The sequence below is a fragment of the Nannobrachium achirus genome (assembly GCF_963921795.1).
Source record: "Nannobrachium achirus genome assembly, chromosome: 6".
Taxonomy (NCBI): Eukaryota; Metazoa; Chordata; class Actinopteri; order Myctophiformes; family Myctophidae; genus Nannobrachium; species Nannobrachium achirus.
In genome coordinates, this window is record NC_137815.1 from 72,564,920 (window position 1) to 72,709,098 (window position 144,179).

The window sequence follows — 144,179 nt, forward strand, 5'->3', positions numbered from 1 at the left end:
ACAGTGCTGTTTAAAGACGTACCTTTTGAAACAAGTGGATGCCATGTTAATGCGTACATTCTTTTTTTAGAAACCTCAATGCACCTTATGCTGAAGTGTTCAGATGTGCCTTGATGTGTTCTCCCCTCAGTCATGTAAATAAATGCCACTATGTAGTTCTGGTAATCATACAAATTTGTCATTTTCATGTAATATATCTGTGTAAACTTTGATTAAAGTAACTCTTTTTGGAACACGGTTGTTTACTTTTAAGGCTAGACCTTACCTGTTCGAAGATATGTGCTGCTAAATATGTGCAGAGTTTGGGTTATGGGGAAAGTAACTAACTGGTGCGTGAGAATATGTGGGTGCATCATAAGGAGCAGCCCATGGAGAAGTGTATATTTATGATGGATACAAATAATTTAACAGCAAATTTAACAAATTTAACTTGACTCAATGTGTTTACAACGCTGTAACAGTCACACATCAGAGCATGTTACTTCAGTAAGTTGCTCTCCTAACCTTTAATGGCTAAAACAAAACATCACACATTCTTCTCTGCAGAGCTCATTAAAAGCAGCAGCTGTCCCTTACATATCCTCCCTCATCCCTACTAACCTCGCCCACCAGGCTTTCATACATCCCTACCAGCCGCTGTGTCTAAGGGTCATGCAGCAGCAGCACATAGTCTCGCGTAGCCAGACAACTATTCCACAATCTCTGAATGCTTCTTTCTGCCTCATTCTTTGCCACGCAGTATAATAGGCCACCAGAAGGTGGCAGCATTGCAATGTAATAAACGTTTCTAGCGTAGCAAGGGCTAAACTCCTGTATCAGGCTATAATATAATGCTGGAACAAGGTAAGTTTCGCCAATTAGGTACAGGGTCAGAATCATCAGAGCCAGAGGCTGATGCATCAAAAGTGTCAAGTGTATTTAACATGTAGAAAATACATGTTGAAATTGCGAAACCTAAAGTAAATAAATGAAAGCAATTAGATTAGAGTAATCACAGCAAACACAATCCAAACCATGCAATATTCATAAATGGCCCAGTACACCTATCCTTAGCACTATTATGGCACATAGCCCAATTATGGCACAGCCCAACAAACAATCTGACAAGACCTGTGTCTTAAAAATAATATGACATATTATGTATATGACTTTAGTGCTGGATATGTGGTTAATTGTGCCTTATGTTATAATTTGTGCTGGTATCATTTTTGAGATATTATAACTTTTGCTGAGCCTTGCACCCCGATATATTGGCTCCAAATCGGGAAAAGGGGTCTCATTCTTTAGTGCTGGATGTGTTCTAATTTATGCAGTTGAAATCATCAATTGTGTTTTTATATATACATATATATATATATATATATATATATATATAACTATTGATATGGTTATGAATTAGCAGAATTTAGCTGCAGTGACCTACAAAGAGAGCAAAGTAGAGCAGCAGTAGGCTACTTAATAGTAGAACATGGCAGCAGAACAGTTGTGGTGTGTAGAATATCTCAAAAATGATACCAGCACAAATTATACAATTTACGGCACAATTCAGCACAAATTCAGGCAGCACTAACTAAGGAATGTCACAATTTCTATAGGCTATATGTTTTCATTGTATGGGGTGCCAACTTCACAGAGATCATATTTTTGGGTGAGAGACATGTCCTCTGTATGTATGAATGAATGAATGAATGAATGAATGAATAATTTTATTTTCGTGTCTGGCTGCCTTTCGCAGCCCATCCCTTACGGGATTATTCAGACACAATTACATAACATTTTCTTTTTCACATATATATATATATATATATATAAATAAAGGTTTATAACAGATTTAAGCCAGATGGAAGGCAGAATACCAGAGTTAAAACAACATTTAAATAAACCATATAAGACCTCAAACAATTTAGGTGACTTGAGCACCTCGTTGTACAATTCTTCAATACCCAGGGCTTTTTCTCTTTTAGCCATGTCAATTGCTTGTTGAACCTCCTCCCTACTCAGCTCTCTGTTCAGATCATTGTCACTGTTTTGTTCCTCCAAGTTTCTCTTCTGTGAGGATATATCGGCATAAAAGCTCTCATCAAAACCTATGTTATTTCTTGAGAAAAGCCCAGAGAATCCCTTCTCCCATTCCCCAAGAACAGTTTCTATATCTGAGGTTAATGCTTGCTCTTTCCAAACATCCATAGGAATCTTCCTAAGACGTTTGGGGCCTAGCTTGTTAATTTCACTCCAAAAACACTGAGGATTGTTGGATTGAGTCCGTTCTAAATTTAATGAGAGGCCTCTCTGGTACCTTCTTTTATATAATCTGAGCTTCTTGTCAAATAAATGTTGTTTACTTTTAAATTCATTTCTAGATTGGATTCTCTGGTCTTTGCCATTAGACTGTAAATATAATTGTTCAGCCTTACGCATTTCAGACCATAAGGTCCCTAATTCTTGGTTCCAATATGGCTTATGTGATTTATATGGCTTATAAGGTCCCTCCCTTTTCCCAGTATCCTTCCTTAATTCTGAATGAATTAATTTACATAATTCATCATACCACTTATCCAATTCATCTTGCTTTTGGGCCGAAACTTCTAAATTACTAATTAAATTCCCCATTGCTACTTGAGCCATATTGGAACTAAGGAAGGCCTCAGGGATATTTCTCCTAACCCGTTTTTTTGTAGGTCGTGTAGAAGATGCAACATTATCAGATGTAGATTCTACAAGATCAACATAAAATGTCATAAACAACAGAGAATGGTCTGGCACTCGACAACGATCTCCTATTAAATCATAACACCCAGTATTATCCACCATCTCATTTGCCAATAAAACTTTAAACTCAAAACAATTCATCAGACAGTCAAAAGGGGTGATAATGTAATCCACAGTTGCTTTGCCCTTTGAGGACACTGATGTAAAGTTATCCCCCAGAGGGCAGATCCTACCATTGACTACACACATTTTTGAGTCTCTTAAGAATTCAAGCAACGTTTCTCCATGCTTATTCACAAAATCATCTAAAGCAACTCGGGGTGGAATACTGTCAATATCTGGAATGAAATCATTTAATCCTCCTATTCTCGCATTTAAATCTCCACATATATAAATGCCATCCATCTCTGAGCATAAATAAACTTGACTTAACAAATGACAAGTAAAGGAAGTTGCGTCTTTGCCCCATGGAGATAATTCCGGAGGTAAGTAACATGAGAATATAACAAAAGAATATTCCGAATTCCTATGCTTAAAAGATAACCCAATAATTCCATCCATACCTTTGTCAATTGTTTCAATTATATATTTTGCAAATAAACATGATTTCACAAGAATCCCCACTCCCCCCGACACTCTCGGTGCTCTCACGTGTGTTATTCTATTGTTTCCAAACCATATGTATCCCTCAATGTCAATAATGCCTTCTCCTCTTAGGTGGGTTTCATTCACAGAAATAATGTCTGCATCTAGTGATTGTAGAATAACGGTTCTGAGTTCATGGTTATTATCTGTCCAGCCATTTACGTTCCAGTGTGCAAGTGATATTGATTCTCGTAACTCTGTACTTGCCACATTTCACTGGTCCTCCTCCAACTGCTCCTCCGTGTCCTCCCTTGGTGGTCTCCTCTGCTCCCATCTCTTCCTCCCCTCTTCCTCCCGTCTCCTACTCCTACTCTCCATCGCAGATGTGTCCTCTCGTCTTACGAGCCGTCCGTTCCCCGTGATGAAGTAGTCTTTTCCTTGCGGTATTTCTTTCAGAATGGTTTTAAAGTTTATTTCAATAAGGCGCTCCGTGTGGGATTTGGCAGATTTCACGTACACTCTTTCGTATGCAGGTTTTTCTCGCAGCTTTTGTTTCATTCTCAAGATTGAGATTTTCTCCTCTCTCGAGGTACATTCCACCTTAACCACAGCGGGCGCGCCGCCTCTCCTTTTCATCCTCTCCGCGTCTTTAGCCACAATCTCACTTCCCAGTCCCTCGGTGAACATCAGATTAATCTTTTCCAGTATGTCCTCGTCCTCTTCTTGCTGCAGGCCGTATATTATCAGTGATACTTCTGAGTCGAAACGCGGTGCAGCCGCCGGCGACCCGCCGTTTAACTTCATCTCCAAACCCTCCAGGCGCGCCTGCAGCCGGCCTACCTCCAAATCGAGCCCTTCTTTCATCTCTTTTCGGCATCTTTCCATTTCACCCATCAATAACTTGTGGTTTTCTTTCATGGTCTTCTCCAAACCGTCAACCTTACTGCTGAGCTTTTTGTCAAAGCTGCTCTTCAGGTCATCCATTTTAGCGTTCATTTTATTTAGCTGGTCCATTATCTGTGCGTTCGTCATATCGGCTGTATCTGCCGTCCTGCTCCGTAAACTTGAACTTATCATTCGCCACCATTCACCGTTCACTGGGGTAGCCTGTGTGTTTGTAGCCAATACGTTCCGACGTAATATCTTCTCACTCCTTCACTCCTTCAGGTTCAGTTCCAAGGTATAGAGCGCACTTGAGTTAAACTCAGCGTAGGTAGACTTTTTACCCTGTTTAAACTCCTATAAACTCGCAATTTTAACTTTTTAATCTCAGCGTTTGTTCAGCTTCGCGGGTCAGCGTCGGCACCGGACGTGACGTGTATATATATAAGTGCCATATAAATCCATCTCTGTAAATATCCACAACCATTTTTTTTACATTTGGATGCACAAATCAGAAATTATCGAATGGAAACGCAAAGTTGTGCAGCGGCACCTTTGTCCCTACTGGTTGGGACGATAGTAGCCTACATACCTGTTGGGACGATAGTAGCCTACATACCTGTTGGGACGATAGTAGCCTACATACCTGTTGGGACGATAGTAGCCTACATACCTGTTGGGACGATAGTAGCCTACATACCTGTTGGGGCGATAGTAGCCTACATACCTGTTGGGACGATAGTAGCCTACATACCTGTTGGGACGATAGTAGCCTACATACCTGTTGGGACGATAGTAGCCTACATACCTGTTGGGACGATAGTAGCCTACATACCTGTTGGGGCGATAGTAGCCTACATACCTGTTGGGACGATAGTAGCCTACATACCTGTTGGGGCGATAGTAGCCTACATACCTGTTGGGGCGATAGTAGCCTACATACCTGTTGGGACAATAGTAGCCTACATACCTGTTGGGGCGATAGTAGCCTACATACCTGTTGGGGCGATAGTAGCCTACATACCTGTTGGGACGATAGTAGCCTACATACCTGTTGGGACGATAGTAGCCTACATACCTGTTGGGACGATAGTAGCCTACATACCTGTTGGGGCGATAGTAGCCTACATACCTGTTGGGACGATAGTAGCCTACATACCTGTTGGGACGATAGTAGCCTACATACCTGTTGGGACGATAGTAGCCTACATACCTGTTGGGGCGATAGTAGCCTACATACCTGTTGGGACGATAGTAGCCTACATACCTGTTGGGACGATAGTAGCCTACATACCTGTTGGGGCGATAGTAGCCTACATACCTGTTGGGACGATAGTAGCCTACATACCTGTTGGGACGATAGTAGCCTACATACCTGTTGGGGCGATAGTAGCCTACATACCTGTTGGGACGATAGTAGCCTACATACCTGTTGGGACGATAGTAGCCTACATACCTGTTGGGGCGATAGTAGCCTACATACCTGTTGGGGCGATAGTAGCCTACATACCTGTTGGGACGATAGTAGCCTACATACCTGTTGGGACGATAGTAGCCTACATACCTGTTGGGACGATAGTAGCCTACATACCTGTTGGGGCGATAGTAGCCTACATACCTGTTGGGACGATAGTAGCCTACATACCTGTTGGGACGATAGTAGCCTACATACCTGTTGGGACGATAGTAGCCTACATACCTGTTGGGACGATAGTAGCCTACATACCTGTTGGGGCGATAGTAGCCTACATACCTGTTGGGACGATAGTAGCCTACATACCTGTTGGGACGATAGTAGCCTACATACCTGTTGGGACGATAGTAGCCTACATACCTGTTGGGACGATAGTAGCCTACATACCTGTTGGGACGATAGTAGCCTACATACCTGTTGGGACGATAGTAGCCTACATACCTGTTGGGACGATAGTAGCCTACATACCTGTTGGGACGATAGTAGCCTACATACCTGTTGGGACGATAGTAGCCTACATACCTGTTGGGACGATAGTAGCCTACATACCTGTTGGGGCGATAGTAGCCTACATACCTGTTGGGACGATAGTAGCCTACATACCTGTTGGGGCGATAGTATCCTACATACCTGTTGGGACGATAGTAGCCTACATACCTGTTGGGGCGATAGTAACCTACATACCTGTTGGGGCGATAGTAGCCTACATACCTGTTGGGACGATAGTAGCCTACATACCTGTTGGGGCGAAAGTTCCGCTTGATCCAAACCTCACCAGGCTTCGAACCCGGGTCTCCCGCATGCAATAACTTAACCATTAATCCAAAGAGATATTCATATGGAACCTTCTGCCGGTTGGGTCCATGAAGCAGATACACTTTGCATGATTAACCCATTCAGGCCGGGGCGGGAACACATTTTGCTGTCTGGGAGGGGCTTACAGTACATGTACAGTATGTAGCAACATATTTGTTTTGTAGGCTAATTTCTGATTTAGCCCTATTCTATACAAAGGCTTATAACAAGATGACCTCTCTCAGGCTATCCGGGTGCACATTGGGCTGTACAGTCACTCTTAGTCTCAACCTACAAAGTTAGAGCTGGGTTAGGGTGGAGGGAGAACCCTCCTTCCTCTCTTCTCTTTGGTTGTGTGGGTTTGTGTCACATCAGATTCACGTCACAGTAAATCCTGCCAATAATTCGACCTCCAGGTGGTCTCCCACCACTCCACAGTTCCAGGGACTGCTATTAAAACTCGAATACTCATCTGCAGACCAAGAGTGTGACTCCGGAGCAGGCCTCAGTGAAGCATGCCTGTGGAATTGCCTGGATCTCTCTGTGTCTATCTCTTGCTTTAGTCTGACATTTCCTTCTCCTTAAGAGTGGTTTTTTTGTTACCATTGTCGCAAATTGCTTGCTCAGGGTGGGGGCCTCGTACCGTGAGGTTATCTGCTCGGGTTCTCTCTCTCATTTCCCCCCTACCTCCCCTTCCCCCAAGTTGGGTAGTGTTGCAATGGTGATCAATTAACATATTACGGAGATCAACTGGGTATTGGCATCCTTGATTAATCAACTCAAACCATCAACCTTCACAGAACTTCATCAGTGATGAAGACCCTGAATGGGTCGAAACATGTCGGCTTTTATTATTTTGTCATGAAATAAAGTACACTGCTTTTACGTCCGTTCCCCTCCTTTTTAACTTTTTGAGTGCTCGGATCCTCCTTCTCTTTTTTCAAGTTTTATCCCACTGATCCTTGTAGCACCCACCGCACGTTTTTAACTTTGCTGAAACCTCCTGAGCACCTAGTTTATCTTGTTCTCTGCTTCACAGAACTTTACTTGACACTTGTACCCTTGAACCTATACTAGTGATAACACAGAATATTCTATGCTTTTACACATCAGGACTTGACCAATTATACTGCAGAACAACAGGAACAGGACTTGTCCGCTGTCGTACTGTTGTGAGTAATGTTACAGTGGGTCGTGCATCTGAGAGCACAAACGGATCAATCTGCTGTGACAGTGAGACACAACGTGTACTCCTTTGGAGGTGTACCGTTTAGAGATGAATTATATTATTATTATGTTGATGAGAGGTATTGTTCCGCCAATGAGATGTGTGTACACGTCTTCAACACAGTGTCTTTGCTCTGGAGGAAGTTGCCCCCAGTGACACCTGGGTTAGGGTTAAGGTTCCCCTGTGAGGTTCCATCGCAGCGTCCGGGCCACTCAGCTGTTCTGATTGAAGATATTGTCTATATCTGGGGAGGTTGTGGTCGCACGGATTGCAACGGTCTTTATGCATTTGATGTCAACGTCCACAGATGGATTCGAACAGAGGTTTCTGGGACTATTCCAGAGCTAAGGACAGACCACTCAGCTTGTGTCTTGGAGAAGGTCATGTATATCCATGGAGGATGCATTAGTCCTAGCCAAGATCGCACTAATGACATGTACAAGTTGGACACCGGCACAATGGTCTGGTCTTTAATTAACACCAATGGTTCTCCAGAAGGACACTCGACCACCATCATCGGGACAAAGATGTTTGTATTTGGGGGTTTACCTCTTGGGGAACACAACAACACCATGAGAGTGTTTGACACAGAAACCAACTGCTGGCTGAACACACCTTCTACACAGCTTCTTCCGGAAAAACGCAACTGCCATTCAGCCTTTGCCTACAATGGGGAGCTGTACATATTTGGTGGAACCAACTATTGTGAGGACTTCAATGATCTGTGGAAATTCAATCCAGAGAGCTTCTCCTGGAAGAAGGTTGAGGTCAAGGGGAACGGACCGTCTGAGATGCATTCTGCGTGCTGCTGCACGGTGGGAGATCGTATCATCCTCTTTTCAGGTGAGTGCACACCTGGGGACATGTGCATCTTAGACTTAAGTCCTAGTCTGAAGACGTTAAGTAAGCTAGCAGTTCTTCAGTACGGCCTGGGGCTGTCTGAACTCCCTCACAACATCAGGTGGGAACTGGCAGCCATGCACAGCAACTGAAGATAAATAACAAGACATGACTACTTACTGTACGCACTTGCCTTCCCCCAATGACCATGTGCGTGTGTGTGTGTGTGTGTGTGTGTGTGTGAGTGTGTGTGTGTGTGTGTGTGTGTGTGTGTGTGTGTGTGTGTGTGTGTGTGTATATATATATATATATATATATACATATATACATATACATATACACACTGGTGTACTGGGAAAGTGCCGTAAAGTGGTTGGACATTTCAAACACAGCGTGGCCCACTCCAACACGTTGGAATTCAACCCTTGAGATGATCAAGCGTGTGAAGCACAATAGAGACCCACTGCACGCAACGCTGGCCAAGCAGAAGCACAATCTGACTCTCCCAACTGATGCTGAAATATGGAAGTAGTCTGGGATCACTTCACTTGTCGGGCTTGTAACCGGTCTGGAGCGGAAACCACAAAACGTCATGTTGTAGTACTCAAAGGACTACAATTTGGCCGGAACTATCCACCGGAAACAGTTTTAACCCAAAATAATTCCCCTGCACTCAAGGACATACTTTTAGGGCCTACCTAATAAACTCCTTGTTGCGGAGTAGTTTTGCTTTTGAAATATTTTTTTGGTATGTGCTTTTTTTAGTCTAACTCGTAGCGACTGGAAAGACTACACTAGGCTACTCAAGCATTTTAAAAGGGATTGGGGAAACAAATGGAGGGAACCAAATCAAAGCGACGCCGCTTCTTCTCGTGGTTTCCGTGTTGGGCGGAAACCAAATGGGCTGTTGTGAACGAACACCAGGCTTTCTCTCAGGCGCCCATGGGTGCGCCCTTATCGAGACATCTATACTTCATTGCGCAACGGTATTGCGCGTTGAGAGTAGCTGATATACAAGCTCACATGGCGTCACCAATGCAACCGTTCTGAGCTTGGAGGTCTGCGTGCGACACCGTCTCAGGACGGAGCATAAAATAGGCTTCATGGACTGCAGCTGGGCGAGCAGCAGACGCTCTGGTGATCATGAGGAGCTCCCTCTGTTCTGATGACGGTGAATGGAAGTGGGGTTTGAAAGACAACATTGAGGAAATAGAGAAGAGGAGACATCCCATTGGCCATTTCTGATGACAACATCAAAGGTGATAGGCCAAAACATACAAGGACATAGGAAACAAGTGAAGGAAATAGGAATTATTTAAGGACTTGAGACGCGGCTAGTGAGTGAGAGGATGATTGGGACCAGGTGACGCCCAGGAGATGATTGGTTGCAGCCTACCAAGAAGAGTATAAAAGGGTGGTGGTTACCAGCTTCTGTAGCCTCTCTCTTCACTAGGGGCTGTTAAGTATGACATCATTTTGTAGGCAGAGGAGAATTTCTGCCCCCAGTTTCCGTGAATCTTTTTATTATTTTTACTATTTACACATTTTTCTTCTCTTTGTTGTTGAAAGGAAAGTGTTAGAATTATACTTTAGTCGTTATTTTTGTCTCAGATCTGTTGAAAATAGCGAGGGACAGAAAATGCTCTGGGGGCAGATTCTCCTCTGCCTACAAAATGATGTCACGGCTTAAAAGCCCCATGGACTGCCAGCAACCAACATGTCCTGTTCTCTCAGCTGTACCAAAGATATTTAATTAATGAAGATGGCTCATCCTCATTGGATCCACTAGAGTGCGACATGGTACACAAATCCTACAAATTGACTCCTAAGTGGGCGCCGGCTCTGACTGCAAATCTCACGCACGTCCTGTTTACTGGCAAAGAAAGTCTCAGCAAGAAGAGTCACCAACGTCATTTTAGGGCGTTTTAGGCTCCATAGCCGTTTTCCAATCCGAAGGGTTCGCACTTTGAAGTGCGCATATGAAGGGCTATGACTTCACTGGGCCGCGCCTAGTGCTGTCCCATTTAGTAGACTGCGTTAACCTAGGGTAACCTACCCTTGGAATGTGCACTACTCCACAATGCAACGCGCCTCCACGATTCAACCCGGATCAAAACAAAAACAACAGTGTCTGCTGTCCATCGCATAACTTTTATCCACTAAAGAGCTCTTTAACTTCTTGTTTGGTGCCACAGAGTTTAATTGTAAGGTGTTTTAGGTATAGTATTTAGTTGTATAAACTTCATAATTAATCATGACAGAGCCTATTTAAAAATATGATCGGCGTTGTCGGAAGGAGAACCGCAGTGTCTCGTCTCGGGGCGGGCAGCTCTACGCATCGAATCCCTCTGAAGGCAACTTGTTCTCGGCTCCACGGCTCTGCTCCCCTCCCTTGGAATTGGTGGTGGAACATGACTGACAGATTTGTTGTTGTGGCTTAATTAACAGGCAATCCATCAAATTGTTTTCTTAATATGATTAGATATGAAAGAAACCGCCTCTGTATAATGCTTGGTTGAATGTTTTGTTTTCAATGTTTTCAAGTAACATGACGAACTCATGTTAGTCTATATAGTTTATACCATTCATTGCATATTCTACTGAGCATACCGTTATTAATTCAGATTGTCCAGTGTATTGTATATGTGCGTTATGTTATTTCCAATTAAATAAACAATCTAACTACCACTGAGTTCCCGTGGCAAAGAACTTCGAGCATCAGGTTTGGTATTTGAGTGTTGTTTTATATAATATATATATAATATATTCGGTCGAATGATACTCCGTATATTCCCTGAGGGAATATACGGAGTATCATTCGACCGAATATTGGAGACATTCTAGGGCTACGTGTGAACGTGTCCACTAATAAACGAGGAACCAATTCAGAATATAATCAAACATCAGAATGAACTGTAAATAGAAATGGATAGAGAGTAGGCCTACTAGGCTATGGCAACATCACATCGGGAATAGAGTATTTCCCTTAATTACAGATGTTATGAATAGGCTACGTGAAACAATAATAGCTATTGACATAATGTGTGATTTAGTCCTAAATTTGCATAGGCTATAAATAAATAAACGTTAACGATGGGGGAACAATTATTTTTGCTTTATTCTCCACTGCTCTGTAATATACAGATGCTCAGAACTCAAATGACATTTAGTGGAAATGTTTTATTCTCTCACCTTCACACACTTCAGAATGAGAAAATACTGTATTAGGGTCCATTTGATTATAGGCCTATCCTAGTGTAATATCTGTGGGTTAGAACTCGGCATTCAGTCTTCACTATAATAACTAAATAAAGCTTCAGATCTTTGTCATATTTCCGTAAAAAGAATTACCGGTACATTATGCGTTGAAGCCATTTGAATGTTTGCTTTATGATTTACTATGAATTATGCCTGACCATGATATGAAATGTTGCATTTTTATTTTGGGGCTTGTATTGCTTAAAATTGCTGCTTAATGATGATGATCAGATTACGGTGATGTGACAGAAAGGCAGGGCAAACACATTTTCAACCACAAACATATCACAGAATATACGAATCATTTTATTTTGTTTAAAACGAAGGTCGGGCTTTTCATATTTCTCTCTGTCAATAAATGACCTGAAATTATGTTAATTCCGAAGCCGCTTTTACATTATGCATAATATGAATATCATGAGATACATGTTGTTACAGTGTGAATTGTAATAGAGCGTGTTAATAAACTGTTATTTGATTTCATGATCTTGTGCTTCAGAACAATCTCATCATACAGTTATGTGACTGTCAGACCTCAGACCTTTAATTATGACAAAACCAAAGTTTCTTTAATATCTAATCAACAGAAAACTATTTGAAACGGGTTGTCTGAAAGTTGTAGCCACAATAAATCATATCACAATCATGTATAGGTCTATAGCCAGTGTTTCCCAAACTTTTTAGCCTGTACGTGACCCAAAAAATAAATTAATTTGCCCTGGATCCAAACTAGTGAAAACAGCAGATCTACAAGCTCACAACGCGTCGCTTTGCACCGCGTTGTGAGCTTGTAGAGCAGGTAAGCAACAGGACATGCAACGCTCATCCCAAGCCGAAGATCGAATGCCTTGGACGGATGACATGACTCTCACTGCCTGCCTCGGTTCGAGTGATGCTAGTTCTCAATTCTCCTCGAATGTCAAAATAGCTGTGAATTATTAGGTGACCCCCCAAAAAGTTCAAAATATCCTAAAATGTCTTAAAAGTTAATTCCGCCTCACAAAAAAATAAGTTTGGACGTTTAAGAAGGTAAAATACGTAGTTTAAAAGCACCGCGGAGGAAAAAATGGCGGAGGAATGATTTTTGCAACCGGAAGTTCTCGGCTATGGACTTGGTAGCGCTGTCCCATTCCACAGGCACTGTGGAGTGCACTTCATAGGACAAGCCCTACACATGGCACGGCCAAGTGACGTCATAGCCCTTCATATGCGCACTTCAAAGTGCGAACCCTTCTGATTGGAAAACGGCTCATGGGACGCCGCCAGGACGCCGCCATGACACTTTGGGTGGCGGAAGTGACACCCAAAATAACATTAGCGTCTCTGAGCACTTCGTCACTTCCGCCACCCAAAAGTGTCATGGCAGCGTCCAGGCGGCGTCCCATGGTGTACCAAACTTCCGGGTGTTGTCCCTTCCTGCCTAACCTTCCTTGTTTACTGGTGCTATAGATCCCGCGAGAGTGTGTTGCTGGGACAGCTAAAGAGCAATAATAAAAACTGATTTTCTCCTTTGTTGTGTCGATGAAAAAAGCAACTTTAGTATGACAATTTTGTTAATATTATGTGGCTTGTGATGATCTGGTCCAATATTTAGTTCAATGAGCATAGCTTATTTATTTTGATCTGTGTTCACGTTAGCTCTCTCATTGGAAATGAATAGACTCCAACCTGCTTCTGCCTCCTAAAAAGGCGTCCCCCCTACGTCATACAGAAACGGGAAGTACGGGTCTTTTGCACCCTCTTGCTATCGCCCTCTTGGGCTGTACTCATGTGCCTTCTCAATAGGCTCTATGCATATACGCCATTTTGTTCTACTTCCGGGTGTCTTTCGACTTCCTTCACAGGTGTTACTGATGATACTAATGAAGGGTCTGTTATGGGTCGAAACTCAACATAATCCCTTATGTTGAGTTTAATTTTGATGTTTGTTTTTTGAGCAGGAGTTAGTTTTTTCACTGTATTTTGAGTTACGTGGGGGTAGTTTAGTTGGGGTTATTTTCTGTAGAGTTTTGTTTTTGCTTTGATAACTATTCCTCACCCTATAGAAAATAAAGAAAACCCCAATGTATGGCTGCAACCCTGTCTTGCTGGTGGTTAATTTAGGAGGTTCCAAGAGGGGGGTCCACATCGTCATGTTGCCCCCCCCAGTCCCCCTAGGCAGTAACATGAATTGGGGGCTCGTCTATTGCCATCTTGTGGTCGGTCGCAGCTTCTGTGGAGGTAACGTATATGGGCCGCAGAGTTTTTTTTTTTTTTTCATGCTTGGTTGTCAGATTTTTTGTTTTGAAGTTTATAATGAAGGCAAAGTTGGAAGAATTTGTGGCTAAGCCTTCTGTTGAGGCACTGTCAACATTTCTAAAATGTGAATTAACAGAATTGGCAAAAAACTATGGAATACATGTAAGTGGGAAAAAAAAGCTGAAATTAAGCAATTCTTTACTCATCCACGTACTGGTAAAAAAATTCAAAATATCTTGTAATATCTGTAATTCCACCCATGTGGTCTATATATGCTCGAATGCCCCTGTGGCCTTGCCTACATTGGCCAAACAAAGAGACCACTTAAAATAAGAATTGGTGAACATAAAACGGCCATTCGCACAAAGAATTTGGATTATGCAATAGCTAGGCACTATATACAAGCCAACCATGGCTCCCCAGCCTCCCTCAAGTTCTGGGGCATTGAGAAAATTGCAGCCCCACAATGAGGAGGTGATGTAATAAACAAACTTCTATGCAGAGAAGCAATGTGGATCAATAACCTTGACACATTAGAGCCCAATGGCATAAACGAAGAACTGAACTTATCCTGCTTCTTATAGACGGTCCCTGAGGCTCTCTTCCCTATACTCTGTTTGTGCTATGCATTCATATATATATTTTGTAAATGTTGTATTGGCCTAACACTGTTGGCCCCTATTGTTGACTGTACATGCAGTCTTTTCTTATTTTTACTCTTATGTATTTGTTTATCTAATCAGTATTGCCTGAGACTCACATGCAGCACCTGATACCTGAGAACCAACAGCCATTGGTTGATTGAGAGAGCCACCCTCTCCTGTCTCTTTAAATGCTCCTCTTTGTTTGCTGCATTTCATGACTCTGACGAAGATGCACTAGCATCGAAACGTTAGTCAATCCTGTTGTACTGGCACCTGAATAATAAAAAGGCCATACTCGTCTGAGCTGCTCCAGTGTCTCTCTCTCTACTGCAGTTCTAACTTCTAATCTGTATTAATGTGATTTCTATGGAGTGGCAGTGCACTGCATAGGATAGCCATCACCGTTGTTTGACAGGTAACACCACTGGCATGCAAACATGGACAGTCTGAGGGTAGGCAAAATGGCTCTTCAACAGCGGTGAATCGACCAGACAGGCCTGGTGAAAAGTCTCTCCTCCACGGCGAAAGTGCCACACGAAAAGACCAAATGTGTTGTGGCGAAAATGTTATAGGCGAAGAGGCTGGTGACCCTTACAATATAAGTTTGCAGTGCACTGCACACACCTTCGTGTAACTTCTGTCGGAGAGTGTGTTGCACATCAGATTGTGGAAAGAGTGACAGGCTGTCTCGTTGTGAAAACTGAGGGCTTTCCACACTAATGCTATAAGGCAGCTAAACAGTTAGAATCCTTACCCACTTTAGAGGCGTTAAAGTGTGTTTTCTACCAGGATAAATGATCGGGGAAGGTATGTTCTCTTTTTTTGTTTATATAGAATGATTAAGCACGTGGGCTAAAGTTGGAAGAAAAGGGGCATTTCACTATTAAATAATATTTCTTTTGCACAAATCTTGACACATTCTAAAAAAATAAAATAATCATTCTGCTTACCTTTAAAGATGGAAAGGTTTCTAACAGAGGTAATTAAATGAATATATTAATTTATTTCCCACATAATATTTTTAGCTACCGATGTACTTTGGAATTTGGAAAGTACAGAGAAATACAAACAAGCTCTCACTGCGGAGATCAGAGTTACAACAGAAAACAATTGATGTAGATTTGAAAAACGGGAGTTGGTGTTTTTATGGACGAAATTAAACTCAATGTGGTATTTATTTCATCTGTTTATATCACTGCTACCTCAAAATATTTTGTAATGAAAGTGTATTCATGCCGGGGGAGTTAACTTGGCCATCTGCTTCTACTCCACAATGTTAGGAGGCTTGCCCCCGCCGCCCCGTCATTGACCACTTGACTCACATACTCACTGATCACTGACTGATTGACAAAAAAAAAATGTTTTTTTAAGTGCTTGGAGAATGGTAAATGCTTATTTGACCTTTGGAATGTACAAATAAGTGTGTCGAGTGGCGAGCCTGAGCAGACTGCCGACCGACTGGTGGGTGGTTCACTTACTCGATCTAATGTAGGCCTATCTTGATCGTATACTATCTTCTCATTTTTGAATATGCAAGTTCTAGCCATAGACCAAGAACAGTAATGACATGGTATTGATTTGATTTAATATGAACATTATAAAAAAAAAACACATTTGTTTTGTTTCTCAAAGCTAATAAAACGACAGGCTTTTTTGAGCGGTGGTCACAACGCTCCTATACGTGGCGGTGTGTGTGGGTCTGTCTGTCTCCGTCCGTGTCTGTATGTAGCCTACAGTACCTTTTATGACCACACATGTTAAGGGAGGGGCGCTGTTGTTCAGGATAGGCCAGGCACACTCACACACATACGTTCAGGCCAGGCCAGGCACACACACACACACACACACACACACACACACACACACACACACACTCTATTGGTGAGCAAGTGTGGCTCTCTCACTCATTCACTCACTCACTCAATTCAATTCAAAAATTCAATTCAATTGAATTCAATTAAATTATTGCGCAGCCTCCACGACCACCGCTCAGTTCACACGTTTGTGATTTTTTATTTCTGTAAAGAAACAGTGTATGAAGTGTGCACAACTCCTATGAGATTATTTGTTACTGACTCATACATACACATACATACATACATACATACATACATACATACATACATACATACATACATACACATACATACACACATACATACATACATACATACATGATATTATACAAGCAGCTAAATGTTGTTGAGACTTGGCCTACCAAAATTATTCACATGACTTCTAACATGTGCCCAATAGTTAATGCAATCTAATGCATCTCATCACAAGTCATTTTATTTAAGACGTCGCTGATAGCAGAGCCAGAACCCTCCTGCACCGATGATGGAAATCAACCTCCGGTGACGGTGTCAGGGTGTCAGTTGGTTTGAAGTTCTGGAGGAGGTGGTCTTCGTCTTCTGCTGAACAAGCTCTGGGCTGTTTCAGCTCAGAGCTAATTATCTCTAACAGAGACCTCCTGTAGCAATTTTTTATTGAAGACTTCAGCATTTTTCTCTGTTGTTTTCTGCTTCCCTTCTATCACACTCAGAAAGTCATTTTGTAACCTCAAGACATGTCTTGTCATAGAGCCAAACACTGCTGTGCCAGTGTGCCCTCTGCTACGACTGAATCTCTCATTTTCCTGTTTAGCTCTACTGAACGTTTGACCTCCTGAACCTGCAGTTGCCTTTCTTGGATCATTCGTTGAACTTTAGCTTTCAACTTTTGACTCCTGAACTGGTTCACCATCTCAGATATAAGAGCATTGGCACATAATTCTGGCCTCAAATTAAAACGTTTTGAACACAGCGGACACTTATACACCTCTTTAGTGTCCCAGTAACGTTCAATACACATTCTACATAGTTATGTCCACATGGAGTGCAGACTGGATCACTCAACACATCCATACAGATGGAACAGCGAAATGAATCGTCGGGACCGGGATGTTGAATGTTGAGACTTGACTGCTGGCAGACTCCGCAAAAAAAGCAGACAACGTCTGTAGTTTCTGATGTGTGACTTTTCAACAGCAGAATAATAATCCCTAAGGGTCTTTATATTATAATAATAAAATAACAATAATACGGGTGATAATAATAATTATAGTAATACAAAAATAACAAAAAAAAAGAACTGTTATAAATACATAATTATATGAAATGGTATGAAACAGGGGCGTCCAGTGGTCTACTGGTCAAGGCGCATAGAGTACGTACGTTCAGAACTGCATTCCAAACTTTTAAACATGATAGGTTCTGGATTGCTGGTGTCCACAAGCCATGGTTTTTCCATAGACATCTGCATAGAAAGACAAAATACCATTTTTGTCTTTTACCATTTACCCGGCCCTGAAATTGTACATCAGAGGTGATTGGCCAACAGATAATAGTAATTCTCCTTCAAAAGAAATCCAACTTCTGTGTAAAATCTTTATACAGATTCTGTCTGTAGCCTTAAACTTTAAAGGACAACTTTTTTTAGATAGTCAACAAAGAAATTACCAGCCTCTTATGCCTAAAAAGACACGATAGGGGGCTATCTGGGCCCGCCCCTTCCGCTTCCGTCACGTGACCGGCAGACATGATGGAGTCATGCAGAACGTAAACAAAAGGACCACCCACACTGCTAACAATGGACGCGCTGAGCCATCTCACGGTGCCCGAGAGGCAACGATATGACGACAAAATCAAACTAATCGGTGTCGAGAAAATTAACAAAAGGGAGTCTAGTGTGAATTCGATTTGTATCCGACCATCCAATATCCGGACATTGTAAACTATTTTGTGCATTCGCGCAGTGCTTACACCACAGACCGTCATGGCCTGGAAGCCTACACGTTCTTCACGGCTGGATGGGTGAGAGAACCGTTTGTCACCGCTCTCAATAACATGATGTCTGTGCGAAGGTAAGTTTATATGTATTTGTTTGGCAGTTTTCAGAAAGCTGAAACTGTTAGAAGGCCAGGGCTATACCTAGCCCAGGGCTGCAGCAGCTAGTCACTGCGGCTGCTATAATGATCTATTGCCATAAATGTGATTTCAACTGCTCGACTTGAGTTAAAACTATGAATAAACCAACGTACTAACGTTAATGTTGGTGAATGTCTAAAGAACAGATCCACTACTAAACCCATGCACAGCTGCTATAGTTACTGCAGCCGTCAGTAGGCTACTGCTGCTGTTCTACACGTGATGTCAACTGCTCGGACTCGAGCTAAAACTATGAATAACAAACGTGCTGTTGGCCAATGTTTAAAATAACACCTCAGATCATTAACAGTTCAGGTCCGTGTGTCGTGACCTACTTATTATAACTCTAAGGTCATGACTCGTCTGTGGTGTAAAAACCATGTGTCGTTTTTGTCAACACTGTGCTGTTGGGCCACACTGTAGTATGATCAGATCAAGGATTGGTCCTCCATATGTTCCCCAGGTTCTATGCTAGCCCCTTCACCCCCAAGAAAAGTTATATGTTCCCTGCTCAACCACAAGATCTATGTTCCGACCCAAATGTTCAAATGCAGGAAATGGTGGGACATCTGGGCACTTGGAACATGTGGGCAATCGTAATGTAGGTGCCCACTTGTACAGTTGCCCAGTCTGCCCACATGTCCCTAGTGCCCAGATGTCTCCACAACTCCATCCCTAAGTGCCTACTTGTCCAGGTGCCACTCGTCCAAATGCCTACACAATTTCTCCCCATTATTTTAGTTGTGTTTAGAGTTGTTAATCATTATAAATAAATGTTTCCTGAATTTTTGGATGAGTGGGAAACATAGAACCTTTTTTTGTGGGGATATGTAGGGAACAGCTTATATATTTTTGTCAGTGGAAGTCTGTGTTAGTGCATTGATAGCACAATGGTTTAAGGGTAATTATTGCATGGTATGGTTACTATAGGCCTGGAAATAAGATTAAATACATAGCTATTGAAACATTGACATTTTATTGGTAAAAATGTGTGAGAACACTCAAACTTTTTTCCTCATCTTTGTCTATAATTGCATATTCATTTATTTGATGCAGGAGCGAGATGCCGTCTGCAGTCCATACTGCACCATGATGTCCAAGATGTCCATAGAAGAATCGCCCTCAGAAGAGATGTGGAAGAAGTGGCATACAGGAACTTATATATTACTCCAACCTTGCACCACACACAATATTGATTCATACATCAATGTGATCTCATTTAAAAATATCATACTACTAATCTAACCCCTCTGTTGACAGTAGGGGAGGGCGATATGCCTCCACAATATGCCTTTTCAGAGATATCGTATATATTGTGATACAATCATGAGGGAACCTTATAAAAACATCCTGTAGAGATTCATTGCAGAATTGGAACATTATACAAATGGACACGTTTGTATACTATCAGAGATACATACTTGTAAAGGTACAATACATTGTGAGCTTGTTATTGAAATGAGTCAAATTGGGAAACAAGATCAAAATAGTTTGAGTAATTGTTCCTATTTGTAGGGAGCAAAATCATTATACTTTAGCAAGAAGCGTGAGGCTCTTCTTCAGATTAAGTTTCTGGTAAATTATATCACCTAACACAGGGAAACTGTCGTTAAGATGTTTTATGTATATACTATTTAGAATGACCCATACCTGTATTATTTGAAGTGCATGTTGTGTACATATATGTTCAAACAGGTATCTATGAAGCTACCTTCCTTCTGTAAAGATCCAAACATCCATTCTACCTGTCCTTTGTATATGACAGCACACATTTTTGTGTTTTGACCTCTGACCTTTAGATCTCCCACAATTTGGAATTATATGAAAAACAGTAAAAATCTATCTCCTCCTGGGATTTTCGTGTTACGCGCATGAAACTTTTTTCACATGAACTTTGGAGCAATACGGTCAACGATCAACCAGATTTTTTGTGAAACAATTTATTTTAATAATTCAATGAATATTGCAGTTTTATGCAAATTATTCTTCTGCCTCTAAATCATACATGCAAAGTAACATGTTCATGGCATTTGGCAAAGATGTAGAGTGTTAGTCCAAATATCACTAAAACCAATCTTACTCCAATTGGCCAAAGGGGGGCGCTATATCATTTTGAGCAGTTTGTGAAACGCTTAAACCCGTTAGGATTTTTTTAGCAATTTGCATGAAACATTCTACACACAATCTAAGGACCTTTATCTAATATGCCTATGAAGTGCACACACACACAAATAATAATAATAATAATAAATATAGCTGCAAGCAGCGATAAAGTGGCCAAAGCCAAAAACACCTCAAATCATGAACACAGCCTGCAATGTGCGTGAAATCTTGCAAGCACATTCCCAATAGGTCAAGGAACAGATACCACCCTTCTTACATCTGCCTGTTATAGCGCCACCAGCGGGTCAACTTTTGCACAACACATTTTTGGAACAAAATGGACCAATCTTTGACGTCAGTAACGTCAAAGAGAGCTAGGGTTGCCACCTTTCAGAAATTGAAATAAGGAACACCTCTTCCGGGCACGCGGTGCGTGCGTTCTGTGCGTTCCGTGCGCGTGGCACAGCCGCCGGCCGGCGAAGAAATGCAGTCCCAAACCCATGAAATGCATAGAATAGTTATAACTATAACACACAACATGATATAACCTATATTGTATTTTTGCTATGTTTGATTTGTTCTTTTCTTATTTAAATAAAAAATGAGAACTTCCCCATAGGGGTGCTGTAACACCTGCAGCATCCCTAGTTCCCATGCTGTTCCCAAAAAATCACATTCACTTTGTCTTTCAGCAGTGTGCTGTGGAGATGCGTGGAAGCAAAGAAAGTCATCACAGTTTGATTTGATCATTGCTTTAGTCAATTATGAAGGGATTTTAAAAATTAAAACGTCTCCATGTTGCTTGGGAAGACTACTTCGCAGAGAAACCGTGGCCTTTGCGATTCGCTAATCGCGGGATTTCACATCGCGATTTCGGTTTGAAAACGATTAACCATGGAGCACTAATTCTTTTAAAGCGTGCGGTGTGCATCTGCCTGGTGGAAGGAGGAAGTTCAGTGATCACTGACTGTAACTAGGTAACGGTGATTGACAGCGACATGCAGCGCATTATGCAGACAGGGGCCGGGCAGCCCGGGCAGAGAGGAGAGGAGAGGACGAGGCAGAGCGCAGAGCGCAGCAGCTACTGCGAGCCTCTCTCTCCTTTTGCTGTCTTTTCCTGTGTTTTATTTCATTCATTATTGTTAAATGCTGTGTTGAGGTTTGTGTGACAGGCCTTTATGGGGCATTTGGTTAAATACGGAACAAACCGCGTTCCGTATTGGTTCAATACGGAACGCATCTTTTAATTGTCCAATACGGAACGATTCCGTATTATACGGTACGGGTGGCAACCCTAAAGAGAGCACTGCCTGCGATCTTGACATTTTGTAGTTTTATAGCCATTGTTTTCTGGCTTGAAGCGAGCCCACAATTGTTTCGAAGGAACAATATTTTCTAGTTTGGTTTCATTGTTGTGTTTTTGGTGTTGCCTTTATTTTGTAGTTTGGTACTCTGTGTTTCCTGTTCTGCCCCTGTAGTTGCTTTCCTGACTTGTCTCACCTACTGTTGATTAGTTGTGTTCTCCTCCTGTGTCTTGTTGTGCCCCAGCCAATCCCTGTGTTGATTGTATGTTTGATTTCACCTGTGTCTAGTTAGTCTTATGTATTTTTACGCCCCTGTCTGTTCAGGTCTTTGTCAGATCATTGTTGTATGTACCAGTGTTGCTTGTTCCTGATTCCTGAGTTTTCGCAAAAACTCTGTTGCATTTGAGCTTTTCTGCCTCCGCCTGATTGTCTGCATTTGGGTCCTAAACCTCCTGCTTTCGCACATCGTGACAGGTATAGCAGAAGAACGAGTTTATCCCTTTCTTTGAGGTGACTCTGGGTTGAACGTGATCTGTGGCGCTGCCTCTGGTGTTGTAATTGTGGACATCCTTAACGTTGTTTTTGCCAAGTACATGGGTATCATAGTGGTGTAGTGTATCTTGTACACCAGGCCCATTGCAAGTTGCTGTACTCTGTCATCTAATCTACTCTGAGCCACCCCACTCTCATTCCCCGTCTCCCCCGATAATCCCGAGAAAATCCCAATGTCGTTCCCCGCCAGGCCCGATAATCCAGAGAATTTGCTTTTATATAATGTAATGTTTAATTACACTCTTCCCCAGCCTGTGACAAAGTTTGAGCCTTCTGTCATAAAGGGAACCAACAATATCACTCATCAAAGTGAAAACAAGAGTGTAATAATGTATAAATCTCAATAAAAATGAATAAAACTCTCAATAAACCACAGTGAATGCATTTAGCGTGGCAGCCCACAGCCCGCAGAGTGCAATCAGCGGCACACTGGGCACACGCATGTAGAGGGATGTGGGGCAGGGATGTGCAGAGAATATTTAGAGAGGCAGGGGGTGACATTTCTAAAGGGGCCTTTTGGTGGACAACTCTATTGAATGCAGCCCTCAGGGGCAGGGGCTCAAGCCCCCTTTGATGTCTATGTTCTAGGTGTATTATATTCCAGTTCTCACGAAAGGATCGCGTCCAAACTCCCAGCGGTGTAACAAAAAAAAAGTAGTGAAAATAGCAGATCTACAACGCGTCGCGACGATCTTCAAGCCCCCCGGCGGAGTCTTCAGTCAGGCGACCATTATTCTCCGTGGTCTGAAGAAAAGCAACACGTCGCGTCCATATAACTTCCATCGGTATGTAACAAAACTGGTGAAAATAGCAGATCTGCAAGCACACAACGCCACCCATCCAAGCGCGACCATGGAGCCTGATGGGAGCAGGAGTTCTAGGTGTATTATATTCCAGTTCTCACGAGGGTCGCGTCCAAACTCCCAGCGGTGTAACAAAAAAAAAGGAGTGAAAATAGCAGATCTACAACGCGTCGCGACGAGTGGAATCCAACGAGGAAGAAACTCAAACACGGCGATCGTCATTGTCAGTAAGTTTACTGTTGTTGTTTACATCCTAACCTAAACTACTGTTCTTCCTCCTCACTTGGCTGATGCTGCTGCGTGCGTCCACCCTATGGCGTGCACGCGCAATCGCGCATGTGCGCGTGTTTGAGGCCGCAACAAGTGCTTGCAGCTTGAAGGAAGGAAACGTGCTCGCGCCTGGAGCAGTATCACCACTGGGCGTGTGTGATCGCTGCAGTCTGTTCCGTTCTAAAGCCTGCCTACTGTATCCGGTTATGTAACACTCACATGCATGCAAGAGACATTTCCGCATCCGGTATAGACCCAGGCCGGATCACCAACAAGCAGAGTAACTTGATTGCTATCAGTTCTCTATATCGTCGTTGTCGGGTGGAAACCTTGTATGTCCAAAACCGTTCGTTTTGTATTTATCATCTATAAAATGTACTAAACTAGTGAAAACAGCCGATCTACAAGCACACAACGCTTGTAGATCGGCTGTTTTCACTAGTTTTGTGCGACAGTCTTGTATGATGAAGCAGGGCTTTGCTTTGGCATGAGAAAACATAGGCTACGTTTACATCGCCAAAGCAAGTGCCACAAATAAATAAAAACAGTTGAATATGGGGAACATATTTACAGTTATACACATAGGCCTTGCCTTATATAAAGTTATAAGTTATAAGTGTGTGTGTGTGTGTGTGTGTGTGTGTGTGTGTGTGTGTGTGTGTGTGTGTGTGTGTGTGTGTGTGTCAAAATGTGATCTATTTGTGTGAAGTCAGTATGACGCCCTAAGGGCAAGAGGTGACCTATTACAGCCCTATTACACTATTCCAGTTATTGCCCTATTACACAATTACACTTATTACACTAGTACACTTATCTGATAAGTGCCTGACGGCATAAATACAAATATCAACGGAGTTATTCGCTCGAAAAGCCATCAATCACAAAAAGGTCAATATCTCCAGTTCTTTCAATTATAGCTGGATTTTGGTCAAAATGGCTATTTTGAGATGGCGAAAAAAAAGCTTTTTATTAATTTTTTTAAATTTTTTGGTGAGACTATAGGTTGTCCCCTTTCATTTCAGGTACTGTATGACATTGTCGAAAAAACACAGAATTTAGGAAAAATGTCAATATAAAACAAATATATATATTTTTTTATTAAACAAAATGGCAGGAGAGCCATACAGTCAATGTTAAAATGGCGGCCAATGTGTTAACTGGTGAGTAGTGGTGAGGTGAGTCTGATAGGGAAGGTTAAGCAGGACCCTAATTCGTTTGTTTTGGGCTGTTTTGGAGCTACGTTTTTAGGTCGCATTTACCCTGAAAAACCTTGTCGCTTGAGTGACCTTCTGTAAAGGAAGTGATGTCAGTGTGATGTCAGTGAGTCGTGACATAATTTCCTGTACAGGGCGGCTACACAAGACTAAGAAAGACAAAAAAAGAGAAGGATACACAAGACTAAGAAAGACAAAAAAAGAAAAGAATAAAAAAGAAAAAAGGAGGAGGATGATAAAGATACCAAAAGGAGAGAGAAGAAAGGTGGATGAGGTACAATGTGCTGTATCTTCCCCCGATCTGATACGGGTGGCTGGATTTAGATCACCTATGAAAGAATGTCCATCCACCCGGATAAAAGAAAATGTAACAAGGAGGTGACAACGGGCGGCCAGATCAAGTTATTAGGCCTGGATCCGACTTTAAGTCAACATACAGGATTCCAGAAGTGTAGCGATTATTCGCTCTTGTATCAAACCGGTACTCGAAACGTTCTTAGAATTTAACATATTTTCTAAATATAAGGGCGGCTGTGTTAAGAACGTTTCGTTGTCAAGCTCAACGTTGGGCATTTGGACCTATACATGGAGATATGGAGCGAACCTGTTTGGCCTAAACATGGAGATGTGGAGAACACTATATATGGAGATAGTCCAGTCCATCATATCATATGGGACTACCGTCATAGACAGTAGCCATTGTTTGGCCAGAGTCAATGGCTGTCTGTCTGACAGTCTGTACAGGAAGTGATGTCACATGACATACTTTTTATGCCCATATATTTGAATATAACATACGTGTGCTCGCCTTCCAGGCGAGCCCACAATGACACATTTACCAACGTGCTAAGTTTAGCTGTACTTGAATAACCGTTCCAGGCTGCCATATCCAGCCCAATAAACCATAGAAAAAAACAAAAAACTGCTCAGAGAAGAAGAAACTAGTAAGCGTGTCACCGCAAGACGCACATGAGCACTCTCCCTGGAAGGTCCTTAGAAGTCAAAGTCAATACAGCAATAGTTCCGTCAGTCTAAGTTAGGAAGGAAGTCCTTTTCAATCGTCCGTTATGTGTCTCGTTGTACAGCTTAAGGGCAGCCGGTACAAAAGATTGTCCTAATCTCTCACATCTCCGTCCTGGGTAGGCAAAGCGGTCGTTTCCTCTCTTACTCCAGTAACTGGTGATCTCCAGATGGAGGGGGTGGGAGGAGTTCTCCAAGATGGAATCCAGCTTCCTCGCCGTTCGCACCCTGGTTACTTCCTCCACCCCCTGCAGAGAGGACCCAATGACAGAGCCTGCTTTCCTCACCAGTCTGTTTAGGTTAAACGTGTCACCTGCTCTGTTGTTGCCACCCCAGCATGTTATACCAAAAAAGAGGACACTTGCCATGACAGACTGGTAGAACATCTGTAGCATCCTACTGCACACACCAAACGATCTCAGTCAGATCTAGCCATAAATGAGTCAATTCGTCACTCATTTCAGTGGTTTATGATAGAGGGTCCACAGTCTGTGAATGATCCCAGCACCACCGAAGAAGATACAGACAAAAAAAATCATGTGTTCTCTATATAAACTAGACCAGGTCAACCTGGTTGTGCCAGACCCAACCCTCTGGGCCTATAAATTTAATGGTACATCATCATTTATGACATCATGCCTTTTGTAGGCATGTCATCATCATGTCATCATCATATATACCCTTTATATAGAAAAGGGACAGACCGACATTTGCTTATGTAGGCCTACCCATTTCATGGGTCTGGCAATAACAAGTTGGATTGTTTGCGAAAAATGGTGCTGCTTTTTGGCGAAAACAACTCACATTCAACTGGCCAGGGTGGGTCCTCTCCATACCAGAGATGTGGGGTCCTCTCCATACCAGAGATGTAGGTTGGTTGGAGAAGGCAGGTGGATCTAATGATGAAGCTCAGCCTAAGGCCTAGGCCAGACGGAGCTGGATATTTCATATGTCCCGGTTATTAAGATATCCACATAGAAAAATATCTAGGTCCATATATCTAGGTATTTAGACCTCCACTATGGGGACAAGCACACACACAGTAAAGTCTTCAGAGATATCCATGTACCATGTCTACACGGATCCAGTGAAGCTGGATATTTTTCAAAGTCTTCACTTGTTTATCCGGTTTCAAAAATATCCAGTTTTTCGGGCGAAATATCCAGCTTCATGTGGCTGCAAGCCCCAACCGCACAAAGAAATGTCTAGCTTCAGAAATATCCAGCTTGGTGTAGCCGGCACCTTAGACTCCATGCTCTACATCTCGTTCCATGTGATTTTTCCTCCTCTCCAGTCCTTTCATCCAACGGCCTTGCTGGGCTTGGGACACTGCCTGCCTTGGCACAGCTGGCTGCTTCCTCCTGGTGCCTCCGTTCAGTTGGAGCATATCCTTTTACCATGTGGGGGCGTTGTTGCTTCCAAACCAAGGCCCCCTCTGCCATGTTGGACACGCCCCACTATACATCCCGGTGCCTGAGGGTGGTCTTTGCCACCGCTACCGCTGCCTTCCATTTCCTTCCCGTTGCTAGGGTTGGAGCAGCACCTCTGACCAAAGGATGGCCAGATTCTGTGAGAGTCATTTCCAGCCTTGTTCTGGCACATTTGTACTCCTCCACAAGGCTTGAGATTGTCAGGGAGAAGGCTCCGTTGTCGGCGAGGCATCTCGGCAGTGCAATCCACTACTTCCTCACCTGGGCATCCACCAGTCTCTCCAGCCGATTGACATGGGATAGGGTGACCTCATAGATGGAAAGAGGCCACATGAGACGGGGTAGCAGCCCAAGCTGAAAGCACTACAGCTTCATGGGATAGGGTGAGCTCTGCGCAGTACCAGCAGAGCCGTAAGGGTACATTTGGTTCCATTTGTACACTCTCAGAGTTACAGACCCGTAAGGGTCCATTTGGTTCCATTTGTACACTCTCAGAGTTACAGAGCCGTAAGGGTCCATTTGGTTCCATTTGTACACACTCAGAGTTACAGCATTTGGTTCCATGTGTACACTCTCAGAGTTACAGTCCTGTAAGGGTCCATTTGGTTCCATGTGTACACTCTCAGAGTTACAGAGCTGTAAGGGTCCATTTGGTTCCATTTGTACACTCTCAGAGTTACAGAGCCGTAAGGGTCCATTTGGTTCCATTTGTACACTCTCAGAGTTACAGAGCCGTAAGGGTCCATTTGGTTCCATGTGTACTCTCAGAGTTATAGAGCCGTAAGGGTGCATTTCGTTCCATTTGTACACTCTCAGAGTTACAGAGCTGTAAGGGTCCATTTGGTTCCATTTGTACACTCTCAGAGTTACAGACCTGTGAGGGTCCATTTGGTTCCATTTGTACACTCTCAGAGTTACAGAGTTGTGAGGGTCCATTTGGTTCCATTTGTACACTCTCAGAGTTACAGAGCCGTAAGGGTCCATTTGGTTCCATTTGTACACTCTCAGAGTCACAGAGCCATAAGGGTCCATTTGGTTCCATGTGTACACTCACAGAGCCATAAGGGTCCATTTGGTTCCATTTGTTCACTCTCAGAGTCACAGAGCCGTAAGGGTCCATTTGGTTCCATTTCTACACTCTCAGAGTTACAGAGCCGTAAGGGTCCATTTGGTTCCGTTTGTACACTCTCAGAGTTACAGAGCCGTAAGGGTTACAGACAGACCCGTAGGGGTCCATTTGGTTCCATTTGTACACTCTCAGAGTTACAGAGCCGTAAGGGTCCATTTGGTTCCATTTGTACACTCTCAGAGTTACAGAGCCGTAAGGGTACATTTGGTTCCATTTGTACACTCTCAGAGTTACAGACTCGTAAGGGTCCATTTGGTTCCATTTGTACACTCTCAGAGTTACAGAGCCATAAGGGTCCATTTGGTTCCATTTGGTTCCATTTGTACACACTCAGAGTTACAGAGCCGTAAGGGTCCATTTGGTTCCATTTGTACACTCTCAGAGTTACAGAGCCGTAAGGGTCCATTTGGTTCCATGTGTACTCTCAGAGTTATAGAGCCGTAAGGGTGCATTTCGTTCCATTTGTACACTCTCAGAGTTACAGAGCCGTAAGGGTCCATTTGGTTCCATTTGTACACTCTCGGAGTTACAGAGCTGTGAGGGTCCATTTGGTTCCATTTGTAAACTCTCAGAGTTACAGACCTGTGAGGGTCCATTTGGTTCCATTTGTACACTCTCAGAGTTACAGAGTTGTGAGGGTCCATTTGGTTCCATTTGTACACTCTCAGAGTTACAGAGCCGTAAGGGTCCATTTGGTTCCATTTGTACACTCTCAGAGTCACAGAGCCGTAAGGGTCCATTTGGTTCCATTTGTACACTCTCAGAGTCACAGAGCCGTAAGGGTCCATTTGGTTCCATGTGTACACTCACAGAGCCATAAGGGTCCATTTGGTTCCATTTGTTCACTCTCAGAGTCACAGAGCCGTAAGGGTCCATTTGGTTCCATTTCTACACTCAGAGTTACAGAGCCGTAAGGGTCCATTTGGTTCCGTTTGTACACTCTCAGAGTTACAGAGCCGTAAGGGTTACAGACAGACCCGTAGGGGTCCATTTGGTTCCATTTGTACACTCTCAGAGTTACAGACAGACCCGTAATAATAATAATAATAAAATAGAGTCCCCCATAGAGGCCTGCTAATAGTGCATCCAGCTCACCACAGCGCTAACAAGACTGATAGCTTTTAATTTATCAATCAGAATGGAGTGATTTATGGTGTAAAATGCCTTCTGGAGGTCCAGTATGACTGCAATGTTGCAATATTTGCCCAAATCCACCTTAGATTTGATGCGGTCGTTCAAATAGAGAAGGCGTGTGTCAGTGGAGTGGGATTCTCTGAGGCCAGATTGTCAGAAATGAACATTTAGGCTGAAACGACAACACAAAACAAAGTCCTGGGAACTTGTTTCCATTGTGGTCCTATACAGTAGAGCAGGGGTTTTCAAAGTGGGTGACGGGGCACCCTGGGGTGTCGGGGCACTCTGGGGTGCTGCGATGGCAGTCCAGGGGTGCCGCAACATAATTTGATAATTTGGAATTTATTTGGACACTTATATTTAGTCTCATTTTAAACTTGAAGTACAAAGTTATTGTCAGTCAGTTCTAACCAAAATGGCTATTATCTCAACGTTTTTCCTTGCAACATAATCACTAAAATATCATCACTTGTCGGGCGGAAACCTCGTATCTCCAAGTTTCAAATGTGTACGTCTTTTCTTTTGGTAAAGCAAAGCCCTGCTTCATCATACAAGACTGATGCGAGGCGTTGTGTTCTATTTTATAGATGATAAATACATAACTAACGGTTTTAGACATAAAAGGTTTCCACCTGACAACGACGATATGCTATGAATATAAGGTGCTGGGAGTGAAAATTATAATGTAGAGCCCAGGGGTGCCTCGGATTAAAAAATATATATATGTTCATGGGGTGTCCTGAGACAAAAAAGTTTGGGAACCACTGCAGTAGAGTAGAGCATTAATACAATCACATCAACCTGTATTAGGAAATACCTTTGATCTAGCCAGCATGTCAACATGATGCTCTGTAGTCTGTTCTATGAAGGTGTCCCTCACTGAAAATAGCAGATCTACAAGTTCACAACGCGTCTCACTGTGAGCTTGTAGATTTTGTAGAAACTAGCGCCATAATGTGTCATCTTCTTGTTCTTATTTTATTGACTGAGTGAAAACTGGATTTGCTGACGACATCCACTTGCATTTGTTCATGTTGTCCACACGAGGGCGACAAAGACTGTTGAATTTAAACATTGATTGATTGAAGACTTTATTCTAGGTTTGCATAGGAAAAAGGTACATGATAGTAGGCGTACAGTTCACTAGTACAAGGTAATCTAAAAGGATAAACACCAAAAGAAAGCTTAAGTCAAGCACGGTTTGGGTACAGCAAGTTGTGCAGCAAATACTGGGACCTGATGGTAGGTGTGGCGCTCCACCTCAGCAATCCATCTCCCAGGGGTCTAGGGGGTCTAGGGGGTCCGTGGGGATACTGCAGGGGGTCCCCGAAATTGTTTGAGAAAAGGGGAAAAAGATTGTCATTAAATATAAAAAAAAAAAAAAACATGATTCTGTCTCTTTTGAATAACTTGTATACGTGATTATTGTACAACTGACAGAGGTTAGTGATAATTTGATAGTATTGACTTTGGTTCTCAGTTAATAAGGTATGTTGATAAATGGCAATGTTACAACCACTTGTACGTATCCAAGTTTAAAATAAAAGCATGCATATTATTATAATAGCATAGTATTGAATGCACAATAATAACATGGTGATGGTATGTTTGCACATGAAACACAATTGTGTGTGTATATGTGGCGGAGAGAGTCGCAGCCCCAGCCTGAAGCCTCAAAAGTCTAGTATCTGCTCTCGTTCCATAGGGATAGGGATATCCCTTTGGAGTAATGGTTAAGATATTGGACTTTCGCGTGGGAGACCCGGGTGGGGAGGTTCGGATCACCTCCGTTACATTGGTGCCGTGACCCGGATCCGGGCTTCCCCGTAGGAGGAGGTCAAAGGGGGGTGAGTGTGGCGGAGAGTCGCAGCCCCAGCCCCCCACTCAGCAGACGAGGAAGCAACCCGCTGCCCCAAGAAGGCTAGCCCGCTTGGCGGAGCGAGTTACGGCCTGATCTCTTGCTGGGTCGTTACACTACCCCCTCCTCACAGAAGCGCGCCCTCGCGCTTTACTGCACACGGCCGGTCCCTCACGTCCCTCACGTGAGGGCACGCTCCACGGGTTCGCCCGTCTGACACCAATGTAACGTTTAGCAGACTGAGTGAAGCAGTTCGCTCCAACCGGGACGCGAACCCCAGCCCCCCACTCAGCAGACGAGGAAGCAACCCGCTGCCCAGAGAAGGCTAGCCCGCTTGGCGGTGCGAGTTACGGCCTGATCTCTTGCTGGGTCGTTACAATATATATATATATATATATAATTCTATTTTTATTGTCTCCACCAGCCGAAGGCATGGGGGAGAGTATGTTTTCCCTTCCGTCTGTCCGTGTGTCCGTCCGTCCGTCCGTGCGTCCGTGCGTGCGTGCGTGCGTCCTCGCACTTTGTGAGCACCTAATCTCAGTCGCTGTTGGCCCGGTCGCTGCTAAAGTGAGCACACACACTCCCTGGATGCCAATCTAGAACCTCTGCCCTAAATCTTTAAAATGGGCGCTTTCTAGCGCCACCTAGTGGCTGATGTTCGCAAAAGACATTTCTGTGCACTACTCTTACAGATTTTGTCCAAAAATCCTACAAATCGGTAGGCAGTATCTCAACAGTCATGTGATCAACACGGATCTGTCCGATTTTGCATATTCCATCCTGATTGGCTAAGATTGGCTTCCAAAGTTTGTAGAATTGAGCAGTTTTGAACAAAATGCCTCAAATCACAAACGCAAAGTGCAATTATCATGAAATCGCGCATACACGTTCCCACTAGGCCGAGGAAGAAATTACACTTATTTCTTTTTTAAATCAGCCTCACGTCTTGAGTGAGGCCTATATTTAAGCGCATTCTGAACAGGCACAGCACAGGACAGTACTGTGGGTCCTCGACACTGCAGGTAGCGTGTCGAGTGAGGGAGAGTTTGAAACTGTCTGTCTGTACTGGTAAGCCTGTCTTATTTGTAGTTTATCCTCGCTTTGACTGTTTTATGTTTGTTTCTATGGTTTACAATGACAATGTTTTATATTACCAGGTCAGTACCTCGATGCCAGTATATGGTCATGGATGTTGGTCGTGTCCATTGACTTGACTTGAATTGTTTGGGGTGGAGCCCACCCGCTCCTTAATGGGTAGACTTTGAACTTGAAGAAATGTGAGTAGTATTCTAATATGAACGTGAAAAGGAAATGGGTTGACACATTCTGTAATTATGAGCTTTGTGTAACTGTGCCTAACATATCACTGTCTTTGTTCAGCTGCAGGTGGTGAACTGTTTAGTGTGCTGGCCTGAGGTGTTCATGTTGGCCTGGGTTTATAAACAAGAAGCCTTGGTAAATAAACATTATGGGCTATCTTTTGTTTTGATACAATGCATTGGTTGCAGTACCTGTACCCGTGACATGACTTATTTTGTATTTTTGATTGGGCTGGGTTATATACTGTTGGGATGATATTGTTCTAGATAATACTGTACATGCTTTTGAACTAATAGTTTCTTGTCATTATTGCACTGTAGGTCTTGGAACAAGCGGCACCTACCGTTGTTCCTTTCCCCTCCTTATTAGTTTTGATCATTGTTAGCCATTCTCCCCATGTGACATTGAGATCTCAGAAATAACACTTTTTATTAACTTTTAAGATTTTTTCTGATTACTTCTTTTCTAAATAAAATAATTGTTATACTTGTACCAAGCGTTGGAGTTGTTATATTTCTAGCGGGTCACATATGTAAAACACATTTCTGGAGATTACTCCTTGAGATTTTATCCAAAAATCACGCAAATCGGTACACAGTATCTCTATAGTCATGTGATCAAGTCCGATCCGTCTGATATTTCATATTCCATCCTGATTGGCTAATATTAGCTTCCAAAGTTTGCAGGATTGCTCCGTTTTTTAACAAAATGCCTCAAATCATCAACGCAGCTTGCCATTACTGTGAAATTTGCCACACATATTCCCACTAGGTCAAGGAACAAATGCTACCTTTTTCACATTGGCCTGTTATAGCGCCACCAGCAGGTAGACTTTAGCAAAACAAATTTTTGGAACACAATGCTTCAAATCATGCATGCAGCATCCGATTGCCATGAAAGATCTAAGGTGAAGAACATATGCCACCCTTTTTACATTGGCCTATTATATAGTAGCACCACCAGGACACACGGCCTGGTGGAGACCTGTGCTCGGAAGAGCACTGCTTCTAGTTCTATGTAGCCCTGTTATTATTTTGGGTTAATAAGAAGAGACATTATTTGAAATGCTGCTATTTTGAAAGATATACTGTAACAGTTGTTTTGTGATATATTTGATACATTGTGACATGGTTTATCGTTCAAAAGAAATTGGTACTTACTTATATTTACATATTAATACTTACCTTTACCTACCTGTGGGTTTATTTCATTACTGGGTTTTATTTCTGTGATGTTCTATATTTTGTCCAAGTGTACTTACCGTAGCCGAGTGGCAGAGCCAATCAGGAGTGTACTAGCAGGTCATGTGATAGGAAGTGAATGAGCGGTCGTTGTCGTTGTCTTAGAGCGTGGTATGATGCCGGTGATAACAGACGTGTTGAATGATAAAGTGAAACAAGAAACATGACAAACGGTTTTACTTGGAAAGTCTTACAGTCGCCTGTGTAATGGCATGTTGCCGAGAAGATTTTAAGACTGTGGAGTGCCATTGCTTTTTCACCAAGATAAGTGACTGTGTCATGTGATTCTACTGAGTGAGTGTTTGCTAGCAGCTAGCTGGCTAACGTTAGCTGCGTCCGCATTGGCCCACAGTGTGTTTGGAGTAGCCGGCTAGTTAGCTACAGCTAGCTGGCAGAGTGTGAGTGTTGCTAAGCCAGCAACTTCAGCTGCTGTTTCAGAGGAGAGAGCGAGTCTTTTGTAAATCTACGTGGAGGATATGAAGGACCTCATCAATCCTGTTATAGCATGTGGAGCTAGACCCCTTTGACTCGTCATCGGATCATCATTGTCGTTCTTTTGAAGATCTGTCTGTGGAACGTGTAATAAAGAAAGTCTCCTGAACAGTGAGTAAACATTCCTGAGTGAGGAGTCGGACGCCATCATCTGGAAGTAAACAACAGGCCTGCAAGTTGCAACGTGGGTGGGTTTTGTTTTCTTTTATTTAGATGCCGCCTTAGGTAGAAATACAGTGCACTGTGGTATTATTGGGACCGTAGCCTACCTATGTTCCCAAGGTTCTATGTTCCCCACTTACCACCTGAACCTAACTTCGCCCACCAGGCGTAACAACGGGCGGTTTGATCCGGTCTAGGCGGAAACTACAAGCCGACAGTGTTGGGTATCGTTACATTTTGAAGTAACTCGTTATGTTACTTTAGTTACTGACTTGAAAAACGAATCCGTTAAGTTACTCCGCTACCCAATGCAGGGGCGTAGCCAGGAATTAAATTTTGGTAGGCGAAATGCCAACCCCCCCCCCCCCCCCCCCCCCCCCTTTCAAAAAGCACAGTATGGAGCATTACAAACAAGGCGAACATTGCTCCCAAATAGTGACATATAGGCCTATTTCAACTTGTGATTACAACACTAGCTAAATTAGTTCAAAGTAAACTTGTGTCCCTTAAAATACATGGCTCACAACAACATGCGGCGGGGCTTGAGCTTGAAAATATCGATAATTTTGAGAGTGAACTACTCCTTTAATGAAATACATTTTATTTTTTATTTAAGGCCCATTCCCACTGGGCCAGATAACAGATAAAAAAAACTCTTTCTTTAGATATTTTTCCATTCAAAGTGGATGGTAGATACAGATAAAAAAATATATATATCTACCATGCACAGATATTTGCCACAGGTACTTCTATCTGTGGTAGATATTATAGATATATTTTTTATCTGTTATCTGGCCCAGTGGGAATGGGCCTTACATTTATGGAAGAGGCTTGCTTAATGAGTTTTAATATGCTACAGCTGGAGAGACAACAAGATGTCAATTCTTAATCCAGCAGTGCTGGATTTAAACAACACAATGATCACGTATTGTGTTTGGAAGCTGTTTACCTACTACATTAAGGACTTTATTCATTTGGAACAGAGGATATCCTACAGGTAGGAGGAAAGCAGAATGGACTTTGTTCAGTGTGTTATTGTCTCTGTTGTTGCGACTTGAGTTAAATAGCCCGGCAGCCCAAATTTACATATCTCTAAAAGGGTAACACTTTCTCAATGGCCAGGCCGCCTACTAGTCAATGAATGGAACTGGTTGAGCGACATTCTATAGGCCTATGGTCCTCTCCACACTGTAGGCCTACTGCCCAGTCAGGCCTTTACACAATGGAAATAAGAGACTTTTTTTTTTTTTTTTTTTTAGATTTTTTTTTTTTTTTTTGCCAGATCATTTCTCAGTTGGTAGGCGGTCGCCTCGTTCGCCTACCGCTGCCTACGCCCCTGACCCAATGACAATTGTAACTTAACGAGTTACCGTTACCGACCATTAAAACCCACCAGCGTGGACGTTTGGTAAACATAAAAACACAAGAATGCAGCCTCCTTTTAGCTCATGCGTCCTCTTCAATCGACCAACGCTCCCCAGCATTAAACTGTACAGTACCTCGGTGCCATGGCATTGATATGGAGGCTCTATCCGGAGTTAAATGGCCGGTCCGGGTCGAATCCACCGTTGTCCGCCGTTCACTCCAGATACGATCCAATGATGTACAGTAAATCCATTTGAATACCCTACCGACGCGGACTTTTACACACAGTCAACTAAAGGCACGGACGCTACTATATCTCCCCGTTATGAGGAACGATCAACACGTAGGCAATAGTAGCCATAAATTATAACTTCCAGTTGTTTCGTGGGACATGCACTAGCACCGTAGAAGTCAACAACAGAGTGAATTGATTTCCTGGTTGAGCTGCAGAGGAAGGAACGTGATTGGCTGACATACAAGGGAGGCAGACAGGCAGGCAGGCAGAGCCGCAGACAGACAGCTACACACACACGTGTATTTGTTGACAGAATAAGACAGGAGGAGGAAATGTGACTCGGGGCTTCTTTTTTAATCGGTGGCAACAAAATGAACAGGGAAAATGGGACACTTTAAAAAAAAAATAACGAGATTACTTTTTCGAAAATATAACTAAGTAACTAACCGTTATATTGTAAAATGTAACTCGTTAAGTTCCTCCGCTACCGCCAAACTAACGTCGTTACGTAACGTCGTTAGTTATAACGACGTTACACCCAACACTGCAAGCCGAAGAAGCGGCGTCGCTTTGTTTTGCTTCCCTCCGTTTGTTTCCCCTATTAAAATGCTCGAGTAGCCTAGTGTAGTCTTGCCAGTCGCTACGAGTTGGAATAAAAGATGCATATCCCAAAAAATGAATAAATTCAAAAGCAAAACTATGCCGCATCAAGGAGTTTATTAGTTAGGCCCTAAAAGTATGTCCTTGAGCGACCCCGGGTGGGGACGCTGTCATCTCTATCAGGCACGTAGCGCGTTACTTTAACAATAACCCGACACGTTATAAGTTATCTTGAGTATGACAGTAGTTCGGGTTGAAGTGTTAAAGTAAAGGCGAATTCGAATAAGCTTTAAGGAAATGCTGAGTAGACGTTAATTCACATTTTATGGTTTCCTTAATTGTTTCCTTAATTGTTTCCTACAGCCCATGTTTTACAACTGTATTAAATTCTTGGCTGTTGTAAATAAACAGTTATGTCTTCTAAGTTATGTCTGCATTTTCTAGTAGTGAACAAAACAAGACAGTATATTTTTATCTTTTCAAAGTGTGTTGTGAGCCGTTTTCAGTCTTTTCACTAATTCTAATTTCTCTTTACGTACCATGCCAACCCATTAAAAAAACACCCAGCACAGAAGATAAATAAAATGAGAGGCCTTTCAAAGTACAAGTGTCAAGTTTATTTTGAGCACAGCACAAAAGTGTCAAGTGCAGGCTTTAACAGTTAATGTGTGTGTGTTGTTAAGAGGGGCGTCTCTATAGAGTATAGGGGCGTCTCCACTCGCCGAACTGCGCCGTTATTTTGAATCACGCCTTTGAGCACTACAACATGACGTAAAGTGGTTTCCTCTCCCGACCGGATCAAATCTCGAAAAGTGAAGTGATCCCAGACTACCTGAAACTAGCTCTGGTCCATCGCTTCACCTCCAGTGACGCTCTGACAGACCCGTCGGCAAATGAATAGACCGCGTTTTCTCAGCCCCTACCAGCGCTCACCTTAAGTCAAAATAAACAAAACAACTTCACTACTCACCAAACCAAAGGTAGTTTATCGTTGTTGAAAGTCTATTCTCCGTGGTGGTGAACCCCTCAGATTGTCATGAAGCTTGATCAGTGCATTCATTCTAGGGATGTTAATCGACGCATTATTTGCGAATTGACGCGTCGATCACTTTTTCCGACGCGTCGATCACTTTTTTTCCCCCCGCAAAGCTGCAGCTGAGAGAAGAGCACAACGGCGCATTACTTTAAGCAACACAACTTGCAGCAGCACCCACCAGAACTTGCATCAAAGCCCTAACAATAATTATAATAAACAATTGCTCTTCCTTGCGTTAGCATGGAGTCTGTTCTCTATAGGCTAGAAGCGGAGTGACAAAGTCCATGAAACCGTTCCGTTGTGGGAGCGCTCAGGCTGGCACTCCAGAATAGTGTATTAAATGTGGAGCTTTGTTTGGTCTGCCTCGCTGGCTCACTCTCCCTCCTTGACTGTGCCCACGGGTGTGTCGCATTAACGGCGAGTAGTGTATTTATTTTGTGTTGTGTTTTATTGTCAATCTTGACAAAATCACTACAAACGAGGCGATGTTGCCATTAAATAAGCGTGCATGCATGCAAAGGCAGGAGGTAAACAACACACATCCAGTCAGCGCGCACTGCTATGACGCGGCACACGAACGGACCAGCAGTGTTTCTCAACCAGCAGTCCGCGGACCTGACCAGCGCCGCATGCATGCGAATCTGCGATCCATGCATGCAACACAGACATTCACTCATCCCCGACACACACACACACCGGTCCTCTCACATTTGGAAAACATTGACGCTTATAACGAACAAGCGATTAAAACATTTTTGTGGGGAAAAAAAAAAAAAATGTTTTTCGATTTTTCGACTCATACTTTTGAGTCGATTTTCGAGTCCATTTTTTCACAACCCTAATTCATTCTTCTTGGAAGTTTAACCCCAACTAAGTGTTCTAGCGCTTAGTTGATTCTAAAATAATCAAGTTTCACAGAATTCACAAAAGGTTAAGGGCTGTTTGATTATGGCTAAAATTAAATTAAAGTAAATTCACTGATCCGATCCGATCGGTGCATCCGATCAACCAGCCGTTCAGTATGCCCACTTGAGGCCATTTTGGGGTATTGATTTCCACAGTGCTGAAGGAATAATTAGTTACTGCTATGATAATAAATACATAGTAATGCTGGTAAATAACTATAAGGCAAATATATAATGAGTGAATTAATTAATTAAAGTTAAAACATTAACATTTAGAAAATATAAATGATATATAAATAATAACTTGATCGGATCGGTGATTGATCGGTATCGGGTGATCGAACTTTTGTGATCGGTGATCGGTTCCAAAAAACCTGATCGGACCATCCCTATTATTAAGTGTGCCTGCCATGCAACGCAATGGCAAAACACTTATTAGTGTGGTTGCCCAACAGGGCAACACACTATAGTTCTAGGGAAACTTTATTTCTTTCTTTCTATACTAACTAGGGTAACCAAAAGTTTGACGGCTTTCTTCGCCCACAGTTTTTGCGCCACACATTCGCGCCATATGTCAAATCGACCGGCTTCATCGGGAATCGTGTGCTATGACTTTGCTAAGAGAAAAATTGTATAGTTTAATTGATATTAATTTATTAGTGAATTAATTTTCCCCATTGACTTATAATGGGAATCGCAAAAACTCACATTCATGTATTTTTCTCTCGCAAACCATAGGGTTTACAGTTTCAAAACAGTTTCATAAAAATCGGTACACATGATCTATGGACCCATGCGATAAACATATTCAAGCGATATTTTGATAGTCCATATACCGTTCCTCCGGAACAGGCTTACAAAGTTAGCAAGAGGGGCCCGTTTCGCCAAAAATAGCCATAAATCACAAACGAAACATCCAGTCAACACCAAATTTTAACCACAAGTCGCGGGTGGGAGATTCAACAAATCCCCAAAAGCATTTCCACTTCGACCCTTAGGGGGCGCCACAAACGCGCAAAACATAACCGTTTCATGCCAAAACGTGTTTTTCAGGGGGAACGACCCTCTCAAAACGAAACACAAACGATCTCAGGAGAGACGCGACAACGTAATCGCCTTGCGGAACTCGTGGGAGGAGCCTATTTCTTAAAAACAAGAAACCACATCCTTACTTCAGGAACGCAGGATCCGACCGGCACCTTTTCCAGTCGCACGGCCCCGACGCTATCCTTCCCGACGTCGTCTCCCTCGGACCCCTGCGTTTTGTTCAGGGTCCCGACGGCGCATCCCAGCGACTCGCGCCGGGGCAGGGAAGGCAACCACACTCGCAATTTCCCAAATTGCACATTTTCTAGTTGTAATCCGCCATACTTAAGTAATTAATTAAGTTCCTTGAAAATTTCGGCACGTAATAACTGCCGCACGATTTACACCACCGACGCAATATATACATCAAAACGTGCGGCTCGGCCGGGAATGGGGTGCTATTACTTTTCTTTCCGATCCGCGTTACCATTGCGACGTAATTTGCAAAAAACGACGCCAAAAAACCCCATTGACTTAGAATGGGGGAAACTTCGGCACGTAATAACTGCCGCACGATTTACGCCACCCCCGCAATATATACATCAAAATGTGCGGCTCGGCCGGGAATGGTGTGCTATTACTTTTCTTTCCCATCCGCGATACGATTGCGATGTAATTCGCAAAAAACGACGCCCAAAAACTCCATTGACTTTGAATGGGGGACTCCGAAAAAACCCCAGAAACTTTGGCGCCACATACTTTTGCCTAGCAACGTCATTTAAAATGTAAAATGCTCACACAACTTAGGTCTTTTTCCGACCAATAGGGATGAGCTGTAATTGATTAAGCCCCGCCCCCTCTATAACAGGAAGTGCCCTTCACCAAACAGGAAGTGCCTCTATAACTCATGAACCGTTTGTCGTACAGACTCGAGACTGGTGTCATACATTTTTTTTTCTCAAATTTTTTTTTTCTCAAATTTTTTTTTCTCAATTTTTTTTTTCTCAAAAAATGTTTTTCTAAATTTTTTTAAAAAAAAATTTTTTTCTCAAATTTTTTTTCTCAAATTTTTTTTTCTCAAAAATTTTTTTTTCTAATTTTTTTTTTCTTACATTTTTTTTTCTCAAAAAAAGTTTTTTCTCTAATTTTTTTTCCCTCAATTTTTCCTCAACTTTTTTTTTTCTCAAAACTTTTTTTTTCTCACAACTTTTTTTTTCTCACAAAACAATTTTTTCTCAAAAAACTGTCGTTAATGTGCGACCCGTGATAACGGCCAAAAATGCGCCAAAACGCCACTAATTAGTCGAAATGGCTCACTTCCTGTTTGGTTTCTGATTGGCTGCTGGCCTTGTGACATGGGTAGAGCTGCGAGGGCCCGGTCATCGCTGCTTGCAGCTTTAATTCATTAATCGTCCATGACCTTAATTGGGGCCTATTTCGCCAAACAGGAAGTGCCCCTCACCAAACAGGAAGTGACCCTTGATCTCGTGAACCGTTTGTCATACAGACACGCGGGTTGCGTCAAATGACAAGATTAAGAGTCCTTAAACTTAATTGGGGCCATTTCGCCAAACAGGAAGTGACCCGTTTTCTCGTGAACCGTTTGTCGTACAGACATGTGGGTGGTGTCATATGAAGAACAATAATGTTAAAGTTTATGCAAAAAATGCTAATGTTAATAACGCTAATGCTAACACCAACCGCTACACAAGGTTGCACAGACTTAGCGAGCTGCAGGCACACTTAAAATTTCTTAGAAATTTTCTTTTCTAGTTTACTAATTGAAACCAAAGTGTTAACAAACAGATTGGTCTGTTACCAAAAGGTTGTCGTCTTTCCACAAGATATTAGAAAACGCTCAATAGTGGGCTGGATAAAAGCCTGGCTCAATAAGCAGGATCGATAAGGTGCTCATTATCAATAAAAAGTAACAAGCTCCATCCTTACTACCGTATCTGGCCGATTCACCCGATACTACTGTATAAACACCATGGACATGGCAATGCTTTGGTGCAGTATTGAAATGTATTATATATTGTTTTAACAGTGCAGGCCTGCACCAAAGAATTGCCATGTCCATATATATCCTATATTTATTTTATAAACCCTTTTCACCATAAAGCATAGCAGCAGTATGACAGTCTTCCAAATCAAATGCTATGATGTATAGCAGGTGTGGGCAACTTTGATGATGGTGAGGGCCACTATATTTCCACCGTCACTCCAGAGGGCCACATTGCATATTACTTTGTCATTCTAGTATCTCATACAAATGAAGCAACAATAGCAGTAATTAATGTAATTTGCTCGAATAAATAAAAAATAAAAAACATTTGAAACGATTACTTCATTTCAGACCAGTGCTTGGAGTCCAGACTGCAGGTGAAGATGAACTCTCCAGACTCAGCCAGGGCCATTTCTATTAAACAGGAGGAACCTGAAGACCACCCACACTTCAGTAAGTTTAACTTACATGAACCCTAGCATCCCTATGCACTGAGAACATTTGCTGAAATAGTCAATCTACAAGCTCAAGTATTGATTTGAAATTGCATTGTTTTCCCCACTCTTATTCGTTGTGTCTATACCACGTGACCAGGGGAGGTAGTAATGTTTCCTATACGGCCGCAACTTCCGGAATGTCTAAAACGGACAAAATGAGCGATATAAACTCTTTATTTCAACACGCTGCTTCGATTTTCTTCCACGCTTGAAGTAAACCTATGAGAAACCGGTTTAGGACCTTTACTTTTTGAATAGGATGTTCACAAAAGGTAAGAAGTGTTCCTTGGTGGTGGAGCTTTCCCCCAACCGAAAGATTGTGGGTGGCTTGGGAGCGGAGGGAGAGGTTACGAAATAATATAATAATAACTAGAGATGCTGTTCCTACAAAACAGTGTGGGCTCGCTCGTGACTATATTCTGCAGCGTGCTAACTGTCATGTGAAGCTCATCCAATACACCTGCTTAACCGATTTAGTGCCATTCCCGAGAATACTCGTGAAAAATACTCGAGTACCCAGAGTGTCATTCCCGAGTATACTCGCGAAAAGTAATATATTACTGTAACGGCGGTTATATTACCGGATACAATGGGGGATGGTCCCGAGCAAATCTCCGTCGCTGATTTATGATCATCACGGATCCACGAGCACAAAATAGTAATCCCATAACATTGAGGCAGACGGGGGATCTCATCTTTAATGTCCATTATCTCCAAACAAGACTTTAAAGTGGTAGGATGGCAATAGATGCTCGTTTAATAATACACATGTTGAAAGGCTCCGTTCCGCCATTACACAATAACACGTGTACGACCAGCGTCATGACGTCATGACGCGATGACGTCAGACCGGAAGTGTTAACGCTATGGACTTCTGGCCTTCAAAATAAGATAGTGGCCGTTAATGGAGCCAGCGAGAGGCACTCTGGACATTATAATCCGTTAATTTCTGGGGCTCAGAATGGGTTCTTAACACCACTCCCAGATTTTCCTCAATTGCGCCTCATTGGCTAAGGGCCCTGCCTTTGTACTGTCTGCGACGGAACTCACGCGGCGGAACTCTATAAATAATGAAGATAACATAGTGTTCTCGCCTTTCAGGCGAGCCCACAATAATACAACTTTATTTGTATAGCACCTTTCATGACATGAAATGCAGCTCAAAGCGCTTTACAGAGCAGAAAATGAAGCACAAGTGCTGAGAGGTGACTAGTTGAACACGCAAATGCACACTTTGGTCACCATTGCAACGCCCAGCGACCAGAATGGCACGAGTCAAGCACTAGGTGGGAATGAACCGTGAGCACAGAATACCTAATTCTGTACATGGCACATGGAGGAAGGAGATGTTTATTTACACTTAAGTAATCCAGTGTTTGACTGTCTTGTTATTTTATTTTTCTGCTCCCAGACATCCTGCACATGGTTGTGTGTAAAGAGGAGTTTTCTCCTGGAGAGGAGAAGAGCTCCAGTCTGCTCCAGGAGGAACCAGAGCCTCCACACATCAAGGAGGAACAGGAGGAACCAGAGCCTCCACACATTAAGGAGGAACAGGAGGAACCAGAGCCTCCACACATCAAGGAGGAACAGGAGGAACCAGAGCCTCCACACATCAAGGAGGAACAGGAGGAACAAGAGCCTCCACACATTAAGGAGGAACAGGAGGAACCAGAGCCTCCACACATCAAGGAGGGACAGGAGGAACCAGAGCCTCCACACATCAAGGAGGAACAGGAGGAACCAGAGCCTCCACACATCAAGGAGGAACAGGAGGAACCAGAGCCTCCACACATTAAGGAGGAACAGGAGGAGCTACTTCAAAGACCAGAGGAGCCTGGTGGGTCAACGTCGACATTACCAGCTGTGAAAAATGAAGACTTTGATGAAAACGTTTCTTCGCACCGTTCTGAAGTTGAAGTGGAGCTTGAATCTGACTCTGAAGTCACTGAAGACAGTGAGGATTGGGAGGAGACCAGTGAAGGTCAGTCAGTGTAAAGTAAGGTTTTAACCACACCGATTCGGCCACGAATCGGCGGCGGAAAGCGTCTACTGCCGACCGGGAGCCATCTGCAACTTGTCGGCAAGAGGCGCTTGCCGTCGATAGGGCTGTCGAAACCCGTCGATCGAAAGCCGACCCTGCTCAGTCTTTTGCAATCGGTCAGTAGACGACTTGAGGCGACTTGATACTCCTGTATAGTGGACTAATTAGTTTGCTGCAGCTGCAGAAACAAAGCCTAAATAAGCCAGAGACATTTTCCCGTCGCACATTTTAACTAAATGGCATATTCTCAATCTCAACTCTCAATTTCCTATACGAATCAACTCCAAAGCAACGCTAGTAATGCTGCTGAGTGTTGTTTTGGTGAGAGCGCTGCAGGAAAAACCACCGCAGGAGTAAACATCTCTGCCTCCGGTTGCCAGATTTTGTGAGTGAAACAAGCGGCCAGGTCTATGAAAATAAGCCCAGAAATAGCGACCAGTTTCACCTATTGAGCTCTATTACATTAGCTATTTTCTAAAAGAATGTTGAAAGCAAGGCCAAATAAGCAACTACATTTCAGAAACAAGCCCAAACTGAAGTTAGCAACATTATATTATTATTATTATTACAACTAGCAACATTATAGGAAAACAGGATCAGGATCAAAGTGCATGCGCACGACTGCGTACAGTAACTACAGTCGGCGTACAGTCGTCTGGAGAACAATGTGCTTAGTTTTTTGCAGTTATTTGCACTTCTTTGCAGTCTGTGAACAGTTAGAAAGAGTCATCTGTAGTATCTTGGGTGTGGAGGCACCTTTACACACAGGGACTGGACTTGCATGATGTGTGGGGGAAAGAAACTGGGAGTTGGAATAAAAGAGGTTGATGAAAAATATAATTAAATCAGAAATATTAACAGGGAAGCTGTAATTGCTCCTTTTTCACCAACCAGCTTTAACCTGCCCCCCCCCCCCCCTTCTCTCTCTCTCTCTCTCTCAGGAGACACTGGAGAAAAACCTTTTCACTGTAAAGATTGTGACAAGAGTTTCAGTGACTTATATAATCTGAAGAGACACCTGCGTACCCACACCGGAGAAAAACCTTTTCACTGTGAACATTGTGACAAGAGTTTCAGTGACTTATCTAACCTGAAAACCCACCAGTTTGTTCACACCGGAGAAAAACCTTTTCACTGTGAACATTGTGACAAGAGTTTCAATCAGTCATTTACTCTGAAAACCCACCAGCGTCTCCACACTGGAGAAAAACCTTTTAACTGTAAACATTGTGACAAGAGTTTCAATCAGTTATCTCACTTGAAAAGCCACCAGCGTGTTCACACTGGAGAAAAACCTTTTCACTGTAAACATTGTGACAAGAGTTTCAGTGTGTCATCTACCCTGAAGACCCACACACGTGTTCACACTGGAGAAAAACCTTTTCACTGTAAACATTGTGATAAGAGTTTCAATGTCTTATCTACCCTGAAGAGACACCAGGGAGTTCACACTGGAGAAAAACCTTTTCACTGTAAACATTGTGACAAGAGTTTCAGTGTCTTATCTACCCTGAAGAGACACCAGGGAGTTCACACTGGAGAAAAACCTTTTCACTGTAAACATTGTGACAAGAGTTTCAGTGTGTCATCTACCCTGAGGAAACACGAGCGTGTTCACACTGGAGAAAAACCTTTTCACTGTAAACATTGTGACAAGAGTTTCAGTGTGTCATCTACCCTGAAGAGCCACCAGCGTGTTCACACTGGAGAAAAACCTTTTCCCTGTAAACATTGTGACAAGAGTTTCAGTGAGTCATCTAATCTGAGGAACCACCAGCGTGTTCATACTGGAGAAAAACCTTTTCACTGTAAACATTGTGACAAGAGTTTCAATCAGTCATCTACCCTGAAGAAACACCAGGGTGTCCACAAAAAAACCTGATTGATGTCACTACTTGACACACTGAAACACTTGTTACACTAACAAGTGTTTCAGTGTGTCAAGTAGTCTGAAGGCACACCAGCGTATCCACATTCCACACTGGAGAGAAAAACCTCCAGTGTACAGCATGCATTGTGACAGACACTGGATGTTGGTGTATTTTCTGTAAGCTAAATAAGTCGCTCTGCCCCAAGTAACCCATGTAAACCCGGGAACATGACGGTCGTGAGCGTTTACACATATACATATACTGTATTAGGAACAATAGAGGTCCAAGTATGCTACCTTGAGGAACGCCACAGCTTATGGGGGAAGAGACAGGGTACCGTTCACCTCCACCTCCACCTTAACACATGGGATGCTCAGGTTTATAACATTTCTAGCTGTTGCTGCTGCCGCCGTTCACTCACGCTTTATTTTGAAGAGTCTCGGAAGCTTTGTGCGTGTGTACGTGGGTGTCCACTGACGATTGATTAAGATAATCCATTTGTTTACAAATGCTCGCGAAACTAAAATCCAAACCGCGGCCGACCATCGCGAATGAACACCTGCAATCGGACCAAGGCCACATCTATCTTAAGATAAAACGGAGTCAACGTGACCGGGCGTTATTTTGCAACAAAGACACATGGCTCACAGACTCTCATGGGACATCTGGACGTGCACGTGGACGCACGAGCACCCTCACCGGAGTGTGGATATGTATGTGTGTGTATGCATGCGTGCATGGTGTGTGGGTATATGTTGACCCTGAAAATAACTTTTTCATAAATGTGGAAAACAATTGTCGCTATACTCAGAGGATCAACTTAAGAATACCATAATGGCAGTTAATGGCTTATCTATCATTCATTTTAACAGCAGAAGTTTGTATAAGAACTTTGAATCTATCAGAAGCTTTCTGAGGCGTATTGAAAGTCCCTTTAATATAATAGCAATTTCTGAGACCTGGTTAAACGAAGAGAAAGGTGTTGATTTTAATTTGGAAGGGTATGAACTGAATTTCTCAAATAGGACAAATAAGAAATGTGGGGGGACGGCTATTTATGTAGACAATAGATTAAAATACAAGCTTATTGAAAGTATGACTATTGCTATTGACGATGTATGTGTGAATGTATCTCAATAGAGATAATTATGGAAAAAAAGAAAGTGTCATGATAAGCTGTGTGTACAGAGCCCCTGAAAACACCATTGAATCTTTTAAAAACTTTATGGAAGAGATATGTGCTAAAACGGACAAAGCTTGCTATATCTGCGGGGACTATAACATAGACCTTTTAAACCCCAATCACAATATATTAATTGATGAATTTACAAATGCTATGTACAGTATGAGTTTTTATCCAATGATAACGAAACCAACATGAATAACATCTCACTCTGTACAATTATAGACAATATTCACAAACAACATGAAGGAAAACTTGACTTATATAAATTATCTCTAAATCAAAAAAAGAAAAAAAAAGTCCTCCTAACACTCAGGTTGAACTAAAAATGTACAGGGTTAATTTAGAAAGAGTTTACAAAAATATGTTTTTGGATGTTTTAATAGATCACAGATTAAACTGGAAATCCCACATACAGTTATTTTACTGTGTGGAAGTGTGGGGAAATACATACAGTAATGATCTACTAGAGATGGGACGTTCGCGAACGAATCGAGTCTTTTGAACGGCTCTTTGAAATGAACGATGGGATCCGATTCGCAGTAGGGAGCCGTTGGGAAAGGTAGGCAACTCCACAGATATAAAGAGCTAGATGCATGCCTCGTTCGCCTCTGCAGTTAATTGGAGTGATGTGCAAAAGTTCTAGACCGGACTTCCTGAAAAAACCAAGGGAACGCTGTCAGTCAAAGTGACTACTGGCCAATCACAGCGTGTCTTTTCCGTGACTTATCCAAGGACCACAAATCAATTCAACAGAGCCAGTTCCGATGTTGCGCTGCTCAGCTGTTCTTATAGGCTGCATACGTAAAGACCCGCCCACACCTGCCTCTGATTGGCTTACCGACTTCCGTATGTGTGACGCACGCGGAGGCAATGAACACGGAAGTGACGAAGATTCCCTTGGTTGCTAGATGCATACGCCCTCTAGCCGAAGGAGGCGTCTAGCTTTATATGTCTGTGGGCAACTCCTTTACATAAGTATACTGCAATCAATGTGGAAATACTCTGCCACAGTAGAAGTTTGGAATGTTAATGTGTACTTGAGTAAATGTACACAAGTATGGGTATCAAAATATAGTAGAAAATCGCAAAGTACTCATCATGGAGAATGTCCTGTTTCACAGGTTTCCCCAATTAATAAAATGTAGAAAAATCATTTGAAAATAGCAGATCTACAAGCTCACAAGCATTGCGAGCTTGTAGATCGGCTATTTTCAAATGGCAGGTAGGCCTATGTACCGATATATGTCCGACATAAATGTATATAGGGTTGTATAATTATTTGTAATTATAAACAAAATCTACAAAGTAAGTAACTATAGTAACTGAAATGAGCCAGTCTATTGAACGGCTCTTTGAAAGGAACGGATCCCAGAGATCCGGCTCACTTCAACAAGCCATAAATCCCATCTCTATAATATACATCCTTTATCCATATTACAAAAGAGGGCAATCAGAATAGTACATAAGGAATGGTACCATGAAGATACATATAATTTATTTTTGAGGTCTTGTACATTGAAGCTTCCTGACCTAGTTGAGTTCAAAACTGCTCAACTAATGTTTAAAGCAAGAAACAAACTGCTCCCACCGAACATTCTGGCTTTGTTTACTGATAGGGAGGGTGGCTATGACCTTCGGTGGGAACTACATTTCAAACAAGCAAGTGCTCAGACCACCCTTAAGAGTATGTGCATTTCAGTTTGTGGAGTTAAGTTCTGGAACAGTTTGACAGAAGAGATCAAACATAGTAAAAATATTTTACAATAAAAAAAAAAACTACTCAAATCCAATATCCTTGCTAAATACAGTATAATATAATCTTTCTACTTCTAGCATTTCTTTTAAATTTTTCATCAAATTGTCTGTTTATTTTTTTCATCGAATTAATTATTTGTCGTTGGAGTTTCATTTTTAATTTCACATTTCTGTACATTTATCCATTTATTCATTTAATCATTTATGCATGTATTCAGTATCTATTCATTTATCTCATTATCGTTAATATTCTCATTATCACTATTACTAGAAGGTAACATTGTATACTCTTATAAAATATTTTGATGTAGATGGAAATTCCCTTTATCATGGTTCCTTTATATTCATTTATTTTAGTTATTCTCTTTTTTTCTGTTTTTTCTTTTTTTCTTCCTTTTCTTCATTCTTTTCTCATATCTGCTATAGGCCGATGTATCCTTGAATTTTAAACACTGCAACAACCAATCATTGTAATTACACCTGGTTCGAATGATATCAACGCACTTAATGCGTAATATTCACGTGCTTTCAGACTCTTCAATGCAGAAAGTATCCAGGATACTTGGATCTCCAGTATCCAATATCTCACCAATGCAGAGATATTAGTAGTAAAATGTCGAGATCTAGTGGTCAACCTCAGAGGAGCGCAAAAATAAAACCTGAGGTGAATACCAGCCTCGAACCAGATGCCAAGTATGCTCTGTTCCCCGGTGTAACGCTCCACGCCACAGACCCCGACGGAGCGGCGCGGTATTGGGCGCCGATGACCCCCGTGAGTCGCCACCGAGGCGAGCGCTAGCGAGCCGAGTTGCCGCGACGAGCGGTGGGAACGGCGCCCAATCCCACTCAGCCGTGTTACCGAGTTATGTGCCGTTATGGACAGAATAGTAAATATTCAGTCCCTTACTATCCACGTCTACCCCACTAACCACGTCAAAGATAAATGCACAAAAAAGGAGTCACATCATCCGTTCATTAGCTCAGTCAGTAGAGCACGGATGCAACAAACCCACGGTTTGGGTTGGATTCCCCTGAGGGGAATAATATTCAAGGCGAGAGATATCGGCGCATGCGTACTTCAAAGTGCACAGAGAACAGGATACCGTGGATACTCCACCGTGGATACTCCTCCGTGGATACCCAGTGGATATTCTCTGCATTCAAACGTCGGAGAAATGGTGAAAAAGTCGGATTGAATGCGAAGAGAGCAGTCGAAGCCGGTGGTAATTACTCCATGTATACTAGGATAGGCATTCATAAGCTTTCAGCTTCAGCCTATTCCTTTTGATCACCTGTAACAATGAATAAGTGGATGTATGACCTGATAAATGTATGTGAGTGATCAAATAAACTAAACTAAACTAAACCACCTGTTCCCTCCCCACCAGGAAATAGTGCATCCAGCTCACAGCAGCGCTAACAAGACTGATAGCTTTTAATTTATCCATCAGAATGGAGTTATTTATGGTGTAAAATGCCTTCTGGAGGTCCAGCATGACTGCAATGTTGCAATATTTGTCCAAATCCACCTTAGATTTGATGCAGTCGTTCAGAGAAGGCGTGTGTCAGTGGAGTGGGATTCTCTGAGGCCAGATTGTCAGAAATGAACATTTAGGCTGAAACGACAACACAAAACAAGTCCTGGGAACTTGTTTCCATTGTGGTCCTATACAGTAGAGCAGGGGTTTTCAAAGTGGGTGACGGGGCACCCTGGGGTGACGGGGCACCCTGGGGTGCCGCGACGGCAGTCCAGGGGTGCCGCGAGATAATTTGATAATATTTGGAATTCATTTGAAAAAAATATTTATCATTTTAAACTTGAAGTACAACGTTATTTTCAGTCAGTTCTAACCACATCTAACCAAATCTCAACGTTTTCCTCTTAACATAATCACTAACATTTAACTTAACTTAACTTAACATAATCACTAACATTTCCTCTTAACATAATCACTAACATTTAACTTAACTTAACTTAACATAATCACTAACATTTCCTCTTAACATAATCACTAACATTTAACTTAACTTAACTTAACATAATCACTAACATTTCCTCTTAACATAATCACTAACATTTAACTTAACTTAACTTAACATAATCACTAACATTTTCCTCTTAACATAATCACTAACATTTAACTTAACTTAACTTAACTTAACATAATCACTAACATTTAACTTAACTTAACTTAACATAATCACTAACATTTAACTTAACATAATCACTAACATTTAACTTAACTTAACTTAACATAATCACTAACATTTCCTCTTAACATAATCACTAACATTTCCTCTTAACATAATCACTAACATTTCCTCTTAACATAATCACTAACATTTCTCTTAACATAATCACTAACATTTCTCTTAACATAATCACTAACATTTCCTCTTAACATAATCACTAACATTTCTCTTAACATAATCACTAACATTTCCTCTTAACATAATCACTAACATTTCTCTTAACATAATCACTAACATTTCTCTTAACATAATCACTAACATTTCTCTTAACATAATCACTAACATTTCTCTTAACATAATCACTAACATTTCTCTTAACATAATCACTAACATTTCTCTTAACATAATCACTAACATTTCTCTTAACATAATCACTAACATTTCTCTTAACATAATCACTAACATTTCTCTTAACATAATCACTAACATTTCTCTTAACATAATCACTAACATTTCGTGAATGTCGGGCAGAAACCTCGTATCTCCAAGTTTCAAATGTGTACGTCTTTTGCCCTGCTTCATCATACATACAAGACCGTCGCACAAAACTATTGAAGAACAGCCGATCTACAAGCACACAACGCCTCACATTTGTGTGCTTGTAGATCTGCTGTTTTCACTAGTTTAGTACATTTTATCCACAAGTTTCCGCGGGAGTTTACTGGAGACTATCAGGACCAAACTTCCGGGTTTAACAGCAGACATACAAGCTCACGTTGCGTCGCAGATGCAACCCGTTGTGAGCTTGTAAATCGGCGGCGGAAGATCGATGCAGACGTTTGCGCAATGCACTATGGGGCGTAGGAAACTCGTGGATAGATGATAAATACAAAACAAACAGTTTTGGACATACAAGGTTTCCACCCGACAACGATGATATGCTATAAATATAAGGTGCTGGGAGTGAAAATTATAATGTAGGGGTGCCTCGGATAAAAAGATATAATGTAGGGGTGCCTCGGATTAAAAGATATAATGTAGGGGTGCCTCGGATTAAAAAATATATTTATGGGGTGCCCTGAGACAAAAAGGTTTGGGAACCCCTGGTGTAGGGTATCTTGTACAGCAGGCCCATTGCGATACCATACGTGGACCCCACAGTCAAAGTGGCTCTTGCTAGAGTCTTTTGTGTATTTTTACTGACCAGCGGGGCAATCCTCTGTAAAAAAAGATTTTTTTTTCCTTTTTTGATTACCTTAGTGTTTTCATTATCATTATTCAGTGTTGATTTTTTTTTTATTTTTCATTTTTTTCATTTTCACAGACGAAAACGAAATAAAAACGAAATAAAAACTGAGCTGTGATGACTAAAACCAAGACTAAACATATAAACAATGTCGTCAACAAAATAAAAACTAGACTAAAACATTACAGTTTACAGTTTAGGCATTTAGCAGACGCTTTTAATCCAAAGCGATTTACAAGCGGTAGCTTGGGAAATGGAAGTTCAAACCATGGCTCCCCCAGAGTTGGTGTTGAAGTGTCCTTGAAATATATATATATATATATATATATATATATATATTTTTTTTTAATTCTATTATTCTATATGTAGCCCTGTTATTATTTTGGGTTAATAAGAAGAGACATTATTTGAAATGTTGCTATTTTGAAAGATATAGGCTACTGTAACAGTTATTTTGTGATATATTTGATATATTGTGACATGGTTTATGGTTCAAAATAAATTGGTATACTTACATGTATTAATACTTACCTTTACCTGTGGGTTTATTTGTTATTTCATATTTACTGGGTTTTATTTCTGTGATGTTCTGTATTTTGTCCAAGTGTACTTACCGTAGCCGAGTGGGTGAGCCAACCAGGAGTGTACTAGCAGGTCATGTGATAGAAAGTAGATGAGCACTGAGCGGTCGTTGTCTTTTAGAGAGGTGTGAACAGACGTGTTGAATGATAAAGTGAAACAAGAAACGTGACAAACGGTTTTATTTGGAAAGTCTTACAGTCGCCTGTGTAATGGCATGTTGCCGAGAAGATTTTAAGACTGTGGAGTGCCATTGCCTTTTCAGCAAGATAAGTGACTGTGTCATTTGATTCTACTGAGTGAGTGTTTGCTAGCAGCTAGCTGGCTAACGTTAGCTGCGTCCGCATTGGCCCACAGTGTGTTTGGAGTAGCCGGCTAGTTAGCTACAGCTAGCTGGCAGAGTGTGAGTGTTGCTAAGCCAGCAACTTCAGCTGCTGTTTCAGAGGAGAGAGCGAGTCTTTTGTAAATCTACGTGGAGGATATGAAGGACTTCATCAATCCTGTTATAGACTGTGGAGCTAGACCCCTTTGACTCGTCATCGGATCATCATTGTCGGTCTTTTGAAGATCTGTCTGTGGAACGTGTAATAAAGAAAGTCTCCTGAACAGTGAGTAAACATTCCTGAGTGAGGAGTCAGACGCCATCATCTGGAAGTAAACAGGCCTGCAAGTTGCAACGTGGGTGGGTTTTGTTTTCTTTTATTTAGATGCCGGCTTAGGTAGAAATACAGTGCACTGTGGTATTATTGGGACCGTACCTATGTTCCCCAGGTTCTATGTTCCCCACTTACCACCTGAACCTAACCTCGCCCACCAGGCATAACAACGGGCGGTTTGATCCGGTCTAGGCGGAAACCACAAGCTGAAGAAGCGGCGTCGCTTTGTTTTGCTTCCCTCCGTTTGTTTCCCCTATTAAAATGCTCGAGTAGCCTAGTGTAGTCTTGCCAGTCGCTACGAGTTGGAATAAAAGATGCATATCCCAAAAAATGAATAAATTCAAAAGCAAAACTATGCCGGATCAAGGAGTTTATTAGTTAGGCCCTAAAAGTATGTCCTTGAGCGCAAGGGAATTATTTTGGGTTAAAACTGAATCTGATTTGATAGTTCCGGCAAATTGTAGTCCTTTGAGCAGCGTGATTCAAAATAACGGCATAGTTCGGTTACGCTTGCCTCTGATTGGCCCGTGGCAGCACCCGGGTGGGGACGCTGTCATCTCTATCAGGCACGTAGCGCGCTACTTTAACAATAATCCGACACGTTATAAGTTATCTTGAGTATGACAGTAGTTCGGGTTGAAGTGTTAAAGTAAAGGCGAATTCGAATAAGCTTTAAGGAAATGCTGAGTATGAACGTTAATTCACATTTTATGGTTTCCTTAATTGTTTCCTTAATTGTTTCCTACAGCCCATGTTTTACAACTGTATTAAATTTTTGGCTGTTGTAAATAAACAGTTATGTCTTCTAAGTTATGTCTGCATTTTCTAGTAGTGAACAAAACAAGACAGTATATTTTTATCTTTTCAAAGTGTGTTGTGAGCCGTTTTCAGTCTTTTCACTAATTCTAATTTCTCTTTACGTACCATGCCAACCCATTAAAAAAACACCCAGCACAGAAGATAAATAAAATGAGAAGCCTTTCAAAGTACAAGTGTCAAGTTTATTTTGAGCACAGCACAAACGTGTCAAGTGCAGGCTTTAACAGTTAATGCGTGTGTGTTGTTAAGAGGGGCGTCTCTATAGAGTATAGGGGCGTCTCCACTCGCCGAACTGCGCCGTTATTTTGAATCACGCCTTTGAGCACTACAACATGACGTAAAGTGGTTTCCTCTCCCGACCGGATCAAATCTCGAAAAGTGAAGTGATCCCAGACTACCTGAACCTAGCTCTGGTCCATCGCTTCACCTCCAGTGACGCTCTGACAGACCCGTCGGCAAATGAATAGACCGCGTTTTCTCAGCCCCTACCAGCGCTCACCTTAAGTCAAAATAAACAAAACAACTTCACTACTCACCAAACCAAAGGTAGTTTATCGTTGTTGAAAGTCTATTCTCCGTGGTGGTGAACCCCTCAGATTGTCATGAAGCTTGATCAGTGCATTCATTCTAGGGATGTTAATCGACGCATTATTTGCGAATCGACGCGTCGATCACTTTTTCCGACGCGTCGATCACTTTTTTTTCCCCCCGCAAAGCTGCAGCTGAGAGAAGAGCACAACGGCGCATTACTTTAAGCAACACAACTTGCAGCAGCACCCACCAGAACTTGCATCAAAGCCCTAACAATAATTATAATAAACAATTGCTCTTCCTTGCGTTAGCATGGAGTCTGTTCTCTATAGACTAGAAGCGGAGTGACAAAGTCCATGAAACCGTTCCGTTGTGGGAGCGCTCAGGCTGGCACTCCAGAATAGTGTATCAAATGTGGAGCTTTGTTTGGTCTGCCTCGCTGGCTCACTCTCCCTCCTTGACTGTGTCCACGGGTGTGTCGCATTAACGGCGAGTAGTGTATTTATTTTGTGTTGTGTTTTATTGTCAATCTTGACAAAATCACTGCAAACGAGGCGATGTTGCCATTAAATAAGCGTGCATGCATGCAAAGGCAGGAGGTAAACAACACACATCCAGTCAGCGCGCACTGCTATGACGCGGCACACGAACGGACCAGCGGTGTTTCTCAACCAGCAGTCCGCGGACCTGACCAGCGCCGCATGCATGCGAATCTGCGATCCATGCATGCAACACAGACATTCACTCATCCCCGACACAGACACACACACACACCGGTCCTCTCACATTTGGAAAACATTGACGCTTATAACGAACAAGCGATTAAAACATTTTTGTGGGAAATAACTCTAGAAAAAATATACTTTTGAGTCGATTTTCGAGTCCATTTTTTCACAACCCTAATTCATTCTTCTTGGAAGTTTAACCCCAACTAAGTGTTCTAGCGCGACCACCAGGTAAAAATAATCAAGTTTCACAGAATTCACAAAAGGTTAAGGGCTGTTTGATTATGGCTAAAATTAACACAAATTATCTTTTGATGATCCATATTATTATTTACTAGAGATGTTACCGATCAATCGGCAATGGATCGGATCGGGCAGATCAAAGCGTGATCGGCGATAATCGGTGGTTTAGATCAAAAGGTAAATTCACTGATGATCCGATCGTTGCATCCGATCAACCAGCCGTTCAGTATGCCCACTTGAGGCCATTTTGGGGTATTGATTTCCACAGTGCTGAAGGAATAATTAGTTACTGCTATGATAATAAATACATAGTAATGCTGGTAAATAACTATAAGGCAAATATATAAATGAATTCATGAGTGAATTAATTAATTAAAGTTAAAACATTAACATTTAGAAAATATAAATGATATATAAATAATAACTTGATCGGATCGGTGATTGATCGGTATCGGGTGATCAAACTTTTGTGATCGGTGATCGGTTCCAAAAAACCTGATCGGACCATCCCTATTATTAAGTGTGCCTGCCATGCAACGCAATGGCAAAACACTTATTGTAATCCGCCATACTTAAGTAATTAATTAAGTTCCTTGCAAATTTCGGCACGTAATAACTGCCGCACGATTTACACCACCGACGCAATATATACATCAAAACGTGCGGCTCGGCCAGGAATGGGGTGCTATTACGTTTCTTTCCGATCCGCGTTACCATTGCGACGTAATTCGCAAAAAACGACGCCAAAAAACCCCATTGACTTAGAATGGGGGAAACTTCGGCACGTAATAACTGCCGCACGATTTACGCCACCCCCGCAATATATACATCAAAATGTGCGGCTCGGCCGGGAATGGTGTGCTATTACTTTTCTTTCCGATCCGCGATACGATTGCGATGTAATTCGCAAAAAACGACGCCCAAAAACTCCATTGACTTTGAATGGGGGACTCCGAAAAAAAAACAGAAACTTTGGCGCCACATACTTTTGCCTAGCAACGTCATTTAAAATGTAAAATGCTCACACAACTTTGGTCTTTTTCCGACCAATAGGGATGAGCTGTAATTGATTAAGCCCCGCCCCCTCTATAACAGGAAGTGCCCTTCACCAAACAGGAAGTGCCTCTATAACTCATGAACCGTTTGTCGTACAGACTCGCGGCTGCTGTCATACATTTTTTTTTTCTCAAATATTTTTTTCTCAAAAATCTTTTTTTTCTAAATTTTTTTTTCTCCAATTTTTTTTTCTAAATTTTTTTTTCTCAATTTTTTTTTTCTCAAAAACTTTTTTTCTCAAAACATTTTTTTTCTCAATTTTTTTTTTCTCAAATTTTTTTTTCTCATTTTTTTTTTCTCAAATTTTTTTTTCTCAAATTTTTCTCAAAATTTTTTTTTTCTCAAATGTTTTTTTCTCACTTTTTTTTTCTCAAAAAAAATTTTTTCTCAAAATTTTTTTTTCCTCAAAATTTTTCCTCAAAACTTTTTTTTTTTCTCAAAAAACGTTTTTTTTTTCTCAATTTTTTGTTTCTCACAAAACATTTTTTTCTCAAAAAACTGTCGTTAATGTGCGACCCGTGATAACGGCCAAAAATGCGCCAAAACGCCACTAATTAGTCGAAATGGCTGACTTCCTGTTTGGTTTCTGATTGGCTGCTGGCCTTGTGACGTGGGTAGAGCTGCGAGAGCCCGGTCATCGCTGCTTGCAGCTTTAATTCATTAATCGTCCATGACCTTAATTGGGGCCTATTTCGCCAAACAGGAAGTGACCCTTGATCTCGTGAACCGTTTGTCATACAGACACGCGGGTTGCGTCAAATGACAAGATTAAGAGTCCTTAAACTTAATTGGGGCCTATTTCGCCAAACAGGAAGTGCCCCTCACCAAACAGGAAGTGACCCGTTTTCTCGTGAACCGTTTGTCGTACAGACATGTGGGTGGTGTCATATGAAGAACAATAATGTTAAAGTTTATGCAAAAAATGCTAATGTTAATAACGCTAATGCTAACACCAACCGCTACACAAGGTTGCACAGACTTAGCGAGCTGCAGGCACACTTAACATTTCTTAGAAATTTTCTTTTCTAGTTTACTAATTGAAACCAAAGTGTTAACAAACAGATCGGTCTGTTACCAAAAGGCTCTCTTTCCATCATCTTGGCGAGTTCAGAACTAAACCTCTCTCTGTTTAACTGAGATTGAGTTCTGGTTTTTAGGTTTTTCGTGAGTCAAAGTGCACACACAGATGTAAAATAATGATCTTTCAGCCCTACATTTATTGAGTACCTGGTATGAGTAAGCTTTGGGCTTATCCCATGACGTCATGTTTAAACAAAGAGTTCAAGACAAGAGCCGATCAAGAAAATTATTACAGTACTATTTATTATATAAAGCCATTTAACACAACATTGTTTTAATGATAATATGTGTTACTTTTGTTAATTGTCATCTTCATAGATGGTGGTCAGCCACAAACTCACAGTCACAACAACTGGCCAATGAAAAAAGATACCAGTTCTGTTCAGAAATTGTCGTCTTTCCACAAGATATTAGAAAACGCTCAATAGTGGATAAAAGCCTGGCTCAATAAGCAGGATCGATAAGGTACTCATTGTCAATAAAAAGTAACAAGCTCCATCCTTACTACCGTATCTGGCCGATTCACCCGATACTACTGTATAAACACCATGGACATGGCAATGCTTTGGTGCAGTATTGAAATGTATTGTATATTGTTTTAACAGTGCAGGCCTGCACCAAAGAATTGCCATGTCCATATATATCCTATATTTATTTTATAAACCCTTTTCACCATAAAGCATAGCAGCAGTATGACAGTCTTCCAAATCAAATGCTATGATGTATAGCAGGTGTGGGCAACTTTGATGATGGTGAGGGCCACTATATTTCCACCGTCACTCCAGAGGGCCACATTGCATATTACTTTGTCATTCTAGTATCTCATACAAATGAAGCAACAATAGCAGTAATTAATGTAATTTGCTCGAATAAATAAAAAATAAAAAACATTTGAAACGATTACTTCATTTCAGACCAGTGCTTGGAGTCCAGACTGCAGGTGAAGATGAACTCTCCAGACTCAGCCAGGGCCATTTCTATTAAACAGGAGGAACCTGTAGACCACCCACACTTCAGTAAGTTTAACTTACATGAACCCTAGCATCCCTATGCACTGAGAACATTTGCTGAAATAGTCAATCTACAAGCTCAAGTATTGATTTGAAATTGCATTGTTTTCCCCACTCTTATTCGTTGTGTCTATACCACGTGACCAGGGGAGGTAGTAATGTTTCCTATACGGCCGCAACTTCCGGAATGTCTAAAACGGACAAAATGAGCGATATAAACTCTTTATTTCAACACGCTGCTTCGATTTTCTTCCACGCTTGAAGTAAACCTATGAGAAACCGGTTTAGGACCTTTACTTTTTGAATAGGATGTTCACAAAAGGTAAGAAGTGTTCCTTGGTGGTGGAGCTTTCCCCCAACCGAAAGATTGTGGGTGGCTTGGGAGCGGAGGGAGAGGTTACGAAATAATATAATAATAACTAGAGATGCTGTTCCTACAAAACAGTGTGGGCTCGCTCGTGACTATATTCTGCAGCGTGCTAACTGTCATGTGAAGCTCATCCAATACACCTGCTTAACCGATTTAGTGCCATTCCCGAGAATACTCGTGAAAAATACTCGAGTACCCAGAGTGTCATTCCCGAGTATACTCGCGAAAAGTAATATATTACTGTAACGGCGGTTATATTACCGGATACAATGGGGGATGGTCCCGAGCAAATCTCCGTCGCTGATTTATGATCATCACGGATCCACGAGCACAAAATAGTAATCCCATAACATTGAGGCAGACGGGGGATCTCATCTTTAATGTCCATTATCTCCAAACAAGACTTTAAAGTGGTAGGATGGCAATAGATGCTCGTTTAATAATACACATGTTGAAAGGCTCCGTTCCGCCATTACACAATAACACGTGTACGACCAGCGTCATGACGTCATGACGCGATGACGTCAGACTGGAAGTGTTAACGCTATGGACTTCTGGCCTTCAAAATAAGATAGTGGCCGTTAATGGAGCCAGCGAGAGGCACTCTGGACATTATAATCCGTTAATTTCTGGGGCTCAGAATGGGTTCTTAACACCACTCCCAGATTTTCCTCAATTGCGCCTCATTGGCTAAGGGCCCTGCCTTTGTACTGTCTGCGACGGAACTCACGCGGCGGAACTCTATAAATAATGAAGATAACATAGTGTTCTCGCCTTTCAGGCGAGCCCACAATAATACAACTTTATTTGTATAGCACCTTTCATGACATGAAATGCAGCTCAAAGCGCTTTACAGAGCAGAAAATGAAGCACAAGTGCTGAGAGGTGACTAGTTGAACACGCAAATGCACACTTTGGTCACCATTGCAACGCCCAGCGACCAGAATGGCACGAGTCAAGCACTAGGTGGGAATGAACCGTGAGCACAGAATACCTAATTCTGTACATGGCACATGGAGGAAGGAGATGTTTATTTACACTTAAGTAATCCAGTGTTTGACTGTCTTGTTATTTTATTTTTCTGCTCCCAGACATCCTGCACATGGTTGTGTGTAAAGAGGAGTTTTCTCCTGGAGAGGAGAAGAGCTCCAGTCTGCTCCAGGAGGAACCAGAGCCTCCACACATTAAGGAGGAACAGGAGGAACCAGAGCCTCCACACATCAAGGAGGAACAGGAGGAACCAGAGCCTCCACACATCAAGGAGGAACAGGAGGAACAAGAGCCTCCACACATTAAGGAGGAACAGGAGGAACCAGAGCCTCCACACATCAAGGAGGAACAGGAGGAACCAGAGCCTCCACACATCAAGGAGGAACAGGAGGAACCAGAGCCTCCACACATCAAGGAGGAACAGGAGGAACCAGAGCCTCCACACATTAAGGAGGAACAGGAGGAGCTACTTCAAAGACCAGAGGAGCCTGGTGGGTCAACGTCGACATTACCAGCTGTGAAAAATGAAGACTTTGATGAAAACGTTTCTTCGCACCGTTCTGAAGTTGAAGTGGAGCTTGAATCTGACTCTGAAGTCACTGAAGACAGTGAGGATTGGGAGGAGACCAGTGAAGGTCAGTCAGTGTAAAGTAAGGTTTTAACCACACCGATTCGGCCACGAATCGGCGGCGGAAAGCGTCTACTGCCGACCGGGAGCCATCTGCAACTTGTCGGCAAGAGGCGCTTGCCGTCGATAGGGCTGTCGAAACCCGTCGATCGAAAGCCGACCCTGCTCAGTCTTTTGCAATCGGTCAGTAGACGACTTGAGGCGACTTGATACTCCTGTATAGTGGACTAATTAGTTTGCTGCAGCTGCAGAAACAAAGCCTAAATAAGCCAGAGACATTTTCCCGTCGCACATTTTAACTAAATGGCATATTCTCAATCTCAACTCTCAATTTCCTATACGAATCAACTCCAAAGCAACGCTAGTAATGCTGCTGAGTGTTGTTTTGGTGAGAGCGCTGCAGGAAAAACCACCGCAGGAGTAAACATCTCCGCCTCCGGTTGCCAGATTTTGTGAGTGAAACAAGCGGCCAGGTCTATGAAAATAAGCCCAGAAATAGCGACCAGTTTCACCTATTGAGCTCTATTACATTAGCTATTTTCTAAAAGAATGTTGAAAGCAAGGCCAAATAAGCAACTACATTTCAGAAACAAGCCCAAACTGAAGTTAGCAACATTATATTATTATTATTATTACAACTAGCAACATTATAGGAAAACAGGATCAGGATCAAAGTGCATGCGCACGACTGCGTACAGTAACTACAGTCGGCGTACAGTCGTCTGGAGAACAATGTGCTTAGTTTTTTGCAGTTCTTTGCAGTTCTTTGCAGTCTGTGAACAGTTAGAAAGAGTCATCTGTAGTATCTACGGTGTGGAGGCACCTTTAAACACAGGGACTGGACTTGCATGATGTGTGGGGGAAAGAAACTGGGAGTTGGAATAAAAGAGGTTGATGAAAAATATAATTAAATCAGAAATATTAACAGGGAAGCTGTAATTGCTCCTTTTTCACCAACCAGCTTTAACCTGCCCCCCCCCCCCCCCCTTCTCTCTCTCTCTCTCTCTCAGGAGACACTGGAGAAAAACCTTTTCACTGTAAAGATTGTGACAAGAGTTTCAGTGACTTATATAATCTGAAGAGACACCTGCGTACCCACACCGGAGAAAAACCTTTTCACTGTGAACATTGTGACAAGAGTTTCAGTGACTTATCTAACCTGAAAACCCACCAGTTTGTTCACACCGGAGAAAAACCTTTTCACTGTGAACATTGTGACAAGAGTTTCAATCAGTCATTTACTCTGAAAACCCACCAGCGTCTCCACACTGGAGAAAAACCTTTTAACTGTAAACATTGTGACAAGAGTTTCAATCAGTTATCTCACTTGAAAAGCCACCAGCGTGTTCACACTGGAGAAAAACCTTTTCACTGTAAACATTGTGACAAGAGTTTCAGTGATTCATCTACCCTGAAGACCCACACACGTGTTCACACTGGAGAAAAACCTTTTCACTGTAAACATTGTGATAAGAGTTTCAATGTCTTATCTACCCTGAAGAGACACCAGGGAGTTCACACTGGAGAAAAACCTTTTCACTGTAAACATTGTGACAAGAGTTTCAGTGTGTCATCTACCCTGAGGAAACACGAGCGTGTTCACACTGGAGAAAAACCTTTTCACTGTAAACATTGTGACAAGAGTTTCAGTGTGTCATCTACCCTGAAGAGCCACCAGCGTGTTCACACTGGAGAAAAACCTTTTCCCTGTAAACATTGTGACAAGAGTTTCAGTGAGTCATCTAATCTGAGGAACCACCAGCGTGTTCACACTGGAGAAAAACCTTTTCCCTGTGAACATTGTGACAAGAGTTTCAATCAGTCATCTAACTTGAAGACACACCAAGGTGTCCACAGAAAAACCTAATTGATGTCACTACTTGACACACTGAAACACTTGTTACACTAACAAGTGTTTCAGTGTGTCAAGTAGTCTGAAGGCACATCAGCGTATCCACATTCCACACTGGAGAGAAAAACCTCCAGTGTACAGCATGCATTGTGACAGACACTGGATGTTGGTGTATTTTCTGTAAGCTAAATAAGTCGCTCTGCCCCAAGTAACCCATGTAAACCCGGGAACATGACGGTCGTGAGCGTTTACACATATACATATACTGTATTAGGAACAATAGAGGTCCAAGTATGCTACCTTGAGGAACGCCACAGCTTATGGGGGAAGAGACAGGGTACCGTTCACCTCCACCTCCACCTTAACACATGGGATGCTCAGGTTTATAACATTTCTAGCTGTTGCTGCTGCCGCCGTTCACTCACGCTTTATTTTGAAGAGTCTCGGAAGCTTTGTGCGTGTGTACGTGGGTGTCCACTGACGATTGATTAAGATAATCCATTTGTTTACAAATGCTCGCGAAACTAAAATCCAAACCGCGGCCGACCATCGCGAATGAACACCTGCAATCGGACCAAGGCCACATCTATCTTAAGATAAAACGGAGTCAACGTGACCGGGCGTTATTTTCCAACAAAGACACATGGCTCACAGACTCTCATGGGACATCTGGACGTGCACGTGCACGTGGACGCACGAGCACCCTCACCGGAGTGTGGATATGTATTTGTGTGTATGCATGCGTGCATGGTGTGTGGGTATATGTTGACCCTGAAAATAACTTTTTCATAAATGTGGAAAACAATTGTCGCTATACTCAGAGGATCAACTTAAGAATACCATAATGGCAGTTAATGGCTTATCTATCATTCATTTTAACAGCAGAAGTTTGTATAAGAACTTTGAATCTATCAGAAGCTTTCTGAGGCGTATTGAAAGTCCCTTTAATATAATAGCAATTTCTGAGACCTGGTTAAACGAAGAGAAAGGTGTTGATTTTAATTTGGAAGGGTATGAACTGAATTTCTCAAATAGGACAAATAAGAAATGTGGGGGGACGGCTATTTATGTAGACAATAGATTAAAATACAAGCTTATTGAAAGTATGACTATTGCTATTGACGATGTATGTGTGAATGTATCTCAATAGAGATAATTATGGAAAAAAAGAAAGTGTCATGATAAGCTGTGTGTACAGAGCCCCTGAAAACACCATTGAATCTTTTAAAAACTTTATGGAAGAGATATGTGCTAAAACGGACAAAGCTTGCTATATCTGCGGGGACTATAACATAGACCTTTTAAACCCCAATCACAATATATTAATTGATGAATTTACAAATGCTATGTACAGTATGAGTTTTTATCCAATGATAACGAAACCAACATGAATAACATCTCACTCTGTACAATTATAGACAATATTCACAAACAACATGAAGGAAAACTTGACTTATATAAATTATCTCTAAATCAAAAAAAGAAAAAAAAAGTCCTCCTAACACTCAGGTTGAACTAAAAATGTACAGGGTTAATTTAGAAAGAGTTTACAAAAATATGTTTTTGGATGTTTTAATAGATCACAGATTAAACTGGAAATCCCACATACAGTTATTTTACTGTGTGGAAGTGTGGGGAAATACATACAGTAATCTACTAGAGATGGGACGTTCGCGAACGAATCGAGTCTTTTGAACGGCTCTTTGAAATGAACGATGGGATCCGATTCGCAGTAGGGAGCCGTTGGGAAAGGTAGGCAACTCCACAGATATAAAGAGCTAGATGCATGCCTCGTTCGCCTCTGCAGTTAATTGGAGCGATGTGCAAAAGTTCTAGACCGGACTTCCTGAAAAAACCAAGGGAACGCTGTCAGTCAAAGTGACTACTGGCCAATCACAGCGTGTCTTTTCCGTGACTTATCCAAGGACCACAATTCAATTCAACAGAGCCAGTTCCGATGTTGCGCTGCTCAGCTGTTCTTATAGGCTGCATACGTAAAGACCCGCCCACACCTGCCTCTGATTGGCTTACCGACTTCCGTATGTGTGACGCACGCGGAGGCAATGAACACGGAAGTGACGAAGATTCCCTTGGTTGCTAGATGCATACGCCCTCTAGCCGAAGGAGGCGTCTAGCTTTATATGTCTGTGGGCAACTCCTTTACATAAGTATACTGCAATCAATGTGGAAATACTCTGCCACAGTAGAAGTTTGGAATGTTAATGTGTACTTGAGTAAATGTACACAAGTATGGGTATCAAAATATAGTAGAAAATCGCAAAGTACTCATCATGCAGAATGTCCTGTTTCACAGGTTTCCCCAATTAATAAAATGTAGAAAAATCATTTGAAAATAGCAGATCTACAAGCTCACAAGCATTGCGAGCTTGTAGATCGGCTATTTTCAAATGGCAGGTAGGCCTATGTACCGATATATGTCCGACATAAATGTATATAGGGTTGTATAATTATTTGTAATTATAAACAAAATCTACAAAGTAAGTAACTATAGTAACTGAAATGAGCCAGTCTATTGAACGGCTCTTTGAAAGGAACGGATCCCAGAGATCCGGCTCACTTCAACAAGCCATAAATCCCATCTCTATAATATACATCCTTTATCCATATTACAAAAGAGGGCAATCAGAATAGTACATAAGGAATGGTACCATGAAGATACATATAATTTATTTTTGAGGTCTTGTACATTGAAGCTTCCTGACCTAGTTGAGTTCAAAACTGCTCAACTAATGTTTAAAGCAAGAAACAAACTGCTCCCACCGAACATTCTGGCTTTGTTTACTGATAGGGAGGGTGGCTATGACCTTCGGTGGGAACTACATTTCAAACAAGCAAGTGCTCAGACCACCCTTAAGAGTATGTGCATTTCAGTTTGTGGAGTTAAGTTCTGGAACAGTTTGACAGAAGAGATCAAACATAGTAAAAATATTTTACAATAAAAAAAAAACTACTCAAATCCAATATCCTTGCTAAATACAGTATAATATAATCTTTCTACTTCTAGCATTTCTTTTAAATTTTTCATCAAATTGTCTGTTTATTTTTTTCATCGAATTAATTATTTGTCGTTGGAGTTTCATTTTTAATTTCACATTTCTGTACATTTATCCATTTATTCATTTAATCATTTATGCATGTATTCAGTATCTATTCATTTATCTCATTATCGTTAATATTCTCATTATCACTATTACTAGAAGGTAACATTGTATACTCTTATAAAATATTTTGATGTAGATGGAAATTCCCTTTATCATGGTTCCTTTATATTCATTTATTTTAGTTATTCTCTTTTTTTCTGTTTTTTCTTTTTTTCTTCCTTTTCTTCATTCTTTTCTCATATCTGCTATAGGCCGATGTATCCTTGAATTTTAAACACTGCAACAACCAATCATTGTAATTACACCTGGTTCGAATGATATCAACGCACTTAATGCGTAATATTCACGTGCTTTCAGACTCTTCAATGCAGAAAGTATCCAGGATACTTGGATCTCCAGTATCCAATATCTCACCAATGCAGAGATATTAGTAGTAAAATGTCGAGATCTAGTGGTCAACCTCAGAGGAGCGCAAAAATAAAACCTGAGGTGAATACCAGCCTCGAACCAGATGCCAAGTATGCTCTGTTCCCCGGTGTAACGCTCCACGCCACAGACCCCGACGGAGCGGCGCGGTATTGGGCGCCGATGACCCCCGTGAGTCGCCACCGAGGCGAGCGCTAGCGAGCCGAGTTGCCGCGACGAGCGGTGGGAACGGCGCCCAATCCCACTCAGCCGTGTTACCGAGTTATGTGCCGTTATGGACAGAATAGTAAATATTCAGTCCCTTACTATCCACGTCTACCCCACTAACCACGTCAAAGATAAATGCACAAAAAAGGAGTCACATCATCCGTTCATTAGCTCAGTCAGTAGAGCACGGATGCAACAAACCCACGGTTTGGGTTGGATTCCCCTGAGGGGAATAATATTCAAGGCGAGAGATATCGGCGCATGCGTACTTCAAAGTGCACAGAGAACAGGATACCGTGGATACTCCACCGTGGATACTCCTCCATGGATACCCAGTGGATATTCTCTGCATTCAAACGTCGGAGAAATGGTGAAAAAGTCGGATTGAATGCGAAGAGAGCAGTCGAAGCCGGTGGTAATTACTCCATGTATACTAGGATAGGCATTCATAAGCTTTCAGCTTCAGCCTATTCCTTTTGATCACCTGTAACAATGAATAAGTGGATGTATGACCTGATAAATGTATGTGAGTGATCAAATAAACTAAACTAAACTAAACCACCTGTTCCCTCCCCACCAGGAAATAGTGCATCCAGCTCACAGCAGCGCTAACAAGACTGATAGCTTTTAATTTATCCATCAGAATGGAGTTATTTATGGTGTAAAATGCCTTCTGGAGGTCCAGCATGACTGCAATGTTGCAATATTTGTCCAAATCCACCTTAGATTTGATGCAGTCGTTCAGAGAAGGCGTGTGTCAGTGGAGTGGGATTCTCTGAGGCCAGATTGTCAGAAATGAACATTTAGGCTGAAACGACAACACAAAACAAGTCCTGGGAACTTGTTTCCATTGTGGTCCTATACAGTAGAGCAGGGGTTTTCAAAGTGGGTGACGGGGCACCCTGGGGTGACGGGGCACCCTGGGGTGCCGCGACGGCAGTCCAGGGGTGCCGCGAGATAATTTGATAATATTTGGAATTCATTTGGACACTTGAAAAAAATATTTATCATTTTAAACTTGAAGTACAAAGTTATTTTCAGTCAGTTCTAACCAAATCTCAACGTTTTCCTCTTAACATAATCACTAACATTTCGTGAATGTCGGGCAGAAACCTTGTATCTCCAAGTTTCAAATGTGTACGTCTTTTGCCCTGCTTCATCATACATACAAGACCGTCGCACAAAACTATTGAAAACAGCCGATCTACAAGCACACGATGCCTCACATTTGTGTGCTTGTAGATCTGCTGTTTTCACTAGTTTAGTACATTTTATAGATGATAAATACAAAACAAACAGTTTTGGACATACAAGGTTTCCACCCGACAACGATGATATGCTATAAATATAAGGTGCTGGGAGTGAAAATTATAATGTAGTGGTGCCTCGGATTAAAAGATATAATGTAGGGGTGCCTCGGATTAAAAAATATATTTATGGGGTGCCCTGAGACAAAAAGGTTTGGGAACCCCTGGTGTAGGGTATCTTGTACAGCAGGCCCATTGTGATACCATACGTGGACCCCACAGTCAAAGTGGCTCTTGCTAGAGTCTTTTGTGTATTTTTACTGACCAGCGGGGCGATCCTCTGTAAAAAAAAGATTTTTTTTCTTCCTTTTTTCATTATCATTATTCAGTGTTGATTTCGTCGACAAACTATGACGTGTTTTTTTTTCCACAGACGAAAACGAAATAAAAATGAAATAAAAACTGCTGTGATGACTAAAACTAAGACTGAACATATAAACAATGTCGTCAGCAAAATAAAAACTACACTAAAACATTACAGTTTACAGTTTAGGCATTTAGCAGACGCTTTTAATCCAAAGCGATTTACAAGCGGTAGCTTGGGAAATGGAAGGCTCCTAGTTCAAACCATGGCTCCCCCAGAGTTGGTGTTGAAGTGTCCTTATATATATATATATAATTCTATATGTAGCCCTGTTATTATTTTGGGTTAATAAGAAGAGACATTATTTGAAATGCTGCTATTTTGAAAGATATACTGTAACAGTTATGTATGCGATAAGGTCTTGCTGCGCGGTCATTACGGCTTATATGGACACGACGGGGTGATAATTCCCCGAGGCGGAGCCGAGGGGAATTATCAGCCCGAAGTGTGTAATGGATTATGTGTAATGGATTATGGTAATATTTGTCGAATTTATTATAAATTATTGGCACTGTAAAACAGGTTGGGAATATTTTTAGAGGTACTTAGGTACATCATGAACAAGGTGATATAGTTGTTTTATGGTAACAAACTTCTTAATTTTTATCAGATTTTAAACTTTTTGCTGTATAGCGAATGGATGGTATTATTTGTCGAATTTATTATACTTTATTGGCACAGTAAAACAGGTTGGGAATATTTTTAGAGGTACTTAGGTACATCATGAACAAGGTGACATAGTTGTTTTATGGTAACAAACTTCTTAATTTTTATCTGATTTTATACTATTTGCTGTATAGCGAATGGATGGTATTATTTGTCGAATTTATTATAAATTATTGGCACAGTAAAACAGGTTGGGAATATTTTTAGAGGTACTTAGGTACATCATGAACAAGGTGACATAGTTGTTTTATGGTAACAAACCTTCCTAATTTTTATCTGATTTTATACTATTTGCTGTATAGCGAATGGATGGTATTATTTGTCGAATTTATTATAAATTATTGGCACAGTAAAACAGGTTGGGAATATTTTTAGAGGTACTTAGGTACATCATGAACAAGGTGATATAGTTGTTTTATGGTAACAAACCTTCCTAATTTTTATCTGATTTTATACTATTTGCTGTATAGCGGATGGATTATGTTAATATTTGTAGAATTTATTATAAATTATTGGCACAGTTAAACAGGTCGGGAATATTTTTAGAGGTACTTAGGTACATAATGAACAAGGGGATATAGTTGTTTTATGGTAACAAACTTCTTAATTTTTATCTGATTTTATACTATTTGCTGTATAGCGAATGGATTATGGTAATATTTGTCGAATTTATTATAAATTATTGGCACTGTAAAACAGGTTGGGAATATTTTTAGAGGTACTTAGGTACATCATGAACAAGGTGATATAGTTGTTTTATGGTAACAAACCTTCTTAATTTTTATCTGATTTTATACTATTTGCTGTTTAGCGAATGGATTATGGTAATATTTGTCGAATTTATTATAAATTATTGGCACTGTAAAACAGGTTGGGAATATTTTTAGAGGTACTTAGGTACATCATGAACAAGGTGATATAGTTGTTTTATGGTAACAAACTTCTTAATTTTTATCAGATTTTAAACTTTTTGCTGTATAGCGAATGGATGGTAATATTTGTCGAATTTATTATACTTTATTGGCACAGTAAAACAGGTTGGGAATACTTTTTAGAGGTACTTAGGTACATCATGAACAAGGGGATATAGTTGTTTTATGGTAACAAATCTTCTTAATTTTCATCAGATTTAATACTTTTTGCTGTATAGCGAATGGATGGTAATATTTGTCGAATTTATTATAATTTATTGGCACAGTAAAACAGGTTGGGAATATTTTTTAGAGGTACTTAGGTACATCATGAAGAAGGGGATATAGTTGTTTAATGGTAACAAATCTTCTTAATTTTTATCAGATTTTAAACTTTTTGATGTATAGCGAATGGATGGTAATATTTGTCGAATTTATTATAATTTATTGGCACAGTAAAACAGGTTGGGAATACTTTTTAGAGGTACTTAGGTACATCATGAACAAGGGGATATAGTTGTTTTATGGTAACAAACCTTCTTAATTTGTATCTGATTTTATACTATTTGCTGTATAGCGAATGGATTATGGTAATATTTGTAGAATTTATTATAAATTATTGGCACAGTTAAACAAGTTGGGAATATTTTTAGAGTTACTTAGGTACATCATGAACAAGGTGATATAGTTGTTTTATGGTAACAAACCTTCCTAATTTTTATCTGATTTTATACTATTTGCTGTATAGCGAATGGATGGTATTATTTGTCGAATTTATTATAAATTATTGGCACAGTAAAACAGGTTGGGAATATTTTTAGAGGTACTTAGGTACATCATGAACAAGGTGACATAGTTGTTTTATGGTAACAAACTTCTTAATTTTTATCTGATTTTATACTATTTGCTGTATAGCGAATGGATGGTATTATTTGTCGAATTTATTATAAATTATTGGCACAGTAAAACAGGTTTGGAATATTTTTAGAGGTACTTAGGTACATCATGAACAAGGTGATATAGTTGTTTTATGGTAACAAACCTTCCTAATTTTTATCTGATTTTATACTATTTGCTGTATAGCGGATGGATTATGTTAATATTTGTAGAATTTATTATAAATTATTGGCACAGTTAAACAGGTCGGGAATATTTTTAGAGGTACTTAGGTACATCATGAACAAGGGGATATAGTTGTTTTATGGTAACAAACTTCTTAATTTTTATCTGATTTTATACTATTTGCTGTATAGCGAATGGATTATGGTAATATTTGTAGAATTTATTATAAATTATTGGCACTGTAAAACAGGTTGGGAATATTTTTAGAGGTACTTAGGTACATCATGAACAAGGTGATATAGTTGTTTTATGGTAACAAACCTTCCTAATTTTTATCTGATTTTATACTATTTGCTGTATAGCGGATGGATTATGTTAATATTTGTAGAATTTATTATAAATTATTGGCACAGTTAAACAGGTCGGGAATATTTTTAGAGGTACTTAGGTACATAATGAACAAGGGGATATAGTTGTTTTATGGTAACAAACTTCTTAATTTTTATCTGATTTTATACTATTTGCTGTATAGCGAATGGATTATGGTAATATTTGTCGAATTTATTATAAATTATTGGCACTGTAAAACAGGTTGGGAATATTTTTAGAGGTACTTAGGTACATCATGAACAAGGTGATATAGTTGTTTTATGGTAACAAACCTTCTTAATTTTTATCTGATTTTATACTATTTGCTGTTTAGCGAATGGATTATGGTAATATTTGTCGAATTTATTATAAATTATTGGCACTGTAAAACAGGTTGGGAATATTTTTAGAGGTACTTAGGTACATCATGAACAAGGTGATATAGTTGTTTTATGGTAACAAATCTTCTTAATTTTCATCAGATTTAATACTTTTTGCTGTATAGCGAATGGATGGTAATATTTGTCGAATTTATTATAATTTATTGGCACAGTAAAACAGGTTGGGAATATTTTTTAGAGGTACTTAGGTACATCATGAAGAAGGGGATATAGTTGTTTAATGGTAACAAATCTTCTTAATTTTTATCAGATTTTAAACTTTTTGATGTATAGCGAATGGATGGTAATATTTGTCGAATTTATTATAATTTATTGGCACAGTAAAACAGGTTGGGAATACTTTTTAGAGGTACTTAGGTACATCATGAACAAGGGGATATAGTTGTTTTATGGTAACAAACCTTCTTAATTTGTATCTGATTTTATACTATTTGCTGTATAGCGAATGGATTATGGTAATATTTGTAGAATTTATTATAAATTATTGGCACAGTTAAACAAGTTGGGAATATTTTTAGAGTTACTTAGGTACATCATGAACAAGGTGATATAGTTGTTTTATGGTAACAAACCTTCCTAATTTTTATCTGATTTTATACTATTTGCTGTATAGCGAATGGATGGTATTATTTGTCGAATTTATTATAAATTATTGGCACAGTAAAACAGGTTGGGAATATTTTTAGAGGTACTTAGGTACATCATGAACAAGGTGACATAGTTGTTTTATGGTAACAAACTTCTTAATTTTTATCTGATTTTATACTATTTGCTGTATAGCGAATGGATGGTATTATTTGTCGAATTTATTATAAATTATTGGCACAGTAAAACAGGTTTGGAATATTTTTAGAGGTACTTAGGTACATCATGAACAAGGTGATATAGTTGTTTTATGGTAACAAACCTTCCTAATTTTTATCTGATTTTATACTATTTGCTGTATAGCGGATGGATTATGTTAATATTTGTAGAATTTATTATAAATTATTGGCACAGTTAAACAGGTCGGGAATATTTTTTGAGGTACTTAGGTACATCATGAACAAGGGGATATAGTTGTTTTATGGTAACAAACTTCTTAATTTTTATCTGATTTTATACTATTTGCTGTATAGCGAATGGATTATGGTAATATTTGTAGAATTTATTATAAATTATTGGCACTGTAAAACAGGTTGGGAATATTTTTAGAGGTACTTAGGTACATCATGAACAAGGTGATATAGTTGTTTTATGGTAACAAACCTTCTTAATTTTTATCTGATTTTATACTATTTGCTGTTTAGCGAATGGATTATGGTAATATTTGTCGAATTTATTATAAATTATTGGCACTGTAAAACAGGTTGGGAATATTTTTAGAGGTACTTAGGTACATCATGAACAAGGTGATATAGTTGTTTTATGGTAACAAACCTTCTTAATTTTTATCTGATTTTATACTATTTGCTGTTTAGCGAATGGATTATGGTAATATTTGTCGAATTTATTATAAATTATTGGCACTGTAAAACAGGTTGGGAATATTTTTAGAGGTACTTAGGTACATCATGAACAAGGGGATATAGTTGTTTTATGGTAACAAACTTCTTAATTTTTATCTGATTTTATACTATTTGCTGTATAGCGAATGGATTATGGTAATATTTGTAGAATTTATTATAAATTATTGGCACTGTAAAACAGGTTGGGAATATTTTTAGAGGTACTTAGGTACATCATGAACAAGGTGATATAGTTGTTTTATGGTAACAAACCTTCTTAATTTTTATCTGATTTTATACTATTTGCTGTTTAGCGAATGGATTATGGTAATATTTGTCGAATTTATTATAAATTATTGGCACTGTAAAACAGGTTGGGAATATTTTTAGAGGTACTTAGGTACATCATGAACAAGGTGATATAGTTGTTTTATGGTAACAAACTTCTTAATTTTTATCAGATTTTAAACTTTTTGCTGTATAGCGAATGGATGGTATTATTTGTCGAATTTATTATACTTTATTGGCACAGTAAAACAGGTTGGGAATATTTTTAGAGGTACTTAGGTACATCATGAACAAGGTGACATAGTTGTTTTATGGTAACAAACTTCTTAATTTTTATCTGATTTTATACTATTTGCTGTATAGCGAATGGATGGTATTATTTGTCGAATTTATTATAAATTATTGGCACAGTAAAACAGGTTGGGAATATTTTTAGAGGTACTTAGGTACATCATGAACAAGGTGACATAGTTGTTTTATGGTAACAAAACTTCCTAATTTTTATCTGATTTTATACTATTTGCTGTATAGCGAATGGATGGTATTATTTGTCGAATTTATTATAAATTATTGGCACAGTAAAACAGGTTGGGAATATTTTTAGAGGTACTTAGGTACATCATGAACAAGGTGATATAGTTGTTTTATGGTAACAAACCTTCCTAATTTTTATCTGATTTTATACTATTTGCTGTATAGCGGATGGATTATGTTAATATTTGTAGAATTTATTCTAAATTATTGGCACAGTTAAACAGGTCGGGAATATTTTTAGAGGTACTTAGGTACATCATGAACAAGGGGATATAGTTGTTTTATGGTAACAAACTTCTTAATTTTTATCTGATTTTATACTATTTGCTGTATAGCGAATGGATTATGGTAATATTTGTCGAATTTATTATAAATTATTGGCACTGTAAAACAGGTTGGGAATATTTTTAGAGGTACTTAGGTACATCATGAACAAGGTGATATAGTTGTTTTATGGTAACAAACCTTCTTAATTTTTATCTGATTTTATACTATTTGCTGTTTAGCGAATGGATTATGGTAATATTTGTCGAATTTATTATAAATTATTGGCACTGTAAAACAGGTTGGGAATATTTTTAGAGGTACTTAGGTACATCATGAACAAGGTGATATAGTTGTTTTATGGTAACAAACTTCTTAATTTTTATCAGATTTTAAACTTTTTGCTGTATAGCGAATGGATGGTAATATTTGTCGAATTTATTATACTTTATTGGCACAGTAAAACAGGTTGGGAATACTTTTTAGAGGTACTTAGGTACATCATGAACAAGGGGATATAGTTGTTTTATGGTAACAAATCTTCTTAATTTTCATCAGATTTAATACTTTTTGCTGTATAGCGAATGGATGGTAATATTTGTCGAATTTATTATAATTTATTGGCACAGTAAAACAGGTTGGGAATATTTTTTAGAGGTACTTAGGTACATCATGAAGAAGGGGATATAGTTGTTTAATGGTAACAAATCTTCTTAATTTTTATCAGATTTTAAACTTTTTGATGTATAGCGAATGGATGGTAATATTTGTCGAATTTATTATAATTTATTGGCACAGTAAAACAGGTTGGGAATACTTTTTAGAGGTACTTAGGTACATCATGAACAAGGGGATATAGTTGTTTTATGGTAACAAACCTTCTTAATTTGTATCTGATTTTATACTATTTGCTGTATAGCGAATGGATTATGGTAATATTTGTAGAATTTATTATAAATTATTGGCACAGTTAAACAAGTTGGGAATATTTTTAGAGTTACTTAGGTACATCATGAACAAGGTGATATAGTTGTTTTATGGTAACAAACCTTCCTAATTTTTATCTGATTTTATACTATTTGCTGTATAGCGAATGGATGGTATTATTTGTCGAATTTATTATAAATTATTGGCACAGTAAAACAGGTTGGGAATATTTTTAGAGGTACTTAGGTACATCATGAACAAGGTGACATAGTTGTTTTATGGTAACAAACTTCTTAATTTTTATCTGATTTTATACTATTTGCTGTATAGCGAATGGATGGTATTATTTGTCGAATTTATTATAAATTATTGGCACAGTAAAACAGGTTGGGAATATTTTTAGAGGTACTTAGGTACATCATGAACAAGGTGACATAGTTGTTTTATGGTAACAAACCTTCCTAATTTTTATCTGATTTTATACTATTTGCTGTATAGCGAATGGATGGTATTATTTGTCGAATTTATTATAAATTATTGGCACAGTAAAACAGGTTTGGAATATTTTTAGAGGTACTTAGGTACATCATGAACAAGGTGATATAGTTGTTTTATGGTAACAAACCTTCCTAATTTTTATCTGATTTTATACTATTTGCTGTATAGCGGATGGATTATGTTAATATTTGTAGAATTTATTATAAATTATTGGCACAGTTAAACAGGTCGGGAATATTTTTAGAGGTACTTAGGTACATCATGAACAAGGGGATATAGTTGTTTTATGGTAACAAACTTCTTAATTTTTATCTGATTTTATACTATTTGCTGTATAGCGAATGGATTATGGTAATATTTGTAGAATTTATTATAAATTATTGGCACTGTAAAACAGGTTGGGAATATTTTTAGAGGTACTTAGGTACATCATGAACAAGGTGATATAGTTGTTTTATGGTAACAAAACTTCTTAATTTTTATCTGATTTTATACTATTTGCTGTTTAGCGAATGGATTATGGTAATATTTGTCGAATTTATTATAAATTATTGGCACTGTAAAACAGGTTGGGAATATTTTTAGAGGTACTTAGGTACATCATGAACAAGGTGATATAGTTGTTTTATGGTAACAAACCTTCCTAATTTTTATCTGATTTTATACTATTTGCTGTATAGCGGATGGATTATGTTAATATTTGTAGAATTTATTATAAATTATTGGCACAGTTAAACAGGTCGGGAATATTTTTAGAGGTACTTAGGTACATAATGAACAAGGGGATATAGTTGTTTTATGGTAACAAACTTCTTAATTTTTATCTGATTTTATACTATTTGCTGTATAGCGAATGGATTATGGTAATATTTGTCGAATTTATTATAAATTATTGGCACTGTAAAACAGGTTGGGAATATTTTTAGAGGTACTTAGGTACATCATGAACAAGGTGATATAGTTGTTTTATGGTAACAAACCTTCTTAATTTTTATCTGATTTTATACTATTTGCTGTTTAGCGAATGGATTATGGTAATATTTGTCGAATTTATTATAAATTATTGGCACTGTAAAACAGGTTGGGAATATTTTTAGAGGTACTTAGGTACATCATGAACAAGGTGATATAGTTGTTTTATGGTAACAAATCTTCTTAATTTTCATCAGATTTAATACTTTTTGCTGTATAGCGAATGGATGGTAATATTTGTCGAATTTATTATAATTTATTGGCACAGTAAAACAGGTTGGGAATATTTTTTAGAGGTACTTAGGTACATCATGAAGAAGGGGATATAGTTGTTTAATGGTAACAAATCTTCTTAATTTTTATCAGATTTTAAACTTTTTGATGTATAGCGAATGGATGGTAATATTTGTCGAATTTATTATAATTTATTGGCACAGTAAAACAGGTTGGGAATACTTTTTAGAGGTACTTAGGTACATCATGAACAAGGGGATATAGTTGTTTTATGGTAACAAACCTTCTTAATTTGTATCTGATTTTATACTATTTGCTGTATAGCGAATGGATTATGGTAATATTTGTAGAATTTATTATAAATTATTGGCACAGTTAAACAAGTTGGGAATATTTTTAGAGTTACTTAGGTACATCATGAACAAGGTGATATAGTTGTTTTATGGTAACAAACCTTCCTAATTTTTATCTGATTTTATACTATTTGCTGTATAGCGAATGGATGGTATTATTTGTCGAATTTATTATAAATTATTGGCACAGTAAAACAGGTTGGGAATATTTTTAGAGGTACTTAGGTACATCATGAACAAGGTGACATAGTTGTTTTATGGTAACAAACTTCTTAATTTTTATCTGATTTTATACTATTTGCTGTATAGCGAATGGATGGTATTATTTGTCGAATTTATTATAAATTATTGGCACAGTAAAACAGGTTTGGAATATTTTTAGAGGTACTTAGGTACATCATGAACAAGGTGATATAGTTGTTTTATGGTAACAAACCTTCCTAATTTTTATCTGATTTTATACTATTTGCTGTATAGCGGATGGATTATGTTAATATTTGTAGAATTTATTATAAATTATTGGCACAGTTAAACAGGTCGGGAATATTTTTTGAGGTACTTAGGTACATCATGAACAAGGGGATATAGTTGTTTTATGGTAACAAACTTCTTAATTTTTATCTGATTTTATACTATTTGCTGTATAGCGAATGGATTATGGTAATATTTGTAGAATTTATTATAAATTATTGGCACTGTAAAACAGGTTGGGAATATTTTTAGAGGTACTTAGGTACATCATGAACAAGGTGATATAGTTGTTTTATGGTAACAAACCTTCTTAATTTTTATCTGATTTTATACTATTTGCTGTTTAGCGAATGGATTATGGTAATATTTGTCGAATTTATTATAAATTATTGGCACTGTAAAACAGGTTGGGAATATTTTTAGAGGTACTTAGGTACATCATGAACAAGGTGATATAGTTGTTTTATGGTAACAAACCTTCTTAATTTTTATCTGATTTTATACTATTTGCTGTTTAGCGAATGGATTATGGTAATATTTGTCGAATTTATTATAAATTATTGGCACTGTAAAACAGGTTGGGAATATTTTTAGAGGTACTTAGGTACATCATGAACAAGGGGATATAGTTGTTTTATGGTAACAAACTTCTTAATTTTTATCTGATTTTATACTATTTGCTGTATAGCGAATGGATTATGGTAATATTTGTAGAATTTATTATAAATTATTGGCACTGTAAAACAGGTTGGGAATATTTTTAGAGGTACTTAGGTACATCATGAACAAGGTGATATAGTTGTTTTATGGTAACAAACCTTCTTAATTTTTATCTGATTTTATACTATTTGCTGTTTAGCGAATGGATTATGGTAATATTTGTCGAATTTATTATAAATTATTGGCACTGTAAAACAGGTTGGGAATATTTTTAGAGGTACTTAGGTACATCATGAACAAGGTGATATAGTTGTTTTATGGTAACAAACTTCTTAATTTTTATCAGATTTTAAACTTTTTGCTGTATAGCGAATGGATGGTATTATTTGTCGAATTTATTATACTTTATTGGCACAGTAAAACAGGTTGGGAATATTTTTAGAGGTACTTAGGTACATCATGAACAAGGTGACATAGTTGTTTTATGGTAACAAACTTCTTAATTTTTATCTGATTTTATACTATTTGCTGTATAGCGAATGGATGGTATTATTTGTCGAATTTATTATAAATTATTGGCACAGTAAAACAGGTTGGGAATATTTTTAGAGGTACTTAGGTACATCATGAACAAGGTGACATAGTTGTTTTATGGTAACAAAACTTCCTAATTTTTATCTGATTTTATACTATTTGCTGTATAGCGAATGGATGGTATTATTTGTCGAATTTATTATAAATTATTGGCACAGTAAAACAGGTTGGGAATATTTTTAGAGGTACTTAGGTACATCATGAACAAGGTGATATAGTTGTTTTATGGTAACAAACCTTCCTAATTTTTATCTGATTTTATACTATTTGCTGTATAGCGGATGGATTATGTTAATATTTGTAGAATTTATTCTAAATTATTGGCACAGTTAAACAGGTCGGGAATATTTTTAGAGGTACTTAGGTACATCATGAACAAGGGGATATAGTTGTTTTATGGTAACAAACTTCTTAATTTTTATCTGATTTTATACTATTTGCTGTATAGCGAATGGATTATGGTAATATTTGTCGAATTTATTATAAATTATTGGCACTGTAAAACAGGTTGGGAATATTTTTAGAGGTACTTAGGTACATCATGAACAAGGTGATATAGTTGTTTTATGGTAACAAACCTTCTTAATTTTTATCTGATTTTATACTATTTGCTGTTTAGCGAATGGATTATGGTAATATTTGTCGAATTTATTATAAATTATTGGCACTGTAAAACAGGTTGGGAATATTTTTAGAGGTACTTAGGTACATCATGAACAAGGTGATATAGTTGTTTTATGGTAACAAACTTCTTAATTTTTATCAGATTTTAAACTTTTTGCTGTATAGCGAATGGATGGTAATATTTGTCGAATTTATTATACTTTATTGGCACAGTAAAACAGGTTGGGAATACTTTTTAGAGGTACTTAGGTACATCATGAACAAGGGGATATAGTTGTTTTATGGTAACAAATCTTCTTAATTTTCATCAGATTTAATACTTTTTGCTGTATAGCGAATGGATGGTAATATTTGTCGAATTTATTATAATTTATTGGCACAGTAAAACAGGTTGGGAATATTTTTTAGAGGTACTTAGGTACATCATGAAGAAGGGGATATAGTTGTTTAATGGTAACAAATCTTCTTAATTTTTATCAGATTTTAAACTTTTTGATGTATAGCGAATGGATGGTAATATTTGTCGAATTTATTATAATTTATTGGCACAGTAAAACAGGTTGGGAATACTTTTTAGAGGTACTTAGGTACATCATGAACAAGGGGATATAGTTGTTTTATGGTAACAAACCTTCTTAATTTGTATCTGATTTTATACTATTTGCTGTATAGCGAATGGATTATGGTAATATTTGTAGAATTTATTATAAATTATTGGCACAGTTAAACAAGTTGGGAATATTTTTAGAGTTACTTAGGTACATCATGAACAAGGTGATATAGTTGTTTTATGGTAACAAACCTTCCTAATTTTTATCTGATTTTATACTATTTGCTGTATAGCGAATGGATGGTATTATTTGTCGAATTTATTATAAATTATTGGCACAGTAAAACAGGTTGGGAATATTTTTAGAGGTACTTAGGTACATCATGAACAAGGTGACATAGTTGTTTTATGGTAACAAACTTCTTAATTTTTATCTGATTTTATACTATTTGCTGTATAGCGAATGGATGGTATTATTTGTCGAATTTATTATAAATTATTGGCACAGTAAAACAGGTTGGGAATATTTTTAGAGGTACTTAGGTACATCATGAACAAGGTGACATAGTTGTTTTATGGTAACAAACCTTCCTAATTTTTATCTGATTTTATACTATTTGCTGTATAGCGAATGGATGGTATTATTTGTCGAATTTATTATAAATTATTGGCACAGTAAAACAGGTTTGGAATATTTTTAGAGGTACTTAGGTACATCATGAACAAGGTGATATAGTTGTTTTATGGTAACAAACCTTCCTAATTTTTATCTGATTTTATACTATTTGCTGTATAGCGGATGGATTATGTTAATATTTGTAGAATTTATTATAAATTATTGGCACAGTTAAACAGGTCGGGAATATTTTTAGAGGTACTTAGGTACATCATGAACAAGGGGATATAGTTGTTTTATGGTAACAAACTTCTTAATTTTTATCTGATTTTATACTATTTGCTGTATAGCGAATGGATTATGGTAATATTTGTAGAATTTATTATAAATTATTGGCACTGTAAAACAGGTTGGGAATATTTTTAGAGGTACTTAGGTACATCATGAACAAGGTGATATAGTTGTTTTATGGTAACAAAACTTCTTAATTTTTATCTGATTTTATACTATTTGCTGTTTAGCGAATGGATTATGGTAATATTTGTCGAATTTATTATAAATTATTGGCACTGTAAAACAGGTTGGGAATATTTTTAGAGGTACTTAGGTACATCATGAACAAGGTGATATAGTTGTTTTATGGTAACAAACTTCTTAATTTTTATCAGATTTTAAACTTTTTGCTGTATAGCGAATGGATGGTATTATTTGTCGAATTTATTATACTTTATTGGCACAGTAAAACAGGTTGGGAATATTTTTAGAGGTACTTAGGTACATCATGAACAAGGTGACATAGTTGTTTTATGGTAACAAACTTCTTAATTTTTATCTGATTTTATACTATTTGCTGTATAGCGAATGGATGGTATTATTTGTCGAATTTATTATAAATTATTGGCACAGTAAAACAGGTTGGGAATATTTTTAGAGGTACTTAGGTACATCATGAACAAGGTGACATAGTTGTTTTATGGTAACAAACTTCTTAATTTTTATCTGATTTTATACTATTTGCTGTATAGCGAATGGATGGTATTATTTGTCGAATTTATTATAAATTATTGGCACAGTAAAACAGGTTGGGAATATTTTTAGAGGTACTTAGGTACATCATGAACAAGGTGACATAGTTGTTTTATGGTAACAAACCTTCCTAATTTTTATCTGATTTTATACTATTTGCTGTATAGCGAATGGATGGTATTATTTGTCGAATTTATTATAAATTATTGGCACAGTAAAACAGGTTTGGAATATTTTTAGAGGTACTTAGGTACATCATGAACAAGGTGATATAGTTGTTTTATGGTAACAAACCTTCCTAATTTTTATCTGATTTTATACTATTTGCTGTATAGCGGATGGATTATGTTAATATTTGTAGAATTTATTATAAATTATTGGCACAGTTAAACAGGTCGGGAATATTTTTAGAGGTACTTAGGTACATCATGAACAAGGGGATATAGTTGTTTTATGGTAACAAACTTCTTAATTTTTATCTGATTTTATACTATTTGCTGTATAGCGAATGGATTATGGTAATATTTGTAGAATTTATTATAAATTATTGGCACTGTAAAACAGGTTGGGAATATTTTTAGAGGTACTTAGGTACATCATGAACAAGGTGATATAGTTGTTTTATGGTAACAAAACTTCTTAATTTGTATCTGATTTTATACTATTTGCTGTTTAGCGAATGGATTATGGTAATATTTGTCGAATTTATTATAAATTATTGGCACTGTAAAACAGGTTGGGAATATTTTTAGAGGTACTTAGGTACATCATGAACAAGGTGATATAGTTGTTTTATGGTAACAAACTTCTTAATTTTTATCAGATTTTAAACTTTTTGCTGTATAGCGAATGGATGGTATTATTTGTCGAATTTATTATACTTTATTGGCACAGTAAAACAGGTTGGGAATATTTTTAGAGGTACTTAGGTACATCATGAACAAGGTGACATAGTTGTTTTATGGTAACAAACTTCTTAATTTTTATCTGATTTTATACTATTTGCTGTATAGCGAATGGATGGTATTATTTGTCGAATTTATTATAAATTATTGGCACAGTAAAACAGGTTGGGAATATTTTTAGAGGTACTTAGGTACATCATGAACAAGGTGACATAGTTGTTTTATGGTAACAAAACTTCCTAATTTTTATCTGATTTTATACTATTTGCTGTATAGCGAATGGATGGTATTATTTGTCGAATTTATTATAAATTATTGGCACAGTAAAACAGGTTGGGAATATTTTTAGAGGTACTTAGGTACATCATGAACAAGGTGATATAGTTGTTTTATGGTAACAAACCTTCCTAATTTTTATCTGATTTTATACTATTTGCTGTATAGCGGATGGATTATGTTAATATTTGTAGAATTTATTATAAATTATTGGCACAGTTAAACAGGTCGGGAATATTTTTAGAGGTACTTAGGTACATCATGAACAAGGTGATATAGTTGTTTTATGGTAACAAACCTTCCTAATTTTTATCTGATTTTATACTATTTGCTGTATAGCGAATGGATGGTATTATTTGTCGAATTTATTATAAATTATTGGCACAGTAAAACAGGTTGGGAATATTTTTAGAGGTACTTAGGTACATCATGAACAAGGTGACATAGTTGTTTTATGGTAACAAACTTCTTAATTTTTATCTGATTTTATACTATTTGCTGTATAGCGAATGGATGGTATTATTTGTCGAATTTATTATAAATTATTGGCACAGTAAAACAGGTTGGGAATATTTTTAGAGGTACTTAGGTACATCATGAACAAGGTGACATAGTTGTTTTATGGTAACAAACCTTCCTAATTTTTATCTGATTTTATACTATTTGCTGTATAGCGAATGGATGGTATTATTTGTCGAATTTATTATAAATTATTGGCACAGTAAAACAGGTTTGGAATATTTTTAGAGGTACTTAGGTACATCATGAACAAGGTGATATAGTTGTTTTATGGTAACAAACCTTCCTAATTTTTATCTGATTTTATACTATTTGCTGTATAGCGGATGGATTATGTTAATATTTGTAGAATTTATTATAAATTATTGGCACAGTTAAACAGGTCGGGAATATTTTTAGAGGTACTTAGGTACATCATGAACAAGGGGATATAGTTGTTTTATGGTAACAAACTTCTTAATTTTTATCTGATTTTATACTATTTGCTGTATAGCGAATGGATTATGGTAATATTTGTAGAATTTATTATAAATTATTGGCACTGTAAAACAGGTTGGGAATATTTTTAGAGGTACTTAGGTACATCATGAACAAGGTGATATAGTTGTTTTATGGTAACAAAACTTCTTAATTTTTATCTGATTTTATACTATTTGCTGTTTAGCGAATGGATTATGGTAATATTTGTCGAATTTATTATAAATTATTGGCACTGTAAAACAGGTTGGGAATATTTTTAGAGGTACTTAGGTACATCATGAACAAGGTGATATAGTTGTTTTATGGTAACAAACTTCTTAATTTTTATCAGATTTTAAACTTTTTGCTGTATAGCGAATGGATGGTATTATTTGTCGAATTTATTATACTTTATTGGCACAGTAAAACAGGTTGGGAATATTTTTAGAGGTACTTAGGTACATCATGAACAAGGTGACATAGTTGTTTTATGGTAACAAACTTCTTAATTTTTATCTGATTTTATACTATTTGCTGTATAGCGAATGGATGGTATTATTTGTCGAATTTATTATAAATTATTGGCACAGTAAAACAGGTTGGGAATATTTTTAGAGGTACTTAGGTACATCATGAACAAGGTGACATAGTTGTTTTATGGTAACAAACTTCTTAATTTTTATCTGATTTTATACTATTTGCTGTATAGCGAATGGATGGTATTATTTGTCGAATTTATTATAAATTATTGGCACAGTAAAACAGGTTGGGAATATTTTTAGAGGTACTTAGGTACATCATGAACAAGGTGACATAGTTGTTTTATGGTAACAAACCTTCCTAATTTTTATCTGATTTTATACTATTTGCTGTATAGCGAATGGATGGTATTATTTGTCGAATTTATTATAAATTATTGGCACAGTAAAACAGGTTTGGAATATTTTTAGAGGTACTTAGGTACATCATGAACAAGGTGATATAGTTGTTTTATGGTAACAAACCTTCCTAATTTTTATCTGATTTTATACTATTTGCTGTATAGCGGATGGATTATGTTAATATTTGTAGAATTTATTATAAATTATTGGCACAGTTAAACAGGTCGGGAATATTTTTAGAGGTACTTAGGTACATCATGAACAAGGGGATATAGTTGTTTTATGGTAACAAACTTCTTAATTTTTATCTGATTTTATACTATTTGCTGTATAGCGAATGGATTATGGTAATATTTGTAGAATTTATTATAAATTATTGGCACTGTAAAACAGGTTGGGAATATTTTTAGAGGTACTTAGGTACATCATGAACAAGGTGATATAGTTGTTTTATGGTAACAAAACTTCTTAATTTTTATCTGATTTTATACTATTTGCTGTTTAGCGAATGGATTATGGTAATATTTGTCGAATTTATTATAAATTATTGGCACTGTAAAACAGGTTGGGAATATTTTTAGAGGTACTTAGGTACATCATGAACAAGGTGATATAGTTGTTTTATGGTAACAAACTTCTTAATTTTTATCAGATTTTAAACTTTTTGCTGTATAGCGAATGGATGGTATTATTTGTCGAATTTATTATACTTTATTGGCACAGTAAAACAGGTTGGGAATATTTTTAGAGGTACTTAGGTACATCATGAACAAGGTGACATAGTTGTTTTATGGTAACAAACTTCTTAATTTTTATCTGATTTTATACTATTTGCTGTATAGCGAATGGATGGTATTATTTGTCGAATTTATTATAAATTATTGGCACAGTAAAACAGGTTGGGAATATTTTTAGAGGTACTTAGGTACATCATGAACAAGGTGACATAGTTGTTTTATGGTAACAAAACTTCCTAATTTTTATCTGATTTTATACTATTTGCTGTATAGCGAATGGATGGTATTATTTGTCGAATTTATTATAAATTATTGGCACAGTAAAACAGGTTGGGAATATTTTTAGAGGTACTTAGGTACATCATGAACAAGGTGATATAGTTGTTTTATGGTAACAAACCTTCCTAATTTTTATCTGATTTTATACTATTTGCTGTATAGCGGATGGATTATGTTAATATTTGTAGAATTTATTATAAATTATTGGCACAGTTAAACAGGTCGGGAATATTTTTAGAGGTACTTAGGTACATCATGAACAAGGTGATATAGTTGTTTTATGGTAACAAACCTTCCTAATTTTTATCTGATTTTATACTATTTGCTGTATAGCGAATGGATGGTATTATTTGTCGAATTTATTATAAATTATTGGCACAGTAAAACAGGTTGGGAATATTTTTAGAGGTACTTAGGTACATCATGAACAAGGTGACATAGTTGTTTTATGGTAACAAACTTCTTAATTTTTATCTGATTTTATACTATTTGCTGTATAGCGAATGGATGGTATTATTTGTCGAATTTATTATAAATTATTGGCACAGTAAAACAGGTTGGGAATATTTTTAGAGGTACTTAGGTACATCATGAACAAGGTGACATAGTTGTTTTATGGTAACAAACCTTCCTAATTTTTATCTGATTTTATACTATTTGCTGTATAGCGAATGGATGGTATTATTTGTCGAATTTATTATAAATTATTGGCACAGTAAAACAGGTTTGGAATATTTTTAGAGGTACTTAGGTACATCATGAACAAGGTGATATAGTTGTTTTATGGTAACAAACCTTCCTAATTTTTATCTGATTTTATACTATTTGCTGTATAGCGGATGGATTATGTTAATATTTGTAGAATTTATTATAAATTATTGGCACAGTTAAACAGGTCGGGAATATTTTTAGAGGTACTTAGGTACATCATGAACAAGGGGATATAGTTGTTTTATGGTAACAAACTTCTTAATTTTTATCTGATTTTATACTATTTGCTGTATAGCGAATGGATTATGGTAATATTTGTAGAATTTATTATAAATTATTGGCACTGTAAAACAGGTTGGGAATATTTTTAGAGGTACTTAGGTACATCATGAACAAGGTGATATAGTTGTTTTATGGTAACAAACCTTCTTAATTTTTATCTGATTTTATACTATTTGCTGTTTAGCGAATGGATTATGGTAATATTTGTCGAATTTATTATAAATTATTGGCACTGTAAAACAGGTTGGGAATATTTTTAGAGGTACTTAGGTACATCATGAACAAGGTGATATAGTTGTTTTATGGTAACAAACTTCTTAATTTTTATCAGATTTTAAACTTTTTGCTGTATAGCGAATGGATGGTATTATTTGTCGAATTTATTATACTTTATTGGCACAGTAAAACAGGTTGGGAATATTTTTAGAGGTACTTAGGTACATCATGAACAAGGTGACATAGTTGTTTTATGGTAACAAACTTCTTAATTTTTATCTGATTTTATACTATTTGCTGTATAGCGAATGGATGGTATTATTTGTCGAATTTATTATAAATTATTGGCACAGTAAAACAGGTTGGGAATATTTTTAGAGGTACTTAGGTACATCATGAACAAGGTGACATAGTTGTTTTATGGTAACAAAACTTCCTAATTTTTATCTGATTTTATACTATTTGCTGTATAGCGAATGGATGGTATTATTTGTCGAATTTATTATAAATTATTGGCACAGTAAAACAGGTTGGGAATATTTTTAGAGGTACTTAGGTACATCATGAACAAGGTGATATAGTTGTTTTATGGTAACAAACCTTCCTAATTTTTATCTGATTTTATACTATTTGCTGTATAGCGGATGGATTATGTTAATATTTGTAGAATTTATTATAAATTATTGGCACAGTTAAACAGGTCGGGAATATTTTTAGAGGTACTTAGGTACATCATGAACAAGGGGATATAGTTGTTTTATGGTAACAAACTTCTTAATTTTTATCTGATTTTATACTATTTGCTGTATAGCGAATGGATTATGGTAATATTTGTCGAATTTATTATAAATTATTGGCACTGTAAAACAGGTTGGGAATATTTTTAGAGGTACTTAGGTACATCATGAACAAGGTGATATAGTTGTTTTATGGTAACAAACCTTCTTAATTTTTATCTGATTTTATACTATTTGCTGTTTAGCGAATGGATTATGGTAATATTTGTCGAATTTATTATAAATGATTGGCACTGTAAAACAGGTTGGGAATATTTTTAGAGGTACTTAGGTACATCATGAACAAGGTGATATAGTTGTTTTATGGTAACAAACTTCTTAATTTTTATCAGATTTTAAACTTTTTGCTGTATAGCGAATGGATGGTATTATTTGTCAAATTTATTATACTTTATTGGCACAGTAAAACAGGTTGGGAATATTTTTAGAGGTACTTAGGTACATCATGAACAAGGTGATATAGTTGTTTTATGGTAACAAACTTCTTAATTTTTATCTGATTTTATGCTATTTGCTGTATAGCGGATGGATTATGTTAATATTTGTAGAATTTATTATAAATTATTGGCACAGTAAAACAGGTTGGGAATATTTTTAGAGGTACTTAGGTACATCATGAACAAGGGGATATAGTTGTTTTATGGTAACAAACTTCTTAATTAAGTGTGCCTGCCATGCAATGCAATGGCAAAACACTTATTGTAATCCGCCATACTTAAGTCAGTAAGTCATGTTCTGGCAAATTTCGGCACGTAATAAGTGCCGCACGATTTACGCCACCGCCGCAATATATACATCAAAACGTGCGGCTCGGCCGGGAATGGGGTGCTATTACTTTTCTTTCCGATCCGCGTTACCATTGCGACGTAATTCGCAAAAAACGACGCCAAAAAACCCCATTCACTTAGAATGGGGGAAATTTCGGCACGTAATAACTGCCGCACGATTTACGCCACCCCCGCAATATACACATCAAAATGTGCGGCTCGGCCGGGAATGGGGTGCTATTACTTTTCTTTCCGATCCGCGATACGATTGCGATGTAATTCGCAAAAAACGACGCCCAAAAACCCCATTGACTTAGAATGGGGGACTCCGAAAAAAACCCAGAAACTTTGGCGCCACATAACTCTGCCATACTTTTGCCTAGCAACGTGATTTAAACTTTAAAATGCACACACAACTTTGGTCTTTTTCCGGCCAATAGGGATGAGCTGTAATTGATTAAGCCCCGCCCCCTCTGTAACAGGAAGTGTCCTTCGCCAAACAGGAAGTGCCTCTATAACTCATGAACTGTTTGTCGTACAGACTCGCGGCTGGTGTCATAATTCTTTTTTTTTCTCAATTTTTTTTTTTCAAAATTTTTTTCTCAATTTTTTTTTTCTCAAAAACATTTTTTTTCTCAATTTTTTTTTTCTCAAAATTTTTTTTTCTCAAAATTTTTTTTTGTCAAAAATGTTTTTTTCTCAAAAAAAATTTTTTCTCAAATTTTTTTTTCTCAAAATTTTTTTTTCTCAAAATTTTTTTTTCTCAAAAAATTTTTTTTTCTCAAATTTTTTTTTTCTCAAATTTTTTTTTCTCAAAAATTTTTTTTTTCAAAATTTTTTTTCTCAAAAATGTTTTTTTTCTCAAATTTTTTTTTTCTCAAAAAAATTTTTTTTCTCAATTTTTTTTTCTCAAATTTTTTTTTCTCAATTTTTTTTTCTCAAAAAATTTTTTTTTCTCAAAATTTTTTTTCTCAAAAAACTTTTTTTTTCTCACAACAATTTTTTTCTCACAAAACAATTTTTTCTCAAAAAAACTGTTGTTAAAGTGCGACCCGTGATAACGGCCAAAAATGCGCCAAAACGCCACTAATTAGTCGAAATGGCTGTGGGTGGTGTCATATGAAGAACCATAATGTTAAAGCTTATGCAAAAAATGCTAATGTTAAAAAATGTAACGCTAATGCTAACACCAACCGCTACACAAGGTTGCACAGACTTAGCGAGCTGCAGGCACACTTAAAATTTCTTGGAAATTTTCTTTTCTAGTTTTTATCTGATTTTATACTATTTGCTGTATAGCGAATGGATTATGGTAATATTTGTCGAATTTATTATAAATTATTGGCACAGTAAAACAGGTTGGGAATATTTTTTAGAGGTACTTAGAGACATCATGAACAAGGTGATATAGTTTTTTTATAGTAACAAATCTTCTTAATTTTTATCAGATTTTATACTTATTGCAGTATAGCGAATGGATTATGGTAATATTTGTCGAATTTATTATAAATTATTGGCACAGTAAAACAGGTTGGGAATATTTTTAGAGGTACTTAGGTACATCATGAACAAGGTGACATAGTTGTTTTATGGTAACAAAACTTCCTAATTTTTATCTGATTTTATACTATTTGCTGTATAGCGAATGGATGGTATTATTTGTCGAATTTATTATAAATTATTGGCACAGTAAAACAGGTTGGGAATATTTTTAGAGGTACTTAGGTACATCATGAACAAGGTGATATAGTTGTTTTATGGTAACAAACCTTCCTAATTTTTATCTGATTTTATACTATTTGCTGTATAGCGGATGGATTATGTTAATATTTGTAGAATTTATTATAAATTATTGGCACAGTTAAACAGGTCGGGAATATTTTTAGAGGTACTTAGGTACATCATGAACAAGGTGATATAGTTGTTTTATGGTAACAAACCTTCCTAATTTTTATCTGATTTTATACTATTTGCTGTATAGCGAATGGATGGTATTATTTGTCGAATTTATTATAAATTATTGGCACAGTAAAACAGGTTGGGAATATTTTTAGAGGTACTTAGGTACATCATGAACAAGGTGACATAGTTGTTTTATGGTAACAAACTTCTTAATTTTTATCTGATTTTATACTATTTGCTGTATAGCGAATGGATGGTATTATTTGTCGAATTTATTATAAATTATTGGCACAGTAAAACAGGTTGGGAATATTTTTAGAGGTACTTAGGTACATCATGAACAAGGTGACATAGTTGTTTTATGGTAACAAACCTTCCTAATTTTTATCTGATTTTATACTATTTGCTGTATAGCGAATGGATGGTATTATTTGTCGAATTTATTATAAATTATTGGCACAGTAAAACAGGTTTGGAATATTTTTAGAGGTACTTAGGTACATCATGAACAAGGTGATATAGTTGTTTTATGGTAACAAACCTTCCTAATTTTTATCTGATTTTATACTATTTGCTGTATAGCGGATGGATTATGTTAATATTTGTAGAATTTATTATAAATTATTGGCACAGTTAAACAGGTCGGGAATATTTTTAGAGGTACTTAGGTACATCATGAACAAGGGGATATAGTTGTTTTATGGTAACAAACTTCTTAATTTTTATCTGATTTTATACTATTTGCTGTATAGCGAATGGATTATGGTAATATTTGTAGAATTTATTATAAATTATTGGCACTGTAAAACAGGTTGGGAATATTTTTAGAGGTACTTAGGTACATCATGAACAAGGTGATATAGTTGTTTTATGGTAACAAACCTTCTTAATTTTTATCTGATTTTATACTATTTGCTGTTTAGCGAATGGATTATGGTAATATTTGTCGAATTTATTATAAATTATTGGCACTGTAAAACAGGTTGGGAATATTTTTAGAGGTACTTAGGTACATCATGAACAAGGTGATATAGTTGTTTTATGGTAACAAACTTCTTAATTTTTATCAGATTTTAAACTTTTTGCTGTATAGCGAATGGATGGTATTATTTGTCGAATTTATTATACTTTATTGGCACAGTAAAACAGGTTGGGAATATTTTTAGAGGTACTTAGGTACATCATGAACAAGGTGACATAGTTGTTTTATGGTAACAAACTTCTTAATTTTTATCTGATTTTATACTATTTGCTGTATAGCGAATGGATGGTATTATTTGTCGAATTTATTATAAATTATTGGCACAGTAAAACAGGTTGGGAATATTTTTAGAGGTACTTAGGTACATCATGAACAAGGTGACATAGTTGTTTTATGGTAACAAAACTTCCTAATTTTTATCTGATTTTATACTATTTGCTGTATAGCGAATGGATGGTATTATTTGTCGAATTTATTATAAATTATTGGCACAGTAAAACAGGTTGGGAATATTTTTAGAGGTACTTAGGTACATCATGAACAAGGTGATATAGTTGTTTTATGGTAACAAACCTTCCTAATTTTTATCTGATTTTATACTATTTGCTGTATAGCGGATGGATTATGTTAATATTTGTAGAATTTATTATAAATTATTGGCACAGTTAAACAGGTCGGGAATATTTTTAGAGGTACTTAGGTACATCATGAACAAGGGGATATAGTTGTTTTATGGTAACAAACTTCTTAATTTTTATCTGATTTTATACTATTTGCTGTATAGCGAATGGATTATGGTAATATTTGTCGAATTTATTATAAATTATTGGCACTGTAAAACAGGTTGGGAATATTTTTAGAGGTACTTAGGTACATCATGAACAAGGTGATATAGTTGTTTTATGGTAACAAACCTTCTTAATTTTTATCTGATTTTATACTATTTGCTGTTTAGCGAATGGATTATGGTAATATTTGTCGAATTTATTATAAATGATTGGCACTGTAAAACAGGTTGGGAATATTTTTAGAGGTACTTAGGTACATCATGAACAAGGTGATATAGTTGTTTTATGGTAACAAACTTCTTAATTTTTATCAGATTTTAAACTTTTTGCTGTATAGCGAATGGATGGTATTATTTGTCAAATTTATTATACTTTATTGGCACAGTAAAACAGGTTGGGAATATTTTTAGAGGTACTTAGGTACATCATGAACAAGGTGATATAGTTGTTTTATGGTAACAAACTTCTTAATTTTTATCTGATTTTATGCTATTTGCTGTATAGCGGATGGATTATGTTAATATTTGTAGAATTTATTATAAATTATTGGCACAGTAAAACAGGTTGGGAATATTTTTAGAGGTACTTAGGTACATCATGAACAAGGGGATATAGTTGTTTTATGGTAACAAACTTCTTAATTTTTATCTGATTTTATACTATTTGCTGTATAGCGAATGGATTATGGTAATATTTGTCGAATTTATTATAAATTATTGGCACAGTAAAACAGGTTGGGAATATTTTTTAGAGGTACTTAGAGACATCATGAACAAGGTGATATAGTTTTTTTATAGTAACAAATCTTCTTAATTTTTATCAGATTTTATACTTATTGCAGTATAGCGAATGGATTATGGTAATATTTGTCGAATTTATTATAAATTATTGGCACAGTAAAACAGGTTGGGAATATTTTTAGAGGTACTTAGGAACATCATGAACAAGGTGATATAGTTGTTTTATGGTAACAAATCTTCTTTATTTTTATCTGATTTTCATACTTTTGGCAATATAGCGAATGGTTTATGGTAACCTCGCCTACCAGGCTTTCTCCCGGGAGAGAGCCTGGTGTTCGTTCACAACAGACCGTTTGGTTTCCGCCTAAAGCGCGGAAACCACTAGAAGAAGCGGCGTCGCTTTGATTTGGTTCCCTCCGTTTGTTTCCCCAATCCCTTTTAAAATGCTGGAGTAGCCTACGTAGTCTTGCCAGTCGCTACGAGTTGGATTAAAAGATGCACATACCAAACAAATTTTTCGAAAGCAAAACTACGCCTTATCAAGGTGTTTATTAGGTCGGCCCTAAAAGTATGTCCTTGGGTGCAGGGGAATATTTTGGGTTAAAACTGAATCCGGTTGATAGTTCCGGCCAAAGTGTAGTCCGTCTAGGACTACAACATGACGTAAAGTGGTTTCCGCTCCCGACCGGATCAAACACCGTAAAAGTGAAGTGATCCCAGACTAGGTTTATGGTAACCCCCCCAGAGCCGGCCCTGTGTCTTCCGGGGGCCAGGGGGGGCGAGTTACGGCCTTTTAGGCGGGCTGCAGTGGCGGCGTTCTGCCGCCAGGGGGCGCTCTATGCACAGCCGGCTCCGGGGCACCGAGGCGGACGCGTGGGTAACGGTCCCGTCTCTCCCAGTCGCTCCTAGCCCGAGTCATGGACGTTTTTGTGCGCTGCAGTGCCAGGGGCGCTGTCAATTTTCCTGGGTTCCATGGGTCCCCTGGAGGGGGTCTACGACGTCAAAGTCCCGAATTTCTCAAAAAAAAAATTGTCCGATCGTAGTTAACATTGGAGGTCCAAAAATCGGAGCGGCGCGAGGGGGTCCCCGGAGCTCCAGGGGGTCCCCGGTTGGTCCCTCGGCCGACGCCCCTCGGTCGGATGCGTCGGCCCCTCGCCACCCGGTTCTCAGTCTCTATATCCCCAGGGGCGCTGGTATATCGCCAGGGGTCCCTGGAGGTGGTCCCCGGGTGAAGGGTCTGCCACTCTGGAGTCCGAGGCGGAGGCCCCTCGGTCGGATGCGAGTGGAGCTGCGAAGGCCCCACAAAAGCCAGACATTGTGATTCCAAGTCCCACTCAAGATATATGAGCTACAGACATCACTATACATCATATTCATTCAGTATATGAGCTACAGACATCAGTACTCTGTACATCATATTCATTCAGTATATGAGCTACAGACATCACTATACATCATATTCATTCAGTATATGAGCTCCAGACAACATCAGTACTCTATACATTATATTCATTCAGTATATGAGCTACAGACATCACTATACATCATATTCATTCAGTATATGAGCTACATACATCACTATGCATCATTTTCATTCAGTATATGAGCTACAAACATCACTACTCTATTCATCATATTCATTCAGTATATGAGCTACAGACATCACTACTCTATACATCATATTCATTCAGTATATGAGCTACAGACATCACTACTCTATACATCATATTCATTCAGTATATGAGCTACAGACATCACTATACATCATATTCATTCAGTATATGAGCTACAGACATCACTACATCATATTCATTCAGTATATGAGCTACAGACATCACTACTCTATGCATCATATTCTTTCAGTATATGAGCTACAGACATCACTACTCTTTGCATCATATTCATTCAGTATATGAGCTACAGACATCACTACTCTTTGCATCATATTCATTCAGTATATAAGCTACAGACATCACTACTCTATGCATCATATTCATTCAGTATATGAGCTACAGACATCACTACTAGATGCATCATATTCATTCAGTATATGAGCTACAGACATCACTACATCATATTCATTCAGTATATGAGCTACAGACATCACTACTCTATGCATCATATTCATTCAGTATATGAGCTACAGACATCACTACTCTATGCATCATATTCATTCAGTATATGAGCTACAGACATCACTACTCTATGCATCATATTCATTCAGTATATGAGCTACAGACATCACTACTCTATGCATCATATTCATTCAGTATATGAGCTACAGACATCACTACATCATATTCATTCAGTATATGAGCTACATACATCACTACTCTATGCATCATATTCATTCAGTATATGAGCTACAGACATCACTACTAGATGCATCATATTCATTCAGTATATGAGCTACAGACATCACTACTCTATGCATCATATTCATTCAGTATATGAGCTACAGACATCACTACTCTATACATCATATTCATTCATTATATGAGCTACAGACATCACTACTCTATACATCATATTCATTCAGTGTATGAGCTACAGACATCACTACTCTATACATCATATTCATTCAGTGTATGAGCTACAGACATCACTACTATGCATCATCATTCAGTATCATTCAGTATATGAGCTACTGACATCACTACGTGGGGGGGGGGGGGTCTAATTTAAAGCATCTGTTAATTGAATAGTATGTATTTCCATATTTTATACACCCTTGGTCTCGAAATTTAGAAAGTATAATTTACCAGCTCGCCTTGAACGCACCATCCCCTTGTCAAACCGTAAACAGCCGTGTAGAAGCGCAACATATTTTGAAGTGAGGATAGCGCGACCAGCTTTTCCTGAAGTGTAGATGGCGTGACCGCAGTTCGTGTGCCCCACCAGCAAGAGGAGACAACCATCTAACTCACAGCTGAAGACCATGCTGCTTAAATACTGGTTTCAATCAGGCAACTAACACTAACAAGGGGGAGGAGGATGGGCAATGGGAACCCGACGCCCATACTGCTACATATACTTACTGCTATATAGGTTATATTTACATAAATACTTTTACCTGTGGGTTTATTTCATATTTACTGGGTTTTATTTCTGTGATGTTCTATATTTTGTCCAAGTGTACTTAACGTAGCCGAGTGGCAGAGCCAAGCAGGAGTGTACCAGAGTGTATATAAGAGAGTTACGTCACTTACGTCGACTCCCATAGTAGACCTAAGCGTGGAAAGCCTATTTACTCTATGGTGGGAAGCTTACGCATGCGCAGTTGCGCACGCATGGAGCCTGTTCTCATTCTAGCCTCTGCTGCTCTTCAGCCCGTCCGCCCCCACTATAGCCGAGGTATTTTCAATCACTGGTAAGTAGACGAAATCACGTCTTTTTCACCCTTTTAACGCATTCACGCATTCACACATTCACGAGAGGCCCGTGAATGCGTTAAAAGGGTGAAAAAGACGTGATTTCGTCTACTTACCAGTGATTGAAAATACCTCGGCTATAGTGGGGGCGGACGGGCAGGAGAGAAGCAGAGCCTCGATAAGAATGAGAACAGGCTCCATGCGACGCCACTTCCGGTCTGCGGCGAGTTCAAAGCGTGACGTAACTCTCTTATATACACTCTGGAGTGTACTAGCAGGTCATGTGATAGGAAGTGAATCAGCGGTCGTTGTCTTAGGTTAGAGCTATGGGTTAGAGAGGTGTGATGCCGGTGATAACAGACGTGTTGAATGATAAAGTGAAACAAGAAACGTGACAAACGGTTTTATTTGGAAAGGCTTACAGTCGCCCGAGTAATGGCATGTTGCCGAGAAGATTTTAAGACTGTGGAGTGCCATTGCCTTTTCACCAAGATAAGTGACTGTGTCATTTGATTCTACTGAGTGAGTGTTTGCTAGCAGCTAGCTGGCTAACGTTATCTGCGTCCGCATTGGCCCACATTGTGTTTGGAGTAGCCGGCTAGTTAGCTACAGCTAGCTGGCAGAGTGTGAGTGTTGCTAAGCCAGCAACTTCAGCTGCTGTTTCAGAGGAAAGAGCGAGTCTTTTGCAAATCTACGTGGAGGATATGAAGGACTTCATCAATCCTGTTATAGAATGTGGAGCTGGACCCCTTTGACTCGTCATCGGATCATCATTGCCGGTCTTTTGAAGATCTGTCTGTGGAACGTGTAATAAAGAAAGTCTCCTGAAGAGTAAACATTCCTGAGTGAGGAGTCTGACGCCATCATCTGGAAGTAAACAGGCCTGCAAGTTGCAACGTGGGTGGGTTTTGTTTTCTTTTATTTAGATGCCGGCTTAGGTAGAAATACAGTGCACTGTGGTATTATTGGGACTGTACCTATGTTCCCCAGGTTCTATGTTCCCCACTTACCACCTGAACCTAACCTCGCCCACCAGGCATAACAACGGGCGGTTTGATCCGGTCTAGGCGGAAACCACAAGCCGAAGAAGCGGCATCGCTTTGTTTTGCCAGTCGCTATGAGTTGGAATAAAAGATGCATATCCCAAAAAATAAATAAATTCAAAAGCAAAACTATGCCGCATCAAGGAGTTTATTAGTTAGGCCCTAAAAGTATGTCCTTGAGCGCAGGGGAATTATTTTGGGTTAAAACTGAATCCGGTTTGATAGTTCCGGCAAATTGTAGTCCTTTGAGCACTACAACATGACGTAAAGTGGTTTCCTCTCCCGACCAGATCAAATCTCGAAAAGTGAAGTGATCCCAGACTACCTGAACCTAGCTCTGGTCCATTTACCTCCAGTGACGCTCTGACAGATCCTTTGGCAAATGAATAGACCGCGTTTTCTCAGCCCCTACCAGCGCTCACCTTAAGTCAAAATAAACAAAACAACTTCACTACTCACCAATCCAAAGGTAGTTTATCGTTGTTAAACTTGTCTATTCTCTGTGGTGGTGAACCCCTCAGATTGTCATGAAGCTTGATCAGTGCATTCATTCTAGGGATGTTAATCGACGCATTATTTGCGAATCGATGCGCCACGGCCGAAAATCGACTCGCCGACCGGCTTTTTTCACTCCCCCCCCACCCCCCCCCCCCCCCCCCCTGCTGCAGCTGAGAGGAGACCACAACGGCGCATTACTTTAAGCAACACAACTTGCAGCAGCACCCACCAGAACTTGCATCAAAGCCCTAACAATAATTATAATAAACAATTGCTCTTCCTTGCGTTAGCATGGAGTCTGTTCTCTATAGACTATAAGCGGAGTGACAAAGTCCATAGAACCGTTCCGGTTGTGGGAGTGCTCAGGCTGGCACTCCAGAATAGTGTATCAAATGTGGAGCTTTGTTTGGTCTGCCTCGCTGGCTCACTCCCTCGCCGACCGTGTCCACAGGTGTGTCGCATTAACGGCGAGTATTATTTTGTGTTGTTTTATTGTCAATCTTGACAAAATCACTGCACACGAGGCGATGTTGCCATTAAATAAGCGTGCATGCATGCAAAGGCAGGAGGTAAACAACACACATCCAGTCAGCGCGCACTGCTATGACGCGGCACACAAACGGACCAGCAGTGTTTCTCAACCAGCAGTCCGCGGACCTGACCAGCGCCGTATGCATGCGAATGTGTGTGTGCACACGCACACACACACACACACACACACACACACACACACACACACACACACACCGGTCCTCTCACATTTGGAAAACATTGACGCTTATAACGAACAAGCGATTAAAACATTCTTGTGGGAAAAAACTTTAGAAAAAATTAATATTCAAAAAAATAAAAATAAATCTTTTTTTTCGATTTTTCGACTCATACTTTTGAGTCGATTTTCGATTCATTTTCACATCCCTAATTCATTCTTCTTGGAAGTTTAACCCTAACTAATTGTTCTAGCGCCACCACCAGGTAAAAATAATCAAGTTTCACAGAATTCACAAAAGGTTAAGGGCTGTTTGATTATGGCTAAAATTAACACAAATTATCTTTTGATGATCCATATGATTATTTATTAATTGAAACCAAAGTGTTAACAAACAGATTGGTCTGTTACCAAAAGGCTCTCTTTCCATCATCTTGGCGAGTTCAGAACTAAACCTCTCTCTGTTTAACTGAGATTGAGTTCTGGTTTTTAGGTTTTTCGTGAGTCAAAGTGCACAGATGTAAAATAATGATCTTTCAGCCCTTCATTTATTGAGTACATGGTATGAGTAAGCTTTGGGCTTATCCCATGACGTCATGTTTAAACAATCAAGAGTTCAAGATAAGAGCCGATCAAGAAAATGATAACAGTACTATTTATTGTGGGCTCGCCTGGAAGGCGAGCACACGTATGTTATCTTCATTATTTATTTCTATACTAGTCAGTATCCTCAAAACTTTGGCGCGCTTCATCTCTTAAACGCTTACACCTTTCAACACCATTCAAATTTTTATGTGTTCAGCTTACTGAGGACAAGTGTGCGTGTATTTTTCTTTTTGAAATGTTTTGTAGTATAATTATAAAAAAATAAAAATGTTTAACTTTAAGCACCCAATGCATTTCCAATGGGTTTAGTGAGGAAAGGGACCCATGTTTATATTAAGGCGCTGTGGCTGCAATATTCACACTTCAGATATGCTATTTATATCAATGCGTTCACACAGGTCTGCTCTCTGATTTGATCCAAATATCTAAGCTGTGTGATGTATAAAACTATAGTTATAGTTAAAACTATAAATAAATGTCCCTCTCCACTCTACTGATTACACAGCTGTGATCAAGAATCAAGTCCGGGCGATGGGATGTAAATCCCATAGCCATATATCCTAGAGCCCGCAGGGACAGTCAGCCATATTAGTGGTTGTTGTTGGTTGTCAGGGAGATATCAAAACCAATGCATTTCCAAGTCAGATCCACAAACACAATAAAAGCCATGCTCCACTCCTCAGTCTGGAGTGGCCACATAGAAGAACGCCTTGGTTATAGACATAGTGGAGGACAGATGTGATCTGGGATTGTTAGCCAATATGTATATGCACTCAATATACTCCACTACAGTTGGAGTCCATTTGACAGTTGCTGGTTCCCAAACACAGAATCAAAAATGTAGATCTAGAACACATAGAATATGTACAGTACAGTAAGGTTCAGTAGAGTACAGTAAAAGTACAGTAAGGTTCAGTAGAGTACAGTAAAGTACAGTAAGGTACAGAAAGGTACAGTACAGAAAGGTACAGTAGAGTACAGTACAGTAAGGTACAGTAAAGTACAATACAGTACAGTAAGGTACAGTAGAGTACAGTAAAGTACAGTAGAGTACAGTAAGGTACAGTAGAGTACAGTAAAGTACAGTATAGTAAGGTACAGTAGAGTACAGTACAGTAAGGTACAGTACGGCACAGTAGAGTACAGTACAGTATAGTACAGTAAGGTACAGTAGAGTACAGTAAAGTACAGTACAGTAAGGTACAGTACAGTAAGGTACAGTAGAGTACAGTAAAGTACAGTAAGGTACAGTACAGTAGAGTAGAGTAAAGTACAGTACAGTAAGGTACAGTAAGTTACAGTAGAGTACAGTAAAGTACAGTAAGGTACAGCAGAGTACAGTAAAGTACAGTACTGTAAGGTACAGTACAGTACAGTAGTGTACAGTAAAGTACAGTAAAGTACAGTAACGTACAGCACAGTAAGGTACAGCAAGATACAGTAGTGTACAGTAAAGTACAGTACAGTAAAGTACAATACAGTACAGTAAGGTACAGTAGAGTACAGTAAAGTACAGTAGAGTACAGTAAGGTACAGTAGAGTACAGTAAAGTACAGTATAGTAAGGTACAGTAGAGTACAGTACAGTAAGTTACAGTACGGCATAGTAGAGTACAGTACAGTATAGTACAGTAAGGTACAGTAGAGTACAGTTAAGTACAGTACAGTAAGGTACAGTACAGTAAGGTACAGTACAGTAAGGTACAGTAGAGTACAGTAAAGTACAGTACAGTAAGGTACAGTAGAGTACAGTAAAGTACAGTAAGTTACAGTAGAGTACAGTAAAGTACAATAAGGTAAAGTACAGTAGAGTACAGTAAAGTACAGTAAGTTACAGTACAGTACAGTACAGTACAGTACAGTACAGTACAGTACAGTAAGGTGCAGTACAGTATAGTAAGGTACAGTACAATACTGTAGGGTACTGTACCTTACAGTACCTTAAAGTATCCTATTTGTTGGGTTGGAATCGAGCCCACACTGTTTCGAAGGAACAGTATTTCTAGTTATATAAAGCCATTTAACACTTAATTGTTTTAATGATAATATTTGTTACTTTCGTTAATTAATTGTCATCTTCATAGATGGTGGTCAGCCACAAACTCACAGTCACAACAACTGGCCAATGGAAAAAGATACCAGTTCTGTTCAGAATTTGTCGTCTCACATCTTTCCACAAGATATTAGAAAACCCTCAATAGTGAGCTGGATAAAAGCCTGGCTCAATAAGCAGGATTGATAAGGTGCTCATTATCAATAAAAAGTAACAAGCTCCATCCTTACTACCGTATCTGGACGATTCACCCGATACTACTGTATAAACACCATGCATGGACATGGCAATTCTTTGGTGCAGTATTGAACAGTATTGTATATTGTTTTAACAGTGCAGGCCTGCAACAAAGAATTGCCATGTCCATATATATCCTATATATATTTTACAAACCCTTTTCACCATAAAGCATAGCAGCAGTATGATAGTCTTCCAAATCAAATGCTATGATGTATAGCAGCTGTGGGCAACTTTGATGATGGCGAGGGCCACTATATTTCCACCGTCACTCCAGAGGGCCACATTGCATATTACTTTGTCATTCTAGTATCTCATACAAATGAAGCAAAAATAGCAGTAATTAATGTAATTTGCTTGAATAAATAAAAATAAAAAAACATTAATTTTGAAACGATTACTTCATTTCAGACCAGTGCTTGGAGTCCAGACTGCAGGTGAAGATGAACTCTCCAGACTCAGCCAGGGCCATTTCTATTAAACAGGAGGAACCTGAAGACCACCCACACTTCAGTAAGTTTAACTTACATGAACCCTAGCATCCCTATGCAGGGAGAACATTTGCTGAAATAGTCAATCTACAAGCTCAAGTATTGATTGAAATTGCATTATTTTCCCCACTCTTATTCGTTGTGTCTATACCACGTGACCAGGGGAGGTAGTAATGTAACTTCCGGAATGTCTAAAACGGACAAAATGAGCGATATAAACTCTTTTTTTCAACACGCTGCTTCGATTTTCTTCCACGCTTGAAGTAAACCGATGAGAAACCGGTTTAGGACCTTTACTTTTTGAATAGGATGTTCACAAAAGGTAAGAAGTGTTCCTTGGCGCTTTCCCCCAACAGAAAGATTGTGGGTGGCTTGTGTGAGGAACTTCATCTCGGAGCTGCAGAACGGAGGGAGAGGTTACGAAATAATATAAAAATCGCACTCGTGCGAAGTGAGCGGTGCAAACTAATTCCTGCAAGGGCGCCTGCGCGAATCAGTGTTGATAGGCATGCATGGCAATATTCTTTGTGTTGTGTATGATGTCAGTCTGGAGGTCTGCTCAGACTATATAAGGTTTTCGTGTGTCCTGACTAGGGTTGGGTATCGTTTGGATTTTTACGATTCCGGTTCCGGTTTCGGTTCTGCTTATCGGTTCCGGTTCCAAACGGTTCCTATTTCGGTTCCAAAATGGTTTGGTTTTTACACAAAAAAAAAATAATAATTTAATTTTAATGTTTAATTTACATTTTGAATGAATCATTTAAAATATATTTTTTTTATTGAATTTGAATGTTTAATTACAGTTTTAATGAATTATGACAAATGAAATCATATTTCAATGTCTTCAGCGATACTCTTATTCTGAAGAGATTAAGAAGTCGACCACCGTCTGGAAGTAATTTATTGCATTACGAAAATGACCACCGCCTGGAAGTCTTATTGCGGCTAGCGCAAGATATCTTATTCTGAAAAGATCGGCTACCGGAAGTGTTAGATTTGCCAGCTTAGATTTGACAAAATAACAAAGCTCAGAGAGCGAGCGACAGAGAGCTGAGCCCGCAGTCGCACCATAACCCAGAGAGACGCGGGGGTCCGCAGCAAGCACTGTTGCTGTTGCCGTACAGTCTTTCAGATGAATGCCACGCTGTCATAAATGTTTCGACTCCATCTCACGTCTCTCTGTGGCTGTGCAGGGCTCAGCTGTACTGGTGGATGGGCTGCTAATTTTGCTAGCATCGCTGTTGTTGTTGACTGACTGAGTGGCAACGCAGTTGTCCCCCGATTGTGTGTGCACTTGTGTGTCTGTGTGTTGGAGGAATACAAGAGCCGCTTCCCAATTCAGAGTGTGCGCCCTTCGTAGTGTAGCCCGTGTAGGGCTTGTCCTGTGAAGTGCACGTAATGTAATGTAGCCTTTTTTGAACGGATAGCAGTGCTATCATAGCACGTCTTTTTTTTACTGGTGCGTCTAGGAACCTATTAGCGGTACCGAAAGTAAATATTATTTTTGGGTACCCACGAACCGTCATGTCCTTATCGGTTCTGTCCCGGTACCGAATTTCGGTACCCAACCCTAGTCCTGACCTTTACACCAGCTCAAAACGAACACCAACCAGGATTCGAAACAGCAATCATAGACTACAGGGTTTAATGTAGCGTGGTCGCTGTCTTGAATCTTGGGTGGGGGTCGATTTTGAGTTCCAGGATATGCGGTTGGGCAAACAAAACAGACAGAGGGCAGAACGGAGAGGGGATCAGACAGACAGAAAGATGGAAGGACCTTTCCTGAACTTTAAACTGGCACAAATCTTTCCTAAACTTTAAACTGGCAGATTGAACAACACACAGGATTCAAAACAGTAATCATAGCCTGCAAGGGTAATGTAGCGTGGTTGCTGTTTCGAATCCTGTGTGGTGTTCAATCTGTTAGTTTAAGGTTTAGGAGAAGTCCAGGATATGAAACAACCTGGCCATTACACCTGGACCTTTCATGAACTTTAAACCTGTCTCAAGTGCAAGGGGCCAAGACAGATCTAAATTAACATGAACAACACAGCATTTGATTGGTCTGTTCTGTTTGGCTAACACATGTCGTCATGAGTAGAACGGTTTCTGATTGGTCGATTCTAATGTTTAGTTACTCAACTAGCCAATCGATGAAGAATGAAAGAATCGTCCCGTGCTAATATGTTTTAACTAGATAAACCGAAAGTGAAATATAGGAGCGGTTTGCACCGCTCAGAAATAACTAGAGATACTGTTCCTACGAAACAGTGTGGGCTCGCTCGTGACTATATTCTGCAGTGTGCTAACTAACTGTCATGTGAAGCTCAACCAATACACCAGCTAACACCACTCCCAGATTTTCCACACCTCAATTGCGCCTCATTGGCTAAGGGCCCTGCCTTTGTACTGTCTGCGACGGAACTCACGTGGCGGAATTCTATAAATAATGAAGATAACATAGTGTTCTCGCCTTTCAGGCGAGCCCACAATAACAAAACTTTATTTGTATAGCACCTTTCATGACATGAAATGCAGCTCAAAGCGCTGAGCTGAAAAAGAAAAGAGCAGAAAATTAAGCACAAGTGCTGAGAAGTGACTAGTTGAACACGCAAATGCACACTTTGGTCACCATTGCAACGCCCAGCGACCAGAATGGCACGAGTCAAGCACTAGGTGGGAATGAACCGTGAGCACAGAATACCTAATTCTGTACATGGCACATGGAGGATGGAGATGTTTATTTACACTTAAGTAATCCAGTGTTTGACTGTCTTGTTATTTTATTTTTCTGCTCCCAGACATCCTGCACATGGTTGTGTGTAAAGAGGAGGATTCTCCTGGAGAGGAGAAGAGCTCCAGTCTGCTCCAGGAGGAACCAGAGCCTCCACACATCAAGGAGGAACAGGAGGAACCAGAGCCTCCACACATCAAGGAGGAACCAGAGCCTCCACACATTAAGGAGGAACAGGAGGAACCAGAGCCTCCACACATCAAGGAGGAACAGGAGGAACCAGAGCCTCCACACATTAAGGAGGAACAGGAGGAGCTACTTCAAAGACCAGAGGAGCCTGGTGGTTCAACGTCGACATTACCAGCTGTGAAAAATGAAGACTTTGATGAAAACGTTTCTTCGCACCGTTCTGAAGTTGAAGTGGAGCTTGAATCTGACTCTGAAGTCACTGAAGACAGTGAGGATTGGGAGGAGACCAGTCAAGGTCAGTCAGTGTAAAGCAAGGTTTTAACCGCACTGATTGGGCTACGAATCGGCGCCGAAAGCGTCTACTGCCGACCAGGAGCCAACGGCAACTTGTCGGCAAGAGGCGCTTGCCGTCGATAGGGCTGTCGGAACCCGTCGATCGAAAGCCGACCCTGCTCAGTCTTTTGCAATCGGTCAGTAGGCGACTTGAGGCGACTTGATACTCCTGTATAGTGGACATTAGTTTGCTGCAGCTGCAGAAACAAAGCCTAAATAAGCCAGAGACATTTTCCCGTCGCACATTTTAACTAAATGGCATATTCTCAATCTCAACTCTCAATTTCCTATAGGAATCAACTCCAAAGCAACGCTAGTAATGCTGCTGAGTGTTGTTTTGGTGAGAGCACTGCAGGAAAACACACCGCAGGAGTAAACATCTCCGCCTCCGGTTGCCAGATTTTGTGAGTGAAACAAGCGGCCAGGTCTATGAAAATAAGCCCAGAAATAGCGACCAGTTTCACCTATTGAGCTCTATTACATTAGCTATTTTCTAAAAGAATGTTGAAAGCAAGGCCAAATAAGCAACTACATTTCAGAAACAAGCCCAAACTGAAGTTAGCAACATTATATTATTATTATTATTACAACTAGCAACATTATAGGAAAACAGGATCAGGATCAAAGTGCATGCGCACGACTGCGTACAGTAACTACAGTCGGCGTACAGTCGTCTGGAGAACAATGTGCTTAGTTTTTTGCAGTTCTTTGCAGTTCTTTGCAGTCTGTGAACAATTAGAAAGAGTCATCTGTAGTATCTACGGTGTGGAGGCACCTTTAAACACAGGGACTGGACTTGCATGATGTGTGGGGGAAAGAAACTGGGAGTTGGAATAAAAGAGGTTGATGAAAAATATAATTAAATCAGAAATATTAACAGGGAAGCTGTAATTGCTCCTTTTACACCAACCAGCTTTAACCTGCCCCCCCCCCCCCCCCTTCTCTCTCTCTCTCTCTCTCTCTCTCTCAGGAGACACTGGAGAAAAACCTTTTCACTGTAAAGATTGTGACAAGAGTTTCAGTGATTTATATAATCTGAAGAGACACCTGCGTACCCACACCGGAGAAAAACCTTTTCACTGTGAACATTGTGACAAGAGTTTCAGTGACTTATCTAACCTGAAAACCCACCAGTTTGTTCACACCGGAGAAAAACCTTTTCACTGTGAACATTGTGACAAGAGTTTCAATCAGTCATTTACCCTGAAAACCCACCAGCGTCTCCACACTGGAGAAAAACCTTTTAACTGTAAACATTGTGACAAGAGTTTCAATCAGTTATCTCACTTGAAAAGCCACCAGCGTGTTCACACTGGAGAAAAACCTTTTCACTGTGTACATTGTGACAAGAGTTTCAATCACTCATCTCACTTGAAAAGCCACCAGCGTGTTCACACTGGAGAAAAGCCTTTTCATTGTAAACATTGTGACAAGAGTTTCAGTGCGTCATCTACCCTGAGGAACCACCAGCGTGTTCACACCGGAGAAAAACATTTTCCCTGTAAACATTGTGACAAGAGTTTCAGTGTCTTATCTACCCTGAAGAGACACCAGGGAGTTCACACTGGAGAAAAACCTTTTCACTGTAAACATTGTGACAAGAGTTTCAGTGTGTCATCTACCCTGAGGAAACACGAGCGTGTTCACACTGGAGAAAAACCTTTTCACTGTAAACATTGTGACAAGAGTTTCAGTGTGTCATCTACCCTGAAGAGCCACCAGCGTGTTCACACTGGAGAAAAACCTTTTCACTGTAAACATTGTGACAAGAGTTTCAGTGAGTCATCTAATCTGAGGAACCACCAGCGTGTTCACACTGGAGAAAAACCTTTTCCCTGTGAACATTGTGACAAGAGTTTCAATCAGTTATCTAACTTGAAGACACACCAAGGTGTCCACAGAAAAACCTAATTGATGTCACTACTTGACACACTGAAACACTTGTTACACTAACAAGTGTTTCAGTGTGTCAAGTAGTCTGAAGGCACATCAGCGTATCCACATTCCACACTGGAGAGAAAAACCTCCAGTGTACAGCATGCATTGTGACAGACACTGGATGTTGGTGTATTTTCTGTAAGCTAAATAAGTCGCTCTGCCCCAAGTAACCCATGTAAACCCAGGAACATGACGGTCGTGGTTTTCATAAATGTGGAAAACAATTGTCGCTATACTCAGAGGATCAACTTAAGAATACCATAATGGCAGTTAATGGCTTATCTATCATTCATTTTAACAGCAGAAGTTTGTATAAGAACTTTGAATCTATCAGAAGCTTTCTGAGGCGTATTGAAAGTCCCTTTAATATAATAGCAATTTCTGAGACCTGGTTAAACGAAGAGAAAGGTGTTGATTTTAATTTGGAAGGGTATGAACTGAATTTCTCAAATAGGACAAATAAGAAATGTGGGGGGACGGCTATTTATGTAGACAATAGATTAAAATACAAGCTTATTGAAAGTATGACTATTGCTATTGACGATGTATGTGTGAATGTATCTCAATAGAGATAATTATGGAAAAAAAGAAAGTGTCATGATAAGCTGTGTGTACAGAGCCCCTGAAAACACCATTGAATCTTTTAAAAACTTTATGGAAGAGATATGTGCTAAAACGGACAAAGCTTGCTATATCTGCGGGGACTATAACATAGACCTTTTAAACCCCAATCACAATATATTAATTGATGAATTTACAAATGCTATGTACAGTATGAGTTTTTATCCAATGATAACGAAACCAACATGAATAACATCTCACTCTGTACAATTATAGACAATATTCACAAACAACATGAAGGAAAACTTGACTTATATAAATTATCTCTAAATCAAAAAAAGAAAAAAAAAGTCCTCCTAACACTCAGGTTGAACTAAAAATGTACAGGGTTAATTTAGAAAGAGTTTACAAAAATATGTTTTTGGATGTTTTAATAGATCACAGATTAAACTGGAAATCCCACATACAGTTATTTTACTGTGTGGAAGTGTGGGGAAATACATACAGTAATCTACTAGAGATGGGACGTTCGCGAACGAATCGAGTCTTTTGAACGGCTCTTTGAAATGAACGATGGGATCCGATTCGCAGTAGGGAGCCGTTGGGAAAGGTAGGCAACTCCACAGATATAAAGAGCTAGATGCATGCCTCGTTCGCCTCTGCAGTTAATTGGAGCGATGTGCAAAAGTTCTAGACCGGACTTCCTGAAAAAACCAAGGGAACGCTGTCAGTCAAAGTGACTACTGGCCAATCACAGCGTGTCTTTTCCGTGACTTATCCAAGGACCACAATTCAATTCAACAGAGCCAGTTCCGATGTTGCGCTGCTCCGCTGTTCTTATAGGCTGCATACGTAAAGACCCGCCCACACCTGCCTCTGATTGGCTTACCGACTTCCGTATGTGTGACGCACACGGAGGCAATGAACACGGAAGTGACGAAGATTCCCTTGGTTGCTAGATGCATACGCCCTCTAGCCGAAGGAGGCGTCTAGCTTTATATGTCTGTGGGCAACTCCTTTACATAAGTATACTGCAATCAATGTGGAAATACTCTGCCACAGTAGAAGTTTGGAATGTTAATGTGTACTTGAGTAAATGTACACAAGTATGGGTATCAAAATATAGTAGAAAATCGCAAAGTACTCATCATGCAGAATGTCCTGTTTCACAGGTTTCCCCAATTAATAAAATGTAGAAAAATCATTTGAAAATAGCAGATCTACAAGCTCACAAGCATTGCGAGCTTGTAGATCGGCTATTTTCAAATGGCAGGTAGGCCTATGTACCGATATATGTCCGAAATAAATGTTTATAGGGTTGTATAATTATTTGTAATTATAAACAAAATCTACAAAGTAAGTAACTATAGTAACTCAAATGAGCCAGTCTATTGAACGGCTCTTTGAAAGGAACGGATCCCAGAGATCCGGCTCACTTCAACGAGCCATAAATCCCATCTCTATAATATACATCCTTTATCCATATTACAAAAGAGGGCAATCAGAATAGTACATAAGGAATGGTACCATGAACATACATATAATTTATTTTTGAGGTCTTGTACATTGAAGCTTCCTGACCTTAGTTGAGTTCAAAACTGCTCAACTCATGTTTAAAGCAAGAAACAAACTGCTCCCACCGAACATTCTGGCTTTGTTTACTGATAGGGAGGGTGGCTATGACCTTAGGTGGGAACTACCTTTCAAACAAGCATGTGCTCAGACCACCCGTAAGAGTATGTGCATTTCAGTTTGTGGAGTTAAGTTCTGGAACAGTTTGACAGAAGAGATCAAACACAGTAAAAATATTTTACAATAAAAAAAAAAACTACTCAAATCCAATATCCTTGCTAAATACAGTATAATATAATCTTTCTACTTCTAGCATTTCTTTTACATTTTTCATCAAATTGTCTGTTTATTTTTTTCATCGAATTAATTATTTGTCGTTGGAGTTTCATTTTTAATTTCACATTTCTGTACATTTATCCATTTATTCATTTAATCATTCATGCATGTATTCAGTATCTATTCATTTATCTCATTATCGTTAATATTCTCATTATCACTATTACTAGAAGGTAACATTGTATACTCTTATAAAATATTTTGATGTAGATGGAAATTCCCTTTATCATGGTTCCTTTATATTCATTTATTTTAGTTATTCTCTTTTTTTCAGTTTTTTCTTTTTTTCTTCCTTTTCTTCATTCTTTTCTCATATCTGCTATAGGCCGATGTATCCTTGAATTTTAAATACTGCAACAACCAATCATTGTAATTACTCCATGTATACTAGGATAGGCATTCATAAGCTTTCAGCTTCAGCCTATTCCTTTTGATCACCTGTAACAATAAATAAGTGGATGTATGACCTGATAAATGTATGTGAGTGATCAAATAAACTAAACCACCTGTTCCCTCCCCACCAGGAAATAGTGCATCCAGCTCACCGCAGCGCTAACAAGACTGATAGCTTTTAATTTATCAGTCAGAATGGAGTGATTTATGGTGTAAAATGCCTTCTGGAGGTCCAGCATGACTGCAATGTTGCAATATTTGCCCAAATCCACCTTAGATTTGATGCAGTCGTTCAGAGAAGGCGTGTGTCAGTGGAGTGGGATTCTCTGAAGCCAGATTGTCAGAAATGAACATTTAGGCTGAAACGACAACACAAAACAAGTCCTGGGAACTTGTTTCCATTGTGGTCCTATATACAGTAGAGCAGGGGTTTTCAAAGTGGGTGACGGGGCACCCTGGGGTGACGGGGCACCCTGGGGTGCCGCGACGGCAGTCCAGGGGTGCCGCGAGATAATTTGATAATATTTGGAATTCATTTGGACACTTGAAAAAAATATTTATCATTTTAAACTTGAAGTACAAAGTTATTTTCAGTCAGTTCTAACCAAATCTCAACGTTTTCCTCTTAACATAATCACTAACATTTCGTGAATGTCGGGCAGAAACCTTGTATCTCCAAGTTTCAAATGTGTACGTCTTTTGCCCTGCTTCATCATACATACAAGACCGTCGCACAAAACTATTGAAAACAGCCGATCTACAAGCACACGATGCCTCACATTTGTGTGCTTGTAGATCTGCTGTTTTCACTAGTTTAGTACATTTTATAGATAAATACAAAACAAACCGTTTTGGACATATACAAGGTTTCCACCCGACAACGATGATATGCTATAAATATAAGGTGCTGGGAGTGAAAATTATAATGTAGTGGTGCCTCGGATTAAAAGATATAATGTAGGGGTGCCTCGGATTAAAAAAATATATTTATGGGGTGCCCTGAGACAAAAAGGTTTGGGAACCCCTGGTGTAGGGTATCTTGTACAGCAGGCCCATTGTGATACCATACGTGGACCCCACAGTCAAAGTGGCTCTTGCTAGAGTCTTTTGTGTATTTTTACTGACCAGCGGGGCAATCCTCTGTAAAAAAAGATTTTTTTCTTCCTTTGATTACCTTAGTGTTTTCATTATCATTATTCAGTGTTGATTTCGTCGACAAACTATGACGTGTTTTTTTTTTCCACAGACGAAAACGAAATAAAAATGAAATAAAAACTGCTGTGATGACTAAAACTAAGACTGAACATATAAACAATGTCGTCAGCAAAATAAAAACTACACTAAAACATTACAGTTTACAGTTTAGGCATTTAGCAGACGCTTTTAATCCAAAGCGACTTACAAGCGGTAGCTTGGGAAATGGAAGGCTCCTAGTTCAAACCATGGCTCCCCCAGAGTTGGTGTTGAAGTGTCCTTATATATATATATAATTCTATATGTAGCCCTGTTATTATTTTGGGTTAATAAGAAGAGACATTATTTGAAATGCTGCTATTTTGAAAGATATACTGTAACAGTTATTGTGTGATATATTTGATATATTGTGACATGGTTTATGGTTCAAAAGAAATTGGTATATGTGGCATAGTGGTATAATTTAAGGTATTGCCAGACAACGCCACCGGGGGAGTTGCGCCCCCAGAAATAGTTATTATCTAAATTAAACACCTCAGGTTCAACATAGCACACAAGTTTGTTTTACATTAGTCAGGCAGAAACGGGTGTTACAAAAGTACAAAACAATTCTTTATTTACTTTGGCAGATTCATCATCATTTCATCACAGACCTCATCATCATTACATTTCTTGGTCGTCAACAATAAAACTGGAATTCTATACAATAAAATGGGAACAGTGGAGTTATGAGTAAATCAACAATAAAACACGATCATACTGTCTAGGGGCTGGTGCTAAGACAACACCCAGTCACGGTCAAGTTCAAGTTCACTAAGCAATGTACCAAAGGTATTTACTTGAACAGCAAAAACTGGGAACGTACCTTCACTGAGCAAATTAATGTGAAGCTGAAGCCCATCAGGCCAGCATGAGCTGGAGGGCACCTTCGTGTGCCCCACCAGCAAGAGGAGACAACCATCTAACTCACAGCTGAAGACCATGCTGCTTAAATACTGGTTTCAATCAGGCAACTAACAAGGGGGAGGAGGATGGGCAATGGGAACCCGACGCCCATACTGCTACATATACTTACTGCTATATAGGTTATATTTACATAAATACTTACCTTTACCTGTGGGTTTATTTCATATTTACTGGGTTTTATTTCTGTGATGTTCTATATTTTGTCCAAGTGTACTTACCGTAGCCGAGTGGCAGAGACAAGCAGGAGTGTACTAGCAGGTCATGTGATAGGAAGTGAATGAGCGGTCGTTGTCTTGTCTTAGGTTAGAGAGGTGTGATGGGATAACAGACGTGTTGAATGATAAAGTGAAACAAGAAACGTGACAAACGGTTTTATTTGGAAAGTCTTACAGTCGCCCATGTAATGGCATGTTGCCGATAAGATTTTAAGACTGTGGAGTGCCATTGCCTTTTCACCAAGATAAGTGACTGTGTCATTTGATTCTACTGAGTGAGTGTTTGCTAGCAGCTAGCTGGCTAACGTTAGCTGCGTCCGCATTGGCCCACAGTGTGTTTGGAGTAGCCGGCTAGTTAGCTACAGCTAGCTGGCAGAGTGTGAGTGTTGCTAAGCCAGCAACTTCAGCTGCTGTTTCAGAGGAGAGAGCGAGTCTTTTGTAAATCTACGTGGAGGATATGAAGGACTTCATCAATCCTGTTATAGACTGTGGAGCTAGACCCCTTTGACTCGTCATCGGATCATCATTGTCGGTCTTTTGAAGATCTGTCTGTGGAACGTGTAATAAAGAAAGTCTCCTGAACAGTGAGTAAACTTTCCTGAGTGAGGAGTCAGACGCCATCATCTGGAAGTAAACAGGCCTGCAAGTTGCAACGTGGGTGGGCTTTGTTTTCTTTTATTTAGATGCCGGCTTAGGTAGAAATACAGTGCACTGTGGTATTATTGGGACCGTACCTATGTTCCCCAGGTTCTATGTTCCCCACTTACCACCTGAACCTAACCTCGCCCACCAGGCGTAACAACGGGCGGTTTGATCCGGTCTAGGTGGAAACCACAAGCCGAAGAAGCGGCATCGCTTTGTTTTGCTTCCCTCCGTTTGTTTCCCCTATTAAAATGCTCGAGTAGCCTAGTGTAGTCTTGCCAGTCGCTATGAGTTGGAATAAAAGATGCATATCCCAAAAAATAAATAAATTCAAAAGCAAAACTATGCCGCATCAAGGAGTTTATTAGTTAGGCCCTAAAAGTATGTCCTTGAGCGCAGGGGAATTATTTTGGGTTAAAACTGAATCCTGTTTGATAGTTCCGGCAAATTGTAGTCCTTTGAGCACTACAACATGACAAAGTGGTTTCCTCTCCCGACCGGATCAAATCTCGAAAAGTGAAGTGATCCCAGACTACCTGAACCTAGCTCTGGTCCATCGCTTCACCTCCAGTGACGCTCTGACAGATCCTTCGGCAAATTAATAGACCGTGTTTTCTCAGCCCCTACCAGCGCTCACCTTAAGTCAAAATAAACAAAACAACTTCACTACTCACCAATCCAAAGGTAGTTTATCGTTGTTAAACTTGTCTATTCTCTGTGGTGGTGAACCCCTCAGATTGTCATGAAGCTTGATCAGTGCATTCATTCTAGGGATGTTAATCGACGCATTATTTGCGAATCGACGCGTCACGGCCGAAAATCGACGCGTTGATCGGCTTTTTTCACTTTTTTTTCTCTCCGCTAAGCTGCAGCTGAGAGGAGACCACAACGGCGTATTACTTTAAGCAACACAACTTGCAGCAGCACCCACCAGAACTTGCATCAAAGCCCTAACAATAATTATAATAAACAATTGCTCTTCCTTGCGTTAGTATGGAGTCTGTTCTCTATAGACTATAAGCGGAGTGACAAAGTCCATGGAACCGTTCCGTTGTGGGAGCGCTCAGGCTGGCACTCCAGAATAGTGTATCAAATGTGGAGCTTTGTTTGGTCTGCCTCGCTGGCTCACTCTCCCTCCCCGACCGTGTTCACGGGTGTGTCGCATTAACGGCGAGTAGTGTATTTATTTTGTGTTGTGTTTTATTGTCAATCTTGACAAAATCACTGCACACGAGGCGATGTTGCCATTAAATAAGCGTGCATGCATGCAAAGGCAGGAGGTAATCAACACACATCCAGTCAGCGTGCACTGCTATGACGTGGCACACGAACAGACCAGCAGTGTTTCTCAACCAGCAGTCCGCGGACCTGACCAGCGCCGCATGCATGCGAATCTGCGATCCATGCATGCAACACAGACATTCACTCATCCCCGACACACACACACACACCGGTCCTCTCACATTTGGAAAACATTGACGCTTATAACGAACAAGCGATTAAAACATTTTTGTGGGAAAAACGTAATAAAAAAAAACTTTTTTCGATTTTTCGACTCCTACTTTTGAGTCGATTTTCGAGTCGATTTTCGATTTTCTTCACATCCCTAATTCATTCTTCTTGGAAGTTTAACCCTAACCAAGTGTTCTAGCGCCACCACCAGGTAAAAATAATCAAGTTTCACAGAATTCACAAAAGGTTAAGGGCTGTTTGATTATGGCTAAAATTAACACAAATTATCTTTTGATGATCCTTTTGATGATCGGGATTCGAACGTTCGTTCGTTACATTGGCAATCGAAGTTCGAAATTAATGGGTTCAGGTTTTTTTCTTTTTTTTTCTTCTTTTTTTCTACACGAAAAATAATTATCAGAATGTGATAGGCCTATTCAGAATATCACAGTAGTAGAGATAACCAAATACGAAATAAGTTAGGCCTACCGGTAGGGGTGGGCGATATGGCGATAATTATCGTCTCGGCGATACAGCTTTGCCACGATAGGCCATTTCAGAATATCGTTTCTCTCGTGATACAAACAATCATTTAGAAAAGGCTCTGGATACAGCGAGTGCACGTTCCATGAGTCGCAGCTCTATTGCTTAATTTATACTTCTATAGTACTGTGGTGTAATTCGCCAAAAAGAACAGATCTACAAGCTATAACGTGTCGCGGCTCAACGTGTCATATAGTTTGAGGATCTGTCCCCTGCTTTCACGGCCCCTCCCCCGTGCAGCACGCAGACAGGCTACAGAGTGTCTACATCACTGACTGAGTTGTGATTGTGTGCAGGAGCACGGCACAGTGGTCCACGATTTAGTTTCACTTTCACGGGACTTTAGTAAAGCAGTGATGCAGCTTGGCCTGCATTCTTTGAAGCATATTTTTTATAATGGATGCATTAAACTAACAGGACGCAAACTACTTATCCGTCCTGCTATCGCTATCAGCCATCTCACTGCTTGCAAAGCTGAACTGTGCTGGAGTCTCATCCATAGCTGTGTGTTCTGGCAGTATTGATGAGATGATTTAGATCACCTTGTAAATCCATGCATCTGTTTTTATTAACTATAAACAAGTAGCTATTTGCTGCTATTTGTAAAGTGCTTATGTTTTCACCATTGATGCATGCGTGTGTCGTCGCGAATCGCGGTGAAATCGTCGCGTCTATTTTGCGTCTATTTTATCTATTACATAATTGGCTTAGTCATAAAAACCATGCCATTATTGTTAGTAGAAAAGCGAAAAGCTAGGATGATAATGAGTGAGTAATTCTCTAAAAATAAAGCTTGTATCATAACAAACCTCCTGACTTTGGTTGGTAATTTGTTTTCCCTCAAGTTTCAATGGTAAGGCATGGGTTGTTGTCAACCTGTGGGTCGAGACCCCCAGAGAGGTCCCGCCAAATTGTTTTGAATATAGCCTATCTACAAGCTCACAACACTCAAAAAACATTTCAAAGGAACCCATAAAACATTTCTGGGACCCATTTGAATGACCTGAACCATCATCACACCAACTAGTAAATATTTTGAGGTAAAAGATGATAATTGTTTAATCAAACATCTGAATGTTATCATTAAAAAAAAACTATCTTTCTATCTGCAGCATAAAAATGAATAGATTATCTATAGAATATCTGTGTGGGTCTAATAAACCAACCATAAGGTAATTTGTTTTCCCTCAAGTTTCAATGGTAAGGCATGGGTTGTTGTCAACCTGTGGGTCGAGACCCCCAGAGAGGTCCCGCCAAATTGTTTTGAATATAGCCGATCTACAAGCTCACAACACTCTGATAACATTTTAAGGGAACCCATAAAACATTTCTGGGACCCATTTGAATGACCTGAACCATCATCACACCAACTAGTAAATATTTTGAGGTAAAAAATGATAATTGTTTAATCAAAAATCTGAATGTTATCATTAAAAAAATCATAGATTAGTCTATCTATCTTTCTATCTGCAGCATACAAATGAATAGATTATCTATAGAATATATGTGAGGGTCTAATAATCATAATAAACCTAAAAACCCGCATAAAACAGTATCGTGATAATATCGTGTATCGTGATACTGCATGAAGCATATCGTGATAATGCTTTTATCCAGTATCGCCCACCCCTACCTACCGGTAAACACTAACAGTTAATGGTGACCGTTAAAGTAGTTATAAAATGCACCAGAACAGCTTGGAGCGATCAAGGACCGTCCTCCGCTCCAATTCCGCTCCTGTTTGGGGCCGCGAACCATTACAGCGCCTCGCTGACACACGCTTGTTGACAGACAGTAAAGTGAGAGGCAGGACTCTGAGCTGGGCAGAGAGAGACTTGTGTGTGCTGAACAGCGAACACCCATCCACACACCCAAAGATTAAACAGCCTTTCTCCTAAGCATGAGCAAAGATGGATTTCATTGCAACCACCTAAAGGATCTATAATGCGATTTCTGGGGTTGTTACATCGAGACCAGTTCAGCCCGAACGCGACGCGCTCCGACGCATTCACCAAGTCTAATCATCATCCGTGCGACTCCGCTATACATTGAGCCATGAGCCTGTTCGTCAACAAACTGTGCAACATTTTCTCCGATTGGGTTGGACTTTCCAAGTGTTAGCCTACGTGTTAATGCGGCCACGCATCCACGCGTTTTCAATGGTTAAAACAGTGCATTTAAAACATTTCCTACACTGTTTTAGCTAGTTAGAGGTACAGTACGTTCGATGGTTCGGTGAACCGAACGAACCATCGAACGTTCGATGGTCCGTTCGGAAAATCCCCCCGAAGTTCGAATCCCTAAAACAGGGCTAGATTACAGCCCTAGTTACCAAAAGGCTCTCTTTCCATCATCTTGGCGAGTTCAGAACTAAACCTCTCTCTGTTTAACTGAGATTGAGTTCTGGTTTTTAGGTTTTTCGTGAGTCAAAGTGCACAGATGTAAAATAATGATCTTTCAGCCCTACATTTATTGAGTACATGGTATGAGTAAGCTTTGGGCTTATCCCATGACGTCATGTTTAAACAATCAAGAGTTCAAGATAAGAGCCGATCAAGAAAATGATAACAGTACTATTTATTATATAAAGCCATTTAACACTTAATTGTTTTAATGATAATATTTGTTACTTTCGTTAATTAATTGTCATCTTCATAGATGGTGGTCAGCCACAAACTCACAGTCACAACAACTGGCCAATGGAAAAAGAAACCCGTTCTGTTCAGAATTTGTCGTCTCACATCTTTCCACAAGATATTAGAAAACCCTCAATAGTGAGCTGGATAAAAGCCTGGCTCAATAAGCAGGATCGATAAGGTGCTCATTATCAATAAAAAGTAACAAGCTCCATCCTTACTACCGTATCTGGCCGATTCACCCGATACTACTGTATAAACACCATGGACATGGCAATTCTTTGGTGCAGTATTGAACAGTATTATATATTATTTTAACAGTGCAGGCCTGCACCAAAGAATTGCCATGTCCATATATAGCCTATATATATTTTACAAACCCTTTTCACCATAAAGCATAGCAGCAGTATGATAGTCTTCCAAATCAAATGCTATGATGTATAGCAGGTGTGGGCAACTTTGATGATGGCGAGGGCCACTATATTTCCACCGTCACTCCAGAGGGCCACATTGCATATTACTTTGTCATTCTAGTATCTCATACAAATGAAGCAACAATAGCAGTAATTCATGTAATTTGCTCGAATAAATAAAAATAAAAAAACATTTGAAACAATTACTCCATTTCAGACCAGTGTTTGGAGTCCAGACTGCAGGTGAAGATGAACTCTCCAGACTCAGCCAGGGCCATTTCTATTAAACAGGAGGAACCTGAAGACCACCCACACTTCAGTAAGTTTAACTTACATGAACCCTAGCATCCCTATGCAGGGAGAACATTTGCTGAAATAGTCAATCTACAAGCTCAAGTATTGATTGAAATTGCATTATTTTCCCCACTCTTATTCGTTGTGTCTATACCACGTGACCAGGGGAGGTAGTAATGTTTCCTATGCGGCCGCAACTTCCGGAATGTCTAAAACGGACAAAATGAGCGATATAAACTCTTTATTTCAACACGCTGCTTCGATTTTCTTCCACGCTTGAAGTAAACCTATGAGAAACCGGTTTAGGACCTTTACTTTTTGAATAGGATGTTCACAAAAGGTAAGAAGTGTTCCTTGGCGGTGGAGCTTTCCCCCAACCGAAAGATTGTGGTTGGCTTGTGTGAGGAACCTCATCTCAGAGCTGCAGAGCGGAGGGAGAGGTTCCGAAATAATATAATAATAACTAGAGATACTGTTCCTACGAAACAGTGTGGGCTCGCTCGTGACTATATTCTGCAGCGCGCTAACTGTCATTTGAAGCCCAACCAATACACCAGCTAACACCACTCCCAGATTTTCCACACCTCAATTGCGCCTCATTGGCTAAGGGCCCTGCCTTTGTACTGTCTGCGACGGACCTCACGCGGCGGAATTCTATAAATAATGAAGATAACATAGTGTTCTCGCCTTTCAGGCGAGCCCACAATAATACAACTTTATTTGTATAGCACCTTTCATGACATGAAATGCAGCTCAAAGCGCTTTACAGAGCAGAAAATGAAGCACAAGTGCTGAGACGTGACTAGTTGAACACGCAAATGCACACTTTTGTCACCATTGCAACGCCCAGCGACCAGAATGGCACGAGTCAAGCACTAGGTGGGAATGAACCGTGAGCACAGAATACCTAATTCTGTACATGGCACATGGAGGATGGAGATGTTTATTTACACTTAAGTAATCCAGTGTTTGACTGTCTTGTTATTTTATTTTTCTGCTCCCAGACATCCTGCACATGGTTGTGTGTAAAGAGGAGGATTCTCCTGGAGAGGAGAAGAGCTCCAGTCTGCTCCAAGAGGAACCAGAGCCTCCACACATCAAGGAGGAACCAGAGCCTCCACACATCAAGGAGGAACAGGAGGAACCAGAGCCTCCACACATCAAGGAGGAACAGGAGGAGCTACTTCAAAGACCAGAGGAGCCTGGTGGGTCAACGTCGACATTACCAGCTGTGAAAAGTGAAGACTTTGATGAAAACGTTTCTTCGCACCGTTCTGGAGTTGAAGTGGAGCTTGGATCTGACTCTGAAGTCACTGAAGACAGTGACGATTGGGAGGAGACCAGTGGAGGTCAGTCAGTGTTAAACACAGGGACAGGACTTAACATGTGTGGGGGAAAGAAATTCAGAGAAAAACCTTTTCACTGTAAACATTGTGACAAGAGTTTCAATAAGTCATCACACCTGAAAACCCACCAGCGTGTCCACACTGGAGAAAAACCTTTCCACTGTAAACATTGTGACAAGAGTTTCAATCAGTTATTGAATCTGAAGACCCACCTGCGTACCCACACCGGAGAAAAACCTTTTCACTGTAAACATTGTGACAAGAGTTTCAGTGTGTCATCTACCCTGAGGAATCACGAGCGTGTTCACACTGGAGAAAAACCTTTTCACTGTAAACATTGTGACAAGAGTTTCATTCAGTTATCTACCCTGAGGAATCACCAGCGTGTCCACACTAGCGAAAAAACATTCCACTGTGAACATTGTGACAAGAGTTTCAGAGACTCATCTGAACTGAAGAGGCACCTGCGTACCCACACTGGAGAAAAACCTTTTCACTGTGAACATTGTGACAAGAGTTTCAATCAGTCATCATGCCTGAAAACCCACACGCGTGTCCACACTGGAGAAAAACGATTCCACTGTGAACATTGTGACAAGAGTTTCAATTACTCATCTAATCTGAAAACCCACCAGCGTACCCACACCGGAGAAAAACCTTTTCCCTGTGAACATTGTGACAAGAGTTTCAGAGTCTTATCTGCCCTGAAAAGCCACCAGCGTGTTCACACTGGAGAAAAACCTTTTTCCTGTAAACATTGTGACAAGAGTTTCAGTAGCTCAACATACCTGAAAACCCACACGCGTGTCCACACTGGAGAAAAAATATTCCACTGTAAAAATTGTGACAAGAGTTTCATTGACTTATCTGCCCTGAAAACCCACCAGCGTGTTCACACTGGAGAAAAACCTTTTCACTGTAAACATTGTGACAAGAGTTTCAATCAGTCATCTTCCCTGAAGAGACACCAGGGTGTCCACAAAAAAACCTGATTGATGTCACTACTTGACACTAGGCCTGGGGCGGTATGGACATTTTGTTACCGCGATTACCGTCTTCCCATTTACCGCCGGTACTGCGGTAATTACCGCACCCCCGTATCTATTAATTAAGGTTCGGCGATAAGCCAAAATATTGCAATCATCTTCCCAAAAGTCGCCTCTCCACAGTGGAGAGGCGACACAGCCTGACTGCCCGAGTTATACGTCTCCGTACAGCACAGCGGGTCTGGCTTTCAAAGGAGCAGATCTACAAGCTCACAACACATCGCATCCGCGATGCGTTCTGAGCTTTTAGATCTGCACTGTCGGGTTACCATAGTAACGTAGGCTAGGCTAGCTACTTGGGCTTTTCAGACACAAACAGCTGTGTGAACAAAACAGAAGAGGAAGGGTAGTCAGATCGTGTACAGTGATTCTGTAAACTCACGTCACGTCTCAACTCTCCAATCGCAGTGATTGAGTGCTGCTATATACAGGTTTTAGTTACAAGACTTGACAGAAAAGGTTATAAAATCGCCGACGCGCCGCTGGACGGAGCACAACGTGCGACGCGGTGGAGAAAGTAAAATAGTTTCTTTTTCGGTTTTAGTCCACGCGGCCCGCGCTCCGCCAGTAATCCGTATGAATAAAAAAAGTTATGCCACAAGTAACACAAGGTATGTATTCATCCTTGTGTCGAGTGGATTACAGAGAAAGTTTATGCTGCTCCGTCATAGAGTTGTGCTCCGTACTCTACTGCCCTGCGTGCACTGTGTGCACTGTGCAGGTCTGTGTGTGAGTGACGTATGTGGGCGGCTTCCAACGTGTGGTACACGGCCCAGAGCAGAGCGGCATGGAGCGCATGCGGTCCTCGCTTCTACCCCGTTTTAAAACTCGCTCGTTCTCAATAAAAATAGCCTATTTTTTGTCTTTTTTGACCGCGGTAAGGACCCTGACACCGCGGTAGGCGGCGGTATACCGCGATACGGCGGTATGACGGTTACCGAACCCAGCCCTACTTGACACACTGAAACGCTTGTTACACTAACAAGTGTTTCAGTGTGTCAAGTAGTCTGAAGGCACACCAACGTATCCACATTCCACACTGGAGAGAAAAACCTCCAGTGTACAGCATGCATTGTGACAGACACTGGATGTTGGTGTATTTTCTGTAAGCTAAATAAGTCACTCTGCCCCAAGTAACCCATGTAAACCCGGGAACATGACGGTCGTGAGCGTTTACACATATACATATACTGTATTAGGAACAATAGAGGTCCAAGTATGCTACCTTGAGGAACGCCACAGCTTATGGGGGAAGAGACAGGGTACCGTTCACCTCCACCTCCACCTTAACACATGGGATGCTCAGGTTTATAACATTTCTAGCTGTTGCTGCTGCCGCCGTTCACTCACGCTTTATTTTGAAGAGTCTCGGAAGCTTTGTGCGTGTGTACGTGGGTGTCCACTGACGATTGATTAAGATAATCCATTTGTTTACAAATGCTCGCGAAACTAAAATCCAAACCGCGGCCGACCATCGCGAATGAACACCTGCAATCGGACCAAGGCCCCATCTATCTTAACTGTTCTGCTGCCCTTGACGATCCTCACCGTCATTAAAACCGGTTACTACACGACGCCGTTGACAGCGCTCACCGTCAATCTTACTGTATTTACAGTAAATGTATTAATACTTACAGTATGTAAATCCGGTTGCGGCCGCATCGGTAATGTCCGCGATTTGTTTAAAATGCACGTTGGGCGTGCACGCGAAGTGAAGCTCCTCCATGTTAAGTCAATGGAGAGGCCCATAAACAGACTTCATTTAATCCAAAAAAGACTTTTACAAGCAAAACAAAGCTCCAAAGAGTGTGGCAACAGTGTGCCTGGCGGCCGCCATGACACACTGTCACATGACACATGTCATGTGACTAGATGACGTAATCGTTGATGTCATTCAACAGTCCGTGCGTGTACACGCATTCCAGGCAGGCCTTTCACAATAAGAGCGTGTGCTAATGGGCAGATCTGCGTGGCGTCAAAGAAAAGTTAACCCTTCATACCCTGCAGCACTAATTGTGTTAAGATAAAACGGAGTCAACGTGACCGGGCGTTATTTTGCAACAAAGACACATGGCTCACAGACTCTCATGGGACATCTGGACGCGCACGTGCACGTGGACGCACGAGCACCCTCACCGGAGTGTGGATATGTATGTGTAATGTGTGTGTATGCATGCGTGCATGGTGTGTGGGTATATGTTGACCCTGAAAATAACTTTTTCATAAATGTGGAAAACAATAAACCCTTTTGTAAATCCCGCCCCATTCTGCCCTGTTACTATGATGGGACATTAACCCTGGGCAGATTGTTTTTATAGTGGAAGTGGATGGGATTTTTTTCCCCCTTCATAGCCTCATTACAGCTATATAAAGTACCAAAGGAAAAACACCTAGGTGATATTAATAAAAAGGGAAGACAAAGGTACAGTAGTTACATTGCAAAACAGGGGGTTTACCCGAAAATATATGTTTTAATGTGTTTAATCCCAGTGGGACAGAATCCTCTTTGCAGATTCTTTTATAGTGGAAGTGGATGGGATTTTTTTCCCCTTCATAGCCTCATTACAGCTATATAAAGTACCACAAAAAACACATCTACGTGATATTAATAAAAAGGGAAGAAAAAGGTACAGTAATTACATAGCAAAACAGTAGTTTTCCCCCGAAAAATAAATGTTTTAATTAGTTTAATCCTCTGGATCAGAGATAGAAAGAGAAGCGCATTGCATCTTGGGTACTAGGAAGAGGACAGAGAGAATGTTTCTCCTTACATAATAGGCTGGCTTTTCGTAATTCTGCCCATTTAAATTATATGTACCCAATCGTGACTATTAGACCATTGATAAGGTACATGTGAACTAGTTTGTTGAAGCTTATTCGTTATGATGAGCGAGATCGCTTGACGCTTGCCGTCGCTATCACCGTACCGGCCGATCTCCGTGTCGCGCACTGCGGACAGTTTTTGAAAGCCTGAAGCAACATTCTCCACTGCACAAACTCCACCCCCGATAGCAAAAAGTGAATGTTTTTTTCTGGTTGGCCAGTCAGGGAGTCTCAGGGACCAATCAGAAGGCTGACAAACGGTCTATTGTCGCTATACTCAGAGGATCAACTTAAGAACACCATAATGGCAGTTAATGGCTTATCTATCATTCATTTTAACAGCAGAAGTTTGTATAAGAACTTTGAATCTATCAGAAGCTTTCTGAGGCGTATTGAAAGTCCCTTTAATATAATAGCAATTTCTGAGACCTGGTTAAACGAAGAGAAAGGTGTTGATTTTAATTTGGAAGGATATGAACTGAATTTCTCAAATAGGACAAATAAGAAATGTGGGGGGACGGCTATTTATGTAGACAATAGATTAAAATACAAGCTTATTGAAAGTATGACTATTGCTATTGACGATGTATGTGAATGTATCTCAATAGAGATAATTATGGAAAAAAAGAAAGTGTCATGATAAGCTGTGTGTACAGAGCCCCTGAAAACACCATTGAATCTTTTAAAAACTTTATGGAAGAGATATGTGCTAAAACGGACAAAGCTTGCTATATCTGCGGGGACTATAACATAGACCTTTTAAACCCCAATCACAATATATTAATTGATGAATTTACAAATGCTATTTACAGTATGAGTTTTTATCCAATGATAACGAAACCAACATGAATAACATCTCACTCTGTACAATTATAGACAATATTCACAAACAACATGAAGGAAAACTTGACTTAAATAAATTATCTCTAAATCAAAAAAAGAAAAAAAATCCTCCTAACACTCAGGTTGAACAAAAAATGTACAGGGTTAATTTAGAAAGAGTTTACGAAAATATGTTTTTGGATGTTTTAATAGATGACAGATTAAACTGGAAATCCCACATACAGTTATCTTACTGTGTGGAAGTGTGGGGAAATACATACAGTAATCTACTAGAGATGGGATGTTTGCGAACGAATCGAGTCTTTTGAACGGCTCTTTGAAATGAACGATGGGATCCGATTCGCAGTAGGGAGCCGTTGGGAAAGGTAGGCAACTCCACAGATATAAAGAGCTAGATGCCTCGTTCGCCTCTGCAGTTAATTGGAGCGATGTGCAAAAGTTCTAGACCGGACTTCCTGAAAAAACCAAGGGAACGCTGTCAGTCAAAGTGACTACTGGCCAATCACAGCGTGTCTTTTCCGTGACTTATCCAAGGACCACAATTCAATTCAACAGAGCCAGTTCCGATGTTGCGCTGCTCAGCTGTTCTTATAGGCTGCATACGTAAAGACCTGCCCCCACCTGCCTCTGATTGGCTTACCGACTTCCGTATGTGTGACGCACGCGGAGGCAATGAACACGGAAGTGACAAAGATTCCCTTGGTTGCTAGATGCATACGCCCTCTAGCCGAAGGAGGCGTCTAGCTTTATATGTCTGTGGGCAACTCCTTTACATAAGTATACTGCAATCAATGTGGAAATACTCTGCCACAGTAGAAGTTTGGAATGTTAATGTGTACTTGAGTAAATGTACACAAGTATGGGTATCAAAATATAGTAGAAAATAGCAAAGTACTCATCATGCAGAATGTCCTGTTTCACAGGTTTCCCCAATTAATAAAATGTAGAAAAATCATTTGAAAATAGCAGATCTACAAGCTCACAAGCATTGCGAGCTTGTAGATCGGCTATTTTCAAATGGCAGGTAGGCCTATGTACCGATATATGTCCGACATAAATGTATATAGGGTTGTATAATTATTTGTAATTATAAACAAAATCTACAAAGTAAGTAACTATAGTAACTGAAATGAGCCAGTCTATTGAACGGCTCTTTGAAAGGAACGGATCCCAGAGATCCGGCTCACTTCAACAAGCCATAAATCCCATCTCTATAATATACATCCTTTATCCATATTACAAAAGAGGGCAATCAGAATAGTACATAAGGAATGGTACCATGAAGATACATATAATTTATTTTTGAGGTCTTGTACATTGAAGCTTCCTGACCTAGTTGAGTTCAAAACTGCTCAACTAATGTTTAAAGCAAGAAACAAACTGCTCCCACCGAACATTCTGGCTTTGTTTACTGATAGGGAGGGTGGCTATGACCTTAGGTGGGAACTACCTTTCAAACAAGCATGTGCTCAGACCACCCGTAAGAGTATGTGCATTTCAGTTTGTGGAGTTAAGTTCTGGAACAGTTTGACAGAAGAGATCAAACATAGTAAAAATATTTTACAATTTAAAAAACTACTCAAATCCAATATCCTTGCTAAATACAGTATAATATAATCTTTCTACTTCTAGCATTTCTTTTACATTTTTCATCAAATTGTCTGTTTATTTTTTTCATCGAATTAATTATTTGTCGTTGGAGTTTCATTTTTAATTTCACATTTCTGTACATTTATCCATTTATTCATTTAATCATTCATGCATGTATTCAGTATCTATTCATTTATCTCATTATCGTTAATATTCTCATTATCACTATTACTAGAAGGTAACATTGTATACTCTCATAAAATTTTTTGATGTAGATGGAAATTCCCTTTATCATGGTTCCTTTATATTCATTTATTTTAGTTATTCTCTTTTTTTCTGTTTTTTCTTTTTGTTTTCCTTTTCTTCATTCTTTTCTCATATCTGCCATAGGCCGATGTATCCTTGAATTTTAAATACTGCAACAACCAATCATTGTAATTACTCCATGTATACTAGGATAGGCATTCATAAGCTTTCAGCTGCAGCCTATTCCTTTTGATCACCTGTAACAATGAATAAGTGGATGTATGACCTGATAAATGTATGTGAGTGATCAAATAAACTAAACTAAACTAAACCACCTGTTCCCTCCCCCCACCAGGAAATAGTGCATCCAGCTCACCGCAGCGCTAACAAGACTGATAGCTTTTAATTTATCAGTCAGAATGGAGTGATTTATGGTGTAAAATGCCTTCTGGAGGTCCAGCATGACTGCAATGTTGCAATATTTGTCCAAATCCACCTTAGATTTGATGCGGTCGTTCAAATAGAGAAGGTGTGTGTCAGTGGAGTGGGATTCTCTGAGGCCAGATTGTCAGAAATGAACATTTAGGCTGAAACGACAACACAAAACAAGTCCTGGGAACTTGTTTCCATTGTGGTCCTATACAGTAGAGCAGGGGTTTTCAAAGTGGGTGACGGGGCACCCTGGGGTGACGGGGCACCCTGGGGTGCCGCGACGGCAGTCCAGGGGTGCCGCGAGATAATTTGATAATATTTGGAATTCATTTGGACACTTGAAAAAAATATTTATCATTTTAAACTTGAAGTACAAAGTTATTTTCAGTCAGTTCTAACCAAATCTCAACGTTTTCCTCTTAACATAATCACTAACATTTCGTGAATGTCGGGCAGAAACCTTGTATCTCCAAGTTTCAAATGTGTACGTCTTTTGCCCTGCTTCATCATACATACAAGACCGTCGCACAAAACTATTGAAAACAGCCGATTTACAAGCACACGATGCCTCACATTTGTGTGCTTGTAGATCTGCTGTTTTCACTAGTTTAGTACATTTTATAGATAAATACAAAACAAACAGTTTTGGACATACAAGGTTTCCACCCGACAACGATGATATGCTATAAATATAAGGTGCTTGTGATACCATACGTGGACCCCACAGTCAAAGTGGCTCTTGCTAGAGTCTTTTGTGTATTTTTACTGACCAGCGGGGCAATCCTCTGTAAAAAAAGATTTTTTTTCTTCCTTTTTTGATTACCTTAGTGTTTTCATTATCATTATTCAGTGTTGATTTCGTCGACAAACTATGACGTGTTTTTTTTTTCCACAGACGAAAACGAAATAAAAATGAAATAAAAACTGCTGTGATGACTAAAACTAAGACTGAACATATAAACAATGTCGTCAGCAAAATAAAAACTACACTAAAACATTACAGTTTACAGTTTAGGCATTTAGCAGACGCTTTTAATCCAAAGCGACTTACAAGCGGTAGCTTGGGAAATGGAAGGCTCCTAGTTCAAACCATGGCTCCCCCAGAGTTGGTGTTGAAGTGTCCTTATATATATATATAATTCTATATGTAGCCCTGTTATTATTTTGGGTTAATAAGAAGAGACATTATTTGAAATGCTGCTATTTTGAAAGATATACTGTAACAGTTATTGTGTGATATATTTGATATATTGTGACATGGTTTATGGTTCAAAAGAAATTGGTATATGTGGCATAGTGGTATAATTTAAGGTATTGCCAGACAACGCCACCGGGGGAGTTGCGCCCCCAGAAATAGTTATTATCTAAATTAAACACCTCAGGTTCAACATAGCACACAAGTTTGTTTTACATTAGTCAGGCAGAAACGGGTGTTACAAAAGTACAAAACAATTCTTTATTTACTTTGGCAGATTCATCATCATTTCATCACAGACCTCATCATCATTACATTTCTTGGTCGTCAACAATAAAACTGGAATTCTATACAATAAAATGGGAACAGTGGAGTTATGAGTAAATCAACAATAAAACACGATCATACTGTCTAGGGGCTGGTGCTAAGACAACACCCAGTCACGGTCAAGTTCAAGTTCACTAAGCAATGTACCAAAGGTATTTACTTGAACAGCAAAAACTGGGAACGTACCTTCACTGAGCAAATTAATGTGAAGCTGAAGCCCATCAGGCCAGCATGAGCTGGAGGGCACCTTCGTGTGCCCCACCAGCAAGAGGAGACAACCATCTAACTCACAGCGGAAGACCATGCTGCTTAAATACTGGTTTCAATCAGGCAACTAACAAGGGGGAGGAGGATGGGCAATGGGAACCCGACGCCCATACTGCTACATATACTTACTGCTATATAGGTTATATTTACATAAATACTTACCTTTACCTGTGGGTTTATTTCATATTTACTGGGTTTTATTTCTGTGATGTTCTATATTTTGTCCAAGTGTACTTACCGTAGCCGAGTGGCAGAGACAAGCAGGAGTGTACTAGCAGGTCATGTGATAGGAAGTGAATGAGCGGTCGTTGTCTTAGGTCAAAGAAAATGGGATGGTGTTTTTTACTGGTGTTTCAGTCCGAGTGTGGGGAAAGGGTGCGTTCGGAAATGCGCACCGGACTGCGCGGGCGTTTATCGTGGGCTAACGATTGCATTCACCACGGCTTCGTAACTCGCGCGGCGCTCCGCCGGCCGCGCGGCCCTGGCCCGCTCTTCGCGGCCACTCGCGCCTGCGGCGCTCGGGGGCGAAGAGCAGGACCAAGGTCCGCTGGCCTTCACGCCGCTTGCAATGTCGTGGACAATAAAACGAGCGCACCCTTTCATACACTCTGACTGAATCACCAGTAAAAAACACTCTCTCCAAAGAAAATATCAGCAAGAAGGGTCACAAACGTCATTCCTCTACCCTGTCATTCCAATCTGCAGATTCGTCACACACTGGGTGGCAGACTGGGGCTGAAACTGCGGCGTATTACGTTGGAGTCAATGAGCCGGGAGTGCGCAAGCATAACAACAAACACTAATTCTGAATGTTTGGGACCATTGTAAAATAATCGCTTCAGGAAAATAAAAGAAAACATATCACACATTGTTGTCTGCTGTCTTGTTTTTCGATGTACACTCTACATAACGTAATTCATGTATCCAAAGAGCAGAGAGGGTAGGTAACATTTCTCAGTGGGCAGAAATACAACAGGTGTTGATAGACTGATTCACAGGACTGATTGACAGCTGTCTGCCAATCAATCAGTCAACACCTGTTGATTTTCAGTAGGAGCTGAACGAGCAACAAAGTAAGTAGTCTTATCTTGCTAGTAATGTTATGGAAATATTCATAAATATAAATGTATAAGTATTATGAAATTCATTTAAAGGACTGAGCTGCAGTGTAGCGGCAACTCAATTTGGCTAACCATTATCAAGAAAAGGGAAAACAGCGCCCCTTTGTGTTCCTTTTCGAGTCTGTTCTTGAGATTTGCCAACTAAACACATTTATTCAAGTACTGTATTGTCTACTATTTTGAGGGACTTAACACTCGTTTTATATTACCTGTACATTTAACATGCAAAATGTACCTTCACTACAATTAGTTATTAATACTTGGCTAATATTAGGCCCTACTAATTTAAAACCACTGTAATATTTGTTACTACAAGGCATATTGTAGCTTATAGACTAAGCAGTTTGTGTCTATTATAAAACTTTTAGTCTACAATAAACACTAATTATGTCCTATTTTGGATATCTGCTTTTTAGAAAAACGTTAGACAAATAGCCTACTTTGATAGCCTACTGTAGGTTATAAGAAGCCTTATATATTTTTTATGGCAATGCTTGTGTAAAATTCTGAACAGGCCTATAGAAAACATTGGGATACTGCTAGGCGAGTTTTACTTGATGAGAAAAAAATAATAAATAACAGGAGAAAAAAAACGCAGACTACTTTTAATATTGCAAAATCCTTTAACATCAACATTTTTAAGACGTTTAGTTCATCATTTTGAATTAAAACCAATATGGTCTTTCCACACCTACTGCTCATTAGCAGAAGATGACCAATAAATGAGAATAGTATGATACAGGGCACATGATCTCATATTATATTTTCATATAATATATCATGTTACTTACATTGTATCATCTATCGGATTCACCAAGCTGTGCAGTGCACACCAAGATTTATTTATCCTGATTGGCGCAGCTTTGGGTTGTCCAGCTGCATGGTTCGATCCCAGCAAGGGTTTTTTCAATGTTGTGCTATAGCCTATTAGTCTCATAGAGTATATATCAATGTGTCTGTGTGTGTGTGTGTGTGAGTGTGTGTGTGTGTAACCCACTCCAATTTCTTACTGTTTTACTAGTAGCAATGTCACAATGTAGAAATACTGTGCTACCTGTATATGTAAAAGCCCTGCAAAATTAGTAAAGTAAAATACTTACAGTACCAAATCAAAGTAATTATCATGCAAAAAGTCCCATTCTCTCGCTAGTTTGTACACATTTGTCAATATCTTTGACAAAGTATTACAAAAGAATATTCTATATTCCAGGTCTAAATATTTTTGCAGTATCAGTCCGGGAGATCCCTGATAGCCTACTGATCTTTAGTAAACTATACTCTGTATATATTTACAATTGGCATGCCAATTTCAGCCAATCAGAAGAAAGTAGTGTAGTGTAGTGGTGTTCTGTGTGTGTGTGTGTGTGTGTGTGTGTTTGTAGTGCTGTGTTACTGTTACATCTACTCACTTTTTAGACATCACTTCCAATTAAATTTAACCAGTTGCTTTGAGTTCTCTCCTGATTGGCTCAAATTTGTTTTAAGATGTAGACGAGTATAAAGCATTGAGAAAATAAGTAAAGGTACCTCCACATTGTACCGTAGTACAGTAAGTACAGTACTTGAGTAAATGAAGTAGTTCAATTACAATTATGAAGTATGATCAAATCAATACAAGTATCTCTTCTCTGAAAAAATGTTATGTTCCTTACTGGCCATATTTTTCTTATTTAATGGGTCATTTCACAACAGTCAAAATGGTTAGCTGTGCAGCACCAGATTGCAAGTCAAGGAGGACAGAGCCTGGGCCACACAAGAAATTCTTTAGATTTCCCAAAGACCCTGTGAGGAGCCGGAACTGGTCAAAGGCCATTAAAAGAGCTGGGTCAGATCGGTTCACACATTGGACACCTACAAAGTGGTCAAGGCTCTGTGAGGTAGGACACTGTAGAAAAACACATACAATGACAATTTCAGTGTTATATAATTGAAAGTGTAATGCCTTTCCTTACTTCTTTTCTAAACTAGGATCACTTTTCTAATGCCCAGATCCATCCCAATGGGAAACTCCTACCCAACGCAGTCCCTGATCGAATGAGCAGGGTCTGCATGACAGAGACCCCCGGTGTGACACAGAGCTGCAGTGTAACACAGAGCTCTAGAATGACACATAGCTCCAGCTCCAGTGTGGCACAGAGCTGCAGTGTGGCACAGAGCAGTGTGGCACAGAGCTGCAGTGTGGCACAGAGCAGTGTGGCACAGAGCTGCAGTGTGGCACAGAGCAGTGTGGCACAGAGCTGCAGTGTGGCACAGAGCTGCAGTGTGGCACAGAGCAGTGTGGCACAGAGCTGCAGTGTGGCACAGAGCTGCAGTGTGGCACAGAGCTGCAGTGTGGCACAGAGCTGCAGTGTTGCACAGAGCTGCAGTGTGGCACAGAGCAGTGTGGCACAGAGCTGCAGTGTGGCACAGAGCAGTGTGGCACAGAGCACAGGCTCCAATGTGACACAGAGCTCCAGAATGACACAGAGCTCACATGTGACAGAGGCCCCCAGTGTGGTTAATAGTAATACAAACCTGGATCACAGTTATAGCAGGCAATCAACTGGTAATAACACATGGGATTATCTCATCTAGAACATAACCTTTTTAATTAATTGTAATCAAAGAAACTAAAAGCACACATTAATGATAATTTTCAAACACCCACAAAAAAAACTACAATATGTATTATGAAGATGTGGTCACTTTTCAAACACCCAGTTTTAAATGTCGGTCTTCTCCTTACAGCAGTCAATGATCAAATGAGCCTTTGGGAAATGAGCCTTTGGGAGCCACACCTGGATCACAGTTACACCAAGAAACCAGAAAGACAATCAACAGGTAAAGACAGCACGGGATACACTCATGGATAAATGCGTAAAAACTATGAAGATGTTGACACAAATTGTAAATTATTCAGTCACTTTCTGTCCAAGGACTAGTACTACACATGCCAGGGGTTGACACTAAGGTCTCAGAGGCACTTGCCCATCGGGCAAGTACAGGTCATGTTCTAGTTGCCCGAAGGTAATGCCCACTTATAAAATGATAGGTACGATTTTAATTACCGCTCAATTTAACATTTATTTCTTTACTTTCTGGGGCTGTGCGATAAAATGTCATACCTCAATACCTCCAAATCCAAATACCAAATACTTTAGCTATGATTGAATATGTCTATGGTTTCACACTTGTTATTTTATATTTTTAAATGTAGCAACAGTAAAAACAGCACATTATAGGTAAATATTTTACATTCCACAGATCAGAAGACACAGCGCACTGGCCATGTTCAGGTGTTTAGACAGATATCTCTTGTTGTGTTTATAGACATTTGTGTCCCCTCTCAAATGAGCACTTGCCCTGTCGGGCAACCTGAAAGCCAACTTCACCTTCCCTGACGTTTTATTTACCTGCCGGGGGCAGGTGGGCAAGCCTTAGTGTCAATGCCTGCATGCAATACCACCTTTGTGGTCTTTGAAACTTAGATGTAACAGACACCATCACTGCCATGATCACTGTCCACTCTCCCGATTGCAGAACCAGACGAAGCAGAACCAGACGAAGAACCTGAACCTGAAACTGAACAGGACCTGTACAGGAGAGAGACAGACACACGGATCGCTGAACTTGAAGTTCAGCTTGAGATCAAGGTATTATTATGTTATATTATATTCTATCATATCATTAATGAATAAAGGCTTCTCTTTTAATGTGCACTAATCCTCTTTCAGAATAAGATGCTCGGCCTGGTCTTCAATACTGACCAGATTCAGAGCCTTGAAAGCAGGTGAGATAATAACTACATCATTACTTAAAGTGCTACAAGGCAAGGTAGTAACAGAAGCAGGTTTACTCAACTCATTTCTGAGCCAAGGTAGCGAAGAAGTGTATGTCAACAAGGCTGAAGACAAAAGAGGGCTTACTGGGAGAATCCACTTTAATTTGTCCACTTGTTGCACTCATACATATTTAAACTACACTATGTTGCACTTCTGGTCACACACCAAACATGATGTAATATCACTTTTACATCATGATCAGGGTGTGGTCGGTAGTGCAGTCTAGTTGAAAATTACAATCTGTACAGGCCAAGCAACCTACGTTTTGTGTACTGTGTGACTTATATTGAAGTTCTTCTGGAGGTGTCCAATACCTAAAGCTGAAATGGATGGATCAGGTTGAGATATCAGGGGTCAAAACATAGGGGAAGAATCAAGGTTCAAGGTTTATCTTTATTTGTCTTGGAGATAGATTGGGAGAAGAGATTAACATTTGATTGCAATTTCAAAATCATACAACCATACCAATACTGTTAACAAACTGACTTACAACACATGCAGGACCAAGCCACTGCTGAATTGTTAGAGGGTGTGATATAAGGTTCACAGTTTCTGCCAGTACTTGCCTGTTCATGTCTCTCTCAATTCCCTTTTATTATACTGTAGATTTCGACCAGGAGAGTCTGCAGGCATAGTCAAAAAATGGTCACCTGAAACCATAGCCAACAGCTTAAAGGTCAGAGTTGCCACAGGGATCAGTGGCTATGAATATTTAAGAAAAGGTATGAGCCCTAGACTTGTAATAACATATTTACATCTTACTAACAAAGAGAGACAGTACAAACCTCACTAAAATATCTTTACACACTCTAGAGATGCATTTCCCCATGCCATCCTACCGGACAATCAGCAGGCGCCTGGAGGCCATCCCATTCCAGCCAGGAATACAGCACGAAATACTGGAGTTGATGGCGCTGAAACTTCAGCAACTTCCTCCCAGTGCTCGCCTTGCTGTCTTAAAGGTGCCTTAAAATAAAAATGTGTAGTTAGTTTGTATAGTTTCATTAGTATGATCAAATCAGAATGATTAATAAGAAATAGAAACACAGTCTAGAATATAAAGTATAGTATTAATTTACCAAAAGACACACTTACAGAACAGACAAAGAGTCTGCAGATTTGGATGTTGACACGGTTGAGCTTACACTCATGTAGCTCATTAATTCCCATATACACCATTGTTTCATATTCACATTTTATCTTTTAGTTAATGCAATATATATATATATATACTGTATACATTTTTTTTAATAGATCGATGAAATGGCCATAAAAAAGGAGATCCAGTACGACGCAGGGACCAAAATGATCTTGGGTACAGTGACCTTGCCCACCCGACTTGACACCCTGGCAACAAAGGTCCTGACAACCATCCTGAGCTCCTTAACAAAGGACTTTAAGCAAGTGATTGCTTATGACTATACAGGGCCATCGGTGTCAGGAAAGGATCTCTGGGCCTACATGCTATCCATCATTGTGGCATGTGGAGAGCGGGGCATACAAGTTGTCGCTGTGGTACGATCAGGCCTTTAATTTACCATCACACTGTATATGATCAAAACAGTTAGTGGCGTTGTAAAAGCTTCCTTCTCAGCTTTGCTATTCAAATTATGTCAATGTTCTTACCTTCTATATCCAACTTCTAGTGTTCTGACATGGACTCATCCAACCAGGCCATGTGGCGGGAGGCGGGCCTTCGGGTCGGTCAATCGCCCATCCGTTTTTTCAGGGAGCGTACCTGTTCTTTTGTCCCGACACCCCTCACCTGTTGAAGGCAATGAAGACAGCTATGTGCAACCATGATTTCATCTTGTCAGATGACATTGTGAGGGAGAACAGCTTGCCTGGTGATACAGTGAGTACATTTACAGATGGGATGCTACTCAGATCAATTACCAAATACTACTTTGACCCTATAACTCCTATAACTACATCAATGTTCACCCAAAACGAGCTAGACTTTAAAATGTGTCATTTCACAAAATCAACCTACTTCTGCTTGAAATTATTCATGTTTTCCAGGTGTCCATGTGTGCCGTGGAAAAAGTCATTGCAGTACAGTCTGACACCTCAGAAAAGCTTGTGCCTGGTCTGAATGCAAGAGCCATATCAACAGCAAACAGCTTTGACAAAATGAAAGTATGTGTTGCACAAGTAACAACAAACTGTTTGGTATATTGTAAACACCGACTGTCATATTCATGCATAAAAGTGCCTTGCATCTTTAAAATCTTTTCGCAGTATTTTCCATACTTATAGTTATGTTCTCTGCTTCAAGGTCCTACCTGCATGCAAGGTGTTCTCACATAGCACAGCGAGTGCCATCAGGCTGCTGGTGACCTGTCAGCTTCTTCCAAAGGAAGCCTTAACGACCGCCTGGTTCATCGACATGGTCAATGACTGGTTCGACCTGATGACAGCGAGAAGTAACCTTAACGGTCAGTAAAACACACACACACAACTTATATTGAAATGTCCAACTTTCCATACTTACCTTACCTATTTCACCTTACCTGTCGGTCCGGTGTCCACCGCTGGAGAGAGACACACACACACACACACACACACACACACACACACACACACACACACACACACACACACACACACACACACACACACACACACACAGAAATGATAAACTTTCGATACTTACCTATTCCTATTTTGTTGAAACATTCCTTACCTGTTGGTCCAGTGTCCACCGCTGGAGACACACACACACACACACACACACACACACACACACACACACACACACACACACACACACACACACACACACACACACACACACACACACAAATTACAAACTATAAATGGGGTGTCACAAAGTTCTGTTTTTTGCCACAGAATCCAGTCAGTGCTTGCTGCTTCTGTTTGACACTAATGAAACATGTTTGATTTATGCAGCACTATTTCCACCTAACGCCACTGCTGGGGCAAATTGGAAGCTGAAAAGGCTGCAGGAGTTTATGCACACGTGGACTACTACAGTGTTTCGCTCCAAAAAAAGGGGGACAGATCAGCGTAAGTGCCTGAGACAAATTCATTTAGACGAATTAATGGCAGCAGTTATGAATCTCATAGTAAATTAATCTATTTTATTCACAGCATGGAAGCCATCCCAGACAGGTGTCCGAATGGCCACAACGACCATGCTGTTAATACCCTGCCAAACCCGAGGAACCCGAGAATTTCGCGATGTCCCTCCCTGCCACGCCCGAGGAACCCGAGAATTTCCGCCATTTTGAAAAAAAAAAAAAAAAAAAAAATCAAAAAATTTTTTTGGGACCCCAAAAACGTTAGTAGGCATGATAGCGATCGCGAAATTGCTTGTTTAACCCCCATAGAACCCCCATACAACTCAGGTAGCAGACCTCCAAGCTCACAACAGTGTAAAACATAATGGCTGCTATCTCATGAATGCCTGAACGGATTTCCATTCTGATTTTTTTGTTTGAAAGCTGTGAGCAATGTGGACACACGTGGTGCATTATCTAGGCATGGGTGTGCGTGATCCGTGCACTATGAATTACATGGAAGTCTATGGAGACGAATGGCAGTTAAAGAGTACGAAGGTATTGTTAAATGGCAGCATATGAGTTAATAGCAGGTGCTGCACTATTCCCGGAGGCACTGGAGCAGCACCTGCCATCGGTTCCCCCTTCCTTCCTGCCAGGAACCAGAAGGTGGATGGCCGAGCTGACAGGAGAAGGAACATCACTCACACAGTTCCACACTGGGCGTATCTCCACTGATTCCAACGAGAATCTCCATTCCCAATTGAGAGCAGACAATGTAATGCACCCCAGTGCCAAAACCTGCCGTGCCAGGTTAAAGGCTATTGCCCTATCCCAGTATGAAGGCAAGGCCCCCTGCACTGACAGCACACTGGTTAAATACATTGACACTCTAGCCCAAAGGGAGGAGCAGCCAGTTGAGATTCCTGAGTTGCCAGGTCCTTCATATGGCGAGGAACAACCCCTGCCCTTGATACAAGGGCAGGTACTTTACTACATGTCAGGATGGGCAGTGTTCACTGAACTCCGGAAAAATGCCTGTCAAGATTGTGGTGAGTACTGCCTCTCAAGCAGTGCTCTTCTCGAGCATGGGTACCACAGCCTCCACCCCGTGGAGTCAGAGGCAGTACTCACCACAATCAAGAGCAAGGGGAAACTGGTCCACCCCTCCAGAGAGATCCATCACCTCCACATCAAGCTCCACCACCTGATGGATGACCAGGCACTCCTCAAAGAGGAGAATCCAGTGGCAGTGATCATGAGGGGGATGGACTCCACCACCACCTGGCTTCCACCATGCCATAAAGTGGCACGAAGGATTATAAAGAGACTGGCCACTTTAAAACTACATGCACTTTTAAAGCAGCAAACAAGCCAGGCTGCCGAAATCCGGCAATACGACAGCAAGTCTGCTCTTAGAGCGACTTCAGTTAAGTAAAAAAAAAAGAAAAAAAAGTGACTGACTGCAGTGGTACACATCAGGCCTATAATTTCGTATTTTAGGGGAAAGGCCAATTGGTCTTTGGTGTTTTTTTAGGGCATAAAGACCAGATCAAATAAAACAAGGTTTAAGAATTAATTGAATTTAAGGTTTAAGGATGGAAATGTAGACTATCTGCAGGGGGAAAACCTAATACCTGCACAAATCAAACTGACTGCATTGGTTATGGGGTCACCAACCCCTGGGCTTGTGATAGACATTTTCCTCAAACTATAGTTTTGCCACAGACATACAAAAGGAGTGGTCAATAATATTTTCATGAATGAAATACTAAATGTATACTAGTCAAGTAGACATGATGGAGAACACATGCTGTGTATTTAAATAGGGAGAGTGGTTAGTCCTCATCCCTTTGAACTTTATTTTATTTTATTAAGATAGTATAGGAAAGCTCAGAGGGAAGGTGTAGATGGAGAAATATTGTTTTAAAACTTTAAAGTGTATTGTTGTTATTATTTCCATGGCCATCTCTGTACTTGTCTAATTTCTTACCTTCTTCATGTTCTACTTTTTCTTAAGTGAAACTTAGGAACAACTTCTCAAAGCGCTAAAGATAATTAGAGATGAATTGTCATTATTAATTTGCTTAAAAAACCCTGGCTCTTTGAGAAACACATCTCTTAAACAATAAAATCAGATCATTCATTGGGGCTTGAAGAAATGTTTTGGTATGGTTCTCTGCAATGGTGTTTCTGGGTGTACTGGGACCAGTCCAGGGGTCCTTTAGCGGGTATTAAAGTAGTAGTTCACCCCCAAAATGGCTTTTTCTCTATTGATTACTCACGCCATGGAGACTATTTTTTGGTTTTGTCACATTTCTAAGGAAAAAAAACAAAAAAGTAAATTTATCACCATTGATTCTGGATGGGGACACAAATGCATTTGGGTCCCCATCCGGAATCAATGGGGCTACATTAATATTAATCAAATTATTGTCTTAAGTATGCAACAAAAACATAAAAAATTTAATTCAAGTCTCCATGGCGTGAGTAATGAATAGGGGAAAAAATCATTTTGTGGGCGAAGTACTCCTAGAGGATATAAAGCAAAATAGTTTAATATAATAGTATAAATGTTTATTACCATGTACATTGAATGCTGCTTAAAGGTCCAGTTCATCTCCGGGACAACCAGATCTTTTTTTTTCTTTTTTTTGGGACACGATCAACACAATCCTTCGTTTTGGTGTTTAATCTGTGTTTTTAGATATTTTAGTATTTCAGCATGCTCCAATTGGTCATATGATGCTTTGTAGCACGACATTGCATCATCTGATGCATCATATGATGCAAAATGCATCATATGATGCTTTAGTTTATAGCATGCTAAAATATCTAAAAACACAGATTGAACACAAAAAATAACTCAGGATTGTGTTGATCGTGTCCCAAACAAAAATAAAATAAGATCTGGTTGTCCCAGGGGTGAACTGGGCCTTTAATACACTTTATGTCTAACCACATGTACATGCATCAGATGGATTGGTTATCTGTTTGTGTTTATATGTAAATACATACTTATTGTTTTTTCTTTCTGGAAATAAACAACTGTTGGAGCTTGCACAAAAACAGATATCACCAATGTATTTGTTATACCTGAAAACCTGTGATCTGACAATAAAGTTGAGTTGGTTATGGTTTACAGGCACCCCATATCTTCGCGTCTTTAACGCCCTATATCAACTTTATATTGAAATTACCAACTTACAATACCTTATTAAAACATTCCTTGGATGACTGTCCAGTGTCCACCGACGACTCATTTTCTAATAAAGATGGAAAAAAGGACACACAGTCACAGTCACACACACGTCTCTCACACACACACACACAGTCAGTCAGTCAGTCAGTCAGTCAGTCAGTCAGACAGACAGACAGACAGACAGACAGACAGACAGACACACACACAGTCAGTCAGTCAGTCAGTCAGTCAGTCAGACAGACAGACAGACAGACAGACAGACAGACAGACAGACAGACAGACAGACAGACTTTAATGAGTCGTCGGTGGACACTGGACAGTCATCCAAGGAATGTTTTAATAAGGTATTGTAAGTTGGTAATTTCAATATAAAGTTGATATAGGGCGTTAAAGACGCGAAGATATGGGGTGCCTGTAAACCATAACCAACTCAACTTTATTGTCAGATCACAGGTTTTCAGGTATAACAAATACATTGGTGATATCTGTTTTTGTGCAAGCTCCAACAGTTGTTTATTTCCAGAAAGAAAAAACAATAAGTATGTATTTACATATAAACACAAACAGATAACCAATCCATCTGATGCATGTACATGTGGTTAGACATAAAGTGTATTAAAGGCCCAGTTCACCCCTGGGACAACCAGATCTTATTTTATTTTTGTTTGGGACACGATCAACACAATCCTGAGTTATTTTTTGTGTTCAATCTGTGTTTTTAGATATTTTAGCATGCTATAAACTAAAGCATCATATGATGCATTTTGCATCATATGATGCATCAGATGATGCAATGTCGTGCTACAAAGCATCATATGACCAATTGGAGCATGCTGAAATACTAAAATATCTAAAAACACAGATTAAACACCAAAACGAAGGATTGTGTTGATCGTGTCCCAAAAAAAAGAAAAAAAAAGATCTGGTTGTCCCGGAGATGAACTGGACCTTTAAGCAGCATTCAATGTACATGGTAATAAACATTTATACTATTATATTAAACTATTTTGCTTTATATCCTCTAGGAGTACTTCGCCCACAAAATGATTGTTTCCCCTATTCATTACTCACGCCATGGAGACTTGAATTAAATTTTTTATGTTTTTGTTGCATACTTAAGACAATAATTTGATTAATATTAATGTAGCCCCATTGATTCCGGATGGGGACCCAAATGCATTTGTGTCCCCATCCAGAATCAATGGTGATAAATTTACTTTTTTGTTTTTTTTCCTTAGAAATGTGACAAAACCAAAAAATAGTCTCCATGGCGTGAGTAATCAATAGAGAAAAAGCCATTTTGGGGGTGAACTACTACTTTAATACCCGCTAAAGGACCCCTGGACTGGTCCCAGTACACCCAGAAACACCATTGCAGAGAACCATACCAAAACATTTCTTCAAGCCCCAATGAATGATCTGATTTTATTGTTTAAGAGATGTGTTTCTCAAAGAGCCAGGGTTTTTTAAGCAAATTAATAATGACAATTCATCTCTAATTATCTTTAGCGCTTTGAGAAGTTGTTCCTAAGTTTCACTTAAGAAAAAGTAGAACATGAAGAAGGTAAGAAATTAGACAAGTACAGAGATGGCCATGGAAATAATAACAACAATACACTTTAAAGTTTTAAAACAATATTTCTCCATCTACACCTTCCCTCTGAGCTTTCCTATACTATCTTAATAAAATAAAAAAAAGTTCAAAGGGATGAGGACTAACCACTCTCCCTATTTAAATACACAGCATGTGTTCTCCATCATGTCTACTTGACTAGTATACATTTAGTATTTCATTCATGAAAATATTATTGACCACTCCTTTTGTATGTCTGTGGCAAAACTATAGTTTGAGGAAAATGTCTATCACAAGCCCAGGGGTTGGTGACCCCATAACCAATGCAGTCAGTTTGATTTGTGCAGGTATTAGGTTTTCCCCCTGCAGATAGTCTACATTTCCATCCTTAAACCTTAAATTCAATTAATTCTTAAACCTTGTTTTATTTGATCTGGTCTTTATGCCCTAAAAAAACACCAAAGACCAATTGGCCTTTCCCCTAAAATACGAAATTATAGGCCTGATGTGTACCACTGCAGTCAGTCACTTTTTTTTCTTTTTTTTTTACTTAACTGAAGTCGCTCTAAGAGCAGACTTGCTGTCGTATTGCCGGATTTCGGCAGCCTGGCTTGTTTGCTGCTTTAAAAGTGCATGTAGTTTTAAAGTGGCCAGTCTCTTTATAATCCTTCGTGCCACTTTATGGCATGGTGGAAGCCAGGTGGTGGTGGAGTCCATCCCCCTCATGATCACTGCCACTGGATTCTCCTCTTTGAGGAGTGCCTGGTCATCCATCAGGTGGTGGAGCTTGATGTGGAGGTGATGGATCTCTCTGGAGGGGTGGACCAGTTTCCCCTTGCTCTTGATTGTGGTGAGTACTGCCTCTGACTCCACGGGGTGGAGGCTGTGGTACCCATGCTCGAGAAGAGCACTGCTTGAGAGGCAGTACTCACCACAATCTTGACAGGCATTTTTCCGGAGTTCAGTGAACACTGCCCATCCTGACATGTAGTAAAGTACCTGCCCTTGTATCAAGGGCAGGGGTTGTTCCTCGCCATATGAAGGACCTGGCAACTCAGGAATCTCAACTGGCTGCTCCTCCCTTTGGGCTAGAGTGTCAATGTATTTAACCAGTGTGCTGTCAGTGCAGGGGGCCTTGCCTTCATACTGGGATAGGGCAATAGCCTTTAACTGTTCTGCTGCCGTTGACAGTCCTCACCGTCATTGAAAGGGTTAATACCATGGCGCCGTTGACGGTGAGGACTGTGAATCTTACTGTATATACAGTAAAGATATCATTACTTACTTAATGTCGCTCCGGTCCCGCCCGCATCGGTAATGTCGGCGATTTGTTTACAACGCACGTTGGGCGTGCACGCGAAGTGAAGCTCCTCAATGTTAAGTCAATGGAGAGGCCCATAAAGAAACTTCATTTAAACAAAATAGCCATTTTGAGACATTTTGCAGCAGATCTAAATGTAAACAAGGCACAAGGCAGGGCGCAGCCATCTTCCTCTTCTTGTCCCACACTGTCATGTGACTAGATGACGTAATCGTTGCCGTCAAGTGATAATCCAAAAAAACAAAAACAACCCCCTTCCAGCCCTTCAAAATAATAGCGGCGGCCTATGGAGGAAACTGCGTGGCACCGAGGCACCAAGCAACCTTCAGATTAAGAGGCACTAATTGTGTTTTAACCTGGCACGGCAGGTTTTGGCACTGGGGTGCATTACATTGTCTGCTCTCAATTGGGAATGGAGATTCTCGTTGGAATCAGTGGAGATACGCCCAGTGTGGAACTGTGTGAGTGATGTTCCTTCTCCTGTCAGCTCGGCCATCCACCTTCTGGTTCCTGGCAGGAAGGAAGGGGGAACCGATGGCAGGTGCTGCTCCAGTGCCTCCGGGAATAGTGCAGCACCTGCTATTAACAGCATGGTCGTTGTGGCCATTCGGACACCTGTCTGGGATGGCTTCCATGCTGTGAATAAAATAGATTAATTTACTATGAGATTCATAACTGCTGCCATTAATTCGTCTAAATGAATTTGTCTCAGGCACTTACGCTGATCTGTCCCCCTTTTTTTGGAGCGAAACACTGTAGTAGTCCACGTGTGCATAAACTCCTGCAGCCTTTTCAGCTTCCAATTTGCCCCAGCAGTGGCGTTAGGTGGAAATAGTGCTGCATAAATCAAACATGTTTCATTAGTGTCAAACAGAAGCAGCAAGCACTGACTGGATTCTGTGGCAAAAAACAGAACTTTGTGACACCCCATTTATAGTTTGTAATTTGTGTGTGTGTGTGTGTGTGTGTGTGTGTGTGTGTGTGTGTGTGTGTGTGTGTGTGTGTGTGTGTGTGTGTCTCCAGCGGTGGACACTGGACCAACAGGTAAGGAATGTTTCAACAAAATAGGAATAGGTAAGTATCGAAAGTTTATCATTTCTGTGTGTGTGTGTGTGTGTGTGTGTGTGTGTGTGTGTGTGTGTGTGTGTGTGTGTGTCTCTCTCCAGCGGTGGACACCGGACCGACAGGTAAGGTGAAATAGGTAAGGTAAGTATGGAAAGTTGGACATTTCAATATAAGTTGTGTGTGTGTGTTTTAC

The 144,179-nt window shown here is 39.6% G+C and overlaps 1 protein-coding gene across 1 annotated transcript in view; it reads left to right on the plus strand.

Annotated features, from left to right (window-relative positions):
- nop56 (NOP56 ribonucleoprotein homolog) overlaps nt 1-233 on the plus strand; it is a 10,366-nt gene extending 10,133 nt beyond the window's left edge. Inside the window, exon 12 of the mRNA XM_080729034.1 lies at nt 1-233. This exon is cut by the window's left edge and continues 622 nt beyond it. The gene's annotated coding sequence lies outside the window, so the exon portion shown is untranslated.
- The last annotated feature ends 143,946 nt before the right edge of the window (nt 234-144,179 follow it).